Source organism: Cololabis saira, chromosome 3 (assembly GCF_033807715.1).
Source record: "Cololabis saira isolate AMF1-May2022 chromosome 3, fColSai1.1, whole genome shotgun sequence".
Lineage (NCBI taxonomy): Eukaryota > Metazoa > Chordata > Actinopteri > Beloniformes > Belonidae > Cololabis > Cololabis saira.
In genome coordinates, this window is record NC_084589.1 from 14,265,572 (window position 1) to 14,393,295 (window position 127,724).

At 40.6% G+C, this 127,724-nt stretch overlaps 1 protein-coding gene across 11 annotated transcripts; it reads left to right on the forward strand.

The window, feature by feature from the left end:
- Nucleotides 1-28,870: 28,870 nt before the first annotated feature.
- On the forward strand, nt 28,871-120,939 carry mbpb (myelin basic protein b). Of its 11 annotated transcripts, XR_009771138.1 has the most exons (8): nt 28,871-29,135; nt 59,601-59,665; nt 63,797-63,855; nt 81,163-81,268; nt 105,731-106,285; nt 115,603-115,674; nt 115,807-115,825; nt 119,441-120,939. XR_009771138.1 is itself a non-coding variant. In XM_061716320.1 (7 exons), the coding sequence occupies exons 1-6, from the start codon at nt 106,166-106,168 to the stop codon at nt 115,807-115,809; spliced, it is 357 nt and encodes a 118-aa protein (XP_061572304.1). In that variant the 5' UTR covers nt 106,027-106,165; the 3' UTR covers nt 115,810-115,825; nt 119,441-120,939. The 11 variants fall into 11 exon arrangements, 7 of the variants coding, with proteins under 7 accessions (XP_061572304.1, XP_061572302.1, XP_061572308.1 ...); XR_009771144.1 differs by lacking the exon at nt 59,601-59,665 and having other exon boundaries at nt 28,872-29,135; XM_061716320.1 differs by lacking the exons at nt 28,871-29,135; nt 59,601-59,665; nt 63,797-63,855; nt 81,163-81,268 and adding exons at nt 113,233-113,337; nt 113,519-113,545; nt 114,561-114,590 and having other exon boundaries at nt 106,027-106,285.
- The last annotated feature ends 6,785 nt before the right edge of the window (nt 120,940-127,724 follow it).

Below are 127,724 nucleotides of genomic sequence, written 5' to 3' on the forward strand. Positions count from 1 at the left end.
TGAAGCATAGATACAGCTCCATCTGGCCACACAGAGATGCCCTTGGTTAAAGTATCCCTGCTTCTAGACACAGGGCTGTAAGCGGGAACCATGAGGAATGAGATGTGTCTAAAGCTCCAAGATAGGGGCGGGGGGCTTCTCTATATGCTACAGGTACATTTGTAAACACTTTGTCTGGGTGTTTTCCCATGGTTAAGTCTACCCTCAGAGGTGAGTTATTCGTGGGGCAGCTCAACACGCCAATGTAAAAGCAGCACACGACACACTAGAGGCGCGTGTTAAATGTGTCAATGTAAAAGGCTATAGTTAGTCAATCAACCAATTTGAGATAATCATGTGAGCACTGTTGTTTGAATTTTAGCCATTGTATGAGTCCATTGTTAAAAGCATTACTTTTGGTCTTTAACTTCAAATTAATGGATAGAGAGTTCCAAAGTTTTTCCCCCCTTTACATAAAAAACAGAGTGACAGAATGATGTCTTGTATCTTCAGACAAGTACTTTAACTGTATTAATTTTTACCATCATTTACTATATTACACTTTTGTTAACCATAAAAAACAAGATAAGATCATTTTAAGTATAAGAATATGCTGTTGTACAAATAATAATTTAAAAGACAAGACATGTTGACATTAATTTCTTTGGCTAAAGAGGGATTGGTAACAAGAAATCTGACTTTTTGATTACTTTTATGGGATAACCAGCAGTCAGTAATCACATCACAACATCAGATGAGCTTGACCGAGTCTCTTTAAATTTGTGAAATGCTGTTGCTTCTCTATGTTCAAAACTCAGTGAGCATCTATTTCACCAAGAACACATCAAAACCCATCTGTTCAGTTTTGTAAAGATGGTCTTAATGCCTTTTTTATTGAACTTCTGATTTAGTGCGGTTATTCTGGGTATCAGCGACACACAGTCTCAGAGTTCAGAGATGATGAGCCAAAAGCACGACACAAGAGCAGCTAATGGAAGCAAAAAGTAAAAAAGTATCAAACCACAATGGAAATAAATACATAAATGAAATGCGAACATGACGAGATGGACGAACAATCGAAGGCAGGCAAGGAAACAAAAAAAAAAGAAAGTCATGAGTGGTATAAAACAAGACAGAGGGGAGAGCTGGAGTTATATCTACCAAGGCACTATTAACCAGAGTATAAACGTGTGATGAGGAAGGGCAGATGAGACATTTTATGCAGGTGGTCCAGTGATAGCAAACTCAGCTGCAGATCAGTTGGTCCGACTCCACGAGGTTCCCCTGGATTGTACTCTCAGACTTGCATGACAAAAAGGTAGACAATAAAAGCAACAGACTGAGTTTACTTATTCATAAGCAGATTCAGAAATACAAAACTGCAAGAACTGGTTTACCATGCTACTTATTATCAGCCAAAGTCTATATCTTTCTGTATCTGATCTGTATTAATTTTCCTGGTTGGATTCGTATACTTGTGGTTTAATGCATTTTTGGGCGTCATCTCTGCCTTTTCCTGCTTTTCCATGATTAAACCTCAAAAGGTGAAATAAGGTGATGATGAATATCCACCATGTTTTGGAAGTCATTAGATAAATGTGCCGTGATAACGTATCTCTTGTATGACCGGCCACAGAGGACGGTACAAAACAAATCTTTCAGTAATCCTTCTTAGTCAGAACTACCAATAAATGGTGGTCCCTCTCGATCTGACTTCTGAACAGTACAAAATGAATGCAGAAGAAATTGCCTATGGATGCTATTGGACAGAAAACATCCAATCAAAGAGTTGTGACTAGTTTGAAATGGGCTGTGAATGGGAGGGGTACCACCCTCTCGTACTGTATTTCTTGCTTTTTTCTTTGTAGTTTATTTATTTGGCGAGGCTAAACCAGTTGGAATAAAATCATGCCAACATTTGTATTCATTTTTAATTAAATATGAATCGACACCTCATAGTAAGTTTAACTTAGGGCTGCTATATCAATTACCTGTAGCTTCTCCGGTAACCTCTTCGTCCCTTCAGGAGGGCTTTAGTTTTTGGTTGAATTTACTTTATACTTAATCCCAAATATTGGAGCCCGCTCTTTTAATAAAGGGTCGGTCAACTTAAAAAAACTTCACATAAATTATTGAACTTGGTTAAGGGTTTAAAAGGCGACTTTTAAAAATATTTTACATCTTTCTTGTTGCTTATGGGGACAATTTCAATTATTTTCCTCTACCATAAGTTGAGATACTACAAAACAAAATGCAGTTTTTATTTAGATTTTGTGTCATTATTCCTTCAGAACTTGCCTTATTTCACATAAATAGAAAGACGACATCTGTATTGTACGTTAGTGGTCACTGTTCTGTGTTCGTTTGGGCAGATCGGTGCATATGTAACAGGATCATGTATAATATCTGTGCTTCAACATAAAATAAGAGAACACTTGTAATTAGGTAGTTTTGATGAAACTATCAAACTGTGAAACTATCAAACTGTATCTGGAAAGCGCCTAGAGACAATTTCTGCTGTAATAGACGCTCCATCAATAAAATTGAATTGAATTAAATTGGTGTTACACACCTGAATCATGTGTAATACAATCGGGGGAAAAAATACCCTTTGTGTATACTCTTCAATATATAGGAGTCAAAAATAGTTATGCATTAGCTAAGTAGTGGGTAGTAGATGAATTGAAGGGTTGAACCCCAGTCATCTGAGGTTGTGTCCTTGGAAACTTCACCCTCGTTGCCTCCAGTGAGGGCAGCGCTGGTGCGTGAATGTTGTATGAATGTTCCTGTGGTGGTCAGAGAGGCCATTAGGCGGATTGGATGTAACATTTCCATCATTCTTCATTGTGCCTACACATGTAGAACCACTGAGTATGAACGAGGAGTGGATGAATCATGGAACCATTGTGAGCACTTTGAGTGTCCAGGAAAACGCACTAGAAATCTAATCCATTATTATTATTTAAATAAATAATAGCTCTAGCTGTAAAGCTTCAGTTCCTACTTGGTAGATAACAGCAGCATATTAAAAACAAATTCACCTATTCACACGCACATTCAGTGTGTGTGGACCAATCATTTCTCAGTCCATAAAGAACTTCTTGGAAATGCAGTGCTTTTTCTCCATCAAACTCACACACCAATGAACACGTGACCACATGAGAGGTGATGTAGCTTTGAACCCTGGAACATTATGAATGAGAATAAATGTATACTCTAATCAGAGAGCTCCATAAGTCAGTACTAACAGTAATTGAATTAACCACATTAGTATAGTTTTTTAAAGAGAGAGCAAGAGAAAGAGAATAGGTTAATCATTGCATTTGAAACTGCTTTATCTCAGTAAAAATGAATAGTTTTTATGCCGCTTTACATTGAAATTATTCGATTAGATTAGATATTCCTTTATTCATCCCTCAGTGGGGATATTCATGTTGAGCAGCAGCAGTACACACAACACACACATTCATACACATACAGAAAAAAGGGAAAAAAAAGTAAAAAATATATAATTAAAAAATATATACAGTATATAGAGAAGACGAAGAAGAAAAATAGTGCAGTATGAAATATTAATACAGTGAAAAAACAAGTAGGATATGTATGAATGGAGTACAGAAGGGGATGGTATTGCACATGATAAATATAATAAATTACTGAGGTAAAAATAGAAGGATATTGCACATCTTTGTTATTCTTGTCTGTTTACTACTGTAGCAGGCCTAATTGTAGATTCTGAAAGCAGCGGGGAGGAAGGACCTGCGATGCCTCTCAGTGACGTATCGCGGGTGATGAAGCCGGTCACTGATGGAGCTCTCCAGAGCTCTGACAGTCTCATGAAGGGGGTGGGAGACCTTGTCCATGATGGATGACAGCTTAGCCACTATCCTCCTCTCCCCCACCACCTCCACAGGATGGAGACTGCAGCCCAGGACAGAGCCGGCTTTCCTCCCCACTTTGTCCAGTCTCTTCCTCTCTGCTGCTGTGATGCTGCTGCTCCAGCAGACCAAACCATAAAAGATGGCCGACGCCACCACAGAGTCATAGAAGGTCCTCAGGAGGCCGTCCCTCACTCCAAAGGACCTGTATATGCAGCAGGTGGAGTCTGCTTTGGCCTTTCTTATAAAGTGTTTTCAGTCCAGTCCAGGTTTTTGTTCAGGTGAACAACCAGGTACTTGTAACAGTCCACTGTCTCTTCTTTTTGTCCAAAAACAACTTCAAAAAACACTTTCAACAGAAGAAAATGATGGGAGATCCACTTATTCATTTGATCTCTCTATACTCAACACTTGTATGGGGTCATTGTCACTTGGTGACATTGTAATGTAAAGTGGTGCGTCATCTGCGTAGTTATGGTACGTTTTTTTATCATTATATGTGCTAGCGGAAGCATGTAGATGTTAAATAGGAGGGGAGAACCTTGGGAAACTCCACATGTAACTTTTGTAGATTACAATGTAAAGTTACCTATTGACATAAAGTTGTCCCTGTCCTTTAAGTAAGACTCAAACCAGTCAAGTACTGTGGCAGTAAGTCCAACCCCATTCTCCAGTCGATCTAGTAATATACCATGGTGGTAGAGGAAAATAGAAAATTCTGAACATATGTCAAGGTAGGCCATCTGCTAGATGCATGAATAATTTAAATAAGGGTAATTACTTTGCACACAAATGCAAACATGAGTGAAACACCTGGATTTATATCTGCAAAGTCACACAAAGTATCTCTTTCAAGCTTGTGATTCACCATCTGTCTTCATTTCCTACAGGTGACAGGTACTCTGCAGTTATTTGGGTGTTTTGTTTCAGCAAATGAGTATAATAATGATTTCTAAATTTGGTTTAATGAAAAATTACACCATACACTTTGTCAAACAAGTAGGCCTCATTTACTCAACTGAGACACAATGATGACAAACAGCTCCTATCTGCTTACTGTGATGGATAATCCATGCTGTTTAGAGCCATTACTCTGAATAAGGCCTGGGTATTTCCATGACAACAGATTACAGTATCTCTGCTGAAATCAGCCCAGGCTCTAGGCTAATGGGTTATTATTCTGTGATTGACAATGTTGAGTCATGTTCTGCGCCTTAGGCTGAACTCCCTGGTAAACTAATTGCTGATGCTGTCCACATCCCAAACCCACTCTCGTTCCCACTGCCCAGATCCCACACTACCTGTACAGTCATATACATTGTGAGTCAGAACAGACTCAACCCAGATACATTATTGTGGGTGATTTGAACTCTTTGGCCATTGTGGCAACATGCATTACTGCCTTAAAGATGATTATCCTCCTGTACAATGGGCTTTATGTATTTCTTATATAGTTTAAGAGTACCTGCAAAGCTAATGGCAGACCAAACCACAGTTATGATTTGAGTTTACTGCTAAACAGTAATTGCTAACATGCTAAAAGAGAATAGTAAGCTTTCAACTTTTTTCAAAATTGGAAAGTTTAAAATGCATTTGAGGATATATCACCATGCATCCACTTCGGAAGTGACAATAATATAAAGGCCTAATCACGTAAGCTTCTGTGATGTGTTTTCACACATAAACACACACCCTCAGCATTTATTTGACCAGTTTTTGAGTTTCGAGTGGGTAGATGAGAAGATGTGAATGAGTGATCAAAGATAATACATTGTAGGTCAGCAGTTTTGCTAAAAGGTAGTTGGACAGGTTAATCTACCTACAATGTTTTGTACATTTATACTTTCTCGATGTCTTTTTCAGATGCCTTTTTAAACCCAGCGACAGAGATACTTCACTAAGGGTTTTGGAGACTATCCAGAACAATCCTGTCAATTTGGTTGTCAGCATCTAAGTCTGAAAATATGGATTCAGCAAATAATTTTTAGACTTCTCCCCCTAAAATCAGCTGATATAAATTGAACTGTATGTAAATGATTGAAATGGGACGTTTTGTATTGTATTATTGTGATTACTTTGTGATCAAAAAATGTGACAGACCTTTGATTAGGGCCCCAATAAATTGTGTAAACTTTTAGGGGAAAAATAAAAAAAAAATAATAAAAACGCATTTTTATTACATAGCAAGATATTTTCGGTTCAATTCTGTGGGCATTTAATCCCATGGTCTTTTCAGTAAGTAAATGGTTCAACTTCTGATGGATCATTGGAACATCCTGCCAGCCTGTTAGAGGACCCCTCATTTACCAGGGGAGGCACCAGTTCAGTAGGAGAAATGTGGAAATTATCTGTCCTAATGAGGATCTGAGACTTTACAAGGAAGAAGGTGTCCATAAACTTATCACAAAAATGATTGCCATATGACGGTTGTTTCATAAAAGTCATCTTCCTGACTGACTCCTTTGATCCATTTGGCCTTTTTTATGTAGTTAATTCTTTCAGTCTTTTAAAATGAATGAGCTGCTCTTTGTACTTTCCTCTGAAAGAAGAGGTGAGAGGGCTTTAGAATTATGGTGGGCATCTGGATGAGGATCACAAGTATGTCTTGCTTGTGAGGTCCGTGGCTTCATATTCATTTGATAATTGGCTTAAAAGAAATGAAAGAAAATTTAATGTGCAATGTACAAAGAGGGTTTGCTCCTTATTACTGCCCCAGAGGCATTAACATACTAAAACTGGATCTTAGCATTATGTATGTTTTTCACCACATCAACAGGTCATGGTCAATAGATGGAACATTTCTGACTTTATTTCTCCAACTATGAGGTAATGTGGATGATCATCCGGCTGACTGCGCTGCTTGAGCATGTCAGAAAACTGTGGCTCATTAGCATCAGAAACATAAACGGACTGAGCTCTGATGAGCATGTCTGTACATTCCAACTTGTTTTCTTTAATTTTAAAGAGATCATTAAAAGCTATCAAATCATTACAAGGGTGAGTGTGGACTTAAGGAATTCAGTGTTTTCCAAGAAGTATAGTATATCTTTGTTGGTTATCGGTTTCAGGCCGATGTTGACATGTAATTGTGACATATGGAGAAAGTGGTGAGGATATAAATGACTTCGGTGGAAAAAAGGAGAAGGCTGAGATAAACAATCAACATTAGTTAGTTAAACATGAGGTGGGATTTGTGCGTTGAAGACTGACTATAAAGAGGGTTATTGTGGTTGCAGAGAGCACAGATACCTGTATATGACCCCAAAGCTAGCAATTGACCAAAATATGCATGAGCAGAAGGGACTTGGGCTTTGATACGCATAAATTAGAGGAATTTGATGAAAATACAGATGGGATTGTGGGATTTAGTTAATATTTCTACGGGTTACAGCCTGAACTTAAATGCACTGATTTCATTAACTGGGAGTGTACTTAGGTTAATGTGTTTGGGTGAAGAGGAACAGTACTTGGACAGGGTCAACTGAGTGCAAAAGAAGGAAGTGCTTGGTTGAAAGATATTTGATTGTAGGGTCCTGGGTCGTGACTGGATAGAATAGAACAGGGGTTCCCAACCTTTTTTGTGCCAAGGACCAGCAGAAGTATAAACAAAAAGCTCAGGGACCGGTTGACAATTTATGTCAATTTTAATAAACATTTTAGAAAAAAACAATGCATTTTAAAATGCAGGCTATCATCAGCGACGTTAGCTGATGTTGTGGCCTTTAAAACTTGCTTCTGCAAATCTAACTCACGTTTTTTCCTTTCGAAAAAATCCACGGGTTCGTCTTTGAGAGAAGGATGTTTTGTATTCATTGCTTCGTTGGCGAGCGTTTCTCCACATAAAATACATAGTGGGTTTGGCGCCTCCAAATCGCCCGTTGCAACAAATCCGTATTTTACATACAAAATGTCGTACTTGCGATTAAAGCTTTTGCTTTTCTTTTTGGTAGGATTTTCCACTTGTTCATCACTATTTCTTTTACTCGAACAACCAGTAAAGAAACGGCTCATGGAGGTTTGCTGAGGTCCGCTCATCTCTGCAGCTGACTGTACCTAACCTGCATACAGCACCTGTGCATGGCGCTGTTCAGTCCGGTCGGTACCAGAACTTATTGTCCGCCAAGCCATGACAGGGCTGCCACTCAAAGAAACACATTTCTATTTATACAAGTTTTGGATGAAATTATATGACAAAAAAATGCTAAAATTGTTTTCTTAAATTTAGTATGAGGTTGCTTTAATTATGTGGCAAATGATAATAAACACGAGAAAGATGGGTACTTCAATGAAAAATAGATATTTTATTCAACTTTGCTGCTGTTCATACAAAAAGTAAATGAAAAAACCAAGGACAGGCACAGTGATCAGTCAGTATAGACATAAATCCATTAATAAATAAACCTCTGTCCATTATTTTTCATTTTTTAAGGACAGGCAATTGTGTGATATAAAAAATACATGATAAAATAAAATAAAACGTCTTGTATTTTTTCTCCATCAAGTGGGTAAAATGGGTTCTGGATGGCAGGACGTACTCTGGGTTGAACTGGTATCATTTGTTGAAACCCGTTACCATCAACCGTGGAGAGCTGCTCATATCACAGATCAGCATGTATTGATCAGTGAGGGCAGTCGCCTGTTGCAGGAACACGTCTGCTTCTTTTGCATAAAGCGGTCCATGGTGGCTCTTCATCGGTCTGCATGCATTTAATTTAAAATACTTTTGTCAGGCACGGTCAGGCATAACGTTAAAGCTCTCTTTTAAAGCCAAAATACGCTTAATATCTTACCAAGGCGAGTCCGTTTCGTTCAACTGTCCGAGGTGTTTTTTCTCTTCAAATGCTTGTGCATTACAAACGTGCTCCGGTGATAAGCAAGGTCTCCTTTGCAAATGTAGCACTTGTACTTATAAGATTGCAAGAGAAGTATAGGCTATGAAGATCTAGGTTCTGAGGAGCAAGAAAGAATATAATGTATCGTAAACAACTGACAATTTTATTGTAGCAACACAAAACAAAATATAATCACATTTACAGTGACTGAAAATATAATAAATACCCCAAAATAAAATAGAGCTCTTTTCTTAAAAAATAAAAAATAAAATAAAGAATTCCCTTCTGGATTTTTCCAGGTCTTTTTGTACTGGTAAATGTTCTTTTGGAGTTTCTTGTTCTTTTCCGTGTCTTGTATGTATGTACACTACCCGGGTAGGTATGAGTGTAGGTGTTACGGTATTTCCTTAGCTGGGAAATCCTGAGTTCAAGCTGATCTTGTCAATCCCTGCAGCAGCTGGCCAGTCTACTGGCAGGAACCTCCAACGCATCGTCCGTGGTAGAGTACTAGAGAGAGAGAGTGGCGACAACGGAAGTTCAAAAAGCTGGCCGATCACGTGGTCCATGTAGCGCCCCAAAGTTCCCGGAAGTGCTGGCGGGCAATTCAAAAACTTGAGGAAAACCACGACAATCAGTAAAGAATGTCAATAAATGTTTCGCTTTCGAATATTTTTATGCTTATGTTAATTGATTTGAACTCTGTTAAGTTTACTCAACCTGTACATTCTTTGACAACAACAATAAAATCGTAATATATCTGTTGATTTTAAACTTAAGACGTGAGTGAGGCAGAGTGACAGATGACAATGATTTTCCAATTGACTACTACACAATAAGCCTGACTCACAACATATATAATCAATGTGTTCTAATAAGAAATCCGTGGAAAATAAATTAAATTCTATCTAGAGTTATATCACTGTTTAACTGTTACCTATTCTTCCTTATAAATGTAAGATATACTGTATGCTTGTGTTAATTGCTTTGACCTGTTGTCTCTTTGCTAAACCATGTAAATTCTGTACATTTACACGTGCGATACTTCCTTTTTTAAGTTTCAGACTTGAGTGAGGCAGAACAACAGGTGATTAACAATAAATCTGGATTCCCAACAGCATAATTGTCAAATTAAAAATGAATTTGAATTAATTGCAAATAAACTGAATTCTACCATTTGCTACCTATTGTTACCTATACCTTTATAATTATATATGCTTATGTTAACTTTGAAATCTGTTACCTTTACTAAACCAATATTTTCTCTCTCTTTTTTTTAACTTTCAGAGTTAGGCAGACTGACAGGTGACCCACAATGATTTGTCAATTGACTACACACAATAAGTTTGGACTTGCAACAGCATAATAACTGTATTTTAATATTTGAATTCATTGCAAATAAATTGAGTTCTATCACTATTTAACTGTTCTAGCTTATCAAACGTACTCTACTGATGGATGCATAGTAAATCACAGTCCTTTTTTCCCAACGCACTGAAGACCACAATGAAACAAACAGATCAGCAGCATTGCAAGCTGTTTGTCTCATTTCTGCTATGTCGTCCTTGATACAGTATTTATATATATATATATATATATATATATATATATATATATATATATACACACACACACACACACACACACACACACACACACACACACACACACACACACACACACACGTAATCACATTCAAGCAATGCATTTGCACTTTTGCACACTTTCAAATACCAGACCATTAGGAAATTTGAGCCTTTTTTTTATTCAAAAAATAGAAAAAAGAACAGGAAAACAATGAACAAACCAAGGGAAGTTAGGTTGCAAACTGGAGGGAAAAAATGAGAGGAAACAAACAAAAGATGTTAATGGTAGCAAGACCTAAACAAAGTTGAATATCAGGCTGGAACAGAACAGCTGAAGCTGCTTCAGGACAGAGCTGGACCAGGACAGTGAGTGATGCTCTGCTGTCTCTCTGCTTCTGTCTGGACTCTGACCTCCTCCTGCAACCCAGGAGAGGAAATACAAGTATCAGTATTAGTACCAGAACTACAACAGTACACAGTAGAAACACCTAGTAACTTTTACGTGATTTGGTTGTTTGCCCAGTTATAATAGTATAATGATCTCTTGAAAAAAAAAAAAAGAAATCAAGTTGTCCAATACACACCACAGTAATGACATGAATTACATTAAACAGAACCACAGTCAAGTCAGTGCAATGCATTGTTGAGAGACATTAGGAGACCATCCTCATCCTCATAAGCTTTACCTGTCATTCCGCAGCCTAAATGATATTTAAAAAAATAAATAAATAAATAAATTGATGTAACTGCAATCACACTCCCTACACATTAACCTTGCTACTAGTATAAATGGACAGGGTTGTTATAGCCTGTTCAGAGAGCAGAATCTACAGTTATCAGCCTGTTGCACGGGTTGTTATGGTTATCTAGTGTGATAGCCTAAACTTTTACCTTTTAATATTCCCTAAATCCTCTAATCTATACGGAAAAAATACGCCATTACTAAACCATTGCAGTGAACGGAGTTGTCGCCACTCTCTCTCTCTAGTACTCTAGTCCGTGGGTCTGACTCGCCATCACATCCGAAATCTTCTCTCATATAATAGAAGGGGGTCTCAAAAAACCAGTCTGCACATATTGTGCAGAAAAAACAAATTAAAATTAAAAAATCTTTTTAAGTGCATTTCAAATCATAAAAAAATAAATGTCAGGTTCAACTGTTACCTTAACTTTACATTTTTAACTTATAATAATCACAGCATGAAATCATTTTTTAACATTCTTTTTTAGACATGAATAGAACATTCATCTTTTAACTTGTAGCCTACTCATTCTTTAAGCACATCAAATATGAAATTATGTGAACATACAGTATTTTACTAACATTACGAAATTAACAAGTTCCAAAATACTCCGACTGGTTTTAACCACAATCTACCACGTTATAGGATGTTAATATGAGCAACTTGCTAAGTAACGGCCGTCCTAACCGACTGCCACGCAAGGTGTTCACTTATCAATTAAATCACTCACCGGAGTTCTTCTGTCAATTTAACCAATTCTTTCAGCAATACTGCACCATGCAGCACTCCCTCCCGCACTCTTTATCGTCTCTTCTATCGTTTTTTCCTTTATAATTTCACCTGCACTCATTTCACCTTCCCGTTCACATGCATTGGACACTCTCCTTTTTTCCTTTCTCCCGCGTGCCCGTTAATTACAAGACACACCAGCGGAGGGCGGGGTCTGCCGTTCCAACGGGTGCTGCCGAGGATCAAAAAGAATGACTCGCGCAGCGTTAACCCTTTAGTGTCCATACACTTTTAGTGTGTGGGTTACACAAACCTTGCAAGTCTTCTTTTTATTCACCGTATCCAGGCTAAAATGCTCCCGAACTTTTGAAGTTTTGTTACCCGCAGCTGCGCTGAGACGCAAAAAAAAAAAAAAAAGCTGCGCTGAGACGTCCTGCAGCGCGGCTCTCGGCAGAGATTGTATGAGGTGAAGTGAAGTGAGATGCCTCATTCCATTGGGAAAAAAACGTCTGGACGTTACACTGGTGACAATTGCCGACAATTTTGATTATCGCTTTTTGTCCACAACGTCGATGAATCGTTGCAGCCCTAATTATGATCGGAACACAAGCCATTTCACGGCCCAGTAGTAACGGCTCTACGGCCCGGTACCGGTCCTGGGACCGGGGGTTGGGAATCACGGGAATAAAATACTTTATTGTCATTATACTGTACATGGGTACAGTGAGATTAAAATGGTTAATACCATGCTGCTAAGAACCTAAAGCATATATATGTGCATTTTTGATATAAAATACATATGATAACACATACATACATACTGGAATGTACTTTGAATGAGGTCCACTGGTTGGTAGTTGTACATTTTAGTGGTAGTTTGAGAAAACCAGTTCTCACTGCCTCCGGTAAAGAGTGGGTTGAAATAGTCAGCGTTCATCATTTATGTTTGGTCTGCAGTGGGTGATTGTCTTGGCACGGTGATGTTTGTACTGGCTCAAATTGGACAGCTCTGAGTTATACTTCCCTTGTCTTTTTTTAAACTTAAATAATATATAACACACAGGCAACTTGGTCAGAATATTGATCTTTTTGTATTTTTCAGGTTTGTTTTTAAATTCTTCAGCCATGCTTGTAAATTGTGCCATTTTCCTTCAGAGAATAGTTTCTGTAGATGAAAGGAAGGTTGTTCCATCTTTGTTAAGGGTCCGACTTCACGAGTCTTTATAGTGGTCTTGGACATAATTGGTCTTGTCTTGATTTTTTACCCATTTTATCACCCAGTGCTCCTACCTAATTCAGTCCTGGGCATTGCTCCCTCTACCAAGGCCGGGAGGGCCCTGCACTGAGCTCAGGTCTCCTCCTTAACCTGAGGAGTGAACAGGCCGCTTCTTTTCACCAGACAGGGTGGGGCTTCTCTGGCCGGACGTAACGCGTGAAAGGATCACGTTATTCCGGCCAGACCCTCCCCACCCCATCTGGCACCCCGGCTGTATAGCCCAGGACTGCTGCATGTTTTTGTGAGCTCACGTTAGCTACCCAAGTGAACACAGGGAGAACATGCAAACTCCACACAGAAAGGCCCTTTCGCCAACCCCACCCTGGGTGTGGGCACTGAAGTCATGGGGAACTTAACATGCACTCAGCGCCCACAGCGCCCCGGGAAGAAATTGAGCCCAGGACCTTCTTGCTGTGAGACGGCTGCACTACCACCGTGCCCCTATGTATCACAGTTTTTAGGTGGTTTGCACATATCTAAACCATAATTTACCTAACTTCTGTAAATGCCTCTCATTTCCATCCAGAAGTAAAGGGTCTTCCCCAACTCTTAATTTAAGCTTGAGATTCATCAAGTAATCACAGCAAAGGAAACAAAAGTATAGCAAGCATAAAGTGTCAAGGTTGACATTCCCCCCAGCCTTCAGTTTCTGTCTTGCCCCGCCTGTGTCCCATCTGCCCTGATTGTGTCTGCACCTATGTCTCGTCATGTCTCGTTATCCCCTCAGTATATCTTGTCCTGTCATTCCTTTGTCCCCTGTCGGACCGTACTGTTCTTCCCTCCATGTGCTCCTGATTTTTGATCCCAGTTCATGTCAAGTTTAGATCCTGCAAAGCAGTGCTTTTTTTTTTCCTTTGTCGAATAAATCCTTTTGTTGCAGCTCCTGCTCTCCTGCAATTGGGTCCTTAGCAAACCAAACCATGACATAAAGAGAAGCATCTGCCCCAAAAATATGGCAAACATCCTTTTCTGCAATACATCAAATTTGAATGAACTCATTTCCCACCAAGGCAGTAATCTTAACAAGTTTGTCATGTTTGCTGCATATCTACACTCATATTGTTATTATGATGCTATGCCCACTGAAGTTCACAAAAGTGTGTTTAAATTAAGCAGAACAAATCTGAAAAAAGCAAACCTTTACCTACCTTGCATTAGGTACATCTCCCCACGGACACAAGTGTTACCATCAGCTGACTCCAGAGCAAATACAGATTATTTTTATTATGCAAGTTTAGTGTTAGGAGAAGAACAAAAGACCCAGAACAAGGTTCTCTCTCTAAAACCACAATCAAAAGCAGTTCAGAAGCACTTTCAACAAGAAAACATGCACATCATAAACAGACCAGTGTATATTTATTACATGCTTCTAAAATGTTCTGAATTACCTCTGATTTGTCCGCGTTCGTTTGACGCGTCCACATGCACTTTCTCCAAAAGACACTGAACACGTACGCGACCTGCAGTTCTCGCTCTGCCCGGGAGGGTCCACGTCCGAGACGTGACATGGAGGTCGGAAACTTGCGGACTGTTTTGAAGAGAGGGTGAGCAGCTGTTATTGTCACATTTATGATGTGACATTCCCACTGCACAGTGACAAACATACGCGTCAAAACAGCGGGCGGCAGATCAACACAGTCCTGGTGCAGATACAGAGTCGTGCTCGTTCTGTCCGTGCTCGTGGCAAGATGCAGGGCAAACACAACGGTGATGGTGCTGGTGGGGTGTTTTGTCCACCGATCATCCATCGTCTGAGGTGGATACAGAGGTTCGTCAGTCATTGGTCGACCGACATCGACTTTACTTCTGATATTTCGGTAAATTAATCTCCTGACGACATGCGCGTGCACGCTCCAAGCTCGAAACCGGCTGCTACAGCTCGTCTCCGTCAGGTGACACCCAGCTCTCTGCTGCAGTCTTGGATTCGACGTGTCTGGTTTTGAGCTGAATTAGTGGGACAATCCCATGTAACAAGTCAAACAAAATGGAGGACATGCAGAAATATCGCAGTTGTTTCTTATCATCAATTGCTGCATCCGCAAGACAAATAAGCTCTCCAGTCTCCCGACGGCTTTGGTTGAAGAGCCTGACAAACCATCTCCGATAGCGCCATTTTCTTTACCGAGATCACAAGAAAAGAAGTGCCTGTGATTTCCTTTTCATCCCGTGTTGCTGTCTTGTTTATTTATCTTTATTCCACAAGCTGGTTTATTATACTACTACCAAATTACTACCAGTACGAGGCGCTCTCCTCCCATGCTACGCGAGCAACGTTGCAGTTGGTTGTGAACGCGAACGGACGTGAACGCAGGCTCAAACAGCAAGTATATCCGCCCCTTAAGTTCTGGATATCACTGCTGAGCAAAGAAAGTGGACCACAAGGTTGGCAATGTGGTTTTTATTCTTCTGGACTGCCTCTCTCCTCTAGTCAAAGTCATCAACAGCCCTGCTCCAATACTTGGCTGATGAGCTTCTGAAACTTTGCATCTCGGACTAATTAACATTCGCTCAATTTTGGGCAAAAGGACATTTCTTCCAAGACCTCATTATTGAGCGCAGATATGATTGACAAAAACCCAGCAACAACTAAATTACTTTTCCCAGCTGAATGGAGGAACTCCCTCTGGGTTTGTTTAAATGTGTCAGCCCTGTGTAACTGGCCATGGGGGAGGTCCCGCAATGATCTTGCAAAAACTGGAAAGGCTCATCAGTTTCTGTGCCTGCTCATCGGTCATTTGAGTCTTTGGCCATAAAACTGCGTCTCTCACTGATTATAATTCTACTTGGTGTATTCAATATTCATATTGACAATACTCGCATTATTTCGCCAAATACTTTTTAATCTGCATTGACAGCTTTGAGTTGGAGCAGTTTATTGAATTTTTCCATCTACTCCAAAGATCATATCTTGGACCTTATCTGCTGCACTGCTGTTACTCCCTCCCAAGTGCTCTACAACTGATCTCCCCATCTCTGACCACAAGCTTATTTCATTTAATGTCAATATCACACTGTCCAAAAGTAAATGGTCTTGGACAATCTTTTTTCATATTATCAAAGACATTGATTTAACTGGACAGGTCACTGGAATCAAAATTTCAACTTTCAACATGAACTGCTTTCCAATTACAACAGCAGCCATTACAATCTGATTGACACTCTAGCCCTTTTAAAAACATGTCTTTTTTACCCACTCTGCACACTGGCTTATGTCTGAACTTCATCAGCTCAAAGCCAAAGGTCATCAACGGGAACGTCTCTACAAGAAAACTGGACTCGCTGCCCACAAGTTTATGAAACCCTTTTTTTTTCTCTCCACTGCAAAATCCAATTACTATGCAGATTTGATCAGTCTTCATCATGTCTTACAAGTATAATTTCCCCAGTAAACAAATCATTGTGTCCTCGTGACTATCTCCTTGCCCATCTTTACTCAACCAATTTGTGCCATTTAATTGCAGCAATCTTTAAAAACAAAATTGACAGTATTCATCAGCAATTAACTGCTCATATTTCATCCTCCAAATCATTTTTGGCCCACCCACTTGGCAGTTATAAACTTCCCTCTGCAGCTGATATATCTAAACTCATCCACAAATCTAAGTCATCTACTTGCCAGCTTGATCCTCTCCCACTTCTCTGGTTAAGGCCTCCAGTCACTCTCCGACCCCTCTCATAACTGTTATTGGCCGGGTTTCCCAGATCAGTTAAGTAGTTCTTAACAGCGAAAGACTTCTTTCAAACCTTCTTAAGGAGCCTGTGAAAGAAAATCGCGTTTCCCAGAGTCGCTCTTAGCTTAAGTATCTCTTTCATTAAGAAGGAAATGAAAGATGCTGCTGACCCAGTCTTTACAACCATCTTAGTGAACAAAGACTCACAGATCCAGCCGCGTCAGGCAAATCAATATCACACCAAGCAATGAGATATTAAAACAATGCACCACGCACAAATTTTGATCTATTTTATACTTTAGATTTATATTGTTTAGCATTTATTGGTGACAGCAAAGGGGGAAAAAAAAGAAAAATAAGGAATAACAAGTGTGTTCCTGTATATGCTTTATGCATTACGCACAAATAAAACGATCATCATGAATATCATTTATTTGATAATTTGGCTGCTATACAGCATTTTCTCTCTGCAAATCAACCGTGTCGCCGTGCGCGAAGCAGAACTGTTTATATGAACGCATTCGTGCGTCAGCACTTCAGTCCCCTGGACGTGCTGTCGGACCGGGCTGTCCAGGCAGCCGTCACACCGATCCTCCTGCACCGTGCCCGAGCGCACCTATGTGTGTGATGACAGGGATCCTTTGATGAATCGTTCATTACAGTCTCAAATATAATCAATGGTGTCGGTTTATATTAAAGAATCTTTTTGCCCAGAAGAAAAAAGAGCGAAGACAACGACCCATAACTATTTTCTTCTCTTGAAAAAACCCACCTACACCGCAGGGTTTAGGATAAAAAGACGCTACAGACTCGGGATGCAGCGGCATCAGAAGAGCAGTGGAATACATGCGAGGCGGGGATGATCTCCGCAATTAGAAGCCCTCTATAATTGTAAAAAGAATTTCACTTATCACTGGTTCTTTTTGGAACATAACCCCTGCGAAAAACCAGGGATTGCTGTAATTCCACGTTGCGATTTGCGAAACTCGCCTTCTCTTGGCTCATGTTTTTGAACGCACACACACGCACCACCACGTTTCCTCCCGGTCTCTGCGTGTGGGGAAAAAAAGCCTCACTGTAGCCAGAAATAACGGAGTAACGCACCGTTTGGATGAAAAAGGGTCATTGAATTATATTTATCATCTTAATTTTTCATTATAACGCACAGGCAGCAGTGAATTAGTGCGTTAAGGAGCAGTGCTGCGTGTGAAAATGCGCTGATAGTGATCGGTGATCGATTTGCCTGGCATCGATTGATTTGGTTTCAGAACCGGACAGCTGCTCCAAAGAGCTTCTGAAAGAGCGAAACTAAAGGACGGTGTTAAGAAGTCATCTGGGAAACACCCGTATCTTAGGGTTCTCTCTTAAGTGAAACCTTCTTTGAACCTCTCTTAAGTCCTTAAGAGAGGTCGGATCTGGGAAACCCGGCCATTGTCTGTTCCTCTCTCACCACTGGTATACAATAGTTGCCTTTACTCTCAAATTAGCTATTGTAATGCAAATTCTCAATAAACCTGGTGCAGACCCAAATAATTTCCATAATCATTCCATTTCCAATCTAACCTTAATTTCAAATATCTTTGAGAAAGCTGTTGCATCTCAGGTCTATGATTACCTTTCTCTCAAAAATATGTACAAACAGCTTCAATCTGGCTTTCATCCACTTCACAATGCAGACACTGCTCTTGTCAGAATCAACAATGACCTGCTTATGGATCCTGATACTAGACTTCTTTCCATACTTATCCTCCTTGACTTGAGGGCAGCTTATTGGGGTATTTCCACGAGCAGGAGTTCAGAACAAACCTGCCAGACAGGAACCTCTTACAGGGCCAACTGTCTTTTCAGCCCCTTCAGCCAACATGTCTCATTACACTTTAGAACCACCGAAGACCCTTTGACTGAGACAATTGCACAGCCAACCACAAGGCGGTAATGCACATTTTTTTTCTCTTCGCAAGCGGCCAGCAGCATAAAACGCGTTGAAAAAGAAGAGTGCAGCAAAAGAATAAAGAGAGGAAGAAACCCGTTAACAATGGATACTACTTGCGTTTATTTCTTTTTTTAGAGGGGGGGAGTTAAATATGCACTGCGGTTGTAGCAATTGCGATTAAAAGAAAATCCCCTGCTGGACCTCTACGTTAGCGTAATACACACGCCAACGGCCCGGCCCGAACACTGTATCAATACCGCACTTATTGACAGATTAGTCACCACTGGATTATCTAGCACAACCCCGGACTGGTTTAGATCATAAACTTGGATCAATTATATCCCAATCATTCCGTCTCTCCTCTGGTGTACCCCAGAATTCAGTACTGGGACCTCTCCTGTTTATTGTATACCTTCTCCCTCTTGGCAATATGTTACGTAACTATGGCATTCATTTTCATTTCTACATGGATGACACGCTGCTTCCTGTATCTGGTTCTGCGAGAGGTACCTTAAAGGGGGGTTTCCTTTCAACAGTCACCTGGTGGTTGTTCAGGAAGGGGGAGTGTGTCAAGGGAAAGCTTTGATGCAATCTGATGGTTCCTTGGCTCAGCAATTATTATTGTTGTCATTTTTATTGGCTTATATTATTTGGACTAATTTGGAGTTTAATTTTATTTTTGGGTACCTTTAAAGCTGAATTTATTTGAACTATCCCCTTTGTTAAACACAAAGCAGAAAAGTGAAACATAATTATAGTTTATTATTTTTATGCTTAGCTGTTATTTGAGCCTGTGAGCGTTTCTGTTTCACAAGATATAGTGCTTCAACTATGGCTTTGCACTTGTCCTTTAGATAGTCTGCATTTACGCCTCTTTAGAGATGTTAATCAGACAGTGAGTTCATGTATTCTCATTTTGATTAACTGATCATAAAGATCAGGCTGTGTTCCTGCTGCTTTTAAACATGCATAGGCCTACATAAAATCTGACGGTCTGAGTAGTTGCACACTTTTCCTGCTATTGCATTAGCCTAACCTTTTCCCCCTTAAACCTCATTTCTTTTTCTCTTTTTTTCAAGATAATACTTACCTTTTGTGAAGCAATGTCTAAGACTAAAGGAAAGAAGAATTGATGACACCTTCCATGGCTGCAGCTAAAGCTAACACTAGCTTAACTTTGGAGGACATCACCTCACTCCTAGACAAGCATAAGGAAGATCTTGCAGTAAAATTCAAGTCATCGTTTGAGTCTTTAACCCCACACTAGATCATATAAACGCCGCTGTTTGTGATCACAATGTATCACATCATTGGAAGGGGAGGCTACTACAACTGATCAATGCCTCACAGTGCTGGAGGGGAAGTGCAAAAAGAGACTGACTTGCTTAAAGACAAACTAGTAGACTTGGAAGGGCGGAGTAGACACCACAACATCAGAATTATAGGCTTACCTGAAAACTTACGTGGCCCCCACCATACCGCTTTCTTCTCTGAGCTTCTGGTCGAGGTGTTTGGGCAGGATACGTTTCCATTATTTCTGGAAATATACCAAACCCTGGGGCGGAGCAGGGGTTCCAGCCCAGGGGGTCGAAGCATTCTTGATGGGCCCTTGTGGCCTAAACATTCCCGTTAAAACATAATCTCTAAAAAAAAAAAAAAATGCCACAGATCAGCCCCTCTGACACACAACCACAGCAGCAGCACACGGTCAGAACGATTCAAATCCCTGGCCTCTAAGCCTGCTAACCAAGCAACACCTTGTCCTGTCATCCTCTGCCTGCACTGATTCCAAACTAAGGACCTGGTCAGTCGAGAAGCCTGAAAATAAGGGCCTCTCTTACAAAGGTCACCCGATCATCAACTACTGTATGAGGACTACACCCGTGATGAAGCTGTGCTGCAAATACCAAGCCCCCATAGCAAAACTATACAAACAAGAATACTGCTTGGTGCTGCTCTTTCCAGATAAGTCGTGCCTTACGATACCAAGCAGGGATAAGACATGGCTGTCGTCTGCCTCCGTGGCAATCAAATTTGTTGAGTATTTGACCAGGAACTTCTAATCCCTTATGATAATCACACTAGCTAATAATGACAATAGCCTACTACTTTTGCATCTTCCATATTTCTTTTGTGTATTTATTTTCAGGTTTAACCTGACTTATTTAAACTTTTGGTATGTTTTTGTAGCAGATGAGACAATGTAGAACTTATTGGACTGCTCATACCATACTGTAACAAACGTGTGTTCCTGTGCTCTGTGTGTGGTAAAGGAGGATTGATATAACATAGTGCATGATGTTTAATGTTCTTAATGTGATTGCAGAGAGTTATAAAAAGGAAGTTTTAAATCATGCTGATTGAAGAATCAGAAAGGTGGTTGTTGCAGGAACATGTAACCCCAAGATTTCTCCCCCTCTAGTCATATCCTTTATTATACCAATGCTTTAACACAGTGAACCCTCAATTTGTGTAAATCACGACAACAGTAGCCTCTCTCCCCTTTGTTTGTCCTATTTTTTTTATTACTATGTATTTATTTGTGTGTTTGTTTGTTTTTCCTATTTCTTAATAAATTAATATACATTTTTGTGTGTGTCTGTGTGTGTGTAAAATAAATATAAATAAATAAAAAAAATAAATAAATAAATAAAACTTTTTTATGAGAGCCTGTTTTGCAGCCTCTCATAAAAAAGAGAGGCTGACTCAACCGTTTCTTCCATTAATAGACCAATTTCAAAATTGCCCTTTCTGTCTGAAGTCTTGGAGAAAGTTTTTAATCTGCTCAGCACATTTTTACACAATAATGACATTTGTGGTAAGTTTTAGTCTGGTTTTGCATCACATAACAGCACACCTTAAAAGTTTTTAACAACCGTCTTTTAACTGTCGACTCAGGTACCCCTGCTGTTTTGGTGCTGCAATGGGCTGCAATATTTGATACAGTAGCCGAGAATATTTTGCCATCAAGCCTTGAAAAATGGCTGTGTATCAAAGGATACACAGCCATTTAATGGATCGCACCTGTCAGAGAGAACCTTTTTGGTTCACATTACTGAATTCCTTTCTTCTTCAGGTCCCATGACATATAAGTTTCCTACAGGCTCTAAAACTTGGATAAACATTACCTTTCTGAGCCTTGATGAAAAAAAGATGAGGTCATTTGGTCTGCATCATTAGATGAGAGAGGACACCTGCCGGTAGTTGGACAAACAGATTAGTGCCTTGGTAAAATCAAGCTTTTTTCCACCCTGTTGTTATTGCTAAGGTGAAGTCCTAGCTCCCTGGAAAAGACCTGGAAAAAGTAATTAATGCTTTTGTCACCTCTTGTTTGGACTGCAGCAATGCACTGTATGTTAGTTTAGATCAGAGAGAGAAAGCACCTCATTTTTTAACTGGCACTAAGAGGCGTGATCTCATATCTCCAGTTTTGGCATCTCTCCACTGGTTCATCTGATTTTGAACTGATTTAAAGATTTTATTGTTGAGTTTTAAAGTTTTAAATAGATTGGCACCTTCTCATCTGTCAGACCTCCTGCACATCCGCACACCAGTATGAGCAAACACAAAAACGTATAGATTTATCAGATTTCTCTTTGTAACTTATTTACTGTGACTAAAATATGAAGTTTGTAAAGCACTTCCAGCAGACATTTTGACATGTCATAACACAAAAAGCACATATGTCAATTTAAGGACAATAGCAGGTCAATAAAATCAAACTTCTAATCAGCCATCATTGGTGTCATCATTTCCAACTGTAGTTTTTGTACTGTGACATTACTAAATGTCAACGGGGAAGAAAAACAAACCTGCAGCGCAATGTAAGCAAGAGTAAGAAAAGAGTTTAAAAAAGTATTAACTATAAAAGAAGCTGATGGAGCATGTATTTCAAGCCAGCGTCTCTGATAACAAACTTACTGTTAAAGGTTATTGCAGGTTATTAAACTCCTACCTCCTGTAAGCGTTCTTATTACAGCAAAGCTGAAGAAATGTCCAACGGAAGATCATTGTTTCATCATTACAAAATGTTGTTGCAGAAGCTGGGTGGTTTCAATTATGTTTTGCAGCTTGTGTAACTTTTCTTCTTCTCATAATCAGCTCCGGTGGCTCCAGAATATCCCCCAGCAGACAGAAAGAGTCACTTTGAGTCACTGGCTCTGATATTGCTGCCCTAACACCTGACTGCAGAAAAAAAGGGACTCTCCATCACAGACTGATAGACATCAAATGCAAACACTGAAGAACAAAACCTTTCTTAGAAGTGCAGTTTGCTCTGTCCCCTCTTGTAAAAAAACATCTCTCATATGCCATCCTCCACCTCATCCAGCACTTCTCTCCGGTTTATAAACTTCATGGCTTATTTTTTATCCTACCTAAAATCCTCCTTTGTATTGTTACCATGATGCAGTTGTTCCCACACCAGAGTCATCATCCCACGTAACTGGTCCACACAGATCTTCAGGACTCCTGGCCCAACAATATCTTGACCTGTGGCCTTGTGTCTCTGCAGCTGTGTCTTTATCTAACTACTAGAAACAGACAAGCAGGAAAGGGGAAGAAGGAGTCTGCTTCTTGATTAGGTGGAGATGATAACTGGTTTAACTACAGACAGTGAGACAAAAAACGTGTCTTTTTGCAGAGTGTATGTAAACTTCTGGTTTGAACTGTCGGCCTAGAAGGGGCCTTTGAGCAGTGCCTTTTGAAAAAAAATCCTCACTTTATTGACTCTGTAAATTACCCTGACCCACCTTCTGCTTTGACCATGACCTTTTTCTAATTTGACTACACGTCCTGAATGATGTTTGGCCTCCAGTTTTTTTTCGCATATACCTTCTATTTCTTTTATAAAGCCTGTCTTTAAGCTTTTTACATTACACTCCTCAATAAACTACTGTCTCCCTCTATTCTTCTCATTCAGCAGCTCTTTTAAGTCACTGGTGATCCAGCGTTTGTTATTGTGGAAACACCTTTCACTATTAGCAGAGATGCTACAACACGAGCATCCAGTTATTTTGTCAGACTGTGTATATTGTTCAGTCTCAAAGCACCCCTGCTGAGTTCATTCAGCTTCCTCTGTACACCTGTTCATACTTATTTTGGTCAGAGATTGCAAGTGAACAATGGGTGAGTAGGTGGAGGAGATAAGTACCAGATTACGATCTGCTTTTCCGAGTGGAGGATGTATGCATCTCTAACATTTGCATAGAATATATTGAATGTTTTACTTTATCTGGTGGAACAATTGACAAACTGTTGGAACATTATAGATATATGTGGTCAGCCCATTTTCATCTGAAAACAACAGACACATTTTCATGTATTTTAAGCATTTAAATTTAACTATGTAGATAAACTTCCATCCTGCCCATTTAAAATGTATCACCCAATACAAATCACAAAAAGAAAGATAGGAGGGCACGTAGAAAACTGCCAGGACCATTGAAAATGTTGTTAAATGTGCAGCACAAGTCTTGACTAGTGTTTCCATTACAATGAGCACTGTGGACTAACATACAGTAAATACATTTCTATAACTGATCAGGTTGCTTTGTTTAAATGTCCATGAATCCCCCTGAATTCATTATTGTATTGTGTTCATAGCTTTGCAACAAATGTATGCATATAGAGAAGCCAGTTAGAGGGGTGTTGGAGTTCAAAAAATGTCCCCGCAGCCATTTCTCATTAAACATATGAGCCTACTTAATTCTAGACACTCTTAATTTGTCCTCGTCATTGTTACAGGTTTTCCAATTTCATGTCTTTCATTTGATCTTACATTCTACATTACAATTCGAATGAGAAAAAAAAAAAACTTAAACTTCCTCCTGCTTTCTTATTGTTTTACTTCTTCAATATCTCCTCTTTAAACTGAATTGTTCTGTTTGTTTTATCCTCAGCATTACTTAAACTTTGGAAGGTTCAGTCATCTGCTCCCATGTGTAAGCAACCTTCCTGCTGTAGTTGCTCATTGTAACAAATGTTAAAAAGTGGCAGAATTACCAGCATAAATCTATTAAGCAGCACGGCATCCAAACCTGGGTAGGAAAATGTTCAAAAAATTATAAATTAAATTGGGAAAAAAGAAATCCTGCAGAAAATGTGCACAAAAATGACTTCAGATTAACAGGGCTACTGGATCTGGCTGCAAATAATTCTGTACAGAGTTTCAAATGCACGTTCACTGAAGACGGAAATGAAAGTCCAACGCTGGGTTTTCAATAAAGAGAAGCCCTGAATGAAAATCCAATCTCTCGCTCAGCTGGAAAATGACTGAGATATTTTATAACTTGTTCTTCATAGTTACAATCTGGAGTCAATTCAGTTTCATGCATTAATGGCCACCTAAGCTGCTTTCCAAGAAAGAAGACCCCATTCATAAAAGGACACCTTCAATCTCTACTTAGTGTGAAGCTGACAACACAAACAAAAGAATCTCTGGAGTTGTTTGGTCACAATAATAAGAGTTTTGTTTGCAGGAGTAAAGGTGACACATTTAATCCCAGCAGCACAGCAGCTGCTGTTAAAAATGGATGAAACAGCATTGATCTCACAACCAGTGGAACTGGTCAAAGAATTCCTTAAAATAAACCTAAAACACCTTTCAGACAGTTGAAAATTACAAACCAGTTTGGTCCTCTAAATGGAAAATGACCCCAGATATACTATATGTGGGGAATAGATGTAAGGGTAGTATACAACTGCAAAGTAATTTGAGCTGCAGAACAAAAACAACCAAACTGTCAATTGTAACCTAAAGTGCAACCTTTCAAACTGCTGATAAATTTCAGTTTCAGGCAAGATAGACCAATTTGGAGTCAGATTGCATCCTTCTCTTTTTGTGCATCGTTTTAACTGAAGATGGACTGAGATTATTCTGTGAAGGAAAAGGTAGAGCCTTGCGAGGGTATTTAAGGTCTAAAATAGCATGTATTGAAACTTCCATTCCCTTCCCTTGACCTTTCCCAAATCTTGTCTTCACCCTTAACAAAAACATGGTCTGTGCTGAAACGTTTGGTGTATATCAAATAACTGGTTCAATCCAATTTTATCAGTTCATATTACATACAAAATTTTGATTACAACGTAGATAAAACAGCAATCAAGCACAACGTTTCTATGCAAAAAATGTCAAAACGGAGTGTGGTTAAGAACCCCTGACGTGTGATATGCAGTGTATTATTGTTCAGGCTTTTTAAAAATAACTCATAGGGAGGAAAAGGGACATTCTATATGAAGTCCTACAGAATCAAGTTGAAAGGCAATCACTTTCCTTACCTTCTTATACGCATCCAAGAGATAATAGATTATTTTAACATAGATTTGTGTAAAATACGATTACAATGTTTATATTTTATATTTCAAAGCCATTTTATCTCACCCATGACAGCGTGAAAAAACAGGGATGCAATCTATAATCCAATTCTATTTTAGAGACTTGTATGGGCCATAGTTACATATCCCACAATGCATCTCAGTTTCATTGCCTGCACCGCACTGGCACGGATTTTTTAGTATCTGGCATTAAGGAATTTAAACAGAAGAGACCAATGCAGGGGCCAAAGAATTACAGCTTACATTGGGTACTTCAACACCAACCAAGTATGCCAAAAATAGCAACCTATAAAAGAAAGAAAGGTCCAAGAATTAAAAACTGCCGGGATTCTCAGCAGATGATGTTTGCAAAGAGTTGCAGTAAGAACTGAGCAGGAACTTTTATATCACAGCTTCATGAAGCGTGAACAAATCAAGTGTTTGAAAATTATCTTTTAAATAAGTATTTTCTCAGCATATAGAAGTAGGTTTGCCATATTGTTTTAGAAGTCATGAAATTATCAATTATTAATATTTAAATGCAGAGCGACTTATGTAACTTATGTTACAGCTGCAGTTATATAACCAGCCCTTTGGTAAAACTGGTGTGGCAGAATGGGGTCCAAAACCCCTGTTTTAAGGGATGGGCCATTAAATAATTAGTTTATTTAACTACAAAAGAGAGTTTGAACAGTTCTCTTCACTGTACACCAATAACCCAGTCTGACAAAGCCATCACTAATCTAGCTGGCAGTGGATTGCTACATTTAGCCTAAATGACAACATAGACTCTGAATGATTAAACAATGTCCATATTTACAATGTGTAATTGTACCTTGTATGAAAATATCTACATTAACTGCAGTAAGAACAAAAATAGCTTTCCTTTTTTCTCTTCATCTTTTTATATCCTGCTCTACATCCGTGACCTCTCCTCCTCAACTCATCAGCATTCAAGGTCCTTTTCATTTGCTGGTCTTTGGAGAGTTCAGTCTGCTAATTTGACATGCAAACAACTTTCCGTTCTCATGGATACGCATCAAAGCCAATGTTAAAAAGTGCCAGAATTACAAGCAGAAACCCTCCTGTGAAACCTTGCCCGGAAACATGTTACAAAATCACAGTTTCAAAGGGGAATAAAAAGCTCAGTAAAATTACTGTAGATATAGAAGATAGAAAGACATCTAAATTCACAGGGCATAACATGAGGAAAAAAAAAACATTTTGCAGTAATTAGGAAAAATATTTTGTTGCTTAGGCAAGTAGCAGTTCATCTCCAGGGATGATGCTAAGCTGGGCAAGCAGGGGCTTTGTCAGGCGGGGTTACTGGATGCACAGAAAAGAGAGAGCAGTGTGTCCTCTCTTGTTAAACTCTAGATTTGATGGCAAATAAACTGAATTTGCATTTTGGCTACATTCAAGTCACCTCACTTCAGATGTATTTATATTGCATCAAATCTGAAGGCCCTTCAAGAGTTCAGTGCAACTCATTCCAAATCAATCAAATTAATACAAAACCAATTAAAGAACTGCTTTGCCAGGGAAACTAACACATTGCACCAAGACCTTTCTTGGATACAACCCCCAGTCTTAAGCAAGCACAAGGTGACTGTGGAATGAAAAACACTCCCCTTGAACAGGGAGAGATTCCTGGCAGAACCATGCTCAGGAGAGGCAGCCTCGACAGCTTGGAGGTTTCTTTCCTCCCATGAAGGAGGGCTCCTCCCAGTTGAGCTTTGGGGTTTGACACGTAACCAGCTCAAGCCTTTAAGCCTAGGATATAAAAGGTTTTGCAATCACTTGAAAAATCTCTAAAAATGATTGCCTTCTAAAATCTAATGAAAATAAGCAGCATAGTAAGATAATATTTATTTTTAGGCCGATATCAATTTGTGTAAAAACAATACTTTTGTGCTTAATTAGGGCCTGAGCACTGACTGTACGAAGGCCCTATCGTATCTGTAGGAGTTCTCGTTTCATTTTTCCGACGAAATGAGGGCCTTTTTGCCCCCCTAAACGTGCCCCAAAAGTCACCAAGTTTTGTACACAAGCCAGGCCTGGCGAAAAATTTTATATTTAATGTTTGCATGAATGGGCGTGGCCTAATGGCTCAACAGCGCCCCCTAGAGAACTTTGTGCCTCAAGCCCCACAATACGGTTTGACGTACATGCACGAAAATCGGTACACACCTGTATCATGTCGCAACTTAAAGAAAAGTTTCTTGGCGCCATGGCCGAAACTGAACAGGAAGTCGGCCATTTTGAATTAATCGTGTAATTATGGCACAATTTATGCAATTTCTTCGTCCGAACCGTAACGTGCACCCAGGTGTGTTATACATCAAAATGTGCGTCTCCATCCTGCGACGATGGACATTATTTTTCTCATTCAAAAGCGTTACCGTGGCGACGATAGACACCAAAAAGCGCACCCCCCCCCCTTCATCTGGTTGGTCCATATTTGATAGTTCCTACTTTCTGCCATAACTTTTGAATGGTTTGACATAAAGAGTCATGGGTGGTGTCATCGGACTTAGTTTTGAGTACTTGACCTTTATTGGTGAAAATTGCACGCGCGAGGGCCCGTTCATCGCTGCTTGCAGCTTTAATTTCAGTTTTGTAACTGTATGAAGGTTAAGCACAGTTCACACAGTTTTGAATCAAACCAGGAACCATCACTGCAAGACAACAGCACCAACCACTGTGGTAAATAAACTAATTCTCATTATTGGTTGGTATTTATCAGATAATCTATCCCTAAAACCAGGGTATCTGCTGTAGATATTTTTAAATAAATAAAAATTGAAACATCAACAACACACCGGTGGTGTTTTTGACGCCCCTCCAGTAAAGCATGACTCCCTCAGAACAGCAAGCACAGACGTGTATGTAAAGATTTCTTGGCGGACCTTAACTGCATTCCGCCCCACCCCTTACAAACATCACCACCACCACTCTACCTAAATCAGGAAGCACGGAGACGTGGTTCTCCCTTTTCTGTTATTGTCCTTTCTTTTGCTCCAACGGATACACTTTTTCTGCGACCACAGCATCAGCGAGCCATACAGTAGAGGGGGAAAGGCGTTATTATTGTTGATGGTGTGGACGAGCCGCGTCCAGCTGAAGGAGACACCGCTCACATCCAGCTCATCGCTCAGCTGTGGATGAACTGGTCACAGACCGACCGGAGAACAAGGGTATGTGCAGTTTTAACCAGCTGAAAACAACTGCTGTATTTAGGGAAAGACAAGCAGACAGATAGACGCACACAGGCGGTGCTTTTAGACGCGCAGGTTCAGGTTGGTGCGTCTGCGGTAATGATAGTAAACGCGTTATTATCCACGTCGACTTGTTTACACTGCGTCGTCAAACTGCGGAGAAAAAGGCGCTCTTCCGTTCACGCCACAGTCCTCACAACTTGGTGCAACAAAGCAAAGCAAGCAAAGTGTTATACTGTCCAAAGAGTATTTAAGCACCACTCGACTAAAGCCTGTAATTATGGTTCCGCGTTAAATCGACGCAGAGCCTACGCCGTGGGGTACGGCGTAGGTTACGCGGCGACGCGCGCCGTACGTTCGCGTCGCCGCGTACCCTACGGCGTAGGACCTGCGTTGGTGTAACGCGGAACCATAAATCAGCCTTAAGTGTATCTGTCATGTGCTTTTACGGCGCACCGACCACCGCTCTCTCCCCCGCTCCAAAACACCGTTCAAATATCTCGCAATTTAAGGTTTCCTACAGTTGCAGCAACGTTTTTCAGGATCGCACTCGACTTTTAAAACATTTTACATGACCATAAGATGATTGTCTTAGATTCAGCATATGTCAACTAAACTAAACAGTGTTTTAAATCATTATTTTTGGTTTATTTATTACACTACATTAATACCGGAAATATGCATGTTTCTAGAGTGAACCAATGAGCTGCATTGGAAAGCATTTATTCAATTTAAATCATATTACATCTATTCAAATGCTTAATATTTTGTTACAAGTCATATTGATATGTATAATGTGTGCTGGAGGAGACATAGAAACCTGCACTAGGATTTGTCAGCTTTAATTGGGTTTTGCTCTTATGGTTCTGGGCAGCAGCATTTGTCACCTGATAGCACCAATATCTTGATTAAATACTGCTTGTTAAAATATGTAATGATGAGCACGCCATTGCACAAATGTAAAACTTTGTTTCATACAAAAGTCCCATGCATGTTTACTTTTTGGACGTCACAATCATATGTCACATTGTTTTGTGATTTTACCATTAGTAACAAATATTATTGTTGCTTTATTTGGCCTGCCCAGTGGATAAACTGGCCTGTCGGCTGTCAGAACATCTGAACACAATGTAAAGCCCGGAGGAAGTGAAGCATTACATCACTCTGCATCCCAAGCAGAAAGATTGTATGGAGCAAGCTCAGCTTATTACCCAAGTTTACGAGAAAAAATAAAAGAAAAGAAAGACATTACAAGTCTCTGACAGAAACTGTAAAGATCCTGTCAGCTTACATGAACCAAAACAGCTGTTCACCAGTGCACTTAAGGATATGTATAACACTGTAGAGCAAATGAAGACCCTATAAGCCCAAGGCTAAATAATTTCACACATTGTCAGTTTGACAAAAATAAGGGAGATCAGGACGCAAAGCCATGATTACGTGCTTGCTTGTTGTCGCGGCTATGCACACGGTTTGAATAAAGCACTCACGCATGAGTGGGTGCTTTCATCTTAACTGTAGGGATTTATTACAGCCTGCCGCCCTGAATGTCCTCTAGTGTGGGAATTGCGTGCGAGATAACCTCTGGTTTTCACTGATACCAATTACACCTTTGTTTGCTCCACCTTCAGATGATAAAGCACTCGGGGATCCCCCTGCATATAACTCCATTAGGGTCACAACGTTGTCAGATGGCAAGATTGTTTTGCTGTTTCAGTTTTCATACAGACTGACATTATTTATAAGGAAAATCCAGGAGTTGCTAAGTATTTAAAGGATCCAAAGCCAAAGTTTTTCCTGAAATGGGATAGGTGCCACAATCCGCATGTAAATCTTTTCCTAGTTTGAGGAGAAAGCTCTTTGGCTTTCAACACCTGTACCTGAGCTGGGAACGCAGCAGGAATGCATTCCATTGGGTTTCATTGGATTTGCATCAGCCAGGAGAGAAAATACCGGGAGGTTTGCTCATGCCCTCACGTGTTCCACTCAGCATTCCTTTCTTTATGAACACGCTCCTCTTAACACCAGCTGCGATTAAGTGCAATTTTGTAGAAATTGCTTGTCTTCTTTCAGAAATTTCCACACAGACATTCTTCCGTCCTGCCTCGCTAACTGCAGCACAGCCACATGCTGCATCTGCGCCTCACAGGTGACACGCTGAGGTTAGTCAACTTCCGCAGCTGTAGTGCTCACAAACTTCTTCTTATTTGTCACTTCCTACCCTGTCTGTGCATGTTGTTGGCAGACGGGTCGTGTCGTGTTTCCTGGTATGAGAACGCGCAATACTTTTGTTAGTTTTGCTCAAGGTGTGGCGCAAGCAGTCAGCTGAGGCGGAGTTTTCAGACAGCATGTCCTGTCATCTGCAGCGGTGTCATGGCAAACAACGTGTCTGGTTGTGATTTAGGCCCCAGCAGGTAGCAGTAAGAGTTAAAGTAGGCTCACATACAGGCTTGGTACTTTATTTTGGACAGTATTACAGTTTTTATTGATCTAAAAACCCATATTTTTCCCTCATACTCCGCATAGCTTCAGTATTGTTTCACTTTGTGACTAAAATTGTTCATTTAAGTTCATGTATTTTTAATGCAACCTTGTTGTCAAGGATGGAGATAAAGAAAAAAAGCCCAACCTGCTACGACTGGTTAGCTTAGTGGTCCAAGAGTGTAAGGCAGGCACACATTTGTGATATGCCAAACTTAGCAGTACAGAAGTATTAGGATGTGTCTCATGTCATGTTTTGCCTGATAGATCAGATCCACATCTAGACAAATGTAGTGTCTAAAACCAATCCATAGGCCCTCCTCATCCATGGGGCGGCACCAACGGTTGCTTGTCCAACTCCCTTTGCCCACAGTTGATCAACGCTACGATGAATCAGAGCAACGAATTAGGTGACATATTCAGCACAACAGAAACGAGTCAACAGTAGTGTGTTATGTTCAAGAGTAAATTAAACTTTTGCTGTAGCATGTCGGCAAAACAGCAAATACATCTACCAAAAGAATGATTTGGGTGCCGTTTTCTGATCAATTTTGAAGAAAAGGTCAGAATCTTTCACTGTCAATGCCATAGTCGATTGGGAGGACCGCTGTTCCTCAGCTGCAGCCATCTTCTCCGTCTACAACCAGATAACGCCGCTGTTCTCTCGTTAAGCCTGCCCAGAGACTCTCTCTGCAAGGACAGACTGATTTGATTGGCTGTCCGGGACTTTTGGACATTTGAGGTGACCTCCAACTGATGGTGGCTAGATGTAAGATAAGAACTTTATTGATCCCAGGAAATTGTTGTGCTAGGGCTTCAGTACGGATAACGAGTAATCACATAAAGACAAAAACAACAAACAATAAAGTAATACAGAGAAGCATAACAGAATACAATACACAACAAATACGGTGCAGATAGGAGCTTAAACAGTTTACTGAAGTGCAGAATGAAGTGTTATTGTCCTATGTAGAAAAAGGGGAGTTGAAAGGTTTGATAGCCACAGAGAGGAAGGACTTCCTGTGGCGTTCTGTGGAGCACCTCGGATGTCTCAGTCCTCAGCATCCTCTGCTCAGACACCTCTGCAGAGACTGCGATTCCACTGCCAGGACAGAGCCAGGGCTCCTGATGAGCTTGTTGAGCCTGTTGGCATCAGCTGTCTTCACCCTGCTGCCCCATAGCATAAAAGATGACGCTGGACCTGCAAAGCAAATTTAAATGTGCTCTCGGTACGTCTAGATTTCTAGGCTACCTCACGTTCATAATATTAACTAAAGGAAGGCAGTGCAGGAGCACTGTTTGTTGAGGGAGATTATAACTCTCTTGGGTGGATTAAAGGAAAGGAGGGAAACCCAAAATAATATTATAGCCTCTTTATTTGCCTGGAGATCACAATAGAGACGTTGTAGATTTTGTATGAAAAAGCCCAGAATGGCCGCAGCTGTGACTCTCTAGTGAGGAGCATTGAGTTTATGCTTCAGGCCGCTGACTTAGTAAGACCAACAGAGGAATTCCTGCAAGTAATAAATGAAAACAAACATCTGCCTCACATAATAAAGCAGTGTACATGCACACTACTGAGCCCCAGAGTTTCTTTCCTCTTATCGCTTCCAGGCCTGCTCATACCACTCATTTGCAACATGGTGCTGAGCAGCACGAGGAAAAAGGGGCTTCAAAGCCCTCATCAGAAAACATATGGCTGACGTCACTGGGGATTTGTCTTGTTCTTCTCATCCAGTCTATGAAGTGGCTTCATCAGCCATTTTCTGTCCGCGTCTTCCACCGTCTGTGCACCAGCGATGCACGGTGGTGCATGGGCTTGTGATGCAGCTGTCATTTCACCACAGCGCACCAACACACCTCGATAGCAGAAATAATCATTGACTGATCCAGTAGTTAAGAAAATAATCAACGGGTTAGTTTATTCCTTAAATAATCTAAAATAAGGAACCTATTTAATACTATAATTCATATTAAACCATATAGCGGAGCAGATAAGTCACATAATCGTGCATTTGGTGATACAAGCATGAAAATTGGCATGTGCAGTCTCCATGGGTCACTTGACAAGAAAATTGGTCGGGCCACTTGAAATTTCAAGTTGGCGGCCATTTTCCAAGATGGCCGCCACCTTGGTCGATCAATTAAGTGATGTAATGTTTGGTTGGTGATATAGACATGAAAATTGGCATGAGCAGTCTCCATGGGTCACTTGACAAGAAAATTGGTCGGGCCACTTGAAATTTCAAGTTGGCGGCCATTTTCCAAGATGGCCGCCACCTTGGTCGATCAATTAAGTGATGTAATGTTTGGTTGGTGATATAGGCATGAAAATTGGCATGAGCAGTCTCCATGGGTCACTTATCAATAAAATGCTACCAGCCACTTGATGGCAACCATTTTTCAAGATGGCCACCACCTTAGTGGAGCAGTTAAGTGATTAGTAAAGTTGGTTATACAAGCATGAGAATTGGCATGAGCGGTCTCATTGTTCCCCTGACAAGAAACTGCTCACAGCCAATTGGGATTTCAAGATGGCGGACATTTTTTCAAGATGGCCGCCACCTTATTGGAGCATTTAGGCAAATACAAGCATGGAAACTGCCGTGAGCCGCCACTGGATCCTCAAAAGATCAATTTTCCCATATACATTTTTTTTTCAGTAAAGAGGCCAAAACAATTTTATGCCATGAAAAAAACCTCTAACACTGAGGCATAAAAGTACATTTGTTGATTTGGTGATTACGGGTAAATTAGAGAGGCCAAAACAATTTTATGCCATGAAAAAAACCTCTAACACTGAGGCATAAAAGTACATTTGTTGATTTGGTGATTACGGGTAAATTAGAATAGAGATTAGACAATTGCAAAACTAAGTGCAAAGATGGTGCAGCAACCCATAGGCACTCGAGAGACCGTGAAACTCCATTTGCTGTTTACATTGGAATGGTGGTGTATGCTAAAACATGAAAGCGACAACTCATTGACCTACTTCATGAGAATGGGATATGCATCTCCTATGACAGGGTGTTGGAGGTTTCCGCACTGCTAGGAGAATCTGTGGTGAACCAGTATGTGGTAGATGGGGTTGTCTGCCCACCGATTCTGAGAAAGGGACTCTTCACCACATCTGCTATGGACAACATTGACCATAATCCCACAGCAACAACGGCCCATACATCCTTTCATGGTACAAGTATTTCCATGTTCCAACATCCAGGTCTTAACAATGAGGGTGAGATAAGGCCACCACTCCAACTTTCAGATGACAGACCAAGCAAAGTTCCTGAAATTCCTGAATCCTTCTCGAACATCCAACCAGCTTTCTTCAGAAAGAAAAACCCAGAGCCCCATCCTGTAGCCAACCTACCTTTACCAGACCTCACTGTATTCAACAGAAACTTGGCACCCGAGTTTGACTGGCTGGAGAAAGTTAGCCTAACCCAAGCAGTCGATGCTTCTGCCAATATAACATGGTCAGCCCACCATGCATCCCAACGGAGGAGCCTGGATTTTAAAGTCAGCATTACATCACTGCTCCCCCTCCTTCGAGACCAAGCCCACTCTGTTGCAACAGTAAAGCATGTCATGGACAAAGTTAGTGATACAGTGGCATTCCTGAATCCAAGACAAACGCCTGTCATAACTGCTGACCAGCCACTCTATGCTCTTGCAAAACAGAACCCTCTGCAGTGGATGACAGCGACCTACAAGCTTTGGAGAGATTTGTTGTGCTAATGTATGAAAGATCCAGCGATGTGACAACTGTGAATGAGGCGAGGCTTGATCTCTTTGCCAGAGAGCAAAGACCATATGACCTGATCCCACCAACTCAAGCAGCACTCAAAGAGCATGCCAAACGTGCATCTTATGAGGCTGGATATGTGTGGGGACAGGCATTAAAGCGACAATCACAAATGCCAAGTCCATCTGACTGGGGATGGATAAAACAAGATGAGGAATGGAAAATCTTTTGGACTCCTTTTCCACCTATTGCAGAGAGTTGTTGGGAGTTGACCAAATGCGGGTGCACCAAGGCATGTACTGGAAGGTGTAAGTGCTTCAGATATGGACTCACTTGTACATGTCTGTGTAGTTGCCCCTGCTAGATCCTATCTGTATATTCTTTTTGCCACGGTTACTCCCCCTTGGCACCTGTGTTTTCAGGTATGGCTCGGCTCCCCATGGCCACATCAGTTTCTCTTCAGTTTAACCAGTTAATCGCATTTTTAGTTTAGTTCTTTAGTATTTTTTTCCACTGGCTAATTACCAGTGAGAGATATTTTTAGTTGAGGAGATACTTCATAATGTCAGCACCTATACCTTTTATTTGTGAGGGATATTTTCCGTTTATCATGGTTCCACGGCTATGTCAGTCAGAGCTGCTGTTGCCTCTAGATCTGCCCATATTGCCATTCAGTAAATAATTGTTCAATTATTTTTTGGAGCACTATCCATTCAGCACCAAAGCTGGCCATTTTAATAATCTTCCTTTTTGTTTCTCCATTCCTTAGTATTTATTTGACAACGTTACTGTCTGTTCATTTAGGTAAAAAAAATAAAAATAAAAAACCAAAAACCTTACCTTGTCGTGGTAAGGGAGCTTGTGCACTTCACTGAACCCTGAGAGCTATGCCGTTAGGAGGCAACTCCTGGCAGGTTTTACCACATCGGACAAGTCAAGGGTGAGGAGTTAGACAAAATACCGTAAAAAATCCACTCTTGGCCTTTTTAGGACCTCAAATTAACATGGGAAAATATATTATTTAAAAATCCAGGTGGCAATCTCAAAGAATGGCTGCCATCTTGAAATTTCAAGTGGCTGTGAGCAGTTTCTGGTCAAGTGACCCATGGAGACTGCTCATGCCAATTTTCATGTCTATATTACCAACCAAACAATTACATCACTTAATTGATCGACCAAGGTGGCAGCCATCTTGGAAAATGGCCGCCAACTTGAAATTTCAAGTGGCCTGACCAATTTTCTTGTCAAGTGACCCATGGAGACTGCTCATGCCAATTTTCATGTCTATATCACCAACCAAATAATTACATCACTTAATTGATCAACCAAGGTGGCGGCCATCTTGAAAAATGGCCGCCAGCTTGAAATTTCAAGTGGCCCGACCAATTTTCTTGTCAAGTGACCCATGGAGACTGCTCATGCCAATTTTCATGTCTATATCACCAATCAAACAATTACATCACTTAATTGATCAACCAAGGTGGCGGCCATCTTGAAAAATGGCCGCCAGCTTGAAATTTCAAGTGGCCCGACCAATTTTATTGTCAAGTGACCCATGGAGACTGCACATGCCAATTTCCATGCTTGTATCACCAAATGCACGATTCTGCCTAAAATCCACTCTTAGCCGCTCCACTAATAATAACTACACTCTTAACTATAATTTAATACTGAAACAATGTGTCTTAGGCTCCCCTTGGCTATATTTGTTTTCCAATCTCTTCCAAATATAAATATATAGAAAATAATGGAACCTGGCTCTTATAAATCTAAATATCACTAAATCCTTATTAAAATCATCACAACAGCAAAACACAACATATTGACTTTTGCTTGTAGTCATGTCATTCTGAATATTGTGTGGTTTCATTTTGTGTTGTTATTATTTCGATGATCACGAATTAAGAGCTGTAAATGTCTGTACAGTCACGCCCTTCTGCAGTCATCAGACTGTGAGCAAGAATAAGCCGGAAACTGTCAGTGTGATGTTTCGGAGTAACTGTTAATCTTCTTAATGGTAAAGTCAGGTAGGCAGGATAGTGGCAACTTTCATGTTTGAGATGGGGAGACCAAGACTGCTGCTCACAGGGGACAAAACTCCGGTAGTTCATGTAGAAAGTCACAGTTTTTGTTTTGGATGTTTTATTTAGTCATAAGCATTTGTAACTAGGGATTTCACATCACAATTTTTCACATCTCTTCACATCAAGTCCCCATCCAACACTTTGGAAATGTGTAAACGTAAAAGAAGACAATATATAGATAATGAAGAAAAAGATGATTATTTCCACCTGATCCGTAAAATATATAAATCTTTTGTATTTCGTGTTGTTTGTTTTATGGGAGTACAGATGGAAATAAGCATTTTGCTAAATCTGATATATTTACGGCAATACTGTTCATTCATTAATATGCACTGGCCCATTTAAATAAAATCAATCAATCAATCAATTTCTATCATTTGAAAATCACCTGATCCACCACAATTTCTTGTCACGTGATTGGAACGTGACATTGTTATTTGTAACCGAATGGCCCAGTATCTTAAAAACATTTGAACCAATGAGACATTCCCAAAACTGAAATGCTTTTTATAGAGAATATTATCTTGTAAATGTGTTTTTAATGGGTTTATACATTAAATTATAAAACAGTTCAGTGTTTCCTCTAGGAATTTTTTCAGCAGTGGGGGCATGCTTCCCGGGGCGGCGGCGGCGGCGTAAATGTACGGCGTACACAAATGACCACTTGACATCAAATGTAACTTTCAAAACCTATTTATTGGCTTTTATCCCTGAACAATGAAATAAATGTTACTTCAACTTCAACTCTAACCAGTTGAAAATTTAAAAAATAAATAAAAATAATAACATTAAATAAATAACATGTAAACATCAGCTAGATGAGGCTGTGTAGACTCAATGACAAAGTTTGCACCCAGGCTCAGAGCACTTAATTTTCCTTGGCTTTTTAAAGAAGAGCTCTAAAGCTCTGTTGTAGGGAAATTCTCCCAGAGGTAGCCTATTGATGCTTAGCAGCATACATGCTGCAAGATGATCCCCCTGCAGCCTGTTTCTCAAGTCAGTCTTCACCTACAAATAGAAACAATAATGAGATTGTTTCTCTCAATTTCCTACACCCTAATCATTTAAAATTAAATTAAAAAAAAAAAAAAAAATTAAAATCCCAAAATATCTGTACCGTTTCTGATTGGGTGGGCACTGCGCATCATTTTTAGACACAACAAAGAACGCATACAGCAAAAGTTGTGTCTCGGCAGAGGAACCCGGCGTCCCAGCAAAATGAGAAGAGAAAAAAGAGTTGTTCCGAACAGCAGACAGCGCACACACTAAAGGCTGATTTATGGTACGCGTTACACCAACGCAGAGCCTACGGCGCAGGGTACGCGGCGACCCGCACCGTACGTGGAAATGCGGTCTTTTTTTTGCTATTAAAACATGATTTGTAATGTGAATTACACACTTAAACTACAAATAATAGTTTTTTGACGTGACATCAGAGATTGTGCATGCTCTCTGTGAAAGGATGAGTCCAATCGGGTCGTAGCTGCTTCAACTGTGCGATTCCTGCACGAGGAGCGACCAGGATTTCAAACATGCTTGATTTTCTTGCGACCTCACGATTTGTGATCGGGAGCTCGTCGTGAGGTGTTATCAATTCGTTTACCCACATTAGCGTCACTGAGTTGGCTAATAAGTCTACCTTTTCTCCGGTAATTCGCTGCCTTATTTCTTACGGCGACTTCTCCTTTTTTTTTTTCTTACGACGACTCTGACCCAAACACCCCACTCCTTCCCTCCCTCCCCTCCCCCCGCCGTTGCGCTGATCATCACACAGGCTGTGCTGTGAAGGTGGAGAAATGCGGCAATGGTGCATTTGCGAAAAAAAAAAAAAAAAAAATTATAATAAAAAATTTTTTTCAGGCATGGCGGCTATGATTTAGCAGTGGCGGGCCGCCACTGCTGAATGAATGTAGAGGAAACACTGCAATTAAAAAAGAACAAAGTGGTTGAGTTTATTTAAACTATAAATTCTGTTTGAACAGATATCAGTTATTTGTATTTGTAAGCCGTATGATTCAGAGAACAAATGGGCGTAATGTCAAACTCCATTGTAGGGAGTGGGACCCAATCATGAACACAAGAGCCAACTGTTATCTCACATTTTGATAGAAATCGCTCAGGCTGCTTGAATTTAAGCTTTCATCAAGTTGGAAACAAGACAGTGGAGGCACCTGTTATGAATGGGTTTTCAGTGGGAAATGGTTAAACAGATATTCAGGTGGTCTGTAGGGCTGACCCAAATACTATTGTATAGGCTCTGGAACTTTGTCACGTGATCGAAACAAATATTTAAGGCGAGACTGAACGGATGTGGTTTGCTCTCGATGAACCGAACGGTAGTGGTTTAAGTTTAACTAGTAAGCTCTAGTTTGGTCCTGTAGCTGCAGTTATGACTACTGGCCCTAACACACTAGAGTTTACACTAAGTGATGGATTTACTAAACACAAACGTTTTAAGTTTGGTTTTAAAGGTTGAAGCGGTGTCAGCCTCCTTAACCCAAGTTGGAAGACGGTGGACTCATCCTTGCCATCGTCAACCGGGAAATTCACAGTCACATATATGGTTACATACTTACGTATAGCAACACTGTCACAATCTGGACTGTCTCCTGGTTTCAACTGTCTGATGCACATGCGGGTCTGTGTAAAAGTCCACAACAGTGTTTGCTGGAATCACTAAGAATCTTATAAGGTTTGAGTTGTATCTAGAGGCTGAAAATTGGCTCTTATGTGGCCCAGATTCTGAGCAGCTTTTAGCCTGGGCCTCCATCAGAAGCCCATTTCCTTGATTCTCCAAACTCAGAGTGCTCCCTCATGCAGGTAAGACACCCGCCACTCACTAAGACTGGGTAGTATCTCTGGCCTTGTGTGTGTATGTGAGGAAATGCAAAGGGAACTTTGCCATAGACTCTGCTTTGATTTATGGTAAAAGCTTGGCAAAGCTGCAACGCTGTACTGTTGATAAATTGTGATAGCAGTTGTTGTCATTTGAGGGCGTCTTGTTCGATGGCTAAGTTACTGATCATTTTCTAATTCAAATTATTAGAAAGTTTAAAAAATCAAGCCAGACTTATTGGCAACTGGCCACTTTTCTAGTTAATCAACTGATAAGTCTTCGATATATTTCATTCTGTGCAGGGCAAATTTAAACTGGTTGCAGTGTGGTTCAAATAATTTAAACAGACAGTGTGTAATTTACACAAACACAAAAAAGCACACATACAGTACAGTCCTTGTAAAAGGTTTTTAATGTAAACACATAAATCGTTTCGATGTTTTGGTTAAAGTACACAGTGCAAGCTCAAAAGATATGCCTTTTAACTTTAAGAGCACTAAGTGCACTGCTTTTACTTCATAGATTCAAACACGGCTGATCAATACCAAAGCACTAAAACACTTAACACATAGACGTCGCCTCTTTTCTGCTGTAGAAGAGTTGGTACCAAGACAATTTTCTTTGAGGCGAGCTAATCTCCAAGCAGAACCTGCAACATCTTGGAGGATCTCCAATGTGCAACAACGTAAAACAGCTCAGATAAAGACGGGGCTGCTGCATGTCAGGTGGGGTTTTATTGCCTTTAAATCCAGAAAGATACCTTTTGAGTGAGAATAATGATAGGTTATGCAACCTTATGCAGTTTTAGCTTATGCCTTTCAAAACATAAAGTACATTTACGAAAAAATGTCCGAGGTAAGGAGCCAGAAAGGATGCATGTAAACTGATTGACTAGATGTCAAGCTACCTCTTCATACACTGTTCACACTGTTGCCCTCCTTTATTCAAAAAATGTTGACCCTTGACCTCAAATCTCTTGACTTGAACAGCGTTCCTTCACTGGCAGATAGAGCGTAAGTTATTTCTCAACTCTTCGCTCCAGTGCACTCGCTCCTCAGACACACTTATGCAAACAGGCTCCACATTTATTACGTAATTGTCTCTCACAGTAGCACTTAACATGCTGCAGTCATTGTGGGCAGCTGGAGGGGTTAAAGGACATTGTTGTTTTGTGAACAAACCTCAAGCAAAACAAAGGAACCAATCAATGGCAGGCAGACGCACATGATCCAGACACAGGCATGCTGTGCAGCAATGTAGAGTAGATTCTTTTTTAACCACATCAAAAATGTATGCTGCAGTTATGGAGGCCAGATGAGTCATGAGGCGCGTTTCCACTAGCACGAGTTCAGGGTGAATCTGCAACACAGGAACCATTAACAGGGCCGACCGTCTCCTCAGCTCCTTCAGCTGGGGTGTCTCCATTGCACTGTAGCGCCACACAGGAACCGTTGACTGAAGAAAAATAGCACAGCTGACCACAAGGGGGCGGTAATGTGAATTTGTTTGTAGTTCGCAAATGGCCAGAAGCTTAAAGCAGCACAATGTAACTTTCAGCTTTTGTTGAGTTTGGCGGCTCCTTTGGACAAAAGCAGTAGTGCTTTACCAGTAGTGTGGAAGGGTTCCTACCATGCTCCTCGAAGTTACATAGTGCCAGTGAAGGCGATACAGCCCCCTCAGACCATGACAGAGGTGTCATTAAACCTGTTGAAAGTTGATGTACCATCACAATGACTCTGGAAATATTATATTAAGATGGAAAAGTTACATTGTGCTGCTTTAAAACGAGATGAAAAAGAAGAATGCAGCAGAATAATGAAGAGAAAAAAACATGTAAACAATAGATGCTACTTGTTCTTTTTTATTTTTACCATACATCGCGGTCGTAGCGCTTAAGATTAAAGGAAACCCCCCGGCAGACCTATATATTGGTCTAATATGGCAACAAGACCTAAACCGCCTCACTGGTCCATCTATCGTTCTTTCTTGTAATCTCCAACTTCGTCAAATGTACTGGCAAAATGTCTTTGGTCCAAATGCTTAAATGAGTTGGATTCACGTGATTTATGTTCATATGAGAATGCTGAACGAAATTTATAAATCCCGAGAACCCCTGACAGGATGTTTCTGTTGGCCAACCTGAGTACCTCTGCTACTACTGGGCCGTTTTTCTCCCCGTAAACGTTCCTGAATGCCACTTTTACAGGGCTGTTCTGGGTAATGGAGACGCACACAAACAGCCAGACCCCAAAAAAATCTACCCAGAACTCCTGCTAGTGGAAAAGAGCCTATATAGGCCTGTTGTGATTCTTAACGGTAGTTTTGTGTAAATTTGAAGGAGATATAACTGTGCTGGCCTACACAGACATGGCTAGAAGATATAATCTATACAAGGACACAATAGCTGAAAAAGGAAGTCAATGAAGGGTCTGCTGTATCTGTTAAACTTGGAGATCTGCAGTGAAAGGTTGTTTCTTTTATGCTGATTGCATAAATCTTCCAGTATGTCAGTGGAGTCATGGATTGGCATTTTAACTGGAAGCAAACTCAAACCTGTAATAATCTCTTTCTGCTAGAGCCAGCGAACAAATTATTATATGCTCTTTTTACAACAGAAATGTGGAAGCAGCAGTGCTGGAGCTGTTTGTCAGTGAAGTTAAAAAAAAGGTTGCTGCACCACTGTTTGCTAAGAAATTGTTAAAGCATGTGCCACACTGTGAAAATGCAAACTGGGACATGTTCACTTCTTCTAATAAATTCAGTTTTAACAGAAAATGTTTTCACCTAGGTTCAAGAAAAGTTATTTTCATTGGATCCGCTTGATGTAATTTAAAGGCCATCCAAGAAAATATTACCCTGTTTTGGGAATGTGACAAACAACAGTCAGGAGACAAACACAGCACCATTTTTGTTTTCCAAAGCATAATTCTAAAATGAAGAATGAACTTGCTACTAAAAGTGTATCGTCAAAGTAATGAGACAATATTTTCTGGTCTCGTTCTCATGATCCCAATATCTCAGCAAGCCGTCAGGAACGCACCCACTGCACATCAATTATAGTCTGCTTTGCTCACAGCTCCTTCAGCCAAACCCCACTGAAATATCTGTAGATCTGTCCTCAGACCTTTACAGCAGGGTACACCGTTTAATATATTGACTCGACGGTGAAATCAAAAATTAACCACCCATTTTGTACAAACTGATAGTTGCTTTGTGAAGGGCGATACCTTACCGATTACAGATAAGGAAGTTATAACGGCTAGCGATTGGCTGAGCCGACTGCCAAACAATCATTAGAAATAAATTTAATGTGTGATATAAACTCCTGGCATGGTACAAACCAATGCCGCCAGTTTTTGAACCAGGCTGTAAATATGATTATTTCTGCTCTAAAGTGGGACATTTTTACATGGGAGTCAATGGAGATTGAGTCGCTTTTGCAGCCATCCTCTATCGGTCAGTTGAGGAACTGCAGCGAACCTTAGTCCTGCACGAGCATCAATGCAACCAAAGTCATTTGTACTATATTTGTACTGTGTATAACTGGATGATTGTATTATCTTTCACTACCTGCTACATATTTTGAGTCCATAGTAAGATCTGCAGAGGAAACCCTTTGTGACTTATTCTATAGCTTAAGAACAGTTTTCAATCATTAAGCATTTTTTGGAGCTTTGGTCAATGCCATATTGACAGGAGATGAATTTGTCCAACCCCAGCTAATCTAATAATGGGCAGAACTTGGGCTGGGTATATGGAAATAATATGACAGTATATTTTGGATTAGTCATGATATACCCTTCATATCTTGATATTTTCCTGTACACCATGTTTACTTCAATTCAAAGTCAAAGGAATATGGGAAATTATAAGAATATTTATCAAGATAGATTTAAAAGTGACTTGAGAAATGTTTTTATTGTTATAAAAACAATGAGTGATGTAAATGTAATTATTATGTAATTAAAAGATTAAAAACATGTAAGGACATAATTAGGAAAATAAATATCAATGAGATTGAGAATTTAAACCATATGTTGTACATAACTAAAATCTGTATGAAATGAATGGCCTCTTTAAGAAAAAACAGAAAAAAACAGAAAAAAAGAAAAAAAAATATGGATGCCTCTGCAAACCTTACAACATGAATAACAATACTAACAGGAGGTCTGTTGTTCAGATATTACTAAGCTTTTAGGCCGTTACCCCAAGTGTTCTGCCCTTCTTACCTGCCCGTAATGTTTTGACATGGTGGAAATGTCACACAATCAGGTGGGATATCCATCTGAAATCAATTCACTTCACAGTTCAGTGAAGTCAGCTTCAAATGAGGACACAATCAAAGACTGAATGGGACTTAACAGACATGATTGTTTCTCTCTAAACAAATTGCTTCGCTAAATTTACCCTCTAATGTAGTTGAAAGAAGGGACTTCACGTAAGATTATTGCATTAACAAAGTCTCAAACACAAACATTCTAGTCCCACGTTGTTTTAACAGATCATAAAATTAGATAGTAGACTAGCTTGTAATGCGAGGAAGTAAAGAATCTCACTCATTCTCTAAACATACTGTCCTAACCCAAGCTGAATGTACTGATTGCCAACATTGAACATAAATCTTGAGCAGCATCTTAAACTGCCAGTCAGGCTCAACAAGTCCAAGAGACTGTGGACCAGTAAGTTTTTTAAACTGTAGACCAGTTTACAATACCTAAAAATAGATGTTAAAAAAGCCTTTCATTATTCAGTGAGGAAACTCCTCAACTCTAAATATTTATTTTAGGAACCTGCTGTGTTTGTGAAAGTGACAGCTCTGCTGGAAGCTGAGAATCACGAAACGAATCAGGAACTGCTCAGTTGCGTTTCAGTTAAGTTCAGTTTGACAAGGAACGGAGGGGTCACACTATTCAACGAAGCAAGACAGGTTTGAAAGCATGACTAGTAGGAGCTATGAAGTGAAGACCAGCACAATGAGGAGGGCAGCACCGGCACAGGCAGCACAAAGGGAGCGAGCCATCGAAGGCTTAGACAGCTGAAAGGTAACTGGAGTTGATCTAAAACTGAATCCACAGTGACGCTGACAAATGTTAATAACAGGTGTAAAGAATACAAGCCTATCATGACTGTAGTTATTAAGAGGAGAAATAAAATAACCTAGAGACGGTGAATTGTAAACCCCTTTTACAATTCAGGGGATGCCTGGCCACTGCTAAGCTTCTTACTACATTTATCAGGATCACATACAAGTACATTGATCATCCTGGGAAAGTAATCTGCGGTTGAATCATTTCTTAGCTTGTGCATAACTCCCATGTGCATGTATTAAATGCGGGTTACCTTTTTACTCATCTAATAAAGACAGAAACCAGGAGGCGCTTCGAACATGTACTTTACCCTGGTGCTTTAACAGTTATGAATTGCTAGTTGAATAATCCTTTATCATGTAAATAATTACAAATGAACAGTTTTTTTCATTTCATTTTAATTTCACTACTGCGGTATAACTGATTAATAAGACAGGCCCTTTATAAATATTAAGAGCCATTTGTTTGGCAAAAAATAGCAAACTGATTATACTTCTGTTTTTCTGAGATGGCAATGATGAACCAATCAGAGAACAGGACGTAGTACGACGCTTACCTCCGTCACTTTTTATTTGTGGAAGATGAATGATTTAAAATGTGGGTGTATTTTTCTGTATTAGTCACAACTGAACGATATTCTGAGTTATTGTGAATGAGTTGAATAAAGTTTGACTCACCAGATTTTTTTGTTTTGCTTTGAAGCCTCTTTGTTTTATCATGAGTCTTATGTATGAAAATAGACCCGTTCATTGATATTGCACTTTATAATGCCGTGTGCCTAACGGTCCGCAAAATATGGTACATTTCTTAAAAACTGTGACCTCGATAAAAGGGTGGAAAATTGTATGAAAATAACAAAAAAATTCCAACAGGTGAATGATTATGTAATTTATTTTGTATATTATTACGTTATCTTGTATATGGTTATGTAATAGTTGTAAAATAGGTCATTATAAACACCTAAAAGGTGAGAAGTTTGTGGAAGCACATTGAATGGTCAAAAACAGAAAAAGTAAAAAAAAAACTGCCACATATAAACAGAGTGGAGCTTTTTAATAGGAGACAGACTCCTTGAATGTGTGTGAACTTCATGATAGATATACATTTGTAATTTGGTGACAAGACAGGATGTATAAATCTAAGCCAACAGAAGCATCTTGACTTTTCTCCAGTTTTCAGTTACTGAGCTCTGTTGGTGGAAGCACTGACCTCAAACCCTCTTACATCTCCATCACAACAAAACAAAAGTTTATATGCCCAAAAGACTATTATTTTTCCATACACCATGTGCCCTAGAGGAAAAAATGAAGCAAGAGCACGCTGATGAACAGAAAAGGGAACTACATTGCACCACGTTGTTTAGTCGACTCCTCACATCCATCTTTTCGTTAGTCATGATTCTATAAAATGTCCTTTTGTTTGAGGAAGTGTCCGTATCACTGGTGGGTAATATTCTTACACACCACTATGTATTTGTGCTAATAACTGTGAAAGCACAGATATAGAGACTCATAAAACAAGTCTAATTTTTGGTGAAGGCTATTATTTTTAATCAGGATAGTTTGTATTATTTCCACTACTGTGTTTTTTGTTTATTGTTTTTTTTTCTTTTTTTGTTCTGCAAATGCCAGCACACCAATTCTGAAAAGTTTTGTGTTTTACATACACAAAACTGATCATGGAATCAGCTGAATGACAATCCAGCTCTTAAACTACCTCCGTTACTGACAAAGGTGAACCAGTGATGCATCGGTACATACGTACACAGTAAAGATAGTTAGTCCTTGAACTGACATTCAGCTGTGATATCTAACGGAGTGGCAAAAAAAAATGTATATGAACCCTTTTGAATCAACTAGTTTTCTGAATGATCTCTCAATTTCCAATAACATGATATGATCTCCATTGAAGTCACAGTAATAGACAAGCACAAACTTATTTATTGGAGCTGGCTGTTCCTAACGCCAATCAATAAGGATATTGCTGATATCCTTATCTATATAATTTGAGTAATTTGGAATGAATTTGAGTAATTGTAATCGATATATGAGTTGTGACTCACACCATGCCATTTGGATTAAAACCAAAGGCATAATGTTGGGCTGTGTTTAATTTGACTGTTGGCTGTTGTTTCTGTGTAAAGTTTCTTGAGATGACTTTGGATCAAGTAAATAATCTGCATTAGTCTGCGTATGGATACATCAGTCCACAGTTGGACAGATTGCCCATAATTGAAGTTTGTTTAGTACTGTGGGGATTCTTCAGAGAAGTGTGAAAATACCACAATGAGTCCAAAACAAACAAGACAGACTAATCAGTGCAGTAAAGAAGAACACCTGAACAACAGTTCAATGCTTGAGGACAACAGTGGAATTTGAAAACACCTCTGTTTATCAGGATTAAACAGATTTGTCAGGTTAACACCCGACGTGTGAACAGTTTCCATGCAAACTTTGGAAATTACATTTGCTTGAGCTTGATCACTTGCAGAAAATCCAAACCAATTCCATATATTTGAGGTGGAATTTGTTTTGACACCCAACTCTGTTGGGCTTTCAGCCATCGCTCTCCATGCGCTACGACTACACACACAAACAAGGAGGCGAGTTGGAAAGCGTGTCACTGCCTGTAATTCGCTTTGATTGGTCGGTCAGGTTGAGGATGCCAATACGTCTTGTGAGTCAATGCATCATCATAGAACTGGAATTCATGGAATGTGTCCTAGACGATCCCACGATCTCTGCAGTTTGAAAGATCATCTTCACGTTGTAATCCTTTACGATCTAATATCGTTATATGGCCCCACCCCTATGTTCCACACAAAAGTCAGGATTGCCATGATTTGTACTTGCTTTTGGGACTTAGGGCCTGGACCACTTGCAAGGGGAAAATCATATCCTAAGTCTGTCAGCCAACTGAAGCTTAGTAGAAGTGTGATGATGCAGCAGGACAATTAATATAAGAAGCTATTAATATAAGTAATATAAGCGTTGAAATAAACCACAGAATGGCTTCAGAAGAAAACTTTTTAAATCCATTGTTTGTAGTGAATCCCCAGATACCATACGCCATAGATACGCTGCAGAATGACCACAAGCCCTTTATACCAAACGAAAGTGTCTGAGCTGAAGCGGTTTAGCTAAGAGAAAGGGTGAAAAATCCACCTGAATGTGGTGCAGGTCTGATTCAGAGCCACCAGAAGAGCCTGCTTAAAGTCACTGGCCAAAGAGGTTTGACCGACTATTGACGTCGCAGTACTTTTTTCACCAGCACTGTAAATATGGAACAACTGTGTTCATTAAAGAGATGAAAAAATGATGTGTTTATGTGTCATCAGGTTAAGGACTTTGGGACTTAGTGTGACTTTTATGGCAAATCATAGAGAAAACCAGTAAATTCCAAAAGGTTTATATTTTTGCGACTGTACTTGTTATATCTGGACAACTGAAGCAGAATGGGATGTAAATTTTGGTTAATTGAGTATGAACTGTGGGTATAAAACACAGTTGAGTTTTCTTGTATTTTTAATTTTGTCAACATGAAGGTTTTTTGTGTTAAACAAATGGGTTCTATTTCTTATCTTAAGAAGATGATTACAAATGGCTTCAGCTACAGGACATCTCAGGGCTATGTAATTCTGCATATGTACTGCAGTCACTGCTTTGAAAGGTATATATTATATTATGAAATACATAGAATGGTGCAAATGATTCAATTATGCCTTCCAATTTTATCCATGCAAGTAGTTAACTGTCACGTTAAGTGCAGATCTTGAAATATTTCTGTTTTTTAATAAAAAATCAAGAAGGAAAAAGCTCGAATTATAGGGCTGCTGCCCTATAATATATAGATATTATGTATATATTATAGGAATATAGAATTTAAATGCTTCTGCCCTATAATATATACATAATATATAGATATTATGTATATATTATAGGGCAGAAGCATTTAAATTCTTTGCATCATTTTAAATATTTTAAAATTACACAGGATGTGTGAGGAAATACAAAGGTCATATTTTTTAGTACTGGGATTGTAATTGCAGTCCTGGATTACCCCCCCTTCCCATCTCTTTGAACACCGCCTTTTCTCACACTCTGTTATGAAACAGTTTTTTTTTTCTTTCTTGCAAGTCCTTGCATGATTCCAGCTATGGTTGCGTAACATTTGGGTGGGAAAAAACCTGTAAGGCCTTACATTTACCCACATGGAGTGCCTGCAACTCCTCACTTCATCCAGCAAATTTTAGAGTCCACAGAGGATAGTTTACCGCTGAACTGAATACCCAGATACCTGCAGCATGATTTTGTCTCTGCTGCATTATTTGGCCTTTTCAGCTTATTTTTTATCTCCTAAGTGGTGCTTTGAGTCACTCCTGTCAACCACATGAACTTTCTGACTGAACTCCTTCACTCCGTCATTGAGAAGTATATCTACAACGTGTAACTTTGTCACTGTAGGTAGAGTGAAAAGCTAGCGGCCTGTGAATTAAAAAAATAAGCAATAATAAATTTAATCTGAGAAGTAAATGAGCATCACTCTGCTGACCTTGCCCAATGTTATCGACGCTGACAAAGGCTTGTTTCCTAAATATAAAGCTAATAGACCACACAGCCACCAGTCCTCGTTATCGTTCTGTGGTTGATTATGTTTGTTTCTGACGGATATGTTCATCGTACAGTTGCTTGGTTCCTAAATATAAAGCTAGTGGACCACACAGCCACCAGTCCCCATTATCGTTCTGTGGTTGATTATATTTCTTTCTCACTGTTATGTCCATCGTACGGTTGCTGTGGTGCTTCTTTAGATGTTGCTAATGGTTCATTGAGTTGCATTTCTTTGTGGCAACTAGGTTGTAAAAGCACTTGTTTTTGCTGTATTTCTCTTATTGAAGGAACTTTTGCAATTTTTGGCTCAGAGGATTCTCCTAAAGACCGGAGGTAATGTCACTTTTTCATTGCTGTCCAAGATGGACTTTTGTTTGGTCTCGACTCTCTCATTTTCTCTTCCGTCAATGCCTTCTTGGGTCTCTCAGTCGTCTCTTGTCATGATGTCTTCTGTAGTTCTGTGAGGTTGCTACATCGTTGTTGATGTTTGACATAGTACCATAAAACGTTATGCTCGAGGCCCACAGGGACGGGAGTCCAAAGTTACTAATGGGTTTTGCCGTTAGTAAGGAAGGGAGACCCGACAGCTAGACAACATTTACTAAAAGTAAGCAGATATTGCTTTGAATTAAATTAAAACAGTCTGCGCTGCTTTAAATCCAAAACGCTTCAGGCAAGCCAAGTTTATTTATATAGCAAAATTCAACAACAATGTTTCAAAGTGCTTTACAAACACATTAAAACACATAAAGAAACATTTAAAGTTTAACCAAAAAGAAGCAATAAAATAAAACAAAATAGAATTTACAAAATTCAAACCTGAAGACTTTAAGTAGAAAATAGTTTAAAATCAGTAATTTAAGACAGTTTAAAATAATTAAGCAAATGAGATGCAAGAAATATAGGTTATAGTGCATTAATAATAATAATAATAATAATAATAATAACTTATACTTATATAGCGCCTTTCATGATACCCAAGGTTGCTTAACAAAGGGGGGGCAAACAAACAAAACAAAACAAAAACATGGAGGGGACCTCAGCCTATTCAGGGAAGGCCAAGGAGAAGAGGTGTTTTGAGGTGTGCTTTGAAACTGTGTAGAGTTGGGGAGTGGCGGATTTCAAGGGGGAGAGAGTTCCAGAGGGTGGGGGCAGCCACGCTGAAAGCCCTGTCTCCAAAAGTTTTTAAGCGGGTACGGGGGATGGAGAGGAGTCTGACATCAGAAGACATCAGGTTCCTGGATGGAGTGTATTGATGGAGGAGGTCGGACAAGTATTGGGGGGGCAGTGAATGGAGGGGTCTGTAGGTGAGAAGGAGAATTTTGTACCGTATTCAAAACTTAACCGGGAGCCAGTGGAGGTGGATGAGGGTGGGGGTGATGTGCTGCCAAGGCTTGGTGTGGGTGAAAACCCTGGCAGCTGAGATCTGAACATACTGGAGCCTGTCAAGGGTTTTACTGGGAACCCCGGGCAGGACTCCATTGCAATAATCTAGCCGGGAGGAATGCCTGGATGAGCGTCTCTGTCAGAGAGAGTCAGAGAGTGAGGGGAGACGGGAGATATTCCTGAGGTGATAAAAAGCTGTTTTAGTGATGGATTTGACATGGGACTGGAAAGAAAGGGTGGAGTCAAGGATATCTCCCAGGTTGCGGACCTCAGAGGATGGGGTGATGGAGCAGCCATCCACATTGATGAGGAGATCTCCAACCTTCCGGAGCAGTGGCTTGGGGGCCACAACCATGAGCTCAGTCTTGTCACTGTTGAGTTTGAGTAGGTTGGTTGACATCCAGGTTTTTATGGAATGAATGCAGTTGACCAGAGACTTTGGGGGGAGCTGAGAGGATGCTGAAGTGCTGAGATACAGCTGAGTATCATCAGCATATCAATGGAAGTTGAGACCATGGTGACGAGTGATCTGGCCGAGGGGGAGCAGGTAGGTAGTAAAGAGGGTGGGGCCAAGCACAGAGCCTTGAGGGACACCGTGTTTGACAGGAGCAGAGGGAGAGGAGGAGCCATGAATGGTGACAAACTGAGTTCTGTTAGAGAGGTAATAGTGGAACCAGGACAGTGCTGAGCCGGTGATGCCAAGGAGGTCAGAGAGCAGTTTGAGGAATAAAGCATGGGAAACAGTATCAAAGGCAGCAGAGATGTCGAGGAGGAAGAGAATGCTGATTTTGCCAGAGTCAGCAGCTATAAGGAGGTCGTTGGTGATCTTGATTAGAGTGGACTCAGTACTATGGTGTGTTCTGTATACTGACTGTAGAGGTTCATAGAGCTCATGGTTGGACAGATGCTGATGGAGCTGGGCCGCCACTGCTCTTTCCAGGATCTTGCTGAGGAAAGGAAGGTTGGAGATCGGCCGAAAGTTACTGAGGTCATCAGGGTCCGGACCGGGCTTTTTTAAGATGGAGGCGGTTTTGAGACAGGGGGGGACTGTACCGGAAGCTAAGGATGAGTTGATTATGGCAGTGATAGCAGGACAGAGGGTAGGGAGGCAGGTTTTAACCAGAGCTGTTGGCATGGGGTCGAGAGGACAGGAGGAGGCTTGGGCTTTCGTGGCCAGTTTGGTGATGAGAGCAGTGTCAACAGGAGAGAAGCAGGAGAGACAGCATTGGAGGGGAGGGGGAGGCTCAGGGAGCACTCTGCCCAGTGACTGAGACACGTTGGGGGAGGAGGGGGCAGGTGTGAGGAGCCGCTGGTGAATAGTGTCCACCTTAGATGTGAAAAACTCAGAAAATCTGCAGAAACGGTCGGAGTCATCGCAGTGGGAGGGGCAGTAGGGGGACGGAGCAGACTATTAATGGTGGAGAAAAGTGTTCTGGGGTGATTTTGCTGTGAGCCTGTGAGGGTGGAGTAGTACTCAGTCTTTATTCTGGTGAGTTCTTCCTTGTAGGACCTCACATGGTCCATTATGATGGATACTGAAATGCTGCAGTAAATAAAAATGTTTTAAACCTTGATTTAAAGCAATGCCATTTCAGTGTTTGGTTCTAACTCTGGGTAGAGAAAGTAGGCGTGACCCAGACGACAGAAGACATATCATCCTCTTTCTTTAGGACAAAATAATGTTTCAACTCTGCTTCAAGGTTTAAAAGTAGCCATTTCTCTAATGACTAGAAATAAATCACATTCCCATACTTCAATATGTCTAGACTTTTGATTGGTTATGTGACTAGTGCATGAGTTGAATTATATGCTAGCACTCTTCATCGGTGGGCACTAAAACCAGGGAGGAACCATGATTTAAACATGTAGATATGCTTCATTATACATAGTATAACTGCAGCATTTACAATCTACTAGTTGCGTCATTTCAAACTGAGATTTTAATATGAATTCAATTAATTGTTCAGCCCTAGCATGCATAAGTGTAGTTCTTAAAAAGATCATCAGAATCAGCAAGTCAGTTCTTCTAAATTAAAGATCAGCCAACTGGAAACTTGGATTGTTATATACATTTTCTTATACATTATGAAGGGTAGCTGAGGAAGTAGCTGTCTGTGGACATATGAAGCCCCACTTGGGTACATTATTTAAATCAACCTCCCTAAAGGAGTAATTACTGCTTTTCCCCATCCTGTCTGTGCAGCTGGAGCAGTCTCCTCACAAGTTGTGCAGCTCTGAACTTTTCCAGACTCTTACAAAGTTATCTCTGAGAACATCTGCATCAATCAAACAAAAGCACTTTGTTTAGAACTGCACTAATCAGAATAACTGTAAAGCCAGAACATCAGCTGATACGTGTGATATAATAACAAGGCTTGCTCCATAGTGATGAAATTTCAGGAAATTTTCATCAAAGATCAGCACCCCTCTTCTCTCTACTGTGTTGCAGTTTATCCTTGCTCTGGTTTTTAGTTCTTAGGCCTCAAGCTAATCTCAAGAAATAATTGATCCTTTGTCCAACAGTCACTTGTCATGAGTAAGTGGTAAAGTTTTAGAAGTGTTTGAGCTGAACAAAGAGCTGAGATATAAAGTCAAAAGTAAATAACGCAAAAGAACCATAATGAGCAACAACAAGACATGTAAGAGATTGAGAAACCTTTCAGACTTCAGACTGGTTTTGATCCAACACAAAGGTTACGCCCACGTTAGTCTTTGTTTGTTTAGGATGAACTTTAAAATGAAACCAATTTGTGCCCACAATAACATTTCACATCAGTGTTTCTTAAGGCCTTCTTGTTTGCCCATCCGCGTCACACTGCACTTAAAAACAGAAACTCGGTCTGAACCAGACCAGTATCTTCCTGTTTTAGAAGGTTGATCTTGGAGTAAAACTGTAACTGCAGTTTCACAGTTTAAATCGTTACCACAGTGATATGGTCTAGTAGTCGAAGTGACTGTTGTTTAGTTCAGCTACTACGGCATCAGCTTGTACCATCTGGACCGTTTCCTAACTCATCTGGCATCTGGACAACTAATTAAGCTGTGGTGACAGCGAGGGAAGTCCTGGAAGCCATTGAACAACTCCAGATATACTAGTTTTTCAAGGGACCCCTAAAGCAGGACTATCGTGTTTTTCCTTTCTTCCTTTCCACACTGACTCATCTGCTTATTACTTTTTGAGACAGCTGAGAAACTAGACATCCACCTGAAGTGTCATTTATGGTAAATCTGAAGAGTTTCCCACATAATCATAGTATGTGATGACCCACTAGGGAGTCTATTACATTATTGAAGTATAATATTATGAATATATACTGCCTCTCCTTCAAATAAGATTCATATATTATATGTATCAAACTAATTGAGCTCCAGAGGTGCTTTGACTTCTCCCCGAACAAATGTTAGACATCCTTGCTGATCTTCTGGACTTTAAGCTGGCAGCTTAATTCAAAGCCGACATTTACTGTAGCTCTGTTTTATTTGGATTTAGGAAATGGAATAAAATATAAATGCCATTGCCCATCCAAGTACCCCAGGAACATTTAAAAAATGTTTTATTCTTCTGCACAAACGCTATAAACAGAGAAGAGTTCAGGATCCTCCAGTGGAGCTGGAAGGTATGGGTGTCCAGTCTTTGGTCCCTGTGCAACTGCAACAGGTTGTACTGTAGATCAATTACAAATAAAGATACAACTCAAAATACTTGCATTACTGTAACAGTATATAATGTGTATGGTTGTTGGTTTTTTTTGACCTACCATACTAACTAAATTGCCATGGAAGTGAACCCAACTGTGAACATAATGATGTTTGTCTTGTAGAAATATGGGCTAAAAAATACTAGAGGCCCAAAGTATGAATCATATTTGTCTACATGTGGCTGTGTGATGGACTCCTGACCTGTGCGGAGTGTTTCCTGCTCGAAGTCAGTTGGGGTCGGCTCCACCAGACCAAAGTGACCCAGAATAGGAAAACGTGGATATACAGTAGATGATGGATATAGTGGGAAGTCATTGATTAATTTATAATCAAAGCTAATGTTGCTATTGAATAAGGTAACTAGATGACATTCAGTGCCGTTGTTTTCTTCATTTACAAACTTAATTTCAGCTGTTCTTCTTCAAGATATCTCTTTGCAACTGATTTTTGGAAGAGAAAAATTGAATTTAGGTGCGTCATTTTTTTTTACTTTTACGGATGCAATAATGATTTTTCAGATCTTGACTTTTGCAAACTGATTACATTTTAATCATGTTGTTCATTGTGAGGGCCTGAAGCAAACAATAGAGGTAAACAGCTCTGCCTCGTGTCCCCTATTTAATGAACAATTGATGCCATGATGGGTAATCTTTCTACACAGCAGCAACATGAGAGCCATCTACTTTATTAACCCTTTTTTTGTGTTTTTTTTTTTCAAAGCCCGGGCAGCATGGAGATGAGGTGGTTAGCGCTGTAATTTTAGCATTGAGAAGGTTCCTGGTTTGATACCTCCTCAAAACTTTCTGTAGTGAGTTTGAATGCTGTCTTTGTGTCTGTGTGGGTTTTCTACATGTACTATACTCTGACCTCCTCACATAATCAAAAGTTTATAAATTCCCCATTGGAGTGAGTGTGTATGGCTATTTGTCTTGCGTATTTCAATGTGGCTCTGTGATGAATAACTGTTTAAAATCTGTATTTATATGCAAATATTTTTAATTTCTTGGGCTGAAAAACTCGGAACTCCGGAATAGGAGAGTCTCACTGAATTCTTTAATTACTTTCCTTACACATTTATATATGTCAATAGACCATCACAAAACTGCATAACTAAACATTTTTCAGCATCAGGATTTTAGACTGTACACGGTTCTATGCTTAAAGTAATAAAAGGAAAGGAAAGATAGATGGTCTTTGAAAGGAGAAAACTAATTTTCTCTGAGCTGGGTACAGGCTGAGATTTAAATTGATGCAGCTGTCACTCTTTTGGCTTCTTTTTCTTACACACCCCTTCTCATTTAATTTTTTTTGTTACCAAGGGTGTGTTTGATCAGGCAGGGAAGGCCAACAAATTGTAACATCCTCATGAAAAAAGCATGACGGAAGATGAATTTCTGCTAAATGGTTCACCACAAAAATAAACAATGGCCCAACACCAAATTTACGCCGTCTTGGGTTTTGCACCAGGGTTCACTTCAACAAACCCTGACAAAGGTCAGCCAGATTCCGCTTGTTTGGTCCACACTAGATTTCAGATGACCTTTCTCACCTGCCCAAATGAAGCAGACTATCAGAGAAATTCTGGTCTGTTTAAAGCGAAATAAACATTTCTGGCATGAAAGCAGGCCTTTATGGGGCCCGAAGCAACACCAGGGATTAAACCACCTACATTAATGCTATCCTTATGTAGCCAGTTTTGTTGACCTTCGAAATCAATTTGCAGCAGAAGCAATAGACTGCATATTTTTAAGAATTCACGGTGTGAACTTCACTTTCGGGCTGGGCGATATGGACCAAAAGTCATATCTCGATATTTTCTAGCTGAATGGCGATACTCGATATATATCGATCTTTTTTCTGTGCCATAATTGGGGTTTCCCCCAAAGCATTATAGCATAGCATCTCTGTTAGCTTCATTTTTTTTCTTTATTCTTTCTTCATTCTTTTTTCTTTCATTTTTTTCTTAAAAAAACAGTCAGTTTTAATACAATGCCTCGTGCCAAATGTCACACAGGTACCTTTATTAACAGAGGTCTGCACAATATCAAAATGTATAAAACAAATGAAATAAAAATAAACTGCCTGCATATATATAATAAAAATGCTTCTTGAATAAAATAAAACAAATAGCCCTTTCCTGCATAACAATTCAATTAAAATACACTGTGCAATTAATACAATGTAGACAGTAACAAGCAGACTTTTCCACTGAGGTTGACAGTTGTGCAAATAACAAAACATTTGTGCAAATCTAATTCAAGTCAATTTGTCACAAACTAAGCTATATCAAAATCATAATTTTTTTTTTTTAATCGATATAAACAATATTGTCTCGTACCATATCAAGTTTGAAAATATATCGATATATATTAAAATCTCGATATATTGCCCAGCCCTACTTCATTTGATTTTTTTTTTTATTCACCATTTACCAAACACATAGGTGTAGATGGTTCAAGCTTAGGCCTTCAGCATTCTTTGGGAATGTGAGGTTTTTGCTCAGTGGTCCTCTGCTCACCAGACCAGTCCTCTCTGAGTGGGACTGGAAAACAGACCACCTAGCTGGGCCATCTGGAGCAGCTCCTGGTCCATGTTGATGGCTGGAACTTGTGGAAGGAGTGGATGTGGAAAACGCCTAGAGACAACTTATGTTGTAATAGACGCTATATAGATAACATTTAATTGAATTGAACGTGACGTGTGCCAATGGGTTCAGAAGTAGATTTAGTGCACATGGAAAAAACATTTAAATAAACTAAGCAGATTCAGTTGAGACTTCACAAGATAAGTGACCTACTTGGAAAGGGTTGTTGGATTCTGGGGTCACATTGACGACTGGAGTTTGGTCTGTACTGGAGGACAAATGTGTATTCCAGTATACCTGGTTATACTGCGGACACATGGGAAACTAAACCAATAACATTCAAATATAAGAGATATTTGAATTAATGCCAGGAAGAAAAGGGGACATGGTAAAAAATATTATTTTTATTAATTAGGTGTAAATTTTGTATTTATTTAAACCAAAATGCATCTGACATGTACATATGTTAACTTTTTTGATAATCTTTCCTGTTGCTTTTTTCACCCTCCTTATAACTAAATATCATTGTATACTACAACTAAATTGTATTTGTATAGTATTTTAATCACAATAAATAAAAACACATTATTAAAAAATAAAATTCATAAAAGTAGACAAGTAAACTGAGCAAAGGCTGTCCCGTTAATTGAACTGCTACTGCCACTGGTGTTGAAACAGACAGATTAATGAAGTAGCTGGGGACTGTTCCTCCCTTTCAGAGTCTGGAGACGCTGCAGATCAACATGCGGTGAGGAAACAAGTAAAAGATACTACCACATGTTAGATGTGGTAGGTATTGTCAACAACCTTGCAAAGGGCAGGGTTTATCCACGATCTGAGCATACTCTCTGTTCACAACTCATCTGTTATACTGTCCTCAGCTCAGGGGGCTCTGACACCTGGTCGGACAGGTGGAGTTGGTTTCGCTCCAAAATACTTTTAACACTGCTCCGGTAAAAAAATGTGACTCAAATACATACAGTAGTTAATTCTGCACGGTAAGTTTAAGTCATCATTCTTAATTATATAGTTACAAGACAACACACGCGCGCGCACACACACACACACACACACACACACAAAACCTAGATTGATGATGGGATTACTTATTGTACATGGTACTCACCTCCTGAGTCAAAATGAACTGAACACAACAACTGTTATTCTGTAACGAGCACACTGAGGCATATTAAGAGTATTATAGAGAAGCTAAAATGTTGGTTTTCATTTTAAAGGCTGCCACCAAATACGTAATTTTTTCCATAGAAGAGAAAATACCTGATCTGTAACTTACACATCCGTAGGCTATGTAACAATATATTAAAGCATAAAGATGTGGAATAACTTGTAAACTTGTTAATATGATTCACACACGTAAATCCTAGCGACCATCAATGTTTTCACAGGTTAGCGTCAGCTGTCACAATATAATCCTAGGTAATAATTGCTGTTTGCTTTCTTTATTACTATCCTTTCCACTCCAAAGGGAGAAATACTTTTTTTTAGCTCAATTTGGCAGCAGTTCAACAGAAGCTGCCAAGAGGCTGCAGGAATTGATTGAAACTGTATTATTTGTGTGCCAACCATGGAAAAAGTGTATTGTTATTTTTGTTCATATTATAATTTTTGTTTATATTATTTAATCATACTTTTGTCATTATTATAATTTTTGAATCATGATAATGATGTTCAAGCTCTCTTGGGGGCTCCATGTCGGTGTGGGGGGCCTAAGCAGTTGCTTATTACACCTTAGGCCGGCTCTGACCCTTAGTAAATCTCTGTTTTATATTTATTTGATTTAAAATTGTTCAATTCTAGTTTAATTCACTTCAGTGATTTTCATACCTTGGTTGATTTCACACAGTATGTGCGCTTGTAATTTTTGCATTTCTTACCCCATCTCATACCTTGTTTCCGTTTTTCCTCCATCAGTCTGTTTGAATTACAGAGCGCATCCCTGGTGTTCAACGCAAGCAAGTACAGCTCTTTAATGGTAGGTAGGTGAATTACGCCAATGTTACTAATGCTGTCGCATGGCTCCCATGGTAGAAAAACCTGAAATACCAGTCTGCATTCGTATCCTTTACCCTTAAAAACCTGCAAACGTATGTTCTTCAGAAACTTACTAGTTGTTAGGACTGGACTAGTTGCCAATATGAGCTAGCACAGTGAATACGTTTTCAATTTACCAAATTCACATGAGCACACAGAAGCGGAAACAAGGCCTGGAAGAAAAGAGGTGACCCTTTCTTGGTACTCCCTTCTCCACCATTTTGACTCTAACAAGACACCTTTTCACTTGTAATCCTAATCTAATTTGAAAAGTAAAACAGTAATGGATTAATAATATATTATACATATACAATAATAATATTAAGTGGTTTCAGTCGCAAACTCACGTCTACAGCTGCTCATTTGCTAACTATCCATTTTCCATTCACTCTTCCATCGTATTCAGGGTCACAGGGGTCTGCTTGAGCCTCTGCCAGGTGTCAGTGGGCAAATACCTCGATACACCCTAGTAAGATTGACAGTCCATCACTCTAAAATATGAATAATACTGTTTCTACAGGTTGTTGAGGTTTTATTGTTGATTGAATACAGGTTAATTGGTGGTTTGTCTTTCTGTGTTTAATCAACACAGTACTCCATAGCTGATGAGGTACACAGACAATGACTCGGTTTTGGAGCCAACCCCTAGTGGTCCTTCAAGGAACTGTAGTTTACTTTCTGGATTGAGCCAGACGTAGCCCCTTTGTTGCAATCGAGGAAAGAAAAAAGAATAAAGGTAAAAGACTGCAGTTAGCCAAGCATTTGGCTTGTTGAAATCACATCAGTAGCGTTTGACAGTGTAATTAAAGTGAGGTGCAAACACAACAACACACAAGTATAAATGCCAGCGTTGTCGGCAGCTTCCCATATGGTTATGTTTGTGTTTGTACTTACTCACAGTGCAGCTGTCCTTATTTTTGCCAACTTAGTAGCTTTGTATATGGGCCAAACATTGGTTAAATGCACTGAGAGCATGGTTTAAACAGTGAATGGGCTGCAAGCAATCACTTTTTCTCTCTTACTCCTGTCTGCATCTCTAACTCTTTCTGCTGTGGGCTGATGTGACAAATGCATGGTCTGGTCTGCACTAATTGCATCTCTTTTTGTCAGAAGCAAAGACGTGGTGGCACAGGAAAGACTGACACTATCTCACCCTTTAGTTCTGCACGGCTGACTGGGCTGTCATCATGAGTGTTTACCATCATGGAGATTAAATAAAGCTGATAATTAAGACACATTTTGTGTCACAAAGAAATCCTTCCTTTTTTCTCTCTCCATTAAGAGAAAACCTTTGGTCAGAGGCCAGAGCAGGACAAAATGATTAGATTTGTCTAATCTGTGGTAATCAAGCGACCCCTAATCAACTGCAGTTTTAGCGTTACAGCAGGTCCACACTGCAGGGCAAACATCAACACAAAACACCATTGAATGAATGAATGTAGACGCAATAAACTGCAATTTGTTTATGAACATAGTAGCTGAATTTCGTTCAGACAATTTGTCACTTTTGCTCATTTTGGATTGTTAGTTTGGGATGGTGTGAAATCCTTAAATATCAACATGCTCTGAATAAGTTTCAGTAGAGTCACCAGTGACAGCTTCAAGTTCTCTGTTTGAAATTAAAACTCCACCATCTCCAGCAACAACCCCTTGCTCCTACTATTAAAAATGTGTTAAATATGTACTTATTTGCTTATTTGTTTTAGCAAAGTTTAATAATTATTAATAATTATTAAATGTTTTGTGTGTACTGTCAAATACTGGAAAAGGCAGTGTTCTGTATTCTGGTCAGTTTTCCCTCCTGCCACCGCACAGAAACGGCCCTCCTTAAAATTACAAATGACCTCCTAATTTCGTCTGACTCCGGACTATTATCCGTCCTCGGCCTTCTTGACTTGAGCGCGGCCTTAGATACAATCTCACACTACATCCTCCTTGACAGATTAGTTTCCATTGGTATAACTCACACAACCCTAGACTGGCTTCACTCATATCTCTCTGGCCGTACTCAGTTCATCCAGTTGAATCACACACATCCCACCTATCCCCCCTTTCCTCTGGTGTTCCCCAGGGCTCCGTCCTGGGCCCTATCTTTTTTATTATTTACCTCCTCTCACTTGGACTGATATTCCGTAAACATAATATCCATTTCCACTGTTACGTGGAGGAAAGCCAGCTCTACATTTCCTCAAACCCACTTCCACCTCCCACCCTCCTTCCTCTGTGCCTGCTTACAGGAAATTAAAGCTTGGTTCTCCTCAAATTTCCTCAAATAAACAGTGATAAAACTGAAGAAGTCCTCATTGGGTCAAAGTCCACCCTCTCCAAACATCAACTGCCTCCATTCTTCACTCACTCCTAACAACGCAGTTATCCCTTCACTGTCTGGTCACTTCCCGCCTGCGATTCCCTTCTATTTAGTTTTCTCCATAAACTCCACCTGGTCCAGAACGCTGCTGCCCGGATCATAGCTAGATGTCAAAATCTACTTGTACACACAGGCATTTTAATAATAATGTCCGTCTATTATGTTCTGCTGCAAACTCTGCTGTTTTCTGTTGTATTTTTGGGGTTTTCTATGTTTTGCTTGTGGTGTGATGACCTTGAGTGCTATGAGAGGTGCCTTACAAATACAATGTATTAATATCATTAATATTGTTATTATTCCAAGCTTCTGTATTTTTTTTTAAATGCGAGCCTGCAAGCTTGTTCAGGAAGATAATTCAAGCGTCTTATCACTCTTGCGTATCTCCCTCTGAAGGGTTAATTTAGACTATACTCTGAGTCACTGGTCTGTTAAAAGGGGCTAATTTATGCAATCTTTCCTTTGCCAACTAATGTACAAGTGTCAAACTTGCTGCTGTAGTAAACCAACCCCCCATCACCTATGTAGATGTAATCTGTGGGGGGTGTTGAGGTCATAGCACAGATAGCATTGAAAGTGATAATGGCAATAATACAGTAAAACATTAGTATTTATCATTGTGTGAGTTGATGAACGGAGGTGCGTTTTGGAAATTGTTTCTTTTGTTTCTGCTCCCCTTTGTTAATGGCATTATTTTTTTCCACCTAATGAGCCAAGAGGATCAATATAATGGATCTTAGCTACGCTAAAATCCTCCTCTCAGCCGCCAACATAAGATGATTTAAGTATCTTAATTAAAAAAAGGCTTCTTGGAATGATTTCTTATTTAACCTTTAACAAATACATCACCCTCATTATCAATATAATTAGAGAGCACATCAAAAATTAATTGCCAATGACAGCAGATTAAATCACGGTGATCTGGCCTTTTTTATTGTGGTACTGATGAGGGGATGTCCTCACATAACTGTTTTTCCACATCAGTTATGTTATTGCTGCCTTAAGGACACGCTTTACAGTCACTCTGCTCTCACGCCACAAATGAACTGCATCACAGTCCAGAATGAGAGTCTGTTTCCAGGAGGATCTGCTTGACAAGCAGCTCCTCCATCACATAAAATGAACCTTTGTTTTAGATCAAACATGTCAGGAGATCTGTTTCAGAACCAAACAAAGTAGAGATGCAGCGACTGCAGTTTTCTTGGCCGAATATGATTTCCAGTCTTTCAGAGTGTGACTTGCCGATACCGATTTTGCTCTTTTTTTCTTAAACAAATCAAATTATACAATATTTTATTTTTTCATATTTAAGTCTAGGGTTCACTCAACAAAATAATTCCATATTAACGTGTTACTGCTACTGAGTGCGTCTGTACGTACGGCACGTGGACAAAAAGAACCAAAATCTCTGAAACTCTGAAACAATATAAGGGAAATGTTTTCATGTCAACCAACTACCGTTCTCTACAAATGCTGTTGCTTTGTTTATGTTGATTTTAAAAACTGGAAACGAAATGCACTATAAAATAAACATAGAGAAGCCTAAATCTGTTGTTTTTTTAATCACAGTGATTAAATAACGGTGACTCGTTGTGACTCAGCGACTCGGCCTTTTGGTCTCAGAGGATGAAGAGTCTGGAATCGTCATTTAACGTGCTGTTTACACTTCTACCCTGGTGTAAACTCATAAATTCATCTGTGCTTCTTGCAGGCTCTGTCAGCAGCATGGGACAGCATCTAGGAAAGAAAGAGTCATCCCCAGAAAGCAAGGTAGGAAGCCTCACTGTACGTTTTCTGGTTTAAGAGGGGTTCAAATGAAACTCCCCCGTCTTTATATAAGGATTCATGTTCTGAGATCGTAGCACATGTGTGAAAAGGTTTTTTTTTTAAGTCTTATCAATGTGAGCTCAGGATTTTATCAGCAGGACTTTGGACCATTGTAGCAGACATGCTGTTAGCCTCCTTCACTCATGTTGACTTCTTTCTGCTGCCGAGCTCTGTCAGAAGATTCACTGCAAAAACTCTCTATAAGGTCTGTGAGCAGATTCATTGTTATGTTTACAAGGGATTTGATTTCTTGCCGAGCCTCCTATGCTGTACGTGTTGTGTCACAAATCTGGGTTTCGTGCTAATCACACTGGTGCAGGAGGAACTTCATAATAAAGAAGCAGTAATCCAGGAATAATGCTTTGACTTTATCTGAGGATTTGTGGGGAGTACAGTGAATGAAGAAACATGCTGGATAGTAACTTAGTTCTTAAAATAGCTTCATTAATCAGACTTATGTGGCATAAGGAACATCTGCAGTCAGGTCCAGAAGTATTTGGACAACGACGGGGGTTTTATGATTTTGCCTTTACGCACCATGTCAATAGATTTGTGGTCTTGGATTTGCAATAAATCACGGTGTGATTATAGTACAGTGTAAAGAGAACTCCACACACTTGATCCTGATACTTCTGTCAGCAGTCACACCATCATTAAACACCACTGAGCCCTTTTCATCCGTGGCCTTAACTAGCCCATACCATAATCCTGCCTCCACCATGTTTTACACATGATGCGCTTTGCTTTGGATTATAAATTGTTCCCACCCTTTTCGATGTTTTTCCTGCTCCTTGCACAAGTTTATCTTGGTTTTATTTTGTCCAAAGAGTTTAATTCCAGATAATAGCAGGCATTTTTAGATGTTTCCTAGTAAAGTATAATCTGGCTTTTCCTGTTCTAGTAGTTTGCACCTTGCAACTGTTGATTTGACCACAGCTATGGTTTGTACTCTTTCTCTTAAAGATTTATTTTTTTCTGTTGTTGTTGTTTTTAAATACATTTTAAATAATGGTCTCCCTCACTTGCACTAAAGTCTCTTTGGATTTCATATTGATGGCCCGAGCCAAAAAGTCCCCAAATGTCACCTCAATCCGTGATAAAGTAACTCCATACTTTTTATCTGATTCAATTATCTTATAAGTAACAAGGGATGGGGCTGCATCTACTCAATTATTCTCTTTTCAGTCAACTGCCCAAACTGAGTGCCTGAAAAATCTAGGTATTTTGCTTAAATTGGCTCTTAATTCCTACATCATAAATGCCTTATTTCTGTGAAACCTCTAAAATGAAAGCTGAAAGCCTACACATTGGTCCCATCTTGTTGTGTATCAAGACAAAACCATAAATGCAGAACATCCTCAAGTGAAGATCTCACCGCTGCACCAACTGGACTGCTTAAAACTTTCCAGATAATATTAGATAATGCATTTAAAGCACCGACAACAGTCAGCACCCTGCTGTTAATTGGAACATGTTGCCATGGCGATACCTGAGGCAGCACTCCACGGTTCTTCTATGGCGGCTGATAATGAACCCTCAGAATCACAAGCACTTCGGCGGCGATACTCCACAGTATAACCCCCATGACCCGGGACGAGCAAACAGACGATGCTGCATCGGGCCAGACACAAACACTCTCCAGGGACACTTCACATTCAGCCATTAGCTCAGCCCGACTACCAATTAATCATCCTGGACATCCATTTATCTGAACTGAAGTGGTGGTTTTTTTGTCGTTTCGAACAATAAACTAGACTGAACTCAGATACCATCAGATAGACACTGGTGTGTGAAGAAGAAGGGTGAAGTTAAAAAACAACAACAAAACAAACCAACTCAAATAGGAGCAGTTATTACATTTCATGGCAACAGGGTGAAGAAAAATAATCCAACAAACTTCAAGATCTTGTGGGAAATTCAGTGCAGCTTTTATAAGTGCAGTGCAGGTTTTATAAGCTGCAAAGTTGTCCGAAAAACTTTTTTTAATTGCCGGTGGTCCCTGAAGTATAACACTCGACAGAAAACAACTGCCTCTGCTGCAGCTGAACAGAACAAATACCGGTGTATATATTTAAACGAAAAAGCATGTTTCAGCTCTGTGATTGCAGCAATGACAGGCCAGACGCTCCGGTTAGCCTCTGGTGGAGTCAGGTAGAGTCAGACTGAAGTTGAGACATTAATGTGATTTTCTTGACAGTTTTGTAAATTAACATCAGCCTCATCTAAGCTCTGTCTGTTGCTGCTTTTCAAAATTACGGTGGATTTAATGACTTGGTGCCATGATGACTGGGGCTTGAAGAGGTTGGGAGTGAGTTGAGAATGCCTAACTTTGAGCCAGGAGGAGCATAAAGGCAAAAAAAAGAACATATTGAGGATAAAGGTACTGTGTACCAGCAGCTCTTGCTTGATTTGTGTGTGTAGCGGCGTGAACCAGCAGAGTATGAGCGGTCTGGCTCCCAGCTCGCTCCCTGGCTGGTTCAGGGAAGAGGGGAGTGGAACTGGCAGGAAGGCTGATGGCTCAGCCCGGTTAGTTTTCTCCGCTCCAGACTCCAGAGAGACGAGCAGAGGGAGTAGCGGTGGATTCATTTATCAAGGATGGAGCTGGTGGGAGAGGCGCTGGGCCACTGTGCTGCACCAAAGCAACAATTCAGTTGCTTTATTGTTATAATTATGCTGTCTGTTTCTCTGTGTTTTCGTTTTGTTTACCTTCCTTTTTTCCTTTTTTTGCTGACATTTTAGTCAATGTAAAGGTCTGGCAGAAGAGCTAGTTGCCATGGTAACAGCCAAACAGGGACAAAGCGTGCTAAATTAATGCCCGTTGTATTTAGATAGCCCCTCATCAGCCCAAGTAGCCAGATCATCTCTGTCGCACCTCAAGGATTCCATCCACATTTCTCTCTTTCGTCTGTGTGACATGTTAAAGTTGACATGTTTTGAAAACCTTTTGTTTTCCCGTGTACAGCTTTAATTTTGTTGTCTAATGTGACTACCAGCTGAAACATCAGGTATAACGCAGCTCTGTTATTTTGTCTGGGTCTGAAAGTCTGAATGTAATTGACGAGTGGTACAGGTTTAGGTTTTCTGTCTCAAAGTATGAGATAAGAGCAGATTATCAGTTTCCCTGTTTGTAACGTTGCCTTTATCTTCACCAAGTCAGCATTCACTGTACCTCCAAAGTGACAATTTGAATTGCTTTTGCTCTTATTTTCTTTCTGCTTCATTAGTAACAACAATTTCCCATCATAAGTTATATAAATCACTTAACTTGAGGGTGATGCCAGTCATGCCGTACCAGTACTGTTTTAGACCTTCATTTTCTGTGTATTCCCTCATGTGTTTGTGTTTGTTTTACATGAAACATCTTTTTCAAACTATTTTACAATTGTTGCCTTGCAGTCGTAACGGTAGCATACCCTCTGTAAAGTCAAATATATTTTGAGTGAAGCATCATAAGCTGCAAAGTGGTCAGAAAATTAAAAATAGACTTTTTTAATTGCCGGTGGGCCACATTAGCTCTAATGTGTATATATCTACATCTATGTGAAGTCAGGCAATGAAAGATCAGACACTCCTGTGGACTCTGTGGCAGAAGACACTAATACGATATCTTGACATCATGCAAACGTATGTCAAGAAAACAACATCATGTAATAAATATAAATAAATATACAAATAAGGAAAAATGATATGAACACAATGCTGAATGCAAATTAAATTTAAGTCAGAAATATCAATTAAAGTCACATTTTGTAAGTTTAACAATGATTAAATGCAGTTTTTGATATTTATAGTAGCATTTAAATGCATTTTTTTATTTACATATTGAGTAATTTATGCGTTTTAGTTTTTCTTTAGGAGCTTGTCAGTTTCAATCCTCACAGAAAAGGGAAATGTGAGTATTTAAGAATCAAACTGCCGGTTAATCATTTTTCAGTTTGGTGTGTGGGCGTGTCACATCCGTTTTGTGGGTTTTTTCTCTGTTTGTTTTACAGCAGTTATTTGCTTCATGGGTTTTTGAGTTAAATCTATGTCCATATTTACATTTAGAAATATGAGGATTTTCACTGGGCTCGTGAGTATGAAACCATTATCAAGAATGAATGAAAACCCAGTTAATCAGAACTCAGTATTCATCCTTAAAAAGGAAATATTTTAAACCTGGCTTTCTTTTGGAGGTTGTGTACGACCACGGCGACGTGACGGGTACTGGTATCACATGTATGACGTTAATGTGAGGGTTAGAATGCAGTGTTTTGTAGTAATACAGTACTACGGATACCCATATTCAAAATTGATGTTCACCTAATGAACAAATATCTGCAGATATCTACATAACCAGTATTTGGCTCCAGTTGTATTTACTGCATTGTACGTCCACTTTTATGAAACGGGATCATTTCCTGTGTAATTCCTTATTGGGCTTCAATAATCAAGAATAACTGTCCATCCTGTAGCCAATCAGAATCTAGTGTTCATCCAAATCATGATATAAAACAGGATAATGATCCTAAACACATCATGTCTACCCTAACTGTGACATCATCAAAAATATGTAAACAGACCTCCGAAGAGATGAGCATGCGAGACAAAATCTCACAGAAACAGAAAAGGGATGCACAAGGGCGCTTTTATTTCATACTACTGATCGCAACATACTTTGATATTCAGCCTCACTGGTTCATGTTCATAACAAAGTTCATAAGAAGTCCAAATCATTTTATATCACAGGCCACATTAGTGTCTCATTAACCATCTATGATGCGGTCTGTGAGTCACAGCGGCGAGTTTGGATGTGTGGACGTGTCCCCCTATTCTTGTTGCATGAAAAACCTGGAGTAACAAAGACAGAGTGTTATTTTCTGATCTAACTGACTCTGGTCTTTACATTGCACCAGCACGGTGAAATATTTAAATCCATTTGTAGTGCACTGCTTGTATATGAAAACCGTGTTGTTCGTACACAATACCAAAAGATGTAATGATGGTGCGACACTGATGTTTCTCGAAGTGGAATTGATTTTTTTTTTTTTCATCAGGATTGTCATTTTGTGAACTCTGCCCCGGCCCCCATTTGTCATTTCTATTGATTGTAAACAGTCAGAGAGAACCACACAACCTGGGTGCAAAAGATTATAACAAACTGACTAGAAAAACTTTATTTTAAGGAAAGAAGACAAATGCTAATATTTTAACCCTATAGGGCCATATGTATCCTATCTGATACATTGTTTTCTGAGACTGCAATCCTGATAATCAAAAAGAAAGAAGAATTAAAACAACAGCAACAAAGAAATGAATAAAAAAAACACATAAAATAACCAAATGTTTTAATAATAAGTCTAATTTCTAAGGAATTGTTAACAAAAAAAATACAATTTGAAGTGTTATATTTGTTTTCAACAATATACTATAATAGAATTGATCAATACTTGATTGATCCCAGAAGGGAATTTATATTCTTGCAGCGTAAACTACTTGTAAAATATTAGCATTTTTTTGGTATAATTTCATACTGTGTACCTCTGCCTTTCTCCTGTAGTGATATGGGATGAGCGCCACCCCTGTTACACTGTGTGTATAAAAAATGGATGGGTGGATATTTCATACTGTATTTCAGGCATTATAGGGTTAAGTTTTGCAGTTTTTAGTTCAGGCTCTGCAGTCATGCAGAACTGTTTCATTTTTGGGAAATGCTGGAAATAACCAGGTGCAGGAGATTTAGGATGCATAATTCTCTTCCATCCCACAGCTTCATGTGGTCCCTTAGCTGTGTAGTCATGCAACAGTTGGAAAACTTTATCATTTCATCTTGAGAGTTTTGCAAGAAAGTCCTGACTGGTGTGTTTACAGGTCAGGTATCCTCTTGGATTATCTTTTCTCCTTCTCTGATTGATGACATAGAAACCAGTCTGAAAGACCAGTGATGATTAAACGTCACCTACTGCAAACCTCTCCAAGCTGATTGCACGATACCAATTACAAAACAGTTTTTTTTTTTCATTTCATGCTGTACAATGCTGTTAACATGAATGTGACGTTGAACCAGTCTGCGGTCAATGAGCTGCTTTGTGCTCGACTGCACTGCAGTTCTGTCACCGAAACTGCTGAAACTAGGACTCGAGTCTCCAGACGAGGGAGCTTAAGGATCATCTGGTGGACTTCAGAAACCACAGCTGTGCCAGCCAGAGAGCTGTCATAAGCTTTTGCTTCCTGTTTTTCTGTTTGAGAGATGTAAAAGCTGTCTTTCTGATAGTTTCTGGAACAGGTTCATTTTGTCAAGTCAAGATATGGATAGATTAAAGTTATCTCAGCCTTTTCCTCTATTCTGGGTGGGTAATTCTCCCCACAGCAGGTACATTGTAATTCAATTTGCTTAGTTCGATTTAAAAAAGAAAAGAAAAGTTGAACCTCATGATTTTTACATCACCATCTTTTCTTTTCTTTTCCACTTCACAGTTCCAGCTGCAAAAGTTTGAGCTTTTCAACTGTTTTAATTTTTATCATGACTGAGTTTCTGAATGTTATCTCATTTGGAGCTCTGTATTTATTCATCGTTGACAAAAGTGTTTCACAATGTTGTTTGAAGTCTTCAGGTGCTTCTTCAAAGGTGTGGAACCAAGGGACTTTTATTTGCATTTAAATTGTTTAATTAAAGATGAAAAAAACACAAGAAAAATAATACAAAGATAACAGACTGTGAAGTCTGCTAAATGAAAAGCTTATCTATCTGAATTTCATAAGAGAAAACAAGTCTTCTGTTGGTTTTTGAAGGAATCGTCACTATCAGTGCAGCATTAAAAACTGGAACACAGTGTCCCCACAGGTGACTGCTTGAATGCCAATGCCGGGGGTTTATTAGTCAATAACCAATATTGATCTGATACTACCATGTGGAAGACACTAAGGCCTCAGGCTTGACTTCAACATTTCTTTCAATTTTTTTTAATTAACAATAACTTCTTCAGAAAAAATGTAATGCAATGTAATGCATTTATTTGTTACATAAATAAAAAACTGGGCACCACCATTTACACTCTACATGAAATCAAAAGTAGTAGCTGAAACTGAACACACATAAAAACAAAATCCATGTAAATGTCAAAGGTCAAAAACCAATTTAAGTGAACAAACAACGATACGTAATTTGACACTTGTAACCGTGGATGTGTTTCCTTCATTTTAATATTTAATGTATTCAAATGCACCTTGTAGTTGCATAGATTTGGTCATTTTAAAGTAGCTGTGCAGCAGTTTAGGTGTGAGCAGAAATCTTAAAGGAGCTGTCTGTAAGAAATGGCCAAAACTGGTACTGCAGTCACTTTCAAAATATTGTTGAGCGGTGTGTACCCTCCCCCTCCTCCCCCCGACCAGAGGTTGCCAGGTTTTTCATCCAACACGTTCGTAGCGGCTGCTGCGATAATTAGAGCCGAGCTGGCAACCCGGATGCCGAAACAATACTGACTTGGTGATTGGGAGATCATTGTTCCAGATCTGCGGAGCATAGAAGCTGAATGCTGCTTCTCCATGGTTCGTTCTGATTCTGGGGACACGGAGCAGACCTTGGAGGTCTGGATGGTTGAAATGGCAAATAGTCCCCGATGTATTTTGGTCCTAAACTATTCAGTGATTTATAAACTAATAGAAGTATTATAAAGTCTATTGTCTGAGTTACAGGGAGCCAGCGTAAAGATCTCAGAACTGGAGTGATGTGGTAAACTTTCTTAGTTCTAGTGAGAACTCGGGCAGCAGCATTCTGAATCAGCTGGAGCTGCCTGACCTTTTAGGCAGATCTATGAAGACACTGTTGCAGTAATCAATTCAACCGAAGATAAACACATGGATGAGTTTTTCAAGGTCCTGCTGAGACATCAGTCCTTTGATCCTGCAGATGTTCTTCAGGTGATAGATGACCAACTTTGTAATTGTTTTAATGTGTCTCTGAAGGTTCAGGTCTGAGTCCATGACTACACCCAGATTTCGGGCCTTATCCGTGGTTTGGTAGCTGTAATAACTGAAGCTCTGAAGCTCACTCTTGTTTTGGTCCAAAGACAACTGCTTCAGTTTTGTTTGTGTTCAACTGGAAAGAATTACGGCACACCCACTCATTGACTTGTTAAATGCATCTACTCAAAATGTGTATGGGCTCATCGTCTCCTGGTGACATTTTAAGGTAAAGTTGTGTGTCATCTGCTTAGTTATGGTAACTAAAATAATTTGAGCTAATGGAAGCATGTAGATGTTAAATAGGAAGGGTCTGAGGATAGAACCTTGGGGAACTCCACATGTAATTTTTGTTGGTTCCGATGTTAAGTTACTTTTTTACACTAATTTGTCCCAGTCCTTTAAGTCAAGTATCATCTAATCTCATCAGGGTCAGAAAGTCCAACTCAATTCTCCAATCGCTCTAGCAATACTATGGTCAAATGCTGGACTGAGATCCAATAATACCACCACTGTGATTCTACCACAGTCTGTGTTTATGTGGATCATTTAACACCTTGACAAGGGCAGTCTCTGTGCTGTGGTTAACATGAGAGCCAGACTGGAAGATGTCAAAGCATCAAGAAGGTATTTAACTGTCGAAACAAACCTTTTTCAATAACCTTACAGGTAAATTGAAGGTTTGAGATGGACTATAATTTGGCATTAGCAACTTGTCCAGATTGTTCTTTTTCATCAGTGTTTTGATGACTGCTGTCCTCAAGGTCTGGGGAAAAACACCTGACAAAAGATATGAGTTTACTATTTGAATCAGATCAGATGCCATGATGGGTAAAGCTTTGTTGAAGAAAGCTGTGGGTAAAATATCAAGACAACAGGATGATTGGTTTAGCTAAATGGGTAAAAGTTTGCCATTTTGTCCAAATTGGTTTTGATTGGAGACGGTACTGTTCCTGGACTCTACAGTGGTGCACTGACTGCTTTTATAATCTTCTGGATTTTCTCAATAAAGAAGTTGTCAAAGTCATTGCAGGCCCTTGTAGAGTAGAGTTCAGATGCAACTGACACATGCACAACTGTTTTTGATGTTTCTTTCAGAGAAGAAAGATTCCCTTGCATTCCTCAGTTATAGATTATATCTCTGAAGTCTCTCTTTATAGATATCATAGTGAACCTGGAGTCCAGTCTTTCACCACCTCCGTTCGGCTTTTCACTTCTTACTAGTGGAGTATTTCTCCACAGAGATTTTCTCTATGGAGATGTCTTCTTACCTGAGACAACATTCCCCTTAATGAGAGCAATGCAAGTGGAGTGGAGGTATGAGAGTAGGCTTGGTTAAAGGTTTCAGTTGAGTGGTGATTAAAAAAGGTTTTTTTATCACTTGTTTTTGGCTACTTGAGTGGATGGAAATGGTCCTTTCAAAGAAAACAGAGTGGTCAGACAGGGCCACATTAGTCACAAAGACATTGGAAATGTTAAAACCCTTACTGATGATAAAGTTTAAAATATGCCCCCATTTGTGCGTTGCTCGTTTCACATGTTGAGTCAAACCAAAACTTTTAGTACATCAGATCGTTCTTTAGCCCCTCCCCCTCTCTTATAATCTCTACGTTCACTTACAAAACTAAAGTTGAGGGACGTCAACGCTTTCAAAGTAGGTGTCTTACCGTGTTCATCTAACAATGTTTCTGTTAAGAACATAATGTCAAGATTAAGCTCAGTAATGAAATTACTGATTAAATGTTTTTCATACGGAGATCTGATGTCTAACAGTTTAAGTGACTTGGGAGCTGGTATTACTTATAGGGAAAGTTGAGATTGACAAGACATAAGTGTTAATGTTTGTATTCTGTTTCTAATCTTTTTATCTTTTCTGTGACCTATAAGCAACAGATATTTTACAGCGTTCTCCCATCGGGGGCCCAAGCTTTTTGTGGAAAGAGTCAGTGCTGGTTATCTTACCGCCTGGACCCGGTACATATCAGTTGTTTTCTGGAACGTTGTGAACACAATCAGCCTCGTCATCCTTGATACGCTGAGGAAACAGATCATGATGCCACCTTGAAGGAACAGTTTGTGGAGGAGGTGGAGGGGCTCAGCGACTTTTAGTGGATGCTTATTTAGTGCGAGCTGCTGGATGATGGACGTTATCAGGAGAAAACATGAGATCTGGGCGTGGTTGTGAGTTGGATTCCAATCCTGACAAAGTTTTTCATCTCAGTGGAATCCAGGAGTGGGGAGTCAGGGCTGAGTGGAGAAGGTCAGGAGGTGGGTGGGGTCTGGGGGAAAGGTCTGGGGCCCTCTGTTGGGGCTGAGGGGGGCTCCACTTGTTGTTGTGACATATTAGTCTCTTGCTGCTGTCCTCCGTGGTCCTTCCTTATCTCAGCGGGCTGTAGTTGTCCTTCAGAACACTGTCTTATCGGTTGTTTTTGATTTCCTTGCCATCTGTTCTTGGGGGAGGCTGCTGGTGTCTGATTCACAGAGAAAAAATGTTTAAGGTGAACAGCTGTACTTATTTATGTATTTATTAAGATACCGTATACCTTAAAAAGATGTCTGTGTTACCAGAAAATGTTAAAGTTGTTGGTGAATCTCTCATCTTCACACCGGACTGTCAGTAGAGGTCCACTCAAACACTTCGGCATTGAGGCCCCAAACCTTGTTCAGTAGAGGAAAAAAAAACATTTTTAAGATTCCCGATTGTTGCTTCACAACATTTAGGGACCATCTGTGTAGGGGTGGCCGATATGGCAAAAATATCATATCACAATTTATTTCTTTTTGATCAAATCACGATTCGATGCAACAGCATAGATATGCAATTTAAAGAATGTGCCCTTGACGATCCCACGATCTTTGCAGTTTGGAAGATCATCTTCACTTTGTAATCCCTCACTCATCTAATATTGTCATATAGCCCACCCCTACCTGATGATGATGATGATGATGAGGTTTTTTACTGCTGGATGTTCATCAGCTATCATCAATATTTTCTCTGAAATATCAGACACCGTGTCGTTGGTAAAACAGAGTACTTTGGTGTTTGTCTTGCTGCAAAACCATTTGATATCATTTACAGCTCTGTCACCCACTATCAGGGTTTCAGGCCCAGTGGAGTATGATCTGGTCTCATACCTTTCTCTGCTGTTGGTAGATGACTTTTCCTTCAGGGAGTCATGGTCATGGAGCAAACCTGTTTTGTAGAGGAATTCCTTTGTTTTCTGTGAATTTGCTCCCATCATTTGCTGTAGCCCCAGTCCGCTGCCCTTTCCTCGTTGTTGCTGGGGTTGAAGAAACATTTCTCTTTAGTGTTGGTCAACCCTTTCATCCAGGTGTTGAGTTCTTCCTGTCAGCCTTCTTCCCAGGTCTAAAGGGTGTGATTTATCCTCAGGGTTTGCACTCAGAGAGTTCCAGGGAGGATGAGTGTTGGCCTGCTCATCGCTGTGGGTCATCAGTAGAGTGGTTTCACTTCCATATAAAGAATTGACCTCAGCATGCACTTCAAGAAGTTTGTCGTACTCATCTGTGGAGACGGGAGGCACCATGTGCTGAATTAGCTTGTGTTCTGTCAGTTTTTTTTTTTAAAGAAAGTCTGACCGTGTTCAGAAATTGGAAGGAACAACTGATCTGATCAAAATTCACCAGAAGCGTTTATTGTACAGAATCGTGAGCTCACCAGTCCTACACCAACAAGTCCAGACTGTCCCCAGATGCAATAAAATAGACCCCCGATCGCATACCCGATCGGGTAATTTAAACATTTATACTATAGTTGGAGAAGGCGTGGTTTAGACTTTGCCCCTCTCGTGGTTGGCTGGTTCTGGAAGCTCGTCTCCCCGTCCAATCCAGTGCTGCCAGAAAAGGGAAAAAACTACATCCGGGGGAGAACCAAGGGAGAAGAAACTACTACTTATTCAGACATGATTATTGTATTTGACAAGGCATAAAACTCTACTGATCAATAACTATAATAAACCAATGAAAATGGATGACGTGAGAAGTCCCACTTAAGTCCAACTATTCTGTAGATTTTGGTTGAGAGATATGAGTAAAAGAAGCAAAGCAAGCAGAGAGCATCATTTCCGTAATCTAACTCCTCTACAGGCGCATTCACACCAGCCCTGTTTAATCGAACTCGAGTTTGTTTGCTCGGAAAATCCACTTAGTTTAAGGAGATGTTGATCGAAGAAGCAAACTCTGGTCAGCTTTAAGATGTAGTTCTTTGTCAGCTTGAAGAGAGCGGACTACGCTGGGCATGGTGAAAAGAGGGGGTGGAAGTTGCCCTACTTTAACCAATAAATGAGCGAGGTCTCTTGTTCATTGTTTGCCCTTTCTTCTCCTTTACCAATTCTTGATGCAGTTCCGCCACAGGCCAGGAAGGGAATACGTTATACAAAGTCCAGTATAAAAGCAAACTGGAACCAGCTGAGTGTTGCAACCCCGATCAAACCGAATCCCCAAGTCTTTTTTTCACTCTATTAGGTGTGAAAACAATCTCAGTTTGGGGAAAGTGTGCTGCACTCATTCAATGTTGCGCGTGTGCTAAGTCACGCACTGGTTTGATGCATCATGCACTCCCATCCCCACCACAGCCCCCAAAAAGAGGAAGCTTCAAATTATCTGCAAAGCTCAGGAGCCAATAAATGAGCTTCTCTTGTCAATAAGCTTTGCAAATCACTTTGAACTGGTATAAATGACTTGAGTCGGCCTTTCATTTCCTTCCTGCCTGCATCAGCAGATGAATGAACTACTTACACCTCTGAATAACAGATACACATTTTTGATGTGATTCTTCTCTTTGTCTCTTGTCAATTTATTATAAATTCAAAACTTTGAAGAAGGCCACACCGTGTTTTTTTATGTCTTATTAAAAAGATTGCTGGTATGATGCGCTGGCATGTTCCATTCGTCCTCCATCTCTGTCCAGAGATGAATGAAAACACTAAAGAGCACAGCATTCACTGACACAGACAAGAAGATGAGGTCGGGTCCCTTTGAAAGTCTCGTACGAGTCGAGCCACGAGAGGTGGTGAAATAGCTGCAGTCCTCTTCACCTCCCTCTGCTCTGGACTTCAGAGGGCTGGATCTGTGTATCTGACCCGACAGGCATCAAGGCTGAGTGTCTACAACAGCCATCAAACAACCAAGCGTGCTCCCTAACATCAAGCTAATCATACGTTATGAGAGGAAGAGATAAGACACTCCAGTAGCTTCAGGAAAATAAATGACCTCACTTTGTTACTGTTGCACACTTGTCAAGCTCTCCTTTCTCATATAATGTGTACAGTACATGTTTTTACAGTTTTTTACCCAGATAAGCCTATCTTTTTACTGCTTATTCTCTCTGGTATTGATGTTTACGTGAGACTCTTTGGTCTTAGATTGAGGTTAAAATTGCCAGGCAGAACACTTTTGTGCTGTTAGTATGGAGTAAATAAATATTCAGCAGCTGCCTAGTAGGTTGGTCAACTCTCATGATCACCAGGGACGCAGCTTGTGAACAGGCAAGGCAGGCAACTGCTTGGGGCCCCGAGTTGTTGGCCCCCCCAAAAAAAAATTTTTTTTTTTTTTATTTTTTTTTTATTATTTAATTATTACTATAAACAAAGGTGTTTCCTGAGAGGGGTATTGAGGACTAAAAAAGTATTTTGAAGGCTGTTTTTACTCCACAGATCTCAAAATGTGGTAACCGCAATGACCACATCCTCCTTAAACAAACATAGGGCATTTATCAATGACATCTCAGTAGCCAGTAAAGAAACCTCCCTCAAGGGCCCCCATGTCGTCATTCCCATGATCACGGATCATCCACCTGTACACAGTGTCAAAAAAAAAAAAACTACACACAGTGTCGTGTGCACAGAATTTAACGTTCATTCTGGAAGTTTTAAATGGAGCCGATTCAGCTCAGCCGGGTAAGGTAAAGAAAAACATTTGGAATAAAAAACTACATTTCATAAAGTTTTCGTTGGTGTCAGTTTATTATAACATAATGGTGATGAATGCTGGTTTGAGGGGCCCCCTAGAAATTTTTGCCTAGGGCCCCAACAGACCCTAGAAAAATATTCACGTGATAAGTCCAGTTTTTGCTCCTCAGCTCCAGTTTGTTTGAGTTTAGAAGTTGTCTCCACAGGAGGCTTTACCGAAGCCTCACGGGCTCTTGCAGTCTTGATGAAATGTCTGTGACATGGTTTGGACAAAATATCTGCTCCTGGCTGCTGGGATGGAGTCGGCCACCAGATTCACCTCCTCCCCCATATTTTGTTGGGTGTGGCCCAGGGGCGGCATCGTCCTTGCCCGTTTGACGCTGAACAGTATGTGTGTTTGGTTGCAGTTCCTTGACTGACCACTAAGTTGGCTGCACAAGTGACCTCGCGTTAAAGCATACAGAAATAAACATATTTACAGTCTGATTCAAAGCAGTTTTGGTCTATAATTAGAGTTGCCATCAAACTGTACGGGGTGATTTTTTATTTTTTTCCTACAACACTGGTGAAGTCATATAAAGCAATTAATTTAAATAAAGGTGTGGTCTTTTGATTGGCAGTGGCCATAGCCAATTTTATTGGCCTGGAAGGGTTCGGGGCTACCGTCTAGGGCTGCATTACAAAAAATCCTCGAGGAATTTCCTCTGCCTCAAGGCCTCGTTTAATTCCAACTTCCAGGCCCGCTCCTTCTACCTGTTTACAACATTGTGCCATGCAGTACGAGAGAGAAGGCGGTTTCAAAAGCACTCTTTAGAAGGATTTATGGGGGATGTCAGAGGGGAGTCATCTAGTACTTCTTATACGCTGTATCAGTGTGCCTCTCTTCTCTTTTGCCACTTTCAAGTTACAGCAAATGCAGCATGATGGGAAATGGAGTGGACTTAAGCATGAGCAGGCTGGATAATTGACTGGAAAAAAAAACTAAATTGCATGAGGAAAAGGAAGAGCAGAGGCTTCACTGGAAGGCCTGAAAAGAGATGTCTCACTTGGTCACTTGTGTCTGCTCTCAGCCAGATGCTGCCCCATCGTCCCTGACATGACCTGCGTGGAGGCGCTGCTTCGCAAGAGCCACTTTTCAAGTGGCGAATCGATTTTAGGTTACGGCAGAAGCAAAACCAGCATCAAGCTGTTCATCTTTTTGCCATCCTTTTCTTCTTTTTTCTTCCGATCTGAACGGTAGTTCTGTTCATATTCAGCCGTATCAGCCGCCTCGCCGAACAGCGTTATCTTTTCAGGAAAAATCCCTTCAGTAGAGACTCAGTTTTTTTGATCATGGATTTGCTGTTTGCATTGCTGATGTAGTTTGCGAGGCTGGCGAGGCTGATAAGACAGCTGTCCCTTTATGTGGGTGTACATGAACACGTTCCAACAAAAGATGAATGCTTTGGGCTTTCGGGATGAATAATACATTTGAAAACCCCAGACTGTAGGAATGCAGGGATAATGTTAGCTGAAAAACCTACGAGTGGTGGCTCTTTCACTATTCATTTTCCAAGCTTTGTATGGGGGGGGGGTTATCTGTCTCAGGCTTTGAAAACCCTTGCTTTCTGTTTGGAGGTGTAATTATTTCAAAGCTGGCAGCTACTCAAGGCCTCAACTGGGAGTCCCTTAGTCAGATCTGAATTTCTTTACATCTAATTAGTTTACGTAATAAAACACGGCAGAAAAATATAATGAGCGTGACACTTGGGGAGCTTTGTGCAAATTGCATGAGCGAGTGCTCGTTTAACGCTCCGCCTCCCTTCGGCGGAGGAGACTGCATCACAGTTGCATCACTGCGTACCCACAGCTTCTTCAGGCGACTGTTGATTTCCCACTTATTGATTAGCTCACTCAGAAGTAGAAACAGGAGCTTTGAAAAGATGTTTTGTCATTGTTGAAGAAAAAACCAGACCAGGCACAGAATTTATGAAATTTTAAACCTTTACAATGGGTTACAGATTAATGTAAAGTAACGAGAGAATAATGAGAGACTGTGTTTGTTTCAGCACCAGGGTTTACATGCTTTTGCCTCCAAATCCAGGTGATTCTAATGGTTCAACTCACATACGGCTGAGATTATAACTTTGTGCTTGTCAACAAAACCAGAACTGACAATGACTTGGAGGTAGATCAATACATGTGTCTGCAAAGCCAGATGAGACAAGCTCACCGGGCCTTCCCTGAAAGAGCACTGTGCTGCCCGAGTGTTGCTGTGTACCGCTGTCAAAACTGCAAATCTGCTGAGCGGACCTGAGCAGACCTGACGTGTGTGGACTCCACTCCTCAACAGTTTCATTGTTTCATTTCCTGCCATTTTACACAGTTGTCTTTTTATTTTTACCTGTATCTTTAATATTTGATCAGGAGTTATGTTCAGGGTCTCTGAAAAGCACCTAGAGACTATTTATGTTGCAATCATAAATGAGATGAAATTGAACTAATTGACCTTTTAGGTGGTTTGGTTTCGGGTTCTTCACATACTTAAGATATTTCAGGCTTTTGACATAAAGACAACAGAAAATCACCATGCATATTACCACTATAGTTGTTCTGAGCCAAAACCTGAAGATGACAAGCAGAGCATGTCCATTACATTAAAGGTGCTCATCATTAGTTAAAACATGACTTTTTTCTTCTAAAGGCTCAGTTATGGTTCTGCGTCAAAATGACGCCGTGCCTACGGCGTGTGGTTTGGATCGACGCAGAGGACACGCCGTCACCTGCGCCGTCTCTGACGTGCACCTCCTGAAAATTGTAACTACGCGCCGAGGAGACGCCGACCACACGCAGACCGAGAGGGCTGTGATTGGTTCGTTTGAAAGCGAAGCATTTCCGGTTTCCGGTTTGAATCAGTAGTGAACTTCCAGGGCTCTTTTCTTCGTTTATGTGTGATTTTTTTTGTTTTTGTTTTTTGCACAATAGTTGTCCTTATTTCTTTGATTTACTGTGACCGGAAAAAGTCGGATAAACCATTCAGAAAAAGATCGCTAACTAGTGGCCGCGGGGGGTACTGCACCGCGACCAAATGGAGAGACGGAGAAGTCTGAAGGGTTCAGCACGGCGTCACGGCTGCGGCGTGTGCTCTGCGTTGGTGTGACGCAGAAGCATAACTGAGCCTTAAATCTCAACCAGATGTATTTGAGCATAATTCTGTGCTAGTGAGGCATTAAAGCCTTAATATGTGTATAAGTGTACGTATATGTATATGTATATGTATATGTATATGTATATGTATATATGTATTCCCTCCCTCGCTCTGCCTACTGGTCTGTGTGTCTCCTCTGTTGCTATGGCACCTCGGCGCTCACCTCTTACATCTGTTTTGTTGTTCTTGTTAAAGGCTTTGTCACCTGAACCCAAACCAGAAGCAGCGACAGAAGCAGAGGCAGAAGCAGAAGCAGAACCCATGGCAGCGGCAGAGCCCGAACCCCAAGATGAAGTTTTCGGTGAGACGCCAAAACGTGATCATGCATATTTAAAGCGTCGACACTGGCTTTAAAGAACAGATGCATGTTTCCTGCACAAATCCATTGCTGCGTAAATATATAACAAGACCCTTCATTTCTGTCACTGTAACAGTGAAACACGACAGGCAGCAGTGAAATGTGTTGCCAAGAAAGCAGGCGAACCTGAGAGTACAGCCCTGAATCCACAGTGACACAGCTCTCACTTTAACTCAGCTCTCCTCACTCATATCTGCCATTCCCTTTAGCAACAATGACAGCTTCTGTTTCCCCACGCCGACTCAGGGCCCGCTAATCCGCCGCTGTGACACTTCTAGGCAGTCAGCGGTCGGCCAGTTGAAAACTGGATGATGGATGACACTTAGTGGTTTGTTGGAGTCGTTTCTCAGAGGCTTTCCTTCTTGAGTGACCCGTGCAGTCCTAAAGGACGGGGGTTAAAAAGGGCGTTTGTAATTCTGCTCCTCAGCAGATGAGGGCAGAGTTTGATGTGTGAAACGATTCAGACAGATGTTCATGTGTCAGGAGCATCTGTGAAGCCAGGGGAAAACTACCAGCACAGATCTGGTGAATCATTTTAAACATGTCATCAAAGATGAGTGAAAACTGTTCCTCATCTGAGAGTTGCACTGTCGCCTATTTAGAACAGGCAGGCGAGAAAAAGAGAAAGAAAACTGCTCCAGTTACCTCGATGAACGTATCAGTGTCTCTGAGGCTTCTTGTCGCTGCTCATCAACTTTGATGACAGAGACTGAGCGAGGAGGCAGCTTTCAGAGACCACCCACGGTGAAGGAAATTGACTTTTATTTTTCTTGTTACTCGTCACACAATAACTGTTGAGAGTCAGCTATAAACTACACGTTGGCCTCCTGCTGATGTTGTGTTTTGAACAACGGTCAATTGTCTAATCTGCAAGAGTCAAAGACTCTCGATGCTTTGACCACCAAGTCCCACCTTCACTTCAGAAGGGGTGCTCCTTTTGTTATTATCATCTTTTGGACACCTGCCTCACAAAGCTAATGAACACGATGAGAACGCAAAACAAACTGCAGGGAAAGAGCAAGTGCAGCTGGAAACTAGGAGGAGAGGCAGCTTGGTGGGTTGTGATTGTGTTGCAATGATGGCGTATCTGACACGCTCCGTTTATGGCTGTGATTGCACAGAAATAACAAAAGCTTTCATGCCACATTGAAAAGATGTTAAGTCTTGTCCTTTAACATCTTTTCAATAAAATGTCTCAATGACTGCAGTGTCTCGAACTAAACAGAATCCCCTTCTCTTGTCAGACGAGTGCAGTCCTGCCAGAATACCAGAGGAGACACGGGTCTGCAGGCTGTCACTTAGGGAGCTGCTTTGCAGTTTTCCCCAATTCAATATTTGTGTTTTTCCGGAGACTTGGTAAAAGATTGGGCATCTTATTACTGTCCGAGGGGTAATCAACAAAAAACTTAGATGGGATAACTTGGCTAGCCATGCTACAGATAGAAAAGTAAAATTTACATTTTATTTTACCTAAAGTAGTCATGCAAGTTTGAACAATTTGTCATCCTGAATCAAGGTTTTATCTCGGTGATATGGCGCATCACATCATCAAGGACACCTCTCACCCCGGTCATGACCTCTTCAAACTTCCACCCTCAGGAAAATGTTACAACTCAATCAAAACAGGCTCCAACAGGCTGCTGAAGAGGTGTTTTTTTTGCCGCCCTGAAGCGATTCAGCCTATCAGTTCATGTTAATCCATTTTACTAAATTGTGCTATAATTTAGCACTTAGGCACTTAATACGCACTTTGTTTTTAAACAATTGTCTGTTTTTTCATGTTTTATATGCCTGGTCATTGTGTGTTTTTGTTTCTATCTCCAGACTTGCATCACATCACATACAGAGACAATAAAGGCATTATCTTATCTATTTAATTAAAACTGGACCTAACATGCCAGTGTCATCTGCTGGAAGCAGAGAAGTGCAAACACATTTCCATATTCATTGACTCCTGTTCACTAAAGACAACGGTGTAGTCATACATGGGGAACGCAGATGAGTTTAAAGGGATTAATAATTTCTGGAGTGAGATTTGAAGAGACAGCTACAGGTTAATGGAGAAACATATTCAAGATCAGATGTCATCATCACACTCACCTTTTAATTGCATATGATATTAGGTATTATGTTCTATGTAATTTGCAATATTCTTAAATGTAAAAAAAAAAAAAAAGAACAAAAATAAAAGAATATCTAGAAATATATTAAGGAGGTTCATTTTCCCTCCAGGGACATGGTATGGAAAAGTCAAAAGTAATGAGTACGCGATATACAGTAGGAAAAGTTTTTCCTGCAATGTGTTCTCACCAACTTTATTTCAAATTCACGAAATGCAATGAAAGAAAAAACAAAAACTTTGAAGTGATAATACATATGCACTTTGGAACCCAGGAGAAATCAAATACTTTTCAGAGGTTTTGCAGAGCTGCACCCTGAATCACCGCAAGAAAATACTTTTCTTTTCATATCTTTGAAAGATTAAATTTCTGTAAAACCAAACGACTTTAATGCTTCATATCACTTGAACAGGAACATTCGTTGCGATATGTTCAAGCAACCAGAGCATTCAAAATAAAGGATTTCAAAAGTAAGATTCATAGGCTAAGTCATATTTTTTACATGAAACATGAAAACCGAGATCCCTGGAAAGTCAACAGTTCTGATATAATATTTCTATATAGAGCTTTGAAGGCAAGGAGCTCACGAGGAGGTAACATGCGAGAAGACATTCACGTCCCAGGGAGAACATCGATACGTGCTGGCATCGTCACTAATAACCAAGTATATAAAACCAGGTTTTTAAATCATTAGAACATGGGGGGATTTTCTGCTGTGAGATGCTCAGTTTGTCCAAATAAACTGCAATAACTGGACAATAACTGGAGCAGAGTTTGTTTATGGGGAACCAAAATGCTCGGCTGCAAAATCACAAATCCCCCACTATTATTTATGATATTTTGCTGCACTAAAAATAAGGGAGCATGGAGGAATAACAAATAATTCAACAATACTACATTTTGTAACTATCATCGTGCGAGAATGTCCTGCTAAGCACGCTAGTTAAGAGCTAGTTAAGAGCAGAGTCAGTCTAGTTTTGATAAACTTTTGGCAGAAATGCATGTGTTCACTTTTGTCTTAATGTACAGCATTTTGGCTATCCCTGTGGTTTTTAAAATGTGCTAGACAAATAAAGTTGATTGATTGATCCGCTTGAGCTTTCCCGGATGAATATTTGTGTAAATCATGATCTGGGTGATGCCAGTAATCCTTTGGCTCTCTGTCACCATGGCTTTACAACAAGTTAACCTTCCAAGCTTTTATTTATGTACTGTAACTTATTATCCTGTGGGAGGCATAGCCCTCTAACTTTTGCCAAGGAGCGTTGGATGTTCACAAAACTAATCTTTGCTGTGTCTTTATACAATATCTGCACCAGTGGTGTGGTTAGAACAGAAGCTTGACCTCTCATTCCTCTGACCATGAACCTGATTCTGTGAGTTGGTGTACACTGCAAAAACTCAAAATCTTACCAGGAATATTTGTCTTATTTGTAGTTAAAATGTCTAATTTTTAGTCAAAAAATCTCATTACACTTAAAACAAGAGTCATTACCAGAAAAATAACTTATTTGACAATTTTCAAGTAAATTTTCACTTGAAATAAGTAGAAAAATCTGCCAGTGGAACAAAATTTTTTTGCTTGTAATGAGAAGATAAATCTTGGCAAACTGGCAGATTTTTCTACTTATTTCAAGTGAAAATTTACTTTTTACTGTTTTTTCCAGTGCTCATCACTGGAAAAAACAACAATTTTCACCTGTTTCAATGAGGCATGAGGCACTGTACACCCTGTACAGGCTGCCGCTTTATAACAGCGTTGCACACAAATGAACAAGACAAAACAACTTCACACCTACAATTAATTTACAATCATCAGTTAGCTTAACATGTATGTCTCCGGAGGAGCTGGAGAAGGAAATGCCTCTGGTGGTATTTAAATCCGGACCTTGTGGCCGTGAGGCAACAGTGCCAATCAGCGTAATAAAACCGATATAATTAAAACAGCAATATACAATAGTACTTTGGTTTAATACGCTGCAAAACCAATTACTCAGAGTAATTGCACTGTGTGTGTGAGACTGAACGTTTGTGTATCCATATTAAAGTTGAGTCGCCTCAGTTTGTTGAGTTTTGTATTAAGATGTATTGTTGTCCTCACTGACTCCTAGGAAGGAACTAGTACTGTAGATTGAGCTGCTAAAATTAAAGTCCTCTGTGTTAAACACGTAATTGATCACAGGCATAGCACAGAAAACAACAGAGTGTATAATAATAAAAGTCAGCTTTCCTTACAGTGCTGCTTCTGGCATTTTGTGATAAGAAGATAAATGCATTTTTAAAAGAGGGCAAACAAGAGGCAGACTGAGACGTGATGTTAACGAGAAGGTTTTAGTTTGGTGTTTATAATGATTCATCTTCTCATGTTAAACAGCAGGATCACAGGGATAAGTGACAGTCACAACTCTATTATTAGCGGGTATTTCATCTGGTGGTTAATGTGCAGAACTCAACCATCTCCAGGTGCAGATTCTGCTTCAGTGCTTCATGTTTAACTTCTGCAGGTGCATAAAATCCTGTTTCCTTGTCATTTTCTGACTCATTGCTGCTCGGATTTAAAGCCCGCGCATCATGCTTGAGTAACGCCATGCAGTTCATTCGAAGTGCAGTCAAAGAAAAAAACAACAAATTATGAGTTTTATGATGAACACAGTAACTGTCTTTTTGTAGCATCGTCTGGTTTTAATAGGCGTCATCACTCAGAGTAAGATATCCATCACCTGGACGCGTGTCAATGCTGCGCTTCATCTTTGCTTATTGACTGTTTACTCTTTAATGCCTGACTTATTAAATAAAACACAGAAAATAAAAACATTCTTAATTTTCTCTATAATAGCTTCTAAATAATACATTTTTGTGTACCATTATGAATACGTTTTTGTTTTATTTTATTTGTTTATTACATAACTTTTTATAAAATGTCCATTGCCTAAAGGCTATATTTGTACTTTTTTTGAGTATGGGCCTGTGGAGAGCTCTCAGAAATGATCAAGAATGAAAACCTCCGGCTTTTTGAGGTTAACAGACCTTAATGGCTCCATTAGCTGATGTACGCTGCAGCAGCTTCAGACTTCTACTTGTATCTCTGGCTTTTCCGTCGATGTTTCCTCCTCATTACAGACTAGGGTAGTAAAAAACAACATAAGATAGCAGTTGTCAATAAAAACCCAGAAGGAACAGACAAAAGTGGGGTTGGTCTTTCGGGAGAAGATGCCTGTAATGGCCATCTTGCCCAACTTTACTTCAAAGTCTCTCAAAATACTGCTGAGATTTCTTTTTTTTTTCCTTTTTTGAAGACTCAAATCCACGGAGGGTTGGAGTTTTACCTCCGTGTCTGCCAGAGAGGCTTGTTTTGGATGTGGTAATGATATTGGATGCAGGTTGTTGACTTTCAGCAGGATAATATGTCCTGCTTCACTGCAAAAAGTCTTCTGGGATGATGTGAGAAACGCAACGAAGGCTTCTGGTGTGTCTGATCAACGTTCTGTCAAATACGCTGGGGCCAACCAATTTGTTTTACAGCCGGCAGTAACAAACAAGCACTGATCCCAACAACAATGACAGGCAGGAAAAGACAGGTACAAAAGGATAAGGAGGTGACAGCAACACACACAAATGAGTTCTTAAATCTGCCTGTTCTGCAACGCTCTGAAATCTATCCGCAGCTTCAAAGAAGCTTAGGAAGCAGAGGGCGTGGATCTGCCGGGATAACACGGGCTTTCTTCAGGCTTCTGACTCTGTGAAGGGCGATCGGGTTGTTTGACGTCACATGTGCAACATTACCACGGGCTTTAACTAGGCCTCTGAGACGGCTCCTGTTAATGAACCGCTGAACCCTTACCAGCAGACAAACCAAAGGGTAATGCAATTTCAATTCACATAATAATACTTTGATAATACTGCTTAAAGGTCAAAAACGCTTTGAAATGCAGACAACTGCTGCTTCATGCAGCCTTAACCTGCACCGGCTGGTTCTCTGTAGTCTTCTCTCTTTAAGTATTGTTTTGTCTCTTTCTAGATGTATTTATGAAGAAACATGGAAGTTCTCCTGTGTAGATTATCTATGATCCTGTATATTACCAAACTATACTATACTATACTATACTATACTATACTATACTATACTATACTATACTATACTATACTATATTCTCATGCAAAATAAAGCATGTAGCTACATTTAACAGGATGGACATTAAAAAGCCCCATTTCTGTGTCTTCTTTTAAGTTCAAAGCAAGTGTCCTTCTTTGTGTGAGGCATGACAAACAAGACACTTGGCACAATTATATAAAGTTTTTTTTTCCATTTTGGCCCTCACATCTGAATAGCTTTTGTCCCCTTATCTGTCTGCAGAGGACTTTGATGAAGGAAAAGCAGATTTTATGTCATCGTCTTCAAAAGGAAAACCTTAAGCCATGCAGTTGAGAATGGACTGAGGTTTTTAATGATATAAAGTTATTAGCAAGCAGCTTATTTTGGCTTTTGCCCTCTTTTAAGGATCATCACCAGCATAGTCTGATGCCCTTCCTGACACAGGCCTCCACATTTATACGTCACCATGGCAACAGAGATTACAGACCACAATTACTACTTGCCCGGCCTTTTTGTAAACTTCAAGAATAAAAGGAAAACAACTTCTTTCAAGTGCAGAAAAAGATTCCAAACTCTTTCATAAGTTACTGTCATGATATTTGATCAATATTTTTTATTCTTGTTTTTATAACTGCATTTGCTTCAGATGGTCGTCTTTGCTCAAATTTCTTTCTTTGAACAAAAGTCATCACTGAATTGATTGCGTTGCCTTTGTTTTCTCACCAAATTCAAAGAAACACATCTTTATCACAGTTTGAAAAGAGCTTAGTAATAAAAGCATCGTTTCAGAAATATCTGATACCGCCGCATGAAATATGGTTTAAGAGCTTGTTATTTAGACTTTTCATGAACTGATGCACAAAAATCATTACATTTTGACCATTTTATTCTACTTAGAAGCTATCATCTCGACAGTGTTGTGCGTCGCCCATGTGAAATCTGGATTTATAAATGTATGAATATTTTGTGATTTTAAGGACCTGTAAAACCAGACTTTGCCCCTTCTTCCTGAAGTCCTGCGACCCCCTGCTGCTAACTCCTGGTTATCTCGGCCTGGGTCGAGATAGTCCGTTTACGACCCCACTGCATGGCCGGAGATCAAAACAAGGACCCAGCAGGGTTTCTGCCAGGGAAAACAGACTTCCTTGGGGTTTTATGACACCTAAGCAGGGGTCGGGAAGCAGCGGAGCCCTAAAACCAGGCCTCTTTGGACAGACACAAAACCTACCAGCAACCCCCCCAGCCTGGAACTGGCTTTAATGTGCCTCATAAAATGGCGACCGTGCCATGAACCACAATCCCAGCATGCCTTGCGGGATGGGGCGGCGCCTGAAAGCGCGCGCATCCAATCGCAATGAGGCACCGATGACGTCACTGCAGCGCGCGTAGGATCAAAACCCCTGCCGCTGCTTCTTTTTCGCTCTCTTCCGATCAACCTCTCTTCCTGAGCAGCAGGACCAAAGGATCCCATCTCCCTTCCCTCCCCCCGGCTGGGGGGAGGCGGAAGGCCCGCAACGGACCGGGCCTGCGGAGCTCCGGCTCCCATTGACTCTCTTCTCAACTACATCTCGTCCTGGAACAGCTGGATCTTCTTGGCTCTGGGCCAAAGATCCCACCTCTCTCTTCCCCCGGGCTGGGGGGGAGGCAGGAGGCCCGCACCGGACCGGGCCCTGCGGGGTCCGGCCGTTGAAGCCGCGGTCCCCCGGGAGGCTCCGATTTCTCACTAAACTCTGTTCCTCTTTAAGTTCACAGATCCAAGCTTCCGACGCCCACGCGCTCCCGGCAACCAGATCGGGACACAGCTGCGATTGAGTTCTCTGACTGAACCCCCCCTCCCCGCTCCGAGCCCCTGTCTGCGAACCGGCGCAGGGATCGGGGACGGACGGCCGGCGTCTCGCCCGGCGTGAGCTCTCCCGGGGCCCGGACGGCCGCGCGTCGGCGACCGGCGCAGAGAGGGAAGCACGGCAGGAGAAGACCGGTCCCCCCGCCGCGCCTAGGAATGCGTGTGAGCCTCCGTTTGGTCCGGAACCACGGCCCGGCACGAGGCGGCCCGCCGCTGTCTAATCCGTTTCAGGGGAAGGGACGGGACGCGATAGCCTGACTGCGAAACCCCAGCAGGACCGCGAACCCAGTCAACAAACCCGCATGCACCCGATTCCGGATCCCAGAGGAGACGTGAGCCCGCGTAGCAGTGATCAGTAGGATTTAAGAGTGTTCAGAACTGTGTGTGAGATTGTGAGACCTGGGTTATCAGTAACTTAAGAGCGTTACAGAGCTAAATCTGTGTTCAGAGCTGAGATTACATCATCATTGTTATCATTATCATGTTTGATTATTTGGTAGTCGTTGTTTTCTGCCGTAGGCACGTTTTAAATGCTGCGTTCGCCATCCGGTCCGATTCCACGTGGCCCAGAGGGCGCGTCCATCTTTAAAAGACCACAGAAGCCCCGTTTGAACTGTAGATGTTCTGTATCTTCGTTATTATTGCTTGATTTCTTTTTTTTTGTTTTCATTCCATGCATTTAACGTTTATGTTTCATATTTTTCTATTGATGTTTTTCTAGTTAATTAATTGTTTTATGATACTGAAGCCATTTCTGCCATCAGGTTTATTGGGGTGTTGCGTTTATCATCTTTTGACACCCGTATGTGAATAAATCCTGATTGATTTCTTTATGAGTGGTTGTGTTATTTCATGCAAGATTTGGTCACAAATTGATTTGTTTAAGCAGAGCCTAGTGTTCGGATATCACGCCTTCACTGTTATTCTGTAAGATTTGCTGTTCTGCAGGATAATTCAAATCATAATGAGACTGATTTTCTGCTGTTCGTTATCGAATCCCACCGGAAGTAAGGCCCCGGCGGTGGTGCCCCTACGAGAATTATCATTTTTGATAATACAATTTGATAAATAGTCAACTTTATTAATTATTAATAATTCTTTAATAGAATTATCATTAGCCTTGATAACTGGACAGCCAAGCTACCTATGAGTTGCACAACAACAGGCTGCAGGTGTGTGGAGATTAGAAATCTCTCAGCGGCGTCTGTCCCCAACTTGTTTAAGCACGACTTCAAGACTTCACGACTTCAAAACTTTTCTGGTTTTCTGGAATAACACAACATAAATAAGTTTATATCAGAGGCTAAATGTCTGTTTTTCTTGTCTTTTCACCAATATCATAAACTTCAGATCCAAAACTGTTTTACACTGCATGAACATTTTGAAATAAAGTTGAATCAGAGGTGATTATTGATGTTTTTAATCCTCTGGTTGGATTATTGCTCTCTTTTATTATATTTATAAAAAAGAAAGAAAAAACTAATTTTGTATTCATATTGTGCAAAATATTGCAACAGAGGCCTTAACGTACAAGTTAACGTTGAATTCACTTCAAGCTTCTTGAGCTACTCATCCTGTCAAACCCTCGGATCATCTAATCGGAGGTTGTTTCCTTTAAATACCTTCCTTTTTATAGTCTTTTAGCTTTGCTTGATTACACTTATGTCTTAATTGCTCTTATTGTGCTTCTTTAAATACCTGCAAAAATGCTTGTTACATTTTATTTCCTTATTTTTAGGCTCTATGTTTTAAGACCTTTTACCTGTTTTGTAGTACCACAAGAAGCAAGCGAATAACCCAGAGTTTTTCCTTGTTTATGTACTGATTTGCACATACAGTATGTGACTGGAATGAAAAATCAAAAGACAAAAAGTTAAGTTTGTTTTCATTATTACTTCATTATTCTGAGCCAGCGAGCTCTGCCCAACGGGGGCTTATGGACCTGCTGGGTTGATGGAAGAGCCAGGAACAGTGCTGTGTTAATGAGTGGGGACGGTCCACACTTGGCCCACCAGAGGTGCGTCTGACGCCTGCGGCTCACACAGGAACTTTCTTGTATATTTGCTGCACACACGTGGAAGCAGGCTTCGGGGCAGTTTAATAAATGAAACGTGAATTACTCTCATAAACTGTTTGGCCTTTACAAAGGGGGATTCAACCTTCAGGATTCAAAGATCAGTTGCTTCATGCATTTAATCTTCATTTAAATCTTTCATAGAAAAGTTGGATGGCAGCAAAGCGGCCTAGGAGATCTGTGCTTTAAAAATCACATGTGAACGTCTGATAAACAACTGAAACGGCTTTGGCTGAAAGTTTTCTCTGAAATGTGTTTTTCTACGCAGTTATAGTAGAAAATTCCTTTGAGTGCACAAACAACCAAATGATTTCTCTTTTCAAATCAACAGGTATGAAATCTCAAAGCATAAAAACGTTTGATAAGAGAGGACAGCGAGCAGCCAATGTAGTTATGGACATAATAGGATAAGACATCTTTCCCAGAAAATTGAAATTCAGCTGAGTTCAGTCCAGACATACTTGTGCTTTTATCAGTAAAATCAATTGATATTTGCATGAGCCAGTTATCACTTTTTTTTCATACGTGATGTGCTTCCCCCGTAATTGCATCTGGGACCTACTGGCTACTCTTGAAGTATCAGGGCTGGAACCGGCTGCCGCAGATCCGTCTGATTTGATTTGAGCTGGTGAGCTCAGTCAGAGCGCTCCTCCTCACCGGCCGACAGGGAGCGGGAGGAGCTCTGCTCGGCACTAACGCGCTAGACAAGCGCCAATAAAAGACCAAAGCCAAAGTGAAAAAAAATTCTGATCATATCCTTCAGAAATGTCATTTCCCCTCATGAGGTTTTGAGCATATTTAATGTCTGGGTGATAAAGTTAAAGCAGGGCTGTGCATGATTGTCCACCGCTTTTCATTTACTGACATATCTCTCACTCTCCTTTCTTTTCCTTTTATCTAAATACTGAATATCATTATCATTCAGAGGATAAAAGATTTGTTCCTGTTACAAATGAACAGATTAACTATATTTCTTTTATGGATTTTGGCCTTCGCAAGCGCGCTCCTTTTCATTTGAACTATGTGGCTAAATATGGGCATAATGGGTTTCTTGTTCCAGTATTATCCAAAAGAAGACAATACTTCTCAAAGAATACTTTGATAATCAAGGATCAGGACATTCAAGTCTGTCACAAACGTCATGTTTATTCAAATAGATAATCGCTGTAGATGAGAAATTTCACTTGAACTATTACAGTCATTCAGGTAAATGCGTCTTTGCTCTGTCTCCCTTTAATGGACCTGCGTCAGCTCTCCATTGGCTGATGTAACATAAGCATTAAAATCCTGCTTTTTTTTTTTGTTTCTGTGTGACGAGTTTCCATCGTGTCGTGTCATTACTGACGGTGCATGCAGCTCAGAATTGAGAATATGTATCCGTTTGGTTGTAAAAGTGCAGTGGCTCAGTTATTTGTCTCCGTGGCGGAGACGGACTCGAGCTGGTACCGGCCCTGGCACCGTCAACGTAAAGCACCTCCTCCGCCTCCCCCTCAAAAGCTCTGATTGTTAAAGGACAGCTTCCATCACTGGACCAGTGTTCTTTGGTTTGACACCATTGTTCAGAATATCCCTGTTTTCCCCTCCCTATCGCTTCTTGCCTTCCCTCCTCTAATCTTTTCCCTTTTCTTTTCAAGTTTTTTCTTTGGTATGATCTAAGATGCATGACTTAATCGCTCCAAAATGCGACAGCTGTGTCTGTTACTACACAAGCACATTCATAACCTCCTCCATGCAGCTCCGGCCCTCTTTCTGCATGCCTGCTGCTATGTGTTTGTGTGTCATGTTGTCAGAGATCTTGTCTCACTGTGCCCATGAGTTCAGGAGACAACGTCATCTGCCCTGGACCATCTGGCAGGACAATCACCGAGTGTGTGCATGTGTTAGCAGCTCGGCCTGCGCTACAGGGAACGATGGGCGGCCAAGAGAGTAGTAAAGCACTAGCTGCTACATCCCACATGTCAGACCAAATGCTCTGGAGTCTTTTCCTCTGGAGGAAAACAACAAATTCAATATGAAAAGGAAGCAATTGTTGAAAATAATCCGCCGGGTCCTCCAGGAACATCCATTCAGGTTGTCTGTATATTTTGGAGGGTCCTTGGCTATAAAAACAACTGAGGGTTTCCTTAGAAGATTCAATGACTACGTTTACATGCAGTCAAAATTCAGGTTATTGCTAAAATTCCGGTTTCTGAAACATTCAGAATATTCCGTTTACATGCGTGAGCAAACAGGGTTATCCCTGTAAACATGGTAATTAATCATTCAGGATATCTGGATCAAACCAGCGACGCACGGAGAACATGATGACGCAATTACCGTCATTTCTGCTTCTTCTTCCTGTATCCAAATTCAAAACAAATGCTGCTTCGCGCAACTTTTCACTCACCTTCTTTTAAATCTCGCTATCCCGGTACTTTCTGACGTCTACAAATGCAGAAATGTTCATATCCTTCATTACATTTATGAAGTGATTAGTCTCCTCCTCACTCCAAAAGTGTGGCGTGGTCTTGTGTTTCTCCGTGTTTAGAAGAACTTCCTGGAATCAAAACACCAAGATTCCTTGCAAACAGAGCATGTGCAGAAAACAAATTCATGTTCCGTTTAGTCGGGATATTCCGTTAGGCGAATATTTGGGTTTTAAAAGGAGTAACCCGGGGCTCATATTCGGGTTTTTAAAAACCGGAATATGAGCAAATTCGGGTTATTCAAAGGGGTTATTGGTGTTTACATGGCCGTGCAAAACCGGGTTATTGCTAATATTCCGGTTTTAAAAGAGTTATTGACTGCATGTAAACGCAGTCAATGTGAAGACTTACTCTGGATGATGTTATATTAGCAGGAGTTGACTCTGCCCCCCCAACATAAGATATTTTCGCTTAGTTTAGTTCATGTTAATATAAATGTTATATAATTTCCCATTGGGGATTGATCAAGTATTGTTCAATTGAATTGAACTGAATTGACTTAATGTGAATTTAATTTAATTGATTTAATCTGTGATGCTATTGTTACTTTACATCCAGTCTGGTTGAATCTGTCAGGCAGAAAAGCTGATAACACAAGAGTTGCAGCCGTCACCTGCAACGTTCCAGTTGGGTCGGGAATGGCGTGACGGCAAAGGTGGCAAGCCCGGAGCAGGCAGCTGAAGTGGTGACCAGCTCGGTGGCCCAGAGCTGTCCACAGCCACAGAAGTTCCCTCCAGCAAGAGGGCCTTCTACCTTCTGACCTTGTTGCAGCTTCAGCTGCAGTTGTCTCAAAAATTAGGACGGATGAACAGAATTGAGTGTGAATGAATGAATGTAACCAGTTGGCTTCATAGCTCGGCCTGAGTTAAGCCACTCTGGAAAAGCTTGTGTTGGAGGTCAGGCAGGAGTGTTCAAATCAGTTCTGAGCTTGTTGGTTCCGGTGCAGTTTTCATAAATCCCATGGATGATGTCACAGCAGGTTTGTGCAGTTCTTTGTATACAGTATATGGTGTCACCATCAACCATGTATAAGGGTCTTCTAGACCGCCAGTGAATTACTCATGCACTGTGTTGTGAGAGTCACTTGTTCTTTGTGATCAGTTCAACACAAACCATGAATTTAGTAAGTAGTAGCTCGGCCTTCAGTCTGATTTGCTTTATTGAATTTTATTCTTATTTCTCTCTTATGAAGGCAGTTTTTTTTTAGACTCATGTGTTTTGAAACTCGCTGGCAGGCAAACTGTGAAATCATTAGTGCATTCACTCCTTCATACCACCCGTTCGATGCTATTATTGCACTTGGAAATGTTTTTTATGTTTCATATTTTCGGTTGAGTTAGAAAGCCAATTTTCCACCTCAAATATTGGTTTGTTATAATGCCACTTTGGAAACTGCTTTAAATATTCCTGTCAAACAGAGTATAAATTTGCTACTTGAAACACAGGATCAATTTCCATCAAAAACTGACTGTGTCTCAAGTGTTTTGTAGCTCACGTTGAGTTGATCTGATTTTCTCGTGCAGTGTGTTAAAATTAACAAACCCTGTGAACAGGATTTAGGAAACAAAGGCCTTATATGTGAAGGGGAGTATTGCAAGAGTTGTCTAACAAAGCCATTCAAAGTAGTTAGTGGTAGTTGTTGTAGTAAAGTATCCAGATCAATACATCAGCTGCTGTGTGCTTTGCTGCAGTTACATTTCTTGGTCTGTCATGGTGAGTGACAATATTGAGTAACCACTACATTTTGGTGATATTTGAGTATCGGAGATTGAGTCGTTATCTTAAAACAATTGAAACTAACACAACAGATTTCTTGTGCTAGTGTTGTTACAATAAAAAAAGAAATGAAATTGTTATATCTTATCAGAAGCTTTTGACAAGACATCCAGCTGGCTTTCTACTCTAGAGTATCGACCATGTGATGCTGAAATGTGTGTATGAATTAATGTGTTTCTCCCTCTCGTGTCTCTGCGTGAGTAAACATTTATGAGTGCTGTACCAATCGCATCAACCCTCGCTGGCTGTATTATTCTTGAGTCACACTAAAACACGCATTCATGCCGGCTGCCAAAGGAAATGTGATCCTCTGCTCCGTCATGGCAGAGATAGAGAACAAGCAGGCCTCAGGAATTACGAGGACTGAGCAGCTCCCTGAAGGACAACGTGCCTTCAAGGCCGGTGTCAGGGGTGAAGTAACGCAACTGCCCACCAGCAAACAAAGGACCATAGATGTAATGCAACACCTCCTTCGCATCGATAGGCTCAGTACACCCTGGGCTTTAATCTTACTGCTTTGAGCACAAGAAAATAGATAAATCCTTTGATATTAAACCACGTCTTTCAAATAAAACAGCAGTTCAGAGTTTATATTAATAGATATGCTTTGTGTAGCATGTCCACTTGAATGATTTGGTCAACACATGGGTATAACTGGCTGCGAGCTGGACTCATGCATTGCTGTTTCTGACGCCAGGGACCCACTGGGGCCCAGAAAGTGTGTCCCAGTCCAACTGTGCACGCTAGCCAATGTGAACAGTGGCCCCTCCAGTCCATGAGAGTGGTCCCAAAAAAAACGCATAAGAAGCCAATGCCCACTTTGTTCCTCAATCGATTCGCTCCAAGTTTATTTTGGCATGCAGTCACATGACAGATTGAGTTGGCAGGAAGTCAGACGCAGTAATGGCAAAGACAGGCCGGTCAATTTGCAAAAGTAAACACCACAAATATGTAATTATATCTTATAACAAGCAGATTAACATGCAATTCTGACATGATCTTGTAAGGGTAAGCTTTGGGTGAATTTGTAAAACAAACTAATTCAACCCAGTAGTCAGCACTTGGAAATGCAGACAAGTCCTGGTCCTGATGGTACAAGTGTCCTGATCCTCAGTAACCGTGGTGACCAGCTGGCAGATATATGCTGTTTCCTTTTTACACTGTCCCTCCAGCTTCAACCGGGTCCCCAGCCTTTTGAAAGATTCACTCCCTGCATCCAAAACCAAGTCTGCCAAGACTCTTAACGACTTTAGATGCATTGTAATGACTTCTGTTGTTATGAAATCTTTTGAGTAGATTATAAAGGGCTGAGTCATTGATGAGCTGGACCCGCTTCCGTCTGCGTGCAAGTCAGGGAGGGGTGTGGATGATGAGACAGCCACCCCTTTAAACATGAATTTAGCTGGCACACTGAAGTCCTCCTTTAAAGTTGACTGTTGGGTGTGAGTTAATCATGTTTTTATCTGATGCTCTTGGCTCCTCCCATGGCTGCATCCTCTCTCCTCTTTTATTTGTGCTTTACACATGAGCGTCAAATGGTCAAGCTTGTACGCAGCATTATTACATTTGCAGATGACTCTGTCCTTTCTTCCTGATTGCGTGAGGTGGGCCTTGATCAGGGCCCCATAGTGTCGAATTCATAAACTGGTGTTAGTCTTTTTTCTTGGACATAAATGTATCCAAGACGGTTTTAAACAGACTCCACCTGCTCTTCATCCTGTTACCACCAACAATCAGTCTATTGAAGTTGGGCGTCGGTACAAATGTCTTGGCACCATTAGAGATGATAAATTGACCTTTGAGAAACATGTCCAAAAAAAAACAAAAGCTTATCAGCGTTTGCACTTTTATCTTACGTTTCAGAGTTGTAATATTGGGTAATATTGGCAGCACTTTTAATGAAGATGTTTTATTTTTTTGTTTTATTGAATCTATTCTCACTTTTTCAATAACGAGAACCGACTGATGGATTTTGTGGAAAGTTCACAGATGTGAACATAATTGATCTTAACAAACTGTATAAGGTTCAAACCCTCGAAATTCGGTCCATCCCAGCTGATCCGATCCACACTCTTTATATGATTTTGTGTTGCTGCCATGTGGTTGCTGATACAGTTTACCAAAACGCAGAACAATCTTTAGAAAATAAATCGTGACTGCTGCTATTGGCTTTTTAAACAAGTCACTCTATGAAGTGTTAACCTGTTACTGTGTTGTTATGTGGTTTGTCTGCATTTCTGCAGGACACCTACAGTATGACAGAAGGTTGGCAGATGGAAAATGACTTTTATGTCAGTAAAAAAGAGAAAAACACCTTATTTTCCAGGAATAAATGCGAAGGGGAAGGAGTTTCATTCGTCATCTTGTGTGCCACTCAGCTGACGTCCGTCACATGCTGTTAATCCTATAACAGCTGAAATTAACTGAATCATAACTGTCGGTGACGTTCACGGCGCTGGCGAGTGATGGAGCTGGAACTGCACTGCTATAGAAAAGAAATCTCCTAATTAACAATTACCTGGATATCCAAGTAATCAGGTCCAGCTTCATTAAACGCACTGAATGCACAAAGCAAAACTGATGCGCTCCTTTCGTGTGAGACATTGTTGAAAGAGGAGGCGGGTAAAGGCAATGGTTAGCTGGATAATCAAAATGGGTTTAAAGAATTATGAGACATTGATACTGTTTTTTCAGAAAACAAAAGACAAAACTGATAAGGCAGGGCTTTCTTCATGCTTTGTGGTGCTGCAGCGTTGGCCTCACCGTTGCTTGAATAAATGGTCTTGACGCTGCTGGATGCATGATGGAGCTTTGCAGCACGCAGAGCAAACTAAGCTCCAAATAGCTGTTAAAATTCCTCTTTCTCAGTTTTGAATCCATTGATTCTCTTGATCTGATCTGGGGAAAGATGTTAAAATAAATCTGACTTTTAACTTGATCGGCAGGCTCAGCGGCTCATGTGAAGGATTTCTCTTGGATCCTCCCACATGTTCAGCTGCCACTCACAGTGAGGTTCGCAGGTCACGAACAAGCCCGGGGTTGTCAGGGAGTCCTTCTCCCGCAGTCCTTTTCTCCTCCAGTGAAATCTGTGGAGGACTAATGTCCTGAATGCCAGTTAGGGTGTCGGAGACAGAGGACGTCTTATTTTTCGGTGAGCCTGTGGGAGCTTCGTGTCCAGCATGAATGCAGCGGCAGAGGGATTTTTGCACCCGGGTGGGAGTGTTGATCCCGGGCCACATAGCGATGGATGTTTTTTCGGAGGAATGCTTCCCGCGCCTCTGTCACACCACAGTCCTTGTTGTTGTCCTAGATGCTCGGCCACACATCCTCCTCAGACTGAAGAAGAGGAGGAAAAAATGTAGAGATTGAGGCCCACTCCCTGCATACCTCCTCCCCTCTCCTCTCCGTTACTGTGAATACTTTAAAGAGGGCATTTGTGGTGTCTTGACCTCCGTATTGAACCTAGATCGTGCAGAAAACAGAGGTGCCGATGGTTGATTGTCCCGGGCATGGCAATTAAAGTTTTCCAACGGATCAGAAAACGCAGTTTTTTCCCCCTATAATTTTCAACAGCATTATCTGCTCATGGCACCACTTTAGTTGTCACAAGCTCATCCTGAATCTGTCCTCCTGAGATAATCAAGAGGAGATGGCACGCTATTATCTGATCATCCTGAAGCTGTAATAGTGTCCTGGCTACATACGTTGCAGGAAGAGAAAAACACTTTTGAGTGGGGGTCAGTATTTCACGGTGCAAATGAAGGCAGGCATCTGGAGAAATGTTTTTGACACAACATGTGTATGAGCTCCTGACCTTCCTGTTTTCCCCTGGTGGCCCATCGACCCCTCTGCTCAGCCGGTGATGGACTGGCTTGACAAACTGTCGTTATGTTTGTTTCACACCCTGAAAAAAGATCCAGCGTTCATAAGAGGAGGCTCCGAGGTGAAGTGAGCGAGCTCTCAGGAGGGTCGAGCCTCTACACTGCTCATAAGACCGTAGCATAATTACTCCTTAGTATTGTTTACAAGCTGTGCTGGGCAGGCGGCCCACAGGAGACTGGTGTTTGTGTTTATATTTGTCTGAGCTAGTGAGGGACATGCAATCTGACTATGAACTCAATTATCTCCTCACTATAATCAAAAGTAAAGGGAATATCTCCCAAAAACAATTATTGTGTTTTTTACTTCATGAAAGCTGTCATTGAACTCAAGGGACTATCTGATGTGTGGATGAGACAGGACAGGATGGGATTGATCGAACACATCGAGGCTGGGTTTACCTGAAATAAAAGAAAAAGCACACGGGGAAGTGCAAATGTCCACCCAGTGAAACTAGAGCGTCCTAATGTCCAGAAATGGTCTCGATATTATCCGTCCAGGCTCCACGTAAGAGCAGAAATGTCTGTGTTGGTTTATTCAGCTTTTTGTTTGAGCTTATCTCGCCAGGTCCATCTTGTGCCAGGTCTGGATAATGAAATCCAATTACATGGAAGATTGGAGCCATATGAAGGTGGAAGTGTAGGGCCACAGCTCGCTGCCAACAAAGAGAACTAAACAGTGAACCCATGGCCTTCTGGAGCCTCACAGTGGCAGCTGCTCCCCCGTTTCATCAATCACAACCATCAATTTCCCGTTTATCTGGAACCAGGTCACCAGGGCAGGTGCTTAAACAGCTCTTGATCATCCTCTTCTCCTTCTGGCTGAATAACCACGATATGTGATCTCTCCACTGAGTTCATCAACACCCTCTTCAATGACACATTTCCAACTTATACTTGCAGACTTGTTTTGGTCACAGTTCATGGCCATAGTTAAGGATTGATGAGTTTGATTTGTTAATTGATATTTACAATGCCAAGAACATAAATATATATTTGGACTCTATGGAGTATAACTGTACCAGGTTTCTTAATGTATTTGCCCTTAAATGATCTGATCTTCTCTTAAGCCACAATGATAGAAAAAGAGGAATCCCCTAGGCCAATAACACACAAACAATGTATTTCTGTCTTTATTTAACACACACATTAAACATTCACATTGCTGGATGGGAAAGTAAGTGAATAGTTAGTTAGTTAGTCAATTAGTTAGTTAGGAGTTAATAAATGCTCCAAATTAGCAGCAGTAACTTCAACTGGACACTTTAGTTCGGACCTGTTCAGGTGGAAGTTTTGACCATTTCTCTGTAGATGTGCTCAGACACATCTGGAGGGTATCTGGTAACGGCTCTCTAAAGGTCATTCCTCAGCATCTCCGTATGATTAAGCTCTGGGATAGATGGCATACTCATGGTTAGTGTCCATCTGCATCACTCAACTAATACTGTAATTCATCTGGAAAGCAATCCTGATATTATCATTCCGGATATTGTGGTAAACTTTGAACTTTGAGAACGGTCAACGTCCTCCATGGAGGTCCAACCATGGAGGTCCTTCCAAGGATACCTTGTTCAAAGTCTCCCAGCATTTTACTCTTGGGTTCTCCTCTACCTCATTGAGCATTCTGCTTTGTGCTTTGCAGTCATTTTGGATAAATCACAGTTTATATTATTAACTGACACTTGAACTTGGTACAGATTGATGCCGCAACCTTTTCCAGCTTTATGCAGATTGACAGTCAGTGATCATTAGCGTGTTTAGCAGATGCCTCATGTGATGAGCAAACTTTAAAATTTGAGTGTCTTTCATCAAACAGAATAGCTCTAAATGGCCTGAACCCATTTCATTAATTAGATAACAAGTATACCAATTGCTGACTCCGAATAGCTCTCATGAAAGTAAGTCGTCTGACTGTCAAATAAATTGTTTGTTTTTATCAAATTAAGTACGTTGTGTTCACCTACTATTGTTTCTTTTAAGAAGATCAAATAACATTTTATGGCACATTATTGCAGCAAACCAGTATTTTCACACACTATTTCTATTGGCGGTGTAACAGATTGATCGTTGAATCATTGATAATCAGAGCACATCTGCAGCACCAGCAGTTATATGGTGCACAAACACCAACAACAGCCTTATCTTCACCGTGCAGGTCTGAAATATGTCTAACCTGAGGACAGATCCACTGAAATCACGAAAAAGATGAAGACAATGATAAAAAAGCTGCTACTGAGCCATCGTTCTCCGTCATTAATCAGGGGGAAATTACTAATTTGTTGGTTGTTGTTTTTTCCACAAGAGAACGGTTTGGAAAGTGTTTTCTGATTAGCGTAACATGTCGGCACATTAGTTCAGTAATCAGAGAGGCGCCGATCTACAGTCCTACCTGGTCGGTTTGTGTGCAGCGCGTTAAAGGCCTGACTTGACCGTTTTACGACCGAACACGGGCGACGTGCACGCAGTTATTACACACACGCATTATGAATGTGTGTTTAAAGTTAATCCCAGTCAGGATGTTTGCCTCTCTGCAATTTGAGTTTTATTGGTATTCTAGTTGTGCGTGTCAGCGCCGCCGGGCTGGGAAAAGAACAACAAATGATGGATGATGGAAATTTAACAGGTCTCGTGGGGAGGCCACGAAAGACCGCAAACACAACAGCTCTCTTTATTTATTCCTCTTTGTTTATTCCCATCCGTGGGGGTTTAAAAAAAGTAATTTAACTTCTAGTAAAAGAAATGATGACTTCAATTAGATTCCAGAGTCCTTGTTGTAAGCAGATACGGTTGACACTAGAGTGATTACTTTAATGGTTTGAGCCACAGCGGACGACAGCAGCTTTTCATATTTTAAACAGTAAATGGGAAAACTCATTAGCTGCCTCCCTAATGAGGAAAAACCTAAAAACTAAACAACCAAATTTCCCTCAAACTTTTGCAAATTTGTGTACATACTTGCACCTTAAATGAGCGGGATGGATCAGCTTATTCCAGAGTTGTCTCAGTGGAAATATCAGAAATTCATACGACATGTCAAACAGTCATCATTTATCTTAATGAGCCTCTCTGCTGCTGCTGGGTGAAAGCGTGCGCCGGTGTTTGCTCCTGCGACGGGAAGGTCACGCTGTTAGCTAACAAACTCCTGGCAGAAATGTGACGGCACAGCAGTATGCTGATGAATTCTTATTTCTGTGTTTTTTAAGCCACATTTAAAAGGTTTTTAAGCCAGAAAATCAATGTTTGTCTTTGCATGCACCATTACATCAAGAAAAGACAGGTAATAAAAAAAGGCAAACATCCAGTTCTTCCACAGATGTCTAAGTCTTTACTGGATAGATTAAATGTGAGTGACTGGATCAGTGTACAGATGTAGGAAGTGACAGAGCTGAGAACACACAGATCCGGTCCCTGAGACACTTGATTGACTGAGATAAGCTTGACTGATTATTTTGTTTAATTTTATTTAGCTTTTTTACCTCCAGATTATGTAAAAGGTGATGTAATTATATTTTCTTCACCGTAGACATCTTTTAGCTGATCTTATCTAGACATCGCTTTTCTTGAAAAGTTGTTAACTCTTCTGAAGTGTAACTTGAGATTTGGATCTGTAATAACTTAACCTGTTTGAATCTTTTTCCATCATCTTTAGTGTTTCCACGGACTGACTTTTATAAAATATGAGCTAATCTAAAATTTGATTTGGAAAAACCACTGTGATGAATCATTCTTCCATGGAATGACTCTTTTTTTAAATGTATGAACTGTGGACTCCAGATAAATGTACGTGTGCATAGCTGGAGCTGGAGGTCTTTGAGTTACAGCTACCTACCGTTTTTAGACAACTGAGCTCTTATTGTGACCTGATTAATAAGTGTATAAGTATATTTTTAGTAGTATCCCATTGCTGTGGCACAGCTGGAAACCAGTGACACGACTGCTGGGACGGGTTTCCCGATACATCATAGGATATGATGTGAGGTAAACTGCTGGTACACGCTGGAAATGTTCCTGGAAGTACCGGTGGTTCACCGTCTGGCTGTTTCTCATATCCTACGCTAGTACTACATATTGGTAGAAGTATCTTTGTATGCTGTTAAGAAAACCTCCTAATTCTGACACTCACTCCAGTTAATTAGTTAAATGTAGAATCTGCACTGCAAAAACTCAAAATCTTAACAAGAATATTTGTCTTATTTCTAGTTAAAATGTCTAATTTTTAGTCAAAAAATCTCATTACACTTTAAAAAAGGACTCATCACTGCAAAAAACAACAATTTTCACCTGTTTCAAGTAGATTTTCACTTAAAATAAGTAAATCTGCCAGTGGAACAGGATTTTTTTGCTTGTAATGAGAAGATAAATCTTGTCCCACTGGCAGATTTTTCTACTTATTTCAACAACAGGTGAAAATTGTCAAATAACAAGTTATTTTTCTGGTAAGGACTCTTGTTTTAAGTGTAATGAGATAAAAATTAGACATTTTAACTAGAAATAAGACAAATATTCCTGGTAAGATTTTGAGTTTTTGCAGTGTGTAGTTTTGTGTCTTTCTTTGCCATTTTCACTACTGTTTGTCGTGTTTTTCTGGTATTTCTGAAAATCATTCCTATTCCTATTGTGAAAATGTGAAATAAAATATTTGTAAAACATGTTTAAACTAGATGTCAACCAGCTTAAAGCAAGTGTTTTAAAAGAGAGTATTTTCTGTAGTTTGGACGGAGCAGAAATGAGGCACATCTGCAGCAAGAAGGCCACATTATTATATCTTTTAAAAATGATTATTATAAATCCTGATTTACCATCCTGTCTTGTATCAACAGTTGATGAGAAAGACGGGTTTCACATCCTTCTGTGTGGAGAGTAGTTAGTGGTGTGAATGACATTTGTCAAGGGAATTCAAGAATTCAAAATTAAAAGCAGGTCCTGACATAACTCCAGTTTTGTCTGGTCTTAGATTTATTACGTCTGTCATATATGAATGAATATTAATCTTTATCATCTAGAAGGCAAAATTACTCTGAAACAAATGCTGCATTTCATCATCACTCCTCATCCTCATCTCCATACAAACCAGCGGGATAAAAGAGATGCAATATTTTGAAATTGTTTTTTACAAATGCATCGTAAGCATTAATAATTGAGTTCTGATCATTCAATAATGTCTTCGGGACTCATTCTCAGTCATCTTTATCATATTATTCTATCTCAATAAATGACTTCCAACGCCGCCTGCAGAATAAACAAGCACATAAACTCAGTGGAGACGCCGTCTCAGGACCGATTGCATCTAAAATCATAACAGATCATTAAATTTCAGCACAGAATAGAGCTGGAAGTGGCTCTGCCGCTGCAGACGGCAGCCTCCGGGCTCCCGGCTCACGAATCAGATAAGTTTCACCGTGCACCGGGTTGAAAATCCATACTTATAGGAGTTATTTTAGTGACACTCAGGCCTTTGTTTCCCCTGGAATAACTATGCAGCTCTGACAACGGGCCACTGTTTGGGCCAGTATGAGCATGCAGCTCCGCTGGTGTAGTTGTACACCATTTCTGTTTGTACAGTGTGTATATTGTTTTGGTGGGAGGAATGTGCTGGATGTCCTGCACTGTGGGAGCTGTCGAGATTAATGGATTGCTGTCAACGTGGAACGGGAGAATTTCCATTTCAGTGGTTAAAAACATGACTGAACAGGCCTGATTTTGACGTGATTTAAGGAAAGCATTTAACGTGACATGGCAGGCAGATGGGACAGGATATGTTACACTGGGATGGATGTGACATTTACACTAAAGCATGTCAAACGGATTACTTCCAGCCTGGTTTAATATGTCAAATGTGGAAAAGAAAAAAGTTGTCTTTTATTGTTTCTGTTACTGTTAAGGAGCGAAGAAGAAGTGTTTCATAAAAGAACCGGTTATAAGCAAATATGCCTTGAGTTTAATCCATAACACGTCTATAATCTCACATTTCCACATCTGTCTGTCCCTGCAGGTGAGTTTATTTCCATCTGAAAAGTGAAATATTAGCTCTGTTTGACTCCGGCGCAGCAGGAAAGGGCTCTGGTTCTGTCAAAGGAGCCCTTTGTTTGCCGCTCTGACTTGTTGTGTGCCATGCGGGCCCTCGTCTATAGATGACCCTTGTTTGTTTCTGCGCAGGCCAGGGCGAGGCAGATGCGGAGCAGAACAATAGCCGCGTCTCGGAGAAGCCGGCGGTGACTGACTCCACGGGCGCTGAGGGCCCCCGCCAGCCCTGGCCCCCGGCCAGCAGCGCTGACCCCGACGCCGCCACGCCACGCCCCCACCTGGCCCGCCTCTTCTCCCGAGATGCCCCGGGCCGGGAGGACAACACCTTCAAAGAGCGACCCTCCGAGTCGGACGAGCTACAGACCATCCAGGAGCACAGCGGAGCCGGTTCAGACTGTGGGTCGGAGAGCCCCGAACAGGACCTAGAATAGGCTAGCTTTTTATTTTGCCTTCCCCATCGCTTTTCCTTTCTCTTTTTCCTCCTCTACTCTTTTATTCTCTCATCCAAGAGAGACGAAGACCCCCTTCGTTTGTTCACTTAAAGCAAGTTAAACCGCTCCTGCAAGCATGGCATCCTCAAGCAGCTCCGCACAGGCCGCCTTCGGGCTGGGCCGCAGGAAGAAGGCCCCCGGGCTCCTGGATCAGATCGGAAAATTCTTCGGCGGGGACAAGAAAAGGAAGGGCAAGGTGAGAAAGCGAGGGGAGTCGAGGTGTATCTCATGTATCTCAGTTTACGCTTGTGATTTCACTCCCAGAACCACTTTTAACAGTCAGTTTCTTTAGCACATGTTGTAATATTTCCTGCTGTGACCGTACTACGTAGCGCTGGACTGGTCTCACTGTCGTTTCCGTGGTGATCCAAAGTCTGACTGTCCTGTGATCCACATTGATGCTGATGATTTGACACTGGCTAATGACTTTGGGTGGGGTTTGTTTAATTTTATTATTATTGTTTATTTCTGTTTTTTATAACAGAGAGGCTGTGATTTTGAATCATTTCATGTTCAAACTTTTGCTATCTTTTATTTGAATGGTACTGACATTAGTGGCATTTCTTCAGTTACGTTGAATATGTTGGTGGATGTGATGTTTTACCGTTTGAAATATTGCTGCCTTTGTGAAACTAGAGGACGGCTGCGTTTCACACGAGGCATGATGATGTTAAAAAGCCTGGAAATTATCTTTAAGATGGCTTACTGGCATGTTATTGATTTTATTTGGATTTTTTTGAGGGTGTTGATTGATCTGTAGAGAGTTCCAGCAGCATCTCTGTGATTTTGAGACATCTCTGATAAATCAGCAGGGCGGTTCGCTCGCTCCTGTTATCAATACGCCAGTCTGCTAAGTCACTTTCCAAACTATTTTCAACATTACGCTATAAATGATCAAAGAAATATATTTATATTAGTACTCTAGGACAGTAGAAGCTTATGATTCCCTTTATGGGAATCAAAACAAGTCAACGCATAAATATGTCAAACTTAAGTTGCCAACCGGTGAGTATGAGGCGTTTGATCCAGTATTGATTTGTCCTTACGCTGGACTTCACCGTCATCAGGATGTCATTCAGTACAGAAATGCCAACCTGGTTGTTTGGTGAGGCCAGACAGCAGGAAGGAGACGGAGCCTTGTGTTGCTGAAGCTGAGTTTGGCTCCGGTTCCATCGGCGCTCTTGGCACCATTCAGTCCACCGAGTCAGAGTGGGATACACTTCCAGACACGATGGACTGCTTGGCTCCGTTTCCACAGCTGTTAACAACTAGTACCCGCAGCCTTGCAGTTAGAGTGCTCAGCAGCGCCCTCCGGAGGTGGAGGTCAAACGGAGAGCTCCGTTTTAGCACCAAATTGGCTTGAATATTGATTTCACAACAGAATCAAAGTGCTGGTGTAGATTCTCGGGCAGCCAGGTCACTGTAGCTCTCAAAGGCTTGGATAAAAGGCCGCTGGACTTCTCTGTCATGGTTCTTACAGACATTTTTCTTTCTAATGAAGACAAAAGTCCAGCTGTCTTTGATTCAAGCCTGAAAACACATCCAAAGTAGCTACGTGTAAGTCTTTTGTTGCTGTTTTTTTTTTATTCAGAAGTATTCTTGTTTTATCTCTTCCATCGCAAGTCACATAGTCCTGCAAACACAGGACGAACGGTCTTTTCTGACCTTGCAAATTACTAATAACGGGGCTTCGTCATGGTCACTGCAGAGAAGTCGCTGAATATTATGCAAACACGCATTCCTCCCACGCCTTATAGCATCTATGAAATGGTGTTGAGAGTAAGATCACGTGACAGCTCTGTGCCGTAGCCCGATCTCCCGATCAGACGCTGTTTTTGCTTGAACTATTCAGGGAAAAATGAGAGTTTCCTTGAAACAGAAAAAAAAACACAACAAGCATGTACAAATATGTATAATCACCAAGGATTTGCCTTCAAACTACGAGCAAGTAAATGACAGGCTCGCCCCACCTCGGTTGCCTCTTGCAAAAAAAAAAAGAAACAAAAAAAAACTGCACGACTTTCTGCTGCGAGTAAGATTTCATCAAGAAGACAGATATTTTTTCACACATACTCTGACTTAGGCTGCAGCATTAGGGAGTTTTCTTTCTTTCTTAATGATGAATATGCATGCTTGCTGTATTTCAGCCATGTTGCATCGTATGCGTACTGGGCATGTGCAGAGGCACTTACACGCGTCATGTCTTCTGTCTTTCGGATTTGCATACGTTTCCCACACAAGCCTGAGTTAGATGTTTCATGAGGTGTGTGACGGTGTCGGGAAAGACAAACGCTGGTCTCAGGAAACTGCAGAAAAATCTGCTTCTGAATGCTGATGGCTTGTTCCCAATGGAGCAGATAATGATTTCTTAAGCGGAGGGACAGTGGAGCATAAAGAGTAGCTATTCAAGCAGAAAAGAAGACTTGGAGATAACTTTTTAGTTGCTGTTCTCTTCATTTTCATTAAAGTCAAAGTCATATAATACAGTGCAGGAATGAGAAATGTATATGTGTGTGTAAGGCGACAGCTCCACGTCAAAACCCAGAACTTACCCCAGTGTCTTGGATGAGGGAGGGGGGGTCCGACTCCCGCCGTCCCATCAGTCTTCTCACCTCAGGTTCATGTGTCCACACAGAGTTGATGTGAACCAGCAGCGGATCTGCTGCCCTGTAACTCTTTGAACTGTGCCGTGGATAATTGTAACCGTTTGTGATCTGATCCTGTTCAAAGCTTTTTTGGATTATTGCTTGATTAAAACTCTTTAACATCACCCCTCCCTCTGTCCTTGTTTTAATTTGCTGATTGTCTCTCGTTTTGTTTTTCTGTTGTAAAATGTACGACAAAGCATTTGAACGCTTAACAACTGGTAACACCTACTCTGATTTGTGTCTGCGTGTATTTGTTTCCTTTTTTTCTTTCTTTGCTTTAATCTTTTAGCTGCAACAAAGACAACCACTCCACTGCAGAAAATATAGAAAAAAAACTGCAAACCGAAAGGAGCGATGGGAGGAGGCCCCGCTGGACGGCAGAGATGCTGTTTATCTCCACTCTGATAGAGCCGAAGACAGAATCCACTTGTCTGCCTGAGCCTGAAGATTAAAAAGCCAGAAAACAGATGAACACACTTGCAGTTCATCTACCAAAAGAGAGTTTAAGTTCTGATCAGCTCTAGTTTTTTGGGTTCTTTTTTTTGACACATGGCTGAAAAATTTATTTATTTGAGATTTCTCCGAGAGATTTCTGGATCAGAGCCATGAAACAGGTGTCAGAACTCTGTCAAACATGGGAGAAGCACGACTTTTCAAACTTTAAATGCATTCAAGTCAAGTTAGGGCTTATTCTGCTATCTAGCCTTTGTAAAGATGCACAAACGGGCTCATAATCAAGTCTTGGTCAGGATATTACTATTTAGTCATAAAAGCAACATTTGCAAAGGATTTGGGGATTATGGTGCATTTTAAAGTAATTTAAATGCAAGCTGCAGGTGACTGATAGTGTTGATAAAAATCCAATAATTCTTTAGACTCTTGAAGTTTCTTTTAGGAAGTCCTTTAAACAAATGCTGAAGATCTAGCTTTACAATTTAGAAATACAATCCATGTTGACATTAGCAATGGTCCATCAGCAATGGTTCTGGTTATCTCCAATACTATTAACTTCCTATCCAATTACTCCGCCCCCATTTCATTTGTGCACTGGCAAAGAAAACAGTTTTTTTTCTAATCTGTCCTTTATAATAAAAGCTTGAACTAGACTGCTGTTGGACGGAGGTGCAGACTCCAGACCTGGTTGTCTCTCAAGCAGAACTGCTCCATAGTCTTGTTGCTCCAGCAGATTAACTTCACAGTTTGTTTGCTGGATTGATTGGGTCTACATGTCTGCTGCTCAGAAGTTTGGCAATGAAAAAAAAAAAAAAAGAAGTCCCCTGTGTTGAATATAAAGATTTTTTTGGGGAAAGGGTCCGCTGTGATGGATGTTGCCTTGCCTTTAGAGCTGCTGGGTGAAATACTGATTTCTGGGATTGAACTGTTGGGCCTACACGATTAATAGGAGTAATGTTAGTGGGTGCAATACCAGTGTTGCAAAACCAAAAGAAAAACAAAATAGGTGGTGTTATTTTTCATGTGCTATGAATTCAGACTGACAATAACATATTTGATCAATCAGATGGATCCGTACTACCAGAGATGCCGATTTAGATGCTAATTTACAGAATGTACTAGCGTGTGATGACAGACGGGAAAGAGAGGAGTGTAGATTTATAAGTTAGCACTTGCTATTTACAGATCTAGCCAGTTACAAGTAATCACATTCTACATTCTTTGGACAATGGGTCGAGTGATTTCATTGAAGTCTTTGAGAAATATAAGATAACAACATAATCTAGCTTTTTAGCTGCAAAATGCTCCATTATTGCTAACATATGTTACTGTAGCTGCACGCTAACAAATAGCTAGTTCATGTCAAGAACTTTTACACAGTGTACAAATAGTAAAATATAATAGATGCTTTTAAATTGAACTTAAAGTGTGTGTTCAGTTTAGAAAGACTGAAAACTGGAACAGAGCTGAGTCTCCAGTAAGCAAAGAAGCTTATTTCTTTCAATGACAAACTTATTCAGGTCACAGCGTTGCAGGGAATGAAGGAATATGAGAAGGGTATTGATCTAAGCTCTCAATAAAATTTGAGTTGAGTGCTTTTTGTCACAAGGACTAATCTTAGCATGCACAGCTGTCACCTCGCGCTCCAGTTTCATTAACACTATGTCAGGAGACGCCAGAAACCGACGTTATTTCACATCCTCTCGGCCTTTCAATCCTCAGACAGAAAAAATAAATAAATGAAGCGGGGGTGAGAAGGGAGAGTAGATGCAGTGACAGAATAATTCACAAAACTACTGCGGTCTGAAATTGAAACAGTCTCCGAATGATTTCATTGGAGCTGTTTGATTTCCTCCGTCCTTTCATATTTCCCTCAACACAGAGGTGCAGCAGTCCCACGAGGGTGTTCTGTCCTCCCAAATTCTTTTCATTTTGTTTCATTTTCCATCGCCTATGTTACATCTGCAGTGGGAGACACACACACACACACACACACACACACACACACACACACACACACACACACACACACACACACACACACACACACACACGCACACAACTGAAGAGGGCATCATTAAGCGGCTTCTATTCAGCGGTGAGCTGGAGTACACATGCTGACGTCAATGACAGAGAAATTGCTACTGGATGTGTAATAAGGCCGTATGAGCAATTTTATTTCACTTTATATTCTGTTTTTTGTCTGGACATATCAAAAACATCTATAAAACGTCCGATTAGGCGACATCAGCCACACGTCACCTACACGTAGCGTGTAATGGGGGTTGTAGTGAAAGCTTCCCCCTTTTCATTGGCCTTATACGCCTTTGATGTAAGGAAGTGCGGGATAATGGATGTGAATCAGACGCTCACACACTCATGGATCCATGACTTCAGAGGACATGGCACTGATTCTCCTGGACACTCACTCCTGCTCTGCACAAACCTAAACCAAACCTCTCCCCAACACTGAAACTGAACTGCTTTTGGTCTCTGTGCAGACAATGAGACCTTGTAACGACCCCGTGTAAACAGATGTAACGAGTAGCAAAGACAAATACATTCCCTTTAATAGGTTCGTAGAGAGGAATGAACAAAATCATGAGCTGAAAAGACTGAACAAGCTCAGAAAACGGAAATGATTTGTTCTCTGATTGTTTTTCTGTGCTGCTTACTTCAGTTTAGAGAACAGTTCATTCATCTTTCATGAACATCTGAGTGTTTCAGATTCAGTTGTTGGAGAATATGAAAACCAAAAAGTATTGGGCTTTTCAATTAAAGATAATGAGTCTTTTATTTCTTAGTTAAGCTAAACCCACCAACAAAACGATCCTGGCAGCTTTAACTGCTCATTTGTACCATTTAAATTCCTTTTCAGCGACTCGTGGGTAAAGATCTGGCTCAGAACAGTTAACGGGGGGGATTGCACAGAAGCCATACATTTTACAAAAGCAAAGAAAAAGAATTCAACCCATCTGGCATTTATATAACTGCAAGACACTCATATGTAATATAGGTTTATGTTAATGGGGCACAAGAATGGCTGTCATGTGGGTTTATTAGCAGGTTCTAACCCGCCTTGCCTGTCTTTGCCCATATGGACTCTGAGTGGGACCTACCGGGTTTGGAGGTGGGTACGTTTTTACTAAAACTAAGTGGGATCCACATGGTTCAAACCATGCTCAAACCCATAAGTCCACTCGTTTCCCTTTATGGCCTCAATATCTCCCACATAGGCTTCCTATTTTGGGGATTAGAGTCATGGCCAACATTCATCACCTTTAGATATGTACACAAAAAAAACAACCTTTTTTTGAAACATATATGAACAAACAGTGACTCTAAAGCAAAACTAAAGCTAAATGTCAAGCAAAATAGTTTTATTCAATTAAAAAACAAAAACAACACAGTTTTGCTGCCACCCAGCCATCTGTCTCCAGATTTGGTACTTACCCGTGCATGTAGGTGATAAAAGCCAACTCATCTCCCATTTTCCGGGAGATGGAGAAAAGCATCTCCCTTCCACATCTGTTGCAGAGACAAACTGATAACATTTGAATCTGCTGGGATGGCAGAGAAGTTTCCACAATAACCCGGTTGAATACTAAAAACAGGTTCTGCAGAAGTGTTGAAGAAGAAGTTAAACATCCCTGAAGAAGAAAAAAAAAACATTCACATTCCAGTTCGATCCTTCTTTCATTCAATAAATCCACCAATAGACATCCTTCAAAGCTCAAACAGGTCCCTAATTAAACACAAATATCAGCTGATCAATGTATTGACTGATTGTTAAAGGTCATGATGGCTAACCAGTAGAAAACACATTTTATTTTAAATTTTACCAGTATTTCAGGTAAGTAACTCTGCATACATATTGACACATCAGTAAACAAGGCAACCCAACCAAATTTGATCTAATCCCAAACTTTGATTCATTGATAACTATTGTCCTGAACCCCACTGGGCCCGACACCCTCCATAGTCCTACTCCCCCCGCGTATTTAACCCGTGGCTCTGGTGCTGCTCTCCTCCTCTCCCCCAGGGCTCTTTCCGTGGTGCTCTGTCCCCCGGCCCCCAGAAAGCCTCTGCCACCTCCCCACGTAAGCGTGGAGCTGAGAATGCTGTGGTCCACTTCTTTCGCACGATCGTGAGTAGAGCTCTCCCTGGGCGTCATCACGCCTCTCACACCCACAGATCAGATCAGACGTCTCAGACCAGTGCTTCCAATGTTGTTCACTTCTCTTTCTTCCTGTCCTTCTGTGTTCGTCTCTTTGCTACGACGTCCCTCTGTCCAAACCTGTCTGCTGTCTGTCATTAACTCCTGTCAGGTGTCCCCTGCCCCTCCCAAGTCTAGGGTGAGTCTGCTTCACAAATACATTCAATTTGTCTACTTTCCACTGAATTTAGCATTGGTTTATTTATTTTTAAATACTGAGATACTATACACGGAAAAAACTCAAAATCTTAACAAGAATATTTGTCTTATTTCTAGTTAAAATGTCACATTTTTAGTCAAAAAATGTCATTACACTTAAAACAAGAGTCATTACCAGAAAAATAACTTGTTATTTGACATTTTCACCTGTTTCAAGTAAATCTGCCAGTGAGACAAGATTTATCTTCTGATTACAAGCAAAAAAATCTTGTTCCACTGGCAGATTTTTCTACTTATTTTAAGTGAAAATCTACTTATCTACTGTTTTTTCCAATGATGAGTCTTTTTTATTTCAATTTTCACCTGTTTCAAGTATATTCACTTAAAATAAGTAGAAAAATCTGCCAGTGGGACAATATTTTTTTGCTTGTAACGAGAAGATAAATCTTGTCCCACTGGCAGATTTTTCTACTTATTTCAAGTGAAGATTTACTTGAAACAGGTGAAAATGTATAATAACAAGTTATTTATCTGGTAATTACTCTTGTTTTAAGTGTAATGAGATTGTTTGACTAAAAATGAGACATTTTAACTAGAAATAAGACAAAGATTCCTGGTAATATTTTGAGTTTTTGCAGTGTAGTTTACCATAACTCTGATTGCTTCCAGGATGTGGGACTGAATCTTTACATTTGAACATTTACTTAAAAGTAATTCTGGATAGAAAAACATGAGAGAACAAAAGTTTGCAGATGTGTGTGTCTGTCTTTAAATTTGTGCTCTTTCCAATGTGGACATGTGCTTTGCTGGTGTGTCCTGTTCTTCCGTTCTTCCTCCCCACCTGAACCTGTGACCCCCCGTGACCTCCCCTCCCTCCGGACGGACTCTCCCACCTGCCTCCTCTCCCTCCCATCCCGCCTTTGCCTTGAGTAAGACACACGTTTCTCTGTTTGTTCCCTCTTCCTCTCTGTCTCTTTGTTTCTCTGCACTCCCAGTGGAGAGGACTAGCAGCCAAGATAGGCCTGGTAGGTTGTCTGAAAAAAGACAGAATCATGCCTAATTACCCTTCAAGGAACAAATGAGGTCACCCCCTTTCCAAAGCGCCTCGGAGCGTGACGCCCGAGGCTCTCCCTCCATTTACTCTCCATTGATCGCTCAAGGCTCCATAATCTGTCCATACATCAGTGATTAAAGCCCTCATTTCCAACTTAGGCCCATTTCCGAGTACATCATACTCATCCATATCATGTGCACATTGTACTCTCATGATAACACCGGCCTGATTCTCCTCTCCATCGTACTTGTTTCATCTCAAGTTGTTTTATGGCAGCCTGAAGCGACGCCGCCTGCTGCGCTCGGCGCCGTTATCAGCACTAAACTGAATGTACTCGTTTAAGTGTGAAAGGCAGCAGAAGGGTTGGCTGTGAGTGAAAAGAAGAAAAGACTAATTGTTGTGGGAGGAAAAGAACAATATTTGCGTAGTGACTGTGACTCAGAAAAGTTCACTTTCCATTATTGGGACCATTTCTGGTACAGAAACACCTCTTAGAAGTTTAATCTGCTCTACTACAACATGTTGTGGGAGAGGAGTGTTTAAGTGCATGTAAGAGCATCGCTCTCTGCTTTCCTCCACTTTAAAAGTTAGTTGAACTTAAACTGACCCATTTTTTTTAAATCACACTCTGAAATGTTGCAAAATCACATTATGACTCGATGTGGTTTGATACAGTTTACAAGCCTCGTCAAAATTTTCAGATTTCTCTGCTTCATGCAAAATGCAGAGTCTTTTTTAGCACCATTTTTCAAAAAAGTATAGATTGAAGAGTCCACAGATCCATCCCTCTGATTATTTTGTGAAGGAGGACGGCATTCTGCATATTAAGAGTGTTTTGCCCAGTGGAGTAGCTCTTTTTCCATAATCCTGGATTAAAGAGAAAATGAGTCCATGGCTCTCAGTGAGGGTCGGCCTTGTCTCAGTCCCTAAGGAGGAATATCAAAGACTCTTATCACTCTTCCCTTCTTCTTTCCCTCCACCAGGGTTCCCAGAAGTCAAGCAAGAAGGCCAGTGCTGGGGACGGCAAAGGCTCCCTGACTAGGATCTTCAAAATGGTAAGAAAAGAAGAGGAAAGTTATTCCCTGTGGCTTCTTTGTACCGATTCTTTTTAGTGGAAATGAAATCCAACAGAAAATGGATATACCTTCCTAATAATGTTCTTGCCGCTGTTTCCTTTCCTGTCTCAGTGATGATATCAGCAGCAGAGTGAGTAACCCATACGTGACAGAAGGACACTTTACTTAACTTCCTGCATGTTTACTCAGCTTTGATATGCCTGGAAAGCATAATCTCATCGCTACAGCAGCCGACAGCTTTTAGGCCCAGGATTGACTTTTATGCATGCTCAGGCTTCTTTGATTTAATCGTGCTGAAGATGACAGATCCAGTTCTGATGAGGGCCCGCTGGGCCAGTAGCTAACACACCATACCTGCTTTACCAACACAGAGCAGCTGCTTATGCATTATTTATTTGTATTTATTATTTAATATCATCAAGCAATATCATCAATCATGAGCCAAACAGGCTTTGAAGGACTTTTAATGTAAAAACAGGACCGGAAAGAAACGATAAACCTGAGAGAGTCATCATTCAAGTGAAGAAATCCATGAATACAATCCTCTCTAAAGCTTTGGAAGTGTTTTAGAAAAGCCAATAGATTGCTGTCTGACACAAACATATCAGCATATACTTTAGTTTAGTAATTTTCTTGACTTTATTTTTTCAACAAGAATCAATTAGAGATAAAATATCAATTTAAGTTTTGTCTTACAGAATTTTAAACAACAGTTTTTGTTGTGTCCTTACCCAATATGGGATTCACAAGCTTAAACATGTCTCAACTTCCTGCTACAGACACACAAAGTCTGAGACTGGAGCCAAATTCGGCCCTCGGTCATGTTCATACAGCCCGCAGGTTCCATTTTAACCTGTATGATCCGCAGCTTGACGTAGGATCTGTTTGTAACCAGGAGGGATTTCTAGCTCGGGAATATTGACTCTTAGCTTTTACGAAAAAACATTCAAAGACCCTTCTCGTGTCATGGATGGCCTCAGTGAAGCAGATTTTGCTTTAATAAGCTTTTTCTTCAGTAAACAGAAAGACCAATGTCAATTACGTGAACAAATGGAGTTCTAGTAAGAACATATCAGAAAATAATTTTGCTCACCAAAAGCCTGAAATAGGAAAATATCCCAGGTATGTTAGAGGGATGTTTTGACACTTCGTTCCTGCAGTTCCAGCCAGTCAGAATGATCCTTCCTAAACTCCCACGTAGAAACTTTTAGGACTTTAAATCTGTTTAACGTTCAGCCATTTTTTCCGAGCATAATTGGGACTTACTTCAGCTGCTTAGCTTTCCACGTTACGCAGAAGTTCCTTATAAGCTGATTTGTTTGCATTCGTCATGGAAAAGAGCGGCGGCTTTCACACTCCGGGAGTTTCATCCTGTCAAATTTTAACAGCCAGCCAGTTTGACTGTACTATAAATTAGGTGGATAAGCAATATCTGGAGGTGTAAAAAAGAATTTAATCTTCCCAAAACCTGCAGGTTGTTTTAGTAGCTAAACTGTTGTCTCTAAGGCAATAAGCAGCTCTGGAGGAGACAGACCTCTGTGATGATTGTTTACAATCTCTAATTCAGCTAATTAATGCCGACTGCGGCCTTGCTCTGTCACAGAAGTTTATTTCACAGTTAAACAGCGTAAAATCCACATGGCAATGGGAATACTGTCAAATTAACTTGTAATTTATGTTTCACGTTTCCTTTCTGCTTCCAGTCACAGATTTAAATCTAGTTGTATATTAAGTATCTCTCTTTCAGGCCACATAATGAATTATTTCCGACAGAAAAGACCAAAAGCTCAGTCTTCAGTTCCCATTCTTTGAAGGAACAAGCTTTTTACATTATGGATTATCGTCTTAAGCAATCAGTAAAGATTTGTCTCATTTGTATAATCTTTTAGACTCTCAGAATCCCTCACTCTTTCTGACGAACCGGGAAGGAAATATAATAATCTTAGGGACTACTTTGCAATGAAGTTGAACTTTAAAGGAAAAGAAGAAAGTGAAGTTCTGGTCTGAACAGATGAAATATTTGAAAAACTACTGGCTCTGTTAAGCAATTTATTCTTCAAGCCTGTCCAATTATCCATATTTCTTTTTCTCATTACATAAAATAATGAAGTCATGGATGGAACGTTTTTTTAACTATTAGGAATAAATATATCCGCAGCAGATTTTGTAAAAAAAAATACAAAAATATTCATTTTAAGTTGTTTTCTGTTAAAGTACCAAAGTCCAAATTACAAGGTAACATAATATGAAGTCCATTTGAAGTTAAAATCTCAAAACTTCTAATCATAATGGTTAGATAATGACACTTATTTTCTCATCATTTCTCACCTTTTACTTTAATTTTAATTCTCAAAATTTTCTCTTAAATCTATTTTAGTACATGCAGTATTTGGTAATACTAGTTTCACAACAAAAGAAAAAAAAATCTTATTTATTTTACTCTTAATGACATTTCAATTAATTTACTTTAGGAGATATGACTCACATATATGCCAATATATATCAAAAAGCAAGTTTAGGATTAATTTGATGGCCAAATCAAGCAAATATAGATTCACATTTTCCTTTGAGGGAGGCTTTTGTTTTCAGTCAAGACAAGGCTTTCTGTCAGATGAAGATATAACTATACTGCTTTACTCATGATGGTTTCTGCATTTATCAGGGTCATATTGATGAGCCACACAGTGTCCTTAAGCTGCTGAACAGCTTTTGTTCCATTTACGGTTTCAGCATGGTCTGCAATAAACAAATGGAGTATTTGTTAAATATGTGTAATGAGAAGCCGAGGAAATAGAGGAAATCACCTCCTATCCTCTAGAACATTTTTAAAGGCCAACAGCTGCCACTGTACACCTGGAAGACAACTCTCCCATAAAGTCCATTTCAAATTCAAATTCAAAAATACATTATTAATACCCAAAGGGAGATTAATTCAGTTGTATAAATGAAGATTTCACAGTCCAATTATAAATACTGTACAGTTCAGTCCAGAGAAAGGACGTTCTTATCCAAATTCAAATTTTATATAATGCCATTTCTTGAAAACAGCCGACCTAAGGAAGTCATAAGGTTGAGCTGAATCTTCATTTCAGTTTAATCCCCTGTCCTGGTAGAACACGAGGCCACAGCGGAGAGAAAGAACAAACCCTGATTAACATAAAGTAAAAAAAACCTCCAGCAGGATCAGACTCAGACAGAACGGTCCACGTCAAACACACCTCACAACTGCAATTTATGCAATATGTCTAATGTTCATTTAAAATTGATTGTATATGTTTTATCAATCTCTAGCTATATAGGAATGCATAAGGTTTGATTTAAAATCTCATTTTCCCTTTTTTTTTTTTAAAACCCCTCAATCTTGATTATTGTCATTTGGAGTAACCTCTCCATCCATCCTCATATTACGCAGCATCACACATTGATATCACTTTTGCCTTTCTTTTGCCTGGGAAAACTATAATCTCTGCTTATAAATTACAAGTTTAAAAAACTGCTCTACCTTGCTTATTTCTTTCACATTAAATGACTATCCTGACAGTCCAATGTTAAGCCCAGGTCTCATTATTCAGCGTGTGTGCAGATAAGAAGTTTATTGCTTCGTCTAAGTGTCAGCAAAGTTGTCTAAGGTTAATAGCTCTCATCCCAAACTGAGAGAAAAGACCAATGGGCCCAACTCTTTTAATGCTGAAACAGAGACTCGTCCTTGCACATACTGATCAGATGTGTCTCGTCTCCTCCACAGGGAAGCAGGAGTGCTTCTCCAGCCAAACGCTGAAGTCTCCAACCTCTCCAACCCCTTCCACCAACAAGAGGGCAGATGTTCATGAGCGCAGGGGGGAAAAAAGAGGAAGAAAAAGAGGAAATCTCGTCAACCCTACACACTGACCTCCTCAACCGCCTTCGATAACAACCTAATGTTTGCTAAATCCCTCTTCTTCCCTATTACTGCCCCCCCTCCCCCCACTCCTATGGCTGATAGATAGCGACACAATCTGCCCATCCCCCCCCGCCAGCGTTATGCTTACTGTGCAGTCGTCATTGCCGGGTGTGAACTGTTTGCTGAAGTTGTTCCTGAAGCCGCTCACATGTGCAGCCTGAATGACCTCCTCCCCCACCCCGCCGTGGCTCTCTCTACGTACCGCTTGAGTTTCTGTAGTTGTCCTTGGTACTTTCCTAACAAACGAAGGCTAAGCTGAAGCCGATCTGGAGCAGGTTGAAGGTAAAGGCCGGTGCAAAAGTTCAGCTGACTTCACCGTTATGGCCACGTGCCGCCGGGTGAAAAGACCGGGTCGCTTCTGTTTTAGAAACAGACTGTTTTCTGTATTGTCTCATTGTCTACGTCAGGCCCTTCTGTTCCCTCAAACACACACTTGTGTTTGAGTATTGTTCTGTGATGAATTTAACATGTGTGACATGACTGTGAGAGCCATTTTTTGTTCCGTGTCTTCATTCACCTCATGTGTTGTAGCTGTAGCCAAGTGTCTTGTCATGAATGTGATATTGATCTATGTTTGTTATCATCTGATTTAAGGGTGGCTGTGACTTTTTCTGCTAGAAAAAAGAGATGCATTTCTTTTTTTAGTCCATTTGATAATAACATGACTACTTGACCTTTATACATGTAACGACATCTTTTCATAGTGCAGTTTTCTCTCATTAAGTCTGTCCCGGTGCCGCAGCATCGTGACGGATTCGTCCGTGCTTCAGTGTAGTCTGCAGCAGGTCTCTTCACTGTCTTCATTGTTTCTATTGCATGCATAGCACGCAGTCTGTAACTTAAATCTCAAAATGCCTTCACTCTGCAAGTGCCTTGCCTTGCCTGCCAAAAACCATGTGCTGTCTTTCCCTTCTGATGTACAATAAAAAGAAAATACACAATTTCAAAAAGGTGCTCCGTGACTAACTCTGTAATGATGCACTATAAAGTCTTAAGAATGTGCACATTTTTGTTAAAGGGAATAAAATGAAATAAAATGTCAGTTGTAGTTGAGCTTAGCCCCACCAGTCGTGCTGTGACACACACACCTTCCCAAAGCAGGTGTGTGTGACGTCTCGCCTTCATCCTTCCTACTGTCTGCGTGTGCTTGAGCCTTGTGAGTGCTGTGAAGTGTGTTTGTTTTGCTGATTGGATTCTGGGAATGACTGAAAGCAACCTCCTCATTATTATTGTATGTGTAATAAAACATGACCTGCCACTTAACTGAGAATAAAAAAATAAAAATATATATATTATAAACCAAGCATAGTCTTTTCAGTGTGGTCTTCTTGCCTAGAGTTGCATGAACCGTGGCAAATGATGCATCATTAGAATGAAAAAGGTTAAAAAAAGAAAGAGAGAAAGAAAAACCTCTCCAGTGAAGGTTAAGTCATGTAACCGGGTCAGGTCACAGCATCACAGCAAACAAAGGTTTGACATTTCTTCTTTTATGATGCCAGAGCGCGTGGTTCATTAGGTAATCATTATTCATGCGAAGCTTCCTCAGCTGGAGCACTTTCTATCCTGGCCAAGAATAATCCGAGTGGATGCTTGTTCATGTCATGTTGGAAAAAGAGTGGCTGTGGCTAAAATATGAGGCACATCCCCAAAAGGATGCAAGAGAAATTATTATTATTATCTCTTTTTTTTTACCTTATCTTTACAAAATTCCATTTTATTATGTTATTATGGCTGCAATTTACAACAAAAGTAATCTCAAGACACTTTTCACATGCAGTCCAACTAAATACTGTTCAATCATTTTTAAAACTATAAAGTTTAACTCCAAAGTCAGTGAGCTGATGAAGCTCTTTCATCCACGTTGACCATTGTTGTGCGAGATGGTCTGGCACAGTATCGTCCCATCCTGTTCTCATTCTGCACAGTTCTTGCAAGATGTTTCTGGCAGGCAGTATGACTGGAGATAACATCCCCAGTGGGTCATAGACCGAACTCATCATTGACAAGATTCCCCTTCTGGTGAGAGGTTTCTGCTGGATGTTCACGTGGAACTTGAACCGATCCGACTGGATGCACCACTGTACCCCCAAAGCTCTCTCAATGGTGAGCGAGTCCTGGTCAAGGTCAAGGTCTTTGACTTTTGTTGCCCGGTCTTCTTTTGGAATGTTCAAGAACACATCCTGGTTGTTGGTCATCCATTTTGTTAGTCTGAAGCCTCCTGTTTGACAGATGGCCTTCAGGTCTTGGTGTAATTTGACTGCTTCTTGTTCGGAGGCAACTGATTTCAAACAGTCGTCAACATAAAAATTATGTAAGACTGTGTCCACCACTGCTGCGTCAAAACCGTTCCTGTTATCTTCAGCACACCTTCTCAAAGCATAGCTAGCGCAGCTTGGTGATGAGGTGGCGCCAAACAAGTGTACCTCCATCCTGTACTCTTGTAGCTCTTTCAAGATGTCACCATCCGGCCACCACAGGAACCTGAGAAGGTCAGCATCTTCTGGTGGGACTTTCACCTGGTGGAACATTGATTCCACATCCGCCATGACTGCGACATGCTCTTGACGGAATCTTGTTAAAACGCCAACCAGGCTGCTCGTCATGTCAGGCCCCTGCAGTAGTTGTTCGTTAAGCGTGGTTCCTTGATACGCAGCTCCGCAATCGAATACCACCCGTATTTTTTTCTTCTTAGGGTGGTAGACGCCGTGATGCGGGATAAACCACACTTTCCCATCGCTCCGGTTTAGCTCTTCATCTGGGACTTTCACAGCGTAGCCCCTGCTAATTACATCGTTCATGAAGCTGACGTAGTCCTCCTTGAACGTCTGGTTTTTCTGAAGCTTCTTCTTCATGTTGAGCGCTCGTTGCTCTGCCACTGCTCTGTTGTTGGGCATTTTGACATCTCTGTTCTTCAACGGCAACCCGATAGAGTAGTGGCCGTCGACCAGCTTGGCTGATTCAGAGACTCTGTCCATGAACAGCTGGTCTTCCTTGGACATTTCCAGCTGCTCTCTCTGAGCATTCTCAGGAAAATCATACTTAAATTGCTGAATCCATAACTCTTCCAGTCGAGCCACTGAAATTCGATTCGTCTGGATCTGTAGGTATCCGTTCTTTTCCCGGCATCTGCTATTCTCACGCAGTGGTCCGTTTACGGTCCATCCCAAAGCTGTGCGTACAGCATACGGCCCATCTTTGACACTGCGGATTACTTCCTCTGGTTCCAAGGCTTTTGCCACATCAGTTCCAATCAAGAGACTGATATCTGCATTGATGGAAGGGATTCGTACACCTTGCAGATGTGGCCACTTATCCACGTCTTTTTGAGTCGGAATGTTCTCTTTGCTCACGGGGATAACCTTTTGTGTATAAACCTCTGGGAGCTCGATGAAGTCATCACCTTCTAGGTTACTCACTTCTAGTTCTGCTACAGCTTTGCAGGAAACTGTCTTTTGTTCCCCCATCGTGGTAAGAAGAATGTTCACATTTTTTCCTTGCAGGTGAAGGTCGTTAGCTAGCTTGTTAGTGCAGAAGGAAGCGTTACTCCCTGGATCCAGGAATGCATAACAAGTCAGCACCTTGTTGCCTTTCTTTACCTTTACTCTCACAGGAACGATGGCGAGGATACTATCTGTGCCCCCGGCCCCAGTCTGAGAGCATGCGGCTCCTGCGTCCACGAATCCGCTGACCACAGTTTGTTCTTCCTTTGGAGACCCCTCTTTTGGCTCCTCCGATGACACCTCCTCATTTGGTGAGTCTTTGGGTTTCCATTTTATGTGTAGGAGTGTAGGGTGTATTGCTGAACATATCTGACAGCTCTTCTTTTCTTCACAGGCCTTACTCATGTGTCCTGCTGTAAGACAACTGAAACAAAGTCCTTTGCTCTTGAGGAACTCCAACTTTTCCTTGTGCAGCATTCTTTGAAGTTTCTTGCACTGTTCCATGGTATGGTCTCCCTGACAGAAGATACATGGTTTGTTGAAGGCCTTGTCAAAATGTATTTTCTTCTCCGGAGCTTTCTTGTTTCCTTCACCTTTTTCAGCTTTCTGCGCTTTTACTTCAGTGGCCAGTATTGTGACCTTTTTCTTTCCACTTGACCTTTCTACTTTGTCTGTCTGGTGTTTTGTTTGCCCAGAGATTTCACCGAACACAGGATGTGATGCCATTTCAGCCTGTGTGTTGACGAACATCACTACGTCTTTGAACTTCGTCCGGCGGTCTTGTCTTTTCTGAATGTCGATGGCGACACCCCTGAATCTCTCTCTCAGCCTGTAGGGGAGCTTTGCAATGATCGTGCGCATGTTAGCAGCATTCTCCATCTCGTCTAAGTACTGTAGGTCTGACATAGCATTACTGCAGCTTGAGAGGAAGAGGGCGTATGATTCGAGTGCTTTGGTGTCATCTGTTCTAATGATAGGCCAGTTTAAAGCCTTGTCAAGATAAGCCATGGATATCTTATATTTGTCACCAAACCGCTCTTTCAAAAGTCTTTTGGCTTCAGGATAGCCCTGATCTGGGTCCATGTGAAAGCAGCTGCGCACTAAGTCATTAGGCTGTCCATTTGTGTATTGCTCTAAATAATAAAGACGGTCTTTGTTATTTTCAGTCTTACTCTCTACGCCATGTTCAAATGCTCTCATGAAGAGACGATATTCCATCGGATCACCCTTGAAAACAGGAATGTTCTGTGGTGGCAATGTAGAGAGCCTCTGTTGCTTTATTAGGCATTCGGTGATATCGTTTTGGCGCTGCATGACAGTAACCAGATTACCAGTAACAGAATTGTCCACTGAGCTGACAGAAGCTTGACTCACATTGTCATCTGCATCTCTTCTCATAGAGTGGCTGACATTATGCTTCACTGAAGTAGATGTTAGTACATTCACTCTACTACTTTTGCTTCTGCATGACGCCTCAGAACCTTCATATTTTCTTAATACAGACAATTGCGCATCGGTTGCAGCGAGCCCTTCTTGTAGCTCTAACTCTTCTTTTTCAGCATTGAGCTTTAGTTGTAGTGAGCTGTAGTGTTCTTCTAAAGCCTGTTTTTTCTTCAATGTAGCCGACTTAGCTAACAAAGCAGCTCTTTGCAATTCTACCTTTAAGCGTTCAGCTCGAGCTGATGATGTTGTAGAAGCAGAAGAGACAGACTTAGATCTTCTGGATTTCTTAGATATGACTGACACACTGTCTTCAGGTTTTACCTCATCGCTAACCTTGTTAGCTTCTTCTTGGCGTAGCTTAGCCGCCCGTATCCATGTATTCACCTCTTGTGCAAAGTCTGTGAAATCACCATTTCTTGGCTCAAACCAATCCCTTTGATCCGTGTTCATATTCTCCTCACATCCTATCTGGCAGAATAGGTCTTTAACATGCACGTTCATTTCACTGAACTCCTTTAACAGTGTTTCATATTTGGCCAACCGTACCTTTTCAATATTTTCCACATTTGCATCATCATCCATTAAAACATGCAATTCCTTCCGTTCTTCAGTAAGTTGGCCCAGTATAGATCTTCTTGCAGTTATTTTTAATTGCAGATTATATTCCAATCCTTTAAGTGTTGGTTTAACAACTCTCTTTTCCTCAGTTGCACCTACCATCTCTTCTTTTCCTTTCCCAGTCATGATTGCCTTGTGGTTGGTCGTTCCAGTAATTATCCAGGTTCCACTTGTTAACCAACAGTCACAAAAGCAGCCTTGGTAGGCTAACTGAGGAAGTCTCTTCAGGTCCCTCCTTGAATCTTAAAACATGCTCCACTGTCCACAAAACCTCTCCAAGGCTTCTTGTCCAACGTCAAGCAGGTTTTCTTACTAATTGTAGAGGTTTAAATTTCGAACTTGAGATAGTTGCTTATGGCTTACTCTGTCCCAGTCAATAGTTAGCAAGAAGCTACATCCACAAGTGGTGTTCGTTGCTTGGCCTAGCAACACTGATCAAAAAAGTTCACTCCAGAAGCGTAGTAAAACAAAAATAAGGATCTCCACTTTATTACTCAGAGTGTACATCCACTGGCAAGAAAAGTAAGCTGGCCAAAAAACACCTTTTGTAACTAAATGCAACAAAGAGAGAGGTAAGAAAACCGTTTGCCTTCACTGCTCTCAAGCTCTGACTCTCCTTCATCCACTGCAGGTAATCAATGGCAGCTGTGAAGGTAACTCTTAAAGAGCAAGTACACCTTTTATCCTTAGCTTCCAAATCACATACATAAACACATGGATTCTTATATACTTTTACATTTTAACTACTTTATGCAATTCTAAATCAAATAATATATATTTTTAACACACATAATGAATATGAAATTATATATCATGAACTTATGTAACACAGTTTTAATCATGTTAACAGTTACAAGCTATGAACTGTTCTTAGGCCTCTACAATATGGTCTAATATGGTTCCATATTGGGTGAAAAAAAACAATCATGAAAGAGCCGTCGTGCTCTTGCCAGAATTGCTGCGGGCGACCTTCCTTCCTTCTTTACCAAAGTTACCACCATGTTGCTGCAAATGATTTAACTTTTTTTCAATTGTAAACTTCAAACAAAATGAACCCAATTTTCCTGTCATGATCCTAATCTGTCCTCTCTCTTGTGAGAGTTCAAAACTATCCTATTGTGGACACTGAAAACGGACTACCGTCTAGTTTTTTAGTGAAAAACCAAAAGTGCTTCACCACGTCTGCTACATCAACAAGATTAAATTAAATTCAATTTGATTTATATCACATTTATTACAATACAAGTTGTCTCTAGGTGCTTTCCAGAGACCCCCAAGCAATTATTATATAAACTCATGATTAAATTCATGATTTTACTGCTACAGAAGCTCATAAAGTCGTCACTACTGAGAGCTGGAAGAATGCAACGCTCAACAGAGTTGTGACTCTTTGTCAGCCCTGCTACAGTGCAGAAAAACATGGATTATTTATAATCTTCTATCAATGTCAAAAATATTCTAGCTTGGCAAAATGCTTTTTTTAGATCCTATTAGACTATCTATCCATGCATGATGAGAGTCTACAGACTTACAAGAGTATCACTTCCTTTCCATTTTATGCACTTTTTGTTTCAACATGGGATATCTGAATTAAACCAGGAAGTTGACCTCCTAGAGACCCTCCTTCTTAGAGGAGCAACTGCATCTAAAGCTGAGTCCAGCAAATCTGCAGTGTTACTGACAAAGAAATCAATATCTGCTGAGGCAGAATTTAGGTCATAGCCCTCGATAGTTTAACTGTCTTCTACTTTAAGAACACGAGAAGCACAGCAGCCCGTTGAGCGATAGCGCTGAAACGTCAGATTTTCAGATTATGAAGCTCAAGAATGAGATCAAATCATATTTAGGTAGAAACAACCTTTCATTAACTGTATTTGGCCTTCAATCCATTTTTGGCAGGTAAAAAGACCCATTTTCAGGGGAGAAATCCGATTCTGGCAGGCAATCACTTTTTGGCACGACACCGGCACAGCATGTCCTGCACCGCGGACACGCCGTGCCGGTAGGATGATTTGACAGATGAAAATACCCTGTCAGATCACGCTCCCACATAGACATCAACATTTATCTATGTAGAAGCGTGATCTGACGGGGTATTTTCATCTGTCAAATCATCCTACCTGCCAATATCTACCGTATTTTCGCGACCATAAGGCGCACATTTATTTATTTATTTTTTTTTAAATGTGCCGGGCGCCTTAAGAAACGGTGCGCCGTGTCTATTACCTGAATTACGATAATGTGAGGCCGGCCACCATGAGAACGGTAAAGGGAGAAGGGGGCGGGTGAAGCCCCCGTGAGTTGCGGTTTGAATGAGACCATCCACTGAGCTGTTTAATGCGAAACAGAAGATGAAGACTTTTAAGGATTTGCTTGATGTGTAAAGTGAAATAAAATACAATCAAACTAAGTTTTGCTCCAGCTATATTTTTAAATAATCACACGTGTGTGTGTGTTCTGCAGCGCGCGTGTGTTTTGCATGTCGGAACCGAGGATGCACCTGCCGTGGGGTTGCGGGTCCGATCGCCGCTTTCCCCGGGGCAGATCCGGCTGAAATGCCGGTGCTCTTTCCCCGGGAGCCCCTGCTA

What these genes read in the sequence shown, in the direction of transcription:
- mbpb (XM_061716318.1), top strand. Translation starts at nt 106,166, where the DNA reads ATGGCATCCTCAAGCAGCTCCGCACAGGCCGCCTTCGGGCTGGGCCGC. An exon ending in TCCACTTCTTTCGCACGATC is followed by an intron (nt 113,338 to 113,518) that starts GTGAGTAGAGCT and finishes AACTCCTGTCAG; the next exon opens with GTGTCCCCTGCCCCTCCCAA. An exon ending in TAGCAGCCAAGATAGGCCTG is followed by an intron (nt 114,591 to 115,602) that starts GTAGGTTGTCTG and finishes TCCCTCCACCAG; the next exon opens with GGTTCCCAGAAGTCAAGCAA.